General features: G+C 38.8%; 4 protein-coding genes across 7 annotated transcripts; all 4 read right to left on the bottom strand.

The window, feature by feature from the left end:
* Nucleotides 1–27,925: 27,925 nt before the first annotated feature.
* LOC307124803 (uncharacterized protein) lies at nt 27,926–37,449 on the bottom strand (the record flags this gene model as incomplete). The annotated part of the gene is made up of 6 exons (XM_079814251.1): nt 27,926–29,018; nt 29,934–31,894; nt 34,470–34,577; nt 34,756–34,822; nt 36,427–36,588; nt 37,004–37,449. 5 exons carry the CDS (start codon nt 37,447–37,449, stop codon nt 31,079–31,081), a joined length of 1,599 nt encoding a protein of 532 aa, XP_079670377.1. The 3' UTR covers nt 27,926–29,018; nt 29,934–31,078.
* Nucleotides 37,450–39,170: 1,721 nt separating this feature from the next.
* LOC307124802 (uncharacterized protein) lies at nt 39,171–44,232 on the bottom strand (the record flags this gene model as incomplete). The annotated part of the gene is made up of 4 exons (XM_079814250.1): nt 44,067–44,232; nt 43,408–43,636; nt 39,313–40,364; nt 39,171–39,214 (listed from the first exon to the last, which is right to left on the bottom strand). Exons 2-4 carry the CDS (start codon nt 43,527–43,529, stop codon nt 39,171–39,173), a joined length of 1,218 nt encoding a protein of 405 aa, XP_079670376.1. The 5' UTR covers nt 43,530–43,636; nt 44,067–44,232.
* Nucleotides 44,233–51,957: 7,725 nt separating this feature from the next.
* On the bottom strand, nt 51,958–59,801 carry cdca5 (cell division cycle associated 5). Its single transcript, XM_079814712.1, has 5 exons — nt 59,487–59,801; nt 59,251–59,330; nt 55,057–55,119; nt 54,461–54,967; nt 51,958–53,007 (listed from the first exon to the last, which is right to left on the bottom strand). Exons 1-5 carry the CDS (start codon nt 59,539–59,541, stop codon nt 52,927–52,929), a joined length of 786 nt encoding a protein of 261 aa, XP_079670838.1. The 5' UTR covers nt 59,542–59,801; the 3' UTR covers nt 51,958–52,926.
* Nucleotides 59,802–63,051: 3,250 nt separating this feature from the next.
* Nucleotides 63,052–138,473, bottom strand: clip1a (CAP-GLY domain containing linker protein 1a). Of its 4 annotated transcripts, XM_079813885.1 has the most exons (31): nt 138,322–138,454; nt 124,421–124,651; nt 121,018–121,514; nt 118,020–118,144; nt 117,718–117,934; nt 116,684–116,881; nt 112,288–112,391; nt 110,540–110,600; nt 99,115–99,219; nt 93,993–94,883; nt 92,123–92,218; nt 90,897–90,954; nt 90,719–90,802; nt 90,458–90,614; nt 85,872–86,037; nt 85,103–85,318; nt 84,372–84,512; nt 81,671–81,756; nt 81,400–81,520; nt 81,074–81,126; nt 77,399–77,516; nt 77,088–77,173; nt 75,997–76,117; nt 74,491–74,543; nt 74,248–74,365; nt 70,879–70,931; nt 70,613–70,730; nt 70,382–70,529; nt 68,951–69,003; nt 66,974–67,101; nt 63,052–64,187 (listed from the first exon to the last, which is right to left on the bottom strand). In XM_079813885.1, exons 2-31 carry the CDS (start codon nt 124,509–124,511, stop codon nt 63,962–63,964), a joined length of 4,689 nt encoding a protein of 1,562 aa, XP_079670011.1. In that variant the 5' UTR covers nt 124,512–124,651; nt 138,322–138,454; the 3' UTR covers nt 63,052–63,961. The 4 variants fall into 4 exon arrangements, with proteins under 4 accessions (XP_079670011.1, XP_079670013.1, XP_079670012.1 ...); XM_079813887.1 differs by lacking the exon at nt 99,115–99,219 and having other exon boundaries at nt 138,322–138,473; XM_079813886.1 differs by lacking the exon at nt 92,123–92,218.
* Between the last annotated feature and the right edge of the window lie 5,706 nt (nt 138,474–144,179).

The following is a 144,179-nucleotide window of genomic DNA, read 5'->3' as shown; positions in this document are numbered from 1 at the left end:
ACCTCAGTTTGGATATTACTTTTTCCTATCATGCGGATTTCCCTCCTATCCGTTGTCATCATTAATTTGGCCCTGTCTGGTCTTCGTGGTGAGCGGGTCCTTCAACATTTGGATTTCATCATGATAAGGTACTCTTTTTCTGAACTTCTCTCTTTGGAGCATCAATTACTTCCCGACATCTGTGTTCAAAACACTTTGCAATTGTGCCGGCTTCTACGACGGCCGAAATATTTACACAGAGGATCGCGGCGGAATGTTCATACTACTGGGACTGGCATTAAAGTTTTATGTTCTCGGTCTACTGCTTCAGAAACAAAAACCTGTTCTCTACAAGGTGTTTGCCATGCAAACTTGCGTTATCCTCAACAGACTCAACAGAAAATGCGACTCAAAACTGCTCGATTTGCACATCTAAATGTTTCTTCACTGAACAATAAGAGTGATGTACTCTACGATATCGATGCTCTGGATTTATTTTGTATCTGTGAGACATGGCACCAGTCAAATGACTTTATAAACTTAAATATGAGCGCTCCACCAGGATATACACACTGTATATTGAGAGGCCACGTCTAAGTGGTAAAGGTGGCGGTCTTGCTGTTATTTACAGAGCTGATATATCTATTACGGAAATCACCATTCCTTGTGTATCATCGTTTGAGTGCATGGCTTTTAAAATGAACGGTTCTTCCCCTGTTCTTATTGTACTCGTATATTGACCTCCAAAACCAAATCCTCTGTTTGTGATTGCATTCACAGAGCTACTCACATCTGTAAGAGTCGGTTTTGGTGCTAAGACAAAAGCTGAGATACATACCTCAGCAATTGAACAATAAAAGTCACTAATCTTGAGGAAAAGATCTCACAGAAACTGTGACAACACCCTGACAAACATTCCTCCCCCCTCCCCATTTTGCCCTCTCCTTGTCCTGGTTTCAAGTCACCAAATGCAGATATATCAGTGATGATGTTATTTGTAAATGTATTGTTTTATCCTTTTCATGTTTGATGTCTTTTTAAAGGTCTCAGTGCGAATGGTAAAATGGTCTCAGTTTCACTGCAGTCACTGGTAGTATTAGAAAGATTGGAAAACTAATGAGAATTCAGTTCTCCTTTGAGTAGTCTCTTCAAAGATATCTGATCCACTCCCCCAAAACCAGGTGGGGGTGTTGCAAATATTTACAGCCCTTTTGTTCTGGTTGGAGTATTTAAGGCTGGATGTCCTAACTCTCTGGGGGAATATTCTGCAATCAGACCCCCCGTGCAAACTGCATGTAGATGTGCCAGACATGATGACTCTTTTAAATTATTTTCATATTGCTTTGCAATTGTGTTTTATGTTTTTACGCTGATCAGTTGTGTACCATGGATTCTTGTTTACGATATTTACTTTTCCTGTCTGGCCAAAATAAATGTTAACCTTGATTTCTCTTGTATGGTTCTGAAATCATTATTCTAGTATGGATCGATGTAGAGTCCTTTATTACCGCAAAATCTAGGGTTATGATAGATCACACCGATGACGCCACGACTGAAGCATGGAGCGCAGCGTGCGCGATATTCCGATTTCTGACTATCGCTGGGTTAGCAAGTTGTAGTCCGTAGATATTACTAAAATTACACTTTTTGTTGAGTGAGCATGTGCAACCACTTAAAGGTAAAATATTCACCCTGCACCCTCTGACTAATCACAGAAGTAACCGTTTTGTGCCCGTGAGCGCGCGATATCCGGACGCGTCATGTCTCTGTGCGATTTAGGGTCTCTCGATGAACGAATATAAAAACTAGGAAGATATAAAGAAAATCAACGATCTAAATTAAATCGCAACTAATCATAAAATCAGCTGATAAACTCTAAATGTAGCACACTTTATGGAGTCACTTAGAATTGGAGTCAGATAAAATTATTAATGGAGTCAGATTTAAAATGAGATATCAATAAATTAAAAGAACTTCACCGAAAGGCTGAAAAGGCTTACACGCAGAATTCCTTTTGACCACGTCATTAGTTTTCGTTTTTTGGGCTAATGGATGGAGTTTTACAGTTGGTGACCCCGACGTGATCTCCCGGTGGCGGCGAGTGTCTTTTCAGCTAAATATTGGGATGCCACAAGCGAGAGGTTTGATCTTCTTCTCTTTCTTCAGCTGTTATGGTAAGTCCATTCTTATTTGCCTTTTATAAATGTTGGGAGTGTATAGTACTGAATACTGTATAAATCTGATGGGGCGTGAAAAGAAGACAACCATATTGCTTATCAGGGACATGAAAGCAACAGCGTAGAGTAGAAATGATATCCCTTGCTTTAAAATTCTCCTTGTTTGCACACGCAGCAAGAGAGGAAATTTTATTTCTGTACTCAAGAGAGCTCTGTAAATTAAAACCTTGAATTCTGAGGAAAATGTCCAGTTACATTTGTTAATTTGCTTTGCTGCAACAACGCGACAAAGAAAAAGAACAAATGGTCACGTTAACTTGTGAATGAAATCTTGTGAGTAGATGAGCTAAAATAACATTGAAGCGATCTCACTGGAATCCTTTGTGTGTAAAATGTGAAGGTGGACAAAACTGGTTCAGGTCTGATGTCACAATTATAAATGTCTTATAAAATATAGCGTTTTACTATGGTCTTACTTCAGACTTTGCAATCACTGCACTTTTGTGTGTTTATTAATGTCTCAGAAGAGACTGAGAAAATTAACAGACCAAAGATAATCTTTGGCTTTCTCCATCAGACCTGTGTTTGTCAAACCTTTCTTTTCATATGCAAATAGATTCCCCAAAGAATGCAATTGATAACTTCTCAGCCTAAAACAAGAAAATTGTGCCCAATTCTATATTGTGTAGTCACAAAAATCTTGGAATTGAGCAATTATTTGGTCTATGCTCTCAGTGTTTGCAGTGTATTGAGCGTTCACAGCAACTAAGTTTATAACTGGCTTCCAGTTTGGTCTTATTGCTGTGCACCCAATGATCAGGCCAGCACAGCAGCAGCTGCAGGACCAATCTAAAGATCAGTGAGATGATAACAGATTATTCTGGACAAATGACTCAGCAGAGATCCTCTTGAGACCAGCAAATAAAAGTATTATTTAATTCATACTATTTTAATATAATATGATTTATATTATGATTATAGTGTAAATTATATTATAAATGCCAGAAATGGTTTTAATCTCAGGATAATTCAGCATTATTTAGAAGAGGAAAGAAGGTTGGGAAAGTATGAGAAGGATTAGAATGTAGAAAGATGGGATGTGCAAGTAGGGAGGCAAGAGCATTATTAGTGTTGAAATGATGGGAAGGAGAATATAAATGGTTAAGGACAGAATTGTGAAGGAAGAAACTGAAGAGGAAAACCTAAAGAGAAAGAACTTCTGTACCTTCTATTTGTGCAATAATTTAAATGAGAAAAATTACAATGCCCAGTTAAATGAGTAACCTGATTGTTGTAACTTGAATAGGTTGAATTCAGGCAAGGCCTAATAATTTACATTTCATTGATCTGCAGCCCAATGAGAAAGGGGAGGTACAAGTTTTCCATTGCAAAGAAACTCGCAAGTGTTAGCAAATTCCTCTCTGGGTGCGTCAGATTACAGGGGACCTGATTGGGGAAGTCATTTTACTGGGAATGTGATGAAAGTTGTGTGTTATGTTAACTTGAGGCATTCACTCTACAGGGGTCACACATCACAGAGATCCAAAGGGTCAAGAGTTCAAATGACACCATAAACACCTGGTGACCTGATGCTCTAAACACAGATCTGGCTTGTATAAACAGCATCATTTAAAGAGATTGCCCCAGGGGACCTGGGTGTGATAAAATCACAATGCAGCAGATTGTGTAAACACAACTGCAACAGCAATTTAAGGTGCAACTGGTCTGACTGCATTTACACACAGTCAGATCTGACCATTATAAATCAGTTTATCTAACCTTTTTCTTTACAGAAACATGATCATGATTATGATACATGTATTTGTAAACTACAACAAATTTTCTCCTAATGGCATAAAACCGTAACAGGTTAAAGCCATCTACAACAATCTATCTGGCTAAGACCAGTAAAGAAAAAATAAGATAGCCTTATCTATCTTAATTAAATTTGTGTAAAGGTTCAAGATTAAACTGTATTTCGCTCTGTGCTTGTTTTCCTTTCAGGTGAATGGCTGCCACCCTTCAGATCCAGATTCCACTGGGTCTGAAGTCAGGACACACACACACAACTTAACATCTCGGAGATGGGTGTGAAGAGATTTCATGGAGCCATTCACACCTCACAGCACACATAGTTACATGGCTTCCCAGTATAAAAACTGGAATAAAATTATACAACACAGATTATGGTAGGATAGACACCACCCATCTCCTATACACATCCATACACAACACACATCCTTAATTCTATCACCGCACAACACATTTTTCCTGGCATAGATCATGGGACTATCCAGGCCAAAATCATACACATAATGCAAATTTATCATACACTATTAATCTTCATACATACAGGACAAAATGAATTATGTTTCATAATTCCCTTTTTATTTGGTTTGAACAATTTTTATTTTCATAATTACCTTTTATTTGGTTTGAATAATTTTACGGCTTACAGCCATGTCAACTTCCTGTATGTAAACACTGCAAGATGCATAAAACATGTGCATGGCTTTGTCACACATTAATTAATGGACAATTAATTGATCAGTAAACTGATGGACAAAAGGTTTAATATGTCCAGTCCTTGGCATTGTTGAAAACTGGAAGGGCCCCTAGTTTCCAACATATGACTAATGACAATAAAATATATCTAAAGACTTAGATCTGGGATGCAGGCATTTCCATAAATTAAGTAAACAATTCTCAGTCAGACCTGCATCATTGAGTGTGACTCCGCCTGTACATCAAATGCGCAGAAGATGAGTGCCAAAGTTTAACTAAAGATTTTAAATCTCTTTTTCTGTAAATCTCATTCTCTAAGTAATCTGATTGAAACATAAGAATTCAATAATGATTTGCATTCAAAACAACTGATACAAACAATTTTATAATGGCAATTATTCAATTGTGTATTTCCATGTTTAATTATGTGATATATTTTAATTATGCATACTGCTGGTAAACCTACTGTTCTATTGATGGTTTTGATACCCTTCCTTCAATTCATCCAGACCGTGTTTAAATTCCACTTCAATATCACTAATGGTATTGAAGAATCTGGCGGGCAAATGAGACTTGCTCACTAAATATATGACACTGAGAAATGAGACCGTTTTTACCACTCGCACTTCTGACAGGAGTTTATCATGTGTTGTTATTTTGATGTTCTTGTGATTATCCAGCAACTCTCTTTTTCCATCTCACAATAACCACAAAGTCATCGGTGTTCAATTATTGCATGGTTATTCAGAATTTGTTCAGGTGTCTAGCACATGATGGAGCATCATCAGTGAAATGATTCCTTCACCCATGGAGATCTGACCTGCCCGGCAAACCAAACCTTCTGCTTGAAGGTGACCGAGGATTTCTCTAAGGGTCAGCTATTGATAAGAATCCTGGGGAGGACACAGATGTTTCCTCAAAGTGTAAAGACACTTTCCACTGACACTTTCTGCTCATGCTTACTATCGCAACTGACTTGGGACAACAAGTCATTCTACAGACTGAAAACCCTCACAATCATCGGCAGGTGGAAACAAACCTGACCAACGGGATAACAGATATCCTGCCTAAGTGCTTCAGCATCCAATCAGCACAGTACGCCTACACCTAAAGGAACTGTGCCGCTGAGGTGTATTTCAGCATTGTTTTCATCTTCATGTTCAGCCTGTCTTAATGTTGTTATTTCAGGTGACTGCTTGAATCCGGCACCCATTGATTTGTGTTGTTAACTCCAGGATCAGCACTAAGAACACTTCCGAAATTACATCCAAAATATGGAAACAAGGAATGTCCAAGTATGTCCCCTTGGGAACTAATCTGAATTTGTCCCAATGGGCCAGGGGCCGTCTGTAAGAGTCGGTTTTGGTGCTAAGACAAAAGCTGAGATACATACCTCAGCAATTGAACAATAAAAGTCACTAATCTTGAGGAAAAGATCTCACAGAAACTGTGACAACACCCTGACAAACATTCCTCCCCCCTCCCCATTTTGCCCTCTCCTTGTCCTGGTTTCAAGTCACCAAATGCAGATATATCAGTGATGATGTTATTTGTAAATGTATTGTTTTATCCTTTTCATGTTTGATGTCTTTTTAAAGGTCTCAGTGCGAATGGTAAAATGGTCTCAGTTTCACTGCAGTCACTGGTAGTATTAGAAAGATTGGAAAACTAATGAGAATTCAGTTCTCCTTTGAGTAGTCTCTTCAAAGATATCTGATCCACTCCCCCAAAACCAGGTGGGGGTGTTGCAAATATTTACAGCCCTTTTGTTCTCGTTGGAGTATTTAAGGCTGGATGTCCTAACTCTCTGGGGGAATATTCTGCAATCAGACCCCCCGTGCAAACTGCATGTAGATGTGCCAGACATGATGACTCTTTTAAATTATTTTCATATTGCTTTGCAATTGTGTTTTATGTTTTTACGCTGATCAGTTGTGTACCATGGATTCTTGTTTACGATATTTACTTTTCCTGTCTGGCCAAAATAAATGTTAACCTTGATTTCTCTTGTATGGTTCTGAAATCATTATTCTAGTATGGATCGATGTAGAGTCCTTTATTACCGCAAAATCTAGGGTTATGATAGATCACACCGATGACGCCACGACTGAAGCATGGAGCGCAGCGTGCGCGATATTCCGATTTCTGACTATCGCTGGGTTAGCAAGTTGTAGTCCGTAGATATTACTAAAATTACACTTTTTGTTGAGTGAGCATGTGCAACCACTTAAAGGTAAAATATTCACCCTGCACCCTCTGACTAATCACAGAAGTAACCGTTTTGTGCCCGTGAGCGCGCGATATCCGGACGCGTCATGTCTCTGTGCGATTTAGGGTCTCTCGATGAACGAATATAAAAACTAGGAAGATATAAAGAAAATCAACGATCTAAATTAAATCACAACTAATCATAAAATCAGCTGATAAACTCTAAATGTAGCACACTTTATGGAGTCACTTAGAATTGGAGTCAGATAAAATTATTAATGGAGTCAGATTTAAAATGAGATATCAATAAATTAAAAGAACTTCACCGAAAGGCTGAAAAGGCTTACACGCAGAATTCCTTTTGACCACGTCATTAGTTTTCGTTTTTTGGGCTAATGGATGGAGTTTTACACATCTGTTAGCTCTGTTTGTCCAGCAATGATTGTGACTGGAGACATTAATATCCACGTGGATAACTCTAATAGCAATCTAACAGTTGATTTCATGGATGCATTAGACTGCTTTAACATGATTCAGCATGTGAAATTCCCCACTCATAATAAAGGTCACACACTTGATCTGGTGTGCTCTGTTGGGGTGGATATTGACAATCTAGATAGCAGTTACTTGTGTATTAGTGATCATAAGCTTCTCACTTTTAATTTAAATGTTCCATTTTTAAGATGTGCTCTAAGAAGGGTCATTAGTTTTCGAAATGTCAATAATGTTAATTTTGACAGTCTCTCTTGTCTGATCTCAGAGCACTCGACAGTTGAAACTGTCGATCAATATAATTCTATTTTGTCATCTGCTTTGGACGTGTTAGCCCCTAGGAAAGAACGTGTTGTTTCATTTATTAAATCATCTCCTTGGTATACTACTGAGCTCAGGGCTCTTAAAGTAAAAAATAGGCAGCTTGAACGCCAGTACAAGAAATCATGCTTGACTGTTCATAAACTCATGTATGATGAACATTTGAGTCAATATGCTGAAGCACTCAAAGCAGCAAGAACACAGTACTATTCGTCTATCATTAGAGATGATGCTACAAACCCCAACAAGATTTTTAAGACGATCAACAATATTCTTGCACCAGTTAAACCACTAATTGGTTTCTCTGTGCAGGAGTGTAACAAGTTTTTTTAATTTCTTTATAGAAAAAATTTATAACATCTATATGTCTATCAGTTCGGCCCCTGCTCTGCAATTCCTGAAATCTTTCCAATTATTTTTCATGAAACTGCATTTGCCACCTTTAACATAGTCACTATTGATTGTATTTTGAAACTAGTGATGGCAATACAACTTCATGTCCTCTCGACCCAATCCCAACATCTGTTCTTAAGGGCTGTCTCTCTTCAATTAGTCCCCTCATTCTGAACATTGTGAATACCTCCATTACTACTGGTATTGTTCCAAAAGCCTTTAAAGTTGCAGCTATTACACCAGTCCTTAAAAAGTCTGGATGTGATAAGTCTGACCTAGCAAATTACAGAACCATCTCAAACCTACCCTTTCTTGCTAAGGTTTTGGAACGTGTGGTTATGGCACAACTCCACTCACACTTGTCGTCCAACAAGCTTTTTGAACCTTTTCAGTCTGGGTTAAGAAAGGGACACAGTACAGAGAAAGCCCTGGTTTGAGTTATGAACGACCGGCTTGTCTCAACTGACTCTGGTGCCTCTACCATCTTGGTCTTATTAGATCTCACTTCAGCATTTGACACAGTGTGCCATTCTATCCTGCTAAATAGGCTGGAGAGATGGCTTGGTATCACTGGTACTCTGCTTTATTAGTTTAAATCTTACCTCACTGATCATTCTCAGTTTGTTGTCTTTGGAAACAACAGTTCTCAAATTGGACCGGTCTGGATGGTGTTCCTCAGGGATCTGTCTTGGGCCCCCTATTATTTAGCATTTATATGCTTCCTTTGGGGCAAATCATTAGGAAATATGGCTTGGGGTATCACCTTTATGCCGATGATACCCAAATTTACATCAGCTCTCCGATCCTACCATCACCTCTACAGTTCTCTCAGAGTGTGTGCTGGAAATAAAAACATGGATGCATCATAATTTTTTAAAACTGAATTGTTCTAAAACAGAGGTTCTACTTATTGGTACACCAGCGGCCAGGGGCGTAGCCGTCTTTTCATAAGTGAGGGGGACAGAAATGTCAGGTATAATACCTGTTTTTTTCTGACCTCTGTCTAATTGACAGATTTAATTGATCTATTGCTTTTAATTCAGTAAGATATCAAATACACTGCTGAACAATAACCACTAATATGTATAATATTTTCCCCTATATTTTATGCCAATTTCATGATTGGTTTATGCACTACAAACACTTGTGCATTAAAGGGTTAGTTCACCCAAAAATGAAAATTCTGTCATTAATTACTCACCCTCATGTCGTTCGACACCCGTAAGACCTCCGTTCATCTTCAGAACACAAATAAAGATATTTTTGTTGAAATCTGAGTAATTAATGACAGAATTTTCCTTTTTTTGGGTGAACTAACCCTTTAAGTACCCATGGATTTTATGCAATGTTAAAAAAAATATCACTGAACAAGGCAGTGTAGTTAAAAAATTACAATTGTTCAATGTTTTTGAAAGAAGACTTCTGCTCACCAAGGCTGCATTTATTTAATAAAAAAATTTGTAAAAAAATAATACAGTGAAATATTATGCCAATTTAAAGCAGCTGTTATCTATGTGAATATATAAAGAAATTAAGTAATTTATTCCTGTGATCAAAGCTGAATTTCCAGCATCATTACTCCAGTCTTCAATGTCACATGATCCTTCAGAAATCATTCTAATATGCTGATTTGCTGCTCAAGAAACATTTATGATTATTATCAATGATGAAAACAGTTGCTTACTTAATTCACTGCTGAAAACACTGCTGCTTATTTTTTGTGGAAACCATGATAGTATTCAAACTTTTGTGGTAAGATTAAAAAAGAGAGAAATTCATACTTTTATTAATTAAACATGCATTAAATTGATCACAAGTGATATTTATAATATAAATAAAGATTTATATTTAATAAGTGCTTTATTTAATACAAATAAATGCAGTTCATTTAACTTTCTATTCATCAAAGAATCCTGAAAAAGAAAATGCATCATGGTTTCCACAACATTTTTAAGCAGCACAACTGTTTTCATCATTGATAATAATCATAAATGTTTCTTGAGCAGCAAATCCTCATATTAGAATGATTTCTGAAGGATCATATGACACTGAAGACTGGTGTTATGATGCTGAAAATTCAGCTTTGATCACAGGAATAAATTACACGTTTACTAGCTCAGTTACATAGTAAACAGCTGTTTTATATAATAAATGCAGCCTTGGTGAGCAGAAGGTACTAAACATTAAAAAGGATGTCAGTTAGCACTGCATTTTTCATATACTTTATTGTCAATAAATACCTTGAGATGGCTTGAAAAACACACATGAACCATATAATGTCGAAATCATGTGTTTGTCGTCGCGTTTCATCAGTCATAATTCTCTTTATTTAGCTGCTGGTTCAGCGCTGTGAATGCCTTTGGAACGTGATTACTTCTACGAATCCGTTTTGGACTTTCTGTGAGAGGGCGCCCTCCGGCTTCGAGTATGAATTGGAGTGTTGCACGAGAGTGTTAGCACTCCATGGTGTTCAGAGCGCCTTGTTTTTGGATACGAATAAAATGACAGGTCATGTAGATTTATTCACATTGGCTTCTACGTAATCAAACTTGCCCGTGTAACAGACGTAGGCCAGTAAGAGCGGTACGACTAGACGGTGGTTCGAATCCACCACGGAGCGGGTCGACTTGGACCGGTGAGACTCGGTAAAGTGCGGGGGACGAATTTACGTTTTATTAAAGGTGCGGGGGACACGTCCCCCGCGTAATCTACGCCCATGCCAGCGGCTATTCATAAAGGTAGCAATTTTAACTTGATTGTAGATGATGGTGTCATATTTCCATCTGCTCAAGCTCGTAATCTTGGTGTGATTTTTGACACTCATCTGACGCTAGACTCACATCTTAAGAGTATCACAAAGTCTGCATTTTATCATCTTAGAAACATTGCAAGAATAAGGCCTTTCCTCACTCTGCCTGATGCTGAGAGACTTATTCATGCATTTGTAACTTCCAGGATGGACTATTGTAATGCACTGTTTGTTGGGTTACCTGCTAAATCAATCAAACGGCTACAGTATATCCAGAATTCAGCAGCACACGTTCTTACATACACTTCATCTCGTCAACACATCACAGGCGTGCTCTATAGTTTGCATTGGCTTCCTGTTCAGTCGCGTATTGTTTTTAAAACTCTCACGCTAACTTACAAAGCTATGCAAGGAATAGCCCCTTCTTATATCTGTGACTTAATCACCCTGTACACACCGTCCCGTTCCCTGTGGTCAGCTGATTCTCTTACTCTTCAGCAGCCTCCCTGTAGATTAAAATCTATGGGGGAGAGAGCCTTCTCTGTCGCTGCGCCCAGGTTATGGAACGCATTTCCTCTCACTGTTAGAGATGCTCCAACATTAGCCAGTTTCAAGCTGATAAAAACTCATCTTTTTTAAATTGCCTATATAGATTTTTATGAATAGTATTCAGTGTTGTACTGTAATGGTTTTTATAATTATTTTGTACTTTATTTCTTTAATTGTTATTGTTTGTAGCGCTTTGGGGATTAGAAAAGCGCATTATAAATAAAATGTATAATTATCTTGTTAGCTCTTGTTTTCTGTGTATTTAAGCCCTCCGTTTGAGTTAGTTCCCTGTCTGGTATTGTTTATGCATGTGTAGTTTTGACTATTTCTCCTACGTGTTCTCCATTTTCATTAAAACGACTTCTATGGCCAGATTTACTAAACAGGGCAAATTAGTGTGAGAGCGCAAAACCAAAAAAGCACAAATGGGAGTGGAAAGTTCTGGCTTGATCTACAGACAACGAGCAAATCAAAGAACAGACGCAGCCGGATCATTTCCGTAATGACCAACACATCTACCAAGCAGCGCAAATTAGCGGTTTCAGCACTACATGCTAGAATCATAAACTGCAAAACAAATATGGATGAAGTATCTGACATCACTCGTTGGTTTTTGGAAGAGCAGTTTTGAAGCCTAAAGTTGGCCATTGCCATCTCGGCACCACGCCCCACTCACAGATAACTGAAAACGGGCAGAGGTGGAGCTGGAGGTGCCTGGTTGCTGAAACCATGCCCACCTAGCTCAACCATAGCAACAAGGGACCTGTCACTCAAGTGGCTACGCCCTTAATTATGCAGACGCTCAATATCAATTAAAAATGTCATGAAGGGCAAAATTAGCTGTATAGACCAAAACCACTTTTTTTACCAGGCTGTAAAGTTGGGCATTTTAACATGGGGAGATACAGATTTGAGTTCCTTTTAGAGCCCGTCTCTAACAGCCAGTCGATGAACTGCAGTTTAAGTCACTTCTGTGTTGGCTTCAAGAGAGACTGCAGGAGGTTGCCACTTGGCTTGTGTAGCAATTATGGACGCAGACATATAGATGAGTTAATCTTCCAATGATTCGATCAAATTAACATCCTTTTCAACAAAGCACAATTCAGCTCCAGGAAATCGATCATCATCACGAGGGAGATGGGGGCTTGATTCTGCCCCTGAGCTACTAGTTCTGACTTCCTATGGACTCGCCACCAAACTCAGTTAAAGGAGGACAAAGGGCTCGTGGTTGTCACAAGACAAAGAAACAACCAGACCTCTGTCTTTGCAATGACCGGTAAATGAACTCCACGACACAGCTAAAACTCCAAGCAAGCTCACAGAAACTGTCACATATGGAGTACATCAAATCACGGATTATTGGACTTTTTCATTTCAAATAGCCTTCGACATAGCTTGTTAGTGTGTTTACAACTAATACACGTTAGTTAGACTATTAGGCATGTATATTACTCACAATTCATGCAATTATGAAACTATTGAATGAGTGGATGAAAAAGCATTGTGTTTGATACCGGTGTGTTCGTATGGGTATAATCCAACAGATGAGCTGAATGAAATCTTTATAGAATTGATCATGTCCTTATAGTAAGAAATTAGGTCTAAATTTACTCTCTGCTTAAGAGCAGGAAACTAAATTCTATAGATAACCCAATTTTGTGGGAGGGGTGGAGACACAGTCACCCCTGAAGCCTAATTGGCCAGAACCCATCCAGGGGATGGGCAAATGTTTGAGTTTAGTCTCAGAACACGAACGAAAAGTTCAGTTCTGTCTACAGTTCCCTACAGTTCTGTACAGTTCAGACCAGAAGCAGTGCAGAGTTCAGCTCAAGTTCGGTTCCAGTTCGGTTCGAGCTGGTTCGCGGCCTGTTCGCAGTTCAGAGATGATCTAAGTCCTAGCAGTTTGACCAGAGTGAGTTCTGAACGGAGCTCCCAGGAGACGGTCTGACTATCGTGACAGACCAACATCAGAGAAAATGGGTTAACAACGATTTCATTCAGGCCATCTGCTTTTCTCTCACTTTCCTTTCTTTTACTTAAAGTTTATTTTATTTCCGTTAAGTCTCGGGTTCTGTTAAGTTTCGCCGCAAAAGTCTCTCAACAACGAGTTTCTAACAGCGCGCTCCAACTTCAAACAACGCCCACAAGACTTTCATCCAGCCGCCAACACGCCACGTGGTTGGCTTCCCCAGACGTCGACCAGACCTTCAGCGAATCAAAGATCCGGGAAAATCCCTGTACAGCCAGAAAAAGGGAATCCCCCCTTGTCAGACGACACGCAAAACCCAAACGCAAGTAACGCCTTTTTGATTCCAAGCTGAACTGGTGCATTAGATCAAATGTAATAACCCTGCCTAAGAAACGATAGGAGGTTAAATTACTGATCAATGGTTTCTTCAGGTCATGTTTCATAAATGCATAGATTGCTTAGGATTTCATAATTTCTCTCTCTTAGAACTTCTTTCCTCACCTTCTTCCTTTCTGCAACGTGTGAATGTGCGAGTGTGTGTGTTTATGTTAGATATTAGTTTGATGTGTTAGATTAATCAATAAAGTTCCGTTTGTATTCAAAGATAACTGTTCTTGTGTTATGTGCTTATCAATTTAATGTCTTGAACTGCCGATCTAAGTTACCTGGCTGTTAAATAGTGTTTCACTATTGTTCGGATATTAATATCCACTGCAGAGTTGATATTTACGGCCCGTTCAAATGAACGCTAGAAGAATCATTTGCTCGGCTGTAAAATACTCTAAAAATTCCCTATGAATTCATTAAATTCATTCGAGCTAAATATACATGTTTCCCTTTTAACAGAGCCCCCTTTAAGTTCTTACATATCGGCGGACGAATAAGTTAAGGTGTAAACATTAATTATGAATTATTTATAATACATAGTGTACATTCGAGTCTTTCATTTTAATTCAGTTCCCCGTTGAGTTATTATTTTATCTGACTCATAGTCGCTACACTTGATTCCCCCAAGCACCAGAAAGGATGTAATGCTATTGAAACGCCCTTTGGTGTTGTACTAGGCATAGCCCTACAAATGACTTGAACAAAGTATCAGTCCACACACAGACCAGTAGTAAAAAGGCATTTTGTGGTGCAAATTAGAACAGTCAAATCATCCAAACTGGATAGACATGTTCAGTATTGTGCCAGTAAAGACCATACACAAAGCTATTAAGATCACTTTTATTAAATCACATGGCTCTTCAGTTATTTTTGGCCATGTTCCTTAACATTGATGGGGCCAACAGATGCCTTTTTCCATTGTAGATCTGAGGAACACAATTAGTGAGAACTAAAGCCATGCAAAAACAACAAGTTTTCAGAGTTAGTCCATACCCATAAGCAGCCGATCACTTCCACTTCTGATGCTACAAGTGGTGTCACAGCAGCCACACACCTGGTCAGAGTCATCTGCGGACACCCAACTGACAAGAAACACCCTCAGTTAAGATGACGACAACTAATTTACCTGTACACCCATCTAGCAGGCAACATACCCATTAGCAGAGAATGAACAAGCTTTTTGCTCAGAACCTGGGGCTGTTGCAGCCGCCTTCAAAGTGCATGTGATGTAGACCTGCAAGGAAAATTGTTTGTACACCATGGTAGCATATCATACAAAGAGTTGCACAACTAAAACATACACACCAGTCTACTGTCTGCTTGCTGGAACCTGAATGCCTCTAGTTGAAACCGTAGCTTATCACCTTGAGTCCGAGGCATAAAGTGAGATGTGGAGCCGGTGAGCTTGGCATCAACCAGGCACCTGTAAACAGGACCCAGTTAGAAAACTTACAACCCTTCTGGAAGCTGGTATACATGAGGTAGCACCTCTTACCCATTATTCTCAATAAAGGAGTATCTGGGGACAGAAGCGACATCAGGGACTGCAGTAGCCACGCAGCTGTCCACAAACACACGGACAGGAACATGGCTGTACAAACGCACTGATGCTTCAAGATTTATCACGTCACCCAGGAAGTACTGGTTAGAAGGTCGCTCAAATAGCCAGTCATCTGCAAAGAAAGAATCTTAGCACAGGTTCACAAGCATGTTCAAGTCAATTTGGGATACACCAACCAGTCATGAGCTTGAGGGAGAAGACAAAGGCTTCCTCTGCAACCTTAGTTGAGGCATATGGGATCCAAGTGGGCATTAAGGCATGGCTGCTCACATTATGTGTTCTGTAGGAGTTAAACAAACGGTCATCTCATGTCTATAAATTGCGGGATCAGATGATCCAATGAATCTCAAATAATTTAATCCTCACCTTGGATAATGACACTCGATACCAACCGCCGCACTACTGCTCCTGACAATAGGAACACTATATGAAACCGCTTGTGGGGTGTAGATAACGTTAAACGTATAGACAAGCTCATCCTCAGTCACCTAAAAAGAAAGTTAATAGTATACAATCATGGATATTTTTGAACGGTCCCTGTGAGTAACATCAAAACCCTACCATCGATGTGCTGCTACATCCATGCAGTTCAGACTCAAAGATGAGCACTTGAGCAGAAGGATCCTCTCCAGTTGCAGTGCAGCCTCCCAGTGTAAAAGCAGAGGACAACAGTGGGTTTCCAGTCCCAAAGAAGTCCTTCATCACTTCCACATGTACTGAATTCTCTCCACACTGAGCAGCGACACTGTTGGCAGGGATAGGATGCGGCAACTCAAAAGGAACGTCGGGTTGCTTTGGTTCCTCGGGTAGACTTGGAAAGCTCCACGTCAGTTTCGCCACTGGACCCTGCAACAGCTCTTTTGATTGAACACCCATAAGATCTTGAGAAGGCTTTCCAAAGTCAGTCTTGACTGGTGTCTGGACGGGAAACTGAGCAGGGAACGTTTGTGGTGCAAATACAGGTTTACTGGGAACCACAGACATCCTGGAATCAGCCTGTTGAGAAGCTTGCACTAATGCCCTAGGCCTAGACTCACTTGGACTGCGACTGTGTGCTGCTCTTGCTCTCCATTGTGCATCAGACAATCCAAGAGTAAGAATAAACACCAATCCAAATCCAACCTGCCAAAACCCCATTATTGCCAAGCTTGTTCAATGACACTTTAGGGTGCTACCCTGCACATTTATACAGATGTGAATCAGCATGGCTCCACCTTTCTCATGACACGCAACATTTTTCTCTGCACCTGCCAATTCACTCAATCAATATGTCACAGGTGAAAGTCATTGATTCTTTATTACTCGGGATAAAATGAAGTACCAAATAAGGGCGGGTTATATTGGCAGCTAAACCAAATTATTATTATTTCTTATTTTCATCAATTCTCCGAAACACAAACAACCAAGTCTTTGTGTGTCTTCCTTTTTTATTTATCCAGAAACATGGCCACAGACAGAATTGTACACTAGAGTATTCAAAATAATAAAGTTGAGTATGTTTATAGTCAGGTTTAGATTATAACAAATGTTCTTCCCTCACATCAACAGCAATCTTCGCAAGCCGGAACTGAAATGGAACAATTTAGTTCAGAACAAAATGAATGCAAGGTCATAACATTGATTTTAGTATAGATTCACCTACATGTTTTCTCCCTGTTATAACTGTTATGATTATGTTGATCAGAGTGTGGATTAATTGTAGACTTCATTCCTTCTTGAACCATACTATATGCTCGTCAGCGCCAAAAGACAATAATCTGAACAGTCTGCCAAACCAATTTAATAAAAAAAGAAAAAGATACGAACAAAAGACAAATGAACAAAACATTAGTCTCCTACACAGTTTACATTGTACATACAGTGCAGCATTTCCATGTCAGATTGCCAGTTCTGTATTGGCCGACGATGTTCACGTGAGCACTACGGCGCATGTGTGTGAAGCTGACGCAAGAGCTGGACAATAATGAGGCGGCGTTCTGACGAAGGACAGGGAGACGCTGCTCTGTATTTACAACATAAACTGTGTAGGAGACTGACACAGACGAGAAGAGATTGTTGAACAAAGTCGTTGTTTTTGAAATATTCTCATCGCTTCGTAACATTAAGGTTGAACCACTGTAGTCACATGGACTATTTTAACAATGTCTTTACTACCTTTCTGGGCCTTGAAAGTGGTCGTTGTGTTGCTGTCTATGTGGGGTCAGAGAGCTCATGGATTTCATCAAAAATATCTTAATTTGTGTTCAAAAGATGAATGAAAGTCTTATGATTTTGAAACGACACGAGGGTGAGTAATTAATGACAGAATGTTCATTCTTGGGTGAACTAGCACTTTAAAGTCTCTGTGAACCAGAAGTAGCAACTGATTTTTTTTCAGTGCTGGGACGTATTTCCAAGTGAAACAGAATATTGAATAGAGGACGGGGTTTTGCTTCAGTGCTCCTCCTCTCTATCTCTCGCTCATAGCAGACTGACGGTTGGACGGGAGTGGTTAATGATATTCAAACCCAAGCTGTCAAACTGACGTCATCAGAAAATGAACGCCATTCCAGACCAGAGGTCATTTTTCATAATTTGTTTAAACATTACAACAAAGAATTTGTATTAACTTGCACGGATTAATTGTTCACCCTAAGACCAGTAATGTGTGCGATTCTTCATTAGGGCGATGCACCACCAAACTGAAAATGGGCAGAGGCGGGATGTGATGGCAGACATTTAAAAAATGAAAATTTTTAGGCTGGTCTGTCTCAGCGGTCTAACAGCGCTCGTCAATGTCAAAATCATGGCCAATCAGATCAAAGAAGCCAGGCTTAATGTTCACTGAAGAAGAGTCTGTATTCCAACTCAACAGTTTTAGTTTTTACAGTGAAAGAGTGCTTGCATGCAAGATAGCTAATGATGCAGTGATGCAAACTATTCAACTTTTTACTGTAATTTCGCCATTTTGAATTGAAAATATGCAATCATTAGTGAAGTTCCTAAACATAATTTTGGGAGGAGCGAGCCCATCTAATCTTCCAATCAACAGCTAAGAGCCAGAGTATATAAGCAGCTGCTTACCGCTCCTCAGTCTCAGCTGTTCCAGCATCCCACCACCTCCCCAAACTCCACCTTTATCTTAGGTACCTTGCCCTATAATCATATCCTATATTTTGTTTATCATAGCTCGAGCTGAAGCTGCTTCATCGAGTCTCCATCAGTGGACAGCAAGCCAAATAAATCCAACCTCATATCTTAAGATTATATGGGCAAACAAACTTGTTAACTAAATATTTAAATTATGTCATTCATAACTGAATGTGACTAGACAAGAAACATTTTTTTTTGTTAATTTTTGACATATTAGACATACAAACAAGAGTTAATGCATGCATATTTTTAATTAATATTTAAATTTTTATGGATTACTTCACAACTACAGTATATGGGCTATAATTAGGTCAATATCTTCTTTTACCATTCTCAGTTATTCTTTATTCCATTAAATCCCATTTAATCATTTAATTCTTTAATTTCCTTAAATACAAATACCTAAAAAAAAAAAAACCTTTGGTTCAAGACATGGTTACAGCCTTGATATTAGCTAATGTTAATTTCAAAATGTAACTCATTAGTTAATTCACTGTGAACTTTATTACTTAACATTAACAAAGATATATATGCAGTATAATAAATGCAGTAAACATTGTTAGTCTATGTCAATTAATGCATTAGATAATGTGCACAAATGAGACTTTATTGTTAAGTGTTTCCATGATGTGTGTAAATGGATGTAAAATAACTGTTCTTGAACTTTTCTGAGATGTTACTGGCTTTTGGTTTAATTTCAGTTCTTTAATTATGATCTAATTCCAGCTTAATTCTTAGTTAGTTGATATGATATACTTTTGGGATTTTTAATTAGTTAATGTTTTGTGGTTTGACATGCTACACTCCATGTACTGTACATTTATTCGTATTTTAAAAAACATTGATATTAATTGGGTGACAACATGACATTTTTACTTTGAATAATGCATTTGTTTACACTTCAGGGCAAAATAACTTTATTTCCTAATAGTTATGGATGTATCCTTCACTGTATCTTTATTGCCATGTTTTTAGTTATAGGAATTCAGTTGCAATTGTATGTAAATTATTTAATAAAAATACATACAATGCACACTGAAATGAATATAAGAGGCTTCCAACATTAATATTTGTTCTACTTTCATTTATTTATGTCAGCATAGTTATAGACATTAATACAATCTTCAACAGCAAGGCAATATAGGATGATGCATTATACAGTTTACCGTTTCATTCCACTATTTCAACACAACATCTACTGCAACACAAGGAGTTGTTTAAAACAAACACAAACTTCTTATTCTTTAATGTTCTATTATATTGTCGTACACACGTTTAATTTTTCTAATGGAAAAAAATAAGGAATGAAAAATATTGCATGGAAAATGATTTTCCTATAACCTTTTGCTTTTAAAAAAAACTATGTGAAGTAGTCTTAAAGACACAACTTCCTTTACCTTAGTTTTTCGCTCATTATTCTCTCCTTCTTTAATCAATCAATGTTGTTTTACCCATTTATACTTCAAGTTGCTGCTATGGTTATCACACACAAATAAAGCTTTAGAAGTAAGAGTATTAGAAGAACTACAAATGCATAAGCATGTGCACTCAAACAAAACTTTAAAAATGCAAATAAATATAGAGTAAATATGAATAAATATCTACTGAGCAGGTTTTTACAGCTTAAATGATTTCAGCTTAAAGAATTTTGTCTTTATATACAAAACCCAAGAACTATTTGTCTGACTAGAATCAAGATAACAATGTGAGATCATCTTTGACGTTATTGAGTAACTCATAGTAATATTTTTTAGAGTGTGGGAGTGGAAAGTTCTGGCTTGATCTACTGACGACGAGCAAATTAAAGAACAGACGCAGCCGGATCATTTCCGTAATGACCAACACATCTACCAAGCAGCGCAAATTAGCGTCTGGTTTAAGATACAATAGAGTTTCAGCACTACATGCTTGAATCATAAACTGCAAAAAAAAAAAAAAAAAAGTGTCTGACATCACTCGTTGGTTTTTGGAAGAGCAGTTTTGAAGCCTAAAGTTGGCCATTGCCATCTTGGCACCGCGCCCAACTCATAGATAACTGAAAATGGGCAGAGGTGGGATGTGGGTGGAGCTGAGGTGCCTGGTTGCTGATACCATGCCCGCCAAGCTCAACCATAGCAACAAGGGACCTGTCACTCAAGTGGCTACGCCCTTATTTATGCAGAGGCTCAATATCAATTAAAAATGTCATGAAGGGCAAAATTAGCTGTATACACCAAAACCACTTTTTGTACCAGGCTGTAAAGTTGGGCATTTTAACATGGGGGAGATACAGATAAGAGTCCCTTTTAGAGCCCGTCAATGAATTGCAGTTTAAGTCACTTAAGTGTTGGCTTCAAGAGAGACTGCAGGAGGTTGCCACTTGGCTTGAATCCCCAAAAATATAAAAGCAAAAGTATCCACTAAGCACCAGAAAGGATATGCCATTGAAACGCCCTTTAGTGTTGTACTAGGCATAGCCCTACAAATGACTTGAACAAAGTATCAGTCCCCACACAGACCAGTAGTAAAAGAGCATTTTGTGGTGCAAATTAGAACACAAATCATGCAAACTGGATGTTCAGTATTGTGCCAGTAAAGACCATACACAAAGCTATTAAGATCACTTTTATTAAATCACATGGCCCTTCAGTTATTTTTGGCCATGTTCCTTAACATTGATGGGGCCAACAGATGCCTTTCCCCGTCGTAGATCTGAGGAACACACGATTAGTGAGAACTAAAGCCATGAAAAAACAACAAGTTTTCAGAGTTAGTCCATACCCATAAGCAGCCGATCACTTCCACTTCTGATGCTACAAGTGGTGTCACAGCAGCTACACACCTGGTCAGAGTCATCTGCGGACACCCAACTGACAAGAAACACCCTCAGTTAAGATGACAACAACTAATTTACCCGTACACCCATCTAGCAGGCAACATACCCATTAGCAGAGAATGAACAAGCTTTTTGCTCAGAACTTGGGGCTGCTGCAGCCGCCTTCAAAGTGCATGTGATGTAGACCTGCAAGGACAATTGTTTGTACACCATGGTAGCATATCATACAAAGAGTTGCACAACTAAAACATACACACCAGTCTACTGTCTGCTTGCTGGAACCTGAATGCCTCTAGTTGAAACCGCAGCTTATCACCTTGAGTCCGAGGCATAAAGTGAGATGTGGAGCCGGTGAGCTTGGCATCCACCAGGCACCTGTAAACAGGACACAGTTAGAAAACCTACAACCCTTCTGGAAGCTGGTATACATGAGGTAGCACCTCTTACCCATTATTCTCAATAAAGGAGTATCTGGGGACAGAAGCGACATCAGGGACTGCAGTAGCCACGCAGCTGTCCACAAACACACGGACGGGAACATGGCTGTACAAACGCACTGATGCTTCAAGATTTATCACGTCACCCAGGAAGTACTGGTTAGAAGGTCGCTCAAATAGCCAGTCATCTGCAAATAAAGAATCTTAGCACAGGTTCACAAGCATGTTCAAGTCAATTTGGGATACACCAACCAGTCATGAGCTTGAGGGAGAAGACAAAGGCTTCCTCTGCAACCTTAGTTGAGGCATATGGGATCCAAGTGGGCATTAAGGCAAGGCTGCTCACATTATGTGTTCTGTAGGAGTTAAACAAACGGTCATCTCATGTCTATAAATTGCGGGATCAGATGATCCAATGAATCTCAAATAATTTAATCCTCACCTTGGATAATGACACTCGATACCAACTGCCGCACTACTGCTCCTGACAATAGGAACACTATATGAAACCGCTTGTGGGGTGTAGATAACGTTGAACGTATAGACAAGCTCATCCTCAGTCACCTAAAAAGAAAGTTAATAGTATACAATCATGGATATTTTTGAACGGTCCCTGTGAGTAACATCAAAACCCTACCATCGATGTGCTGCTACATCCATGCAGTTCAGACTCAAAGATGAGCACTTGAGCAGAAGGATCCTCTCCAGTTGCAGTGCAGCCTCCCAGTGTAAAAGCAGAGGACAACAGTGGGTTTCCTGTCCCAAAGAAGTCCTTCATCACTTCCACATGTACTGAATTCTCTCCACACTGAGCAGCGACACTGTTGGCAGGGATAGGATGCGGCAACTCAAAAGGAACGTCGGGTTGATGTGGTTCCTCGGGTAGACTTGGAAAGCTCCACGTCAGTTTCACCACTGGACCCTGCAACAGCTCTTTTGATTGAACACCCATAAGATCTTGAGAAGGCTTTCCAAAGTCAGTCCTGACTGGTGTCTGGACGGGAAACTGAGCAGGGAACGTTTGTGGTGCAAATACAGGTTTACTGGGAACCACAGACATCCTGGAATCAGCCTGTTGAGAAGCTTGCACTAATGCCCTAGGCCTAGACTCACTTGGACTGCGACTGTGTGCTGCTCTTGCTCTCCATTGTGCATCAGACAATCCAAGAGTAAGAATAAACACCAATCCAAATCCAACCTGCCAAAACCCCATTATTGCCAAGCTTGTTCAATGACACTTTAGGGTGCTACCCTGCACATTTATACAGATGCAAATCAGCATGGCTCCACCTTTCTCATGACAAGCAACATTTTTCTCTGCACCTGCCAATTCACTCAATCAATATGTCACAGGTGAAAGTCATTGATTCTTTATTACTCGGGATAAAATTAAGTACCAAATAAGGGGGGGTTATATTGGCAGCTAAAACAAATTATTATTTCTTATTTTCATCAATTCTCCGAAACACAAACAACCAAGTCGTTGTGTGTCTTCCTTTTTTATTTATCCAGAAACACGATCCCCAGACAGAATTTTACACTAGAGTATCCAAAATAATAAAGTTGAGTATGTTTATAGTCAGGTTTAGATTGTAACAAACATTCTTCCCTCACATCAACAGACAATCTTCACAAGCCGGAACTGAAATGGAGCAATTTGGTTCAGAACAAAATGAATGCAAGGTCATAACATTGATTTTAGTATAGATTCACCTACATGTTTTCTCCCTGTTATAACTGTTATGATTATGTTGATCAGAGTGTGGATTAATAGTAGACTTCATTCCTTCTTGAACTACACTATATGCTGGTCAGCACCAAAAGACAATAATCTGAACAGTCTGCCAAACCAATTTAATAAAAAAATATTAACAGATACAAACAAAAGACAAATGAACAAAACATTAGTCTCCTACACAGTTTACATTGTACATACAGTGCAGCATTTCCATGTCAGATTGCCAGTTCTGTATTGGCCGACGATTTTCATGTGAGCACTACGGCGCATGTGTGTGAAGCTGATGCAAGAGCTGGACAATAATGAGGCGGCGTTCTGACGAAGGACAGGGAGACGCTGCTCTGTATTTACAACATAAACTGTGTAGGAGACTGACACAGACGAGAAGAGATTGTTGAACAAAGTCGTTGTTTTTGAAGTATTCTTGTCACTTAGTAACATTAAGGTTGAACCACTGTAGTCACATGGACTGTTTTAACAATGTCTTCACTACCTTTCTGGGCCTTGAAAGTTGTCGTTGTGTTGCTGTCTATGTGGGGTCAGAGAGCTCATGGATTTCATCAAAAATATGAATTAAGGGGGAACTTTTTTTACAATAAAAACATTTCAATCTACTCTCGGGATGGATGTATGCGTTTTGGCTCATCGATTTCATCAAAAATATCTTAATTTGTGTTCAAAAGATGAATGAAAGTCTTATGATTTTGGAACGACGCGAGGGTGAGTAATTAATGACAGAATGTTCATTCTTGGGTGAACTAACACTTTAAAGTCTCTGTGAACCAGAAATAGCAACTGATTTTTTTTCAGTGCTGTGACATATTTCCAAGTGAACCTTGCGTGATTCATTTAAATACTCTCCTCTCATAAATACTGCGTCTGAAAGGGAAACTCCTACAAATGCATTTACAATAAGGTCAGCCGCAAAAATAACTCCTTTTCAGCACTAATTTTTCATTGTGTGTCTTTAGTAAATCCTGACAGTAGTTTTTTAACGCCAAAAAAGGCGGTTGCACTTCCACAAGCTGTTAGTAAATCTGGACCCATAGCATGTTATTTAATATGGCAATGTTAATGTATTTGGTCTTGGCGGACTACATCTGCTATGCTGCTGCTAGATATACGTATATGCTAATAGATACACAGACATGCTGCTGTGAGCATGTATATATGCTGCTGCTACTGCTGCATGAGTAGCAGTAGTCAGTTTATTTATCCCCGTAGGGAAAGTACATTTGCAGCATACTCTCACAGACATTTAACATTCACAATTGGCATAAACTCCCGAGCGTTTGCATGGGCGTGCCAGATTCTCTGGGCGGAGGAAAGAGAGGAAACCGTTCCTGCTTGGACGTCAAACCAGGAGACTTCAGGATTGGCTCGTCTGGCCTGTCATTTTCTCAAAGGCAGAGAAAGACAGCCAGAACTCGGTTTTACACCGATCAACATTTCTATCCACTTGGGGACAATATTCAGGCTAGGGGAACTCATATTAATGTTGAAATACCTCATAAAATGAAAATTTCATGCCATGGGACCTTTAACATAATTCCCAACAGTTTATTTGTCATTGTAACTACTTTCTTTAGTAATTTCCTCTAAGCCATTTCTATTACACATAATAAATAGACATACATAAATCCCGTTGCAGATCTAGGCAGGTGGCGCTGGGGGAGGTGGAGGGTTTCAGAGGAAATCTGACAGCACACAATAAAGCAGACGCAATCTAATTGGTTGCAGGATCAGCAGAGGCCAATGAGCTTGTGCCATGTGGTAATGATGTGATTGCATGTAAAGGACCTAAAAGCCTGCACCCTCTAGAGTTTTATGGCTACACTAGATATATAGTTTACAAGTGGGGAAACACCCTGGACAGGGGGCCAGTCCATCTCAGGGCTCACATAGTAGACACTCACATTCACACCTACAGGCAGTTTTTGCCTCCCCAATTCACCCATCCTGCATGTCTTTGGTCTATAAGGGGAAACCAGAGGACACAGAGCAAAAACACGCTGCCATGGTGAGAACATGCAAACTGCCCGCTCAGCCTGTCCGGATGGTAAGAGGAACCAGTTGCAGGAATAACTGTTTATGAAAATGACAAGAACAAAATCAGGAACACAGAGAGGAAAAAGTGAGTCCACATCAGAAGGGGAAACCGGGATGATGCCAGCCAGGTACGAGGGAGTACTACGTCAGCTCAACAGGCGGCTTTGGAGAAAGCATTCTCAGAGCGAATGGCAGAGCAGATCCAAGCTGCAACACTGGAAAGTGGAGGTAAAAATGAGTACAATCCAAAGACAATGAGATAGGAGAGTTCACAGACGATCACCTGGTGACGTTACGTCACAATGGCACAGACAGAGAGAGAGAGACAGAGCGAGAGACAGACAGATCAAATACTAGTTTGGGAAAACAGGAAAAAATAAAGACATAACCAAAAATGCAGACAGTAGGCAGGAAACCAACATTAGACTAAGACTATAACTGTCGCAGGATCAAGGTCTCAGTAACCACAGACAGGAGCCAGGTAACTCAGCAGAGCAGTGATTCAATCTGGCACAGGACAGAAGATAAGAGGGGAATATAAAGGGTGACAAATGAACAAAAACAGGTGTGAGCCATAATGAGATAACAAGGTAACAAGAGGGGCGGAGTAACAATAGACAACAGAGCACATGGCATGGCAATCACCATGTGGTCCAGACAAACGAAGGACACAACACAAACAAGCCTAAAGCAGATCAGACCGGCACCCTGACACAGCCAGAACTCGAATGAACCCGGACCTTCTTACTGGGAGGTGACAGTGCTACCCACAGAGCCATGAATTAACTAAACGATACTTCTAGGGCTGTAACCACCTTAGTCATTGAGGGGGACGAGTCCTCCCCAATAATTGGAAATGGCCAAATTGCTAAACATTGGCCACTAAACATTTATTATTTGACAACTGTTTTACGATCGATGTTTAACAACCCACAGTAACATACAGTGATGCAAACTACTCAGCTTTTTACTGTCATTTCGCCATTTTGAATTGAAAGTATGCAATCATTAGTAAAGTTCCTAAATGTAATTTAGGGAGGAGCGAGCCCATCTAATCTTCCAATCAACAGCTCAGAGCCAGAGTAGGGGAGCGCGGGGCACAACCTAACACGGGGTTAGTTGTAATGCGCATGTTTTAACCCTTTCCACGCATGCCAGAATGACGAAACTTAGTGTATTTACTAGTTGCCATATCAGCATTATTTAGAGAAAAAATAGCGCCAAAATTAAAAAATCTCTGGAAGATATTACTGAACGTATTTAACCATAGCAAAAGTAAATTTCTTACTTAAGTTTAGTTTTCATCTCTGTTTTTTGTGTTTATTTAAAATATGATAAATCCGATATTATTTTAATCTTATATCTGTTATTTAACAGTTGAGATGGTTCTTTAATGCTGATCTAACAGCAGAAGACACAAGCCGCGGTTTAAATCCCAGTTGTGCAGGTGGGGTGCGTTCTAACACTGCGTTACAATGAGCCCCTATTAGAAATATGCCATTATATTCTATACTTTTATGAATTCTTTTGAGAAACCATGAGAAAAGTGTGAATAATGACTGAGAGTTAATGTTCAGAAATTATTCATTATTATTATGTTTTTAACTCTGCTGTATAGCTGTATTTAGCAATGTGTTTGGAGTCAAACTCCAAAATGCTTATATTTTGAATGATAAAAAAATGCCATTATTTTATTTTAAAAAGTTAATAGTTGTATTTTGTTGACAAAATATTTTAGTTTGTCTTGTATATTTTTTTGATTATATCAGAGAACATTTTAAGTTGTTATTTGGTCATGTTGCATTGTGCCCCACCACATGTTACAATGTACCCCACCTATGAGGCATGTTGTCACATTTCACTTCCATTCTTTCGGAGTAAATCAAGAAAAAAGTATACACTGTATTAATGAAACAAAACCACATAATTGTACTAGACATGTGTGCAATTAATGTGGGAAAAAATAAATACTCTGAACTAATGCATTAGATAATGTGCACAAATGAGACTTTATTGTTAAGTGTTTCCATGATGTGTGTAAATGGATGTAAAATAACTGTTCTAAAACTTTTCTGAGATGTTACTGGCTTTTGGTTTCATTTCAGTTCTTTAATTATGATCTAATTCCAGCTTAATTCTTAGTTAGTTGATATGATATACTTTTGGGACTTTTAATTAGTTAATGTTTTGTGGTTTGACATGCTACACTCCACGTACTGTACATTTATTCTTATTTTAAACAACATTGATATTAATTGGGTGACAACATGACATATTTTTACTTTGAATAACACTTCAGGGCAAAATAACTTTCTTTCCTAATAGTTATGGATGTATCCTTCACTGTATCTTTATTGCCATGTTTTTAGTTATAGGAATTCATTTGCAATTGTAAATTATTTAATCAAAATGCATACAATGCACACTGAAATGAATATAAGAGGCTTCCAACATTAATATTTGTTCTACTTTCATTTATTTATGTCAGCATAGTTATAGACTTTAATACAATCTTCAACAGCAAGGCAATATAGGATGATGCATTATACAGTTTACCGTTTCATTCCACTATTTCAACACAACATCTACTGCAACACAAGGAGTTGTTTAAAACAAACACAAACTTCTTATTATTTAATGTTCTATTATATTGTCGTACACACGTTTCATTTTTTTAATGGAAAAACATAAGGAGTGAAAAATATTGCATGGAAAATGATTTTCCTATAACCTTTTGCTTTTTAAAAAAACTATGTGAAGTAGTCTTAAAGACACAACTTCCTTTACCTTAGTTTTTCGCTCATTATTCTCTCCTTCTTTAATCAATCAATGTTGTTTTACCCATTTATACTTCAAGTTGCTGCTATGGTTATCACACACAAATAAAGCTTTAGAAGTAAGAGTATTAGAAGAACTACAAATGCATAAGCATGTGCACTCAAACAAAACTTTAAAAATGCAAATAAATATAGAGTAAATATGAATAAATATCTACTGAGCAGGTTTTTACAGCTTAAATGATTTCAGCTTAAAGAATTTTGTCTTTATATACAAAACCCGAGAACTATTTGTCTGACTAGAATCAAGAAAACAATGTGAGATCATCTTCCGGTTTCAAGATCTTTAGGGGATCAAGGGCTTTCTCCGGGCGAATACGTGAACAAGAAAATCAAGATGGAAAATCAGATCAATGCAGATCATGCAGTGGAGAAATATCTTTCACTGAGATCTAAAACTAAAAAAACAATGTGAAGGATGTTTTTGAAGGAGGTGACATTTACGTGCGCTCCCAAGAGCCTCTCTTCCGTTCATTACACAATAAAAGAATGCTTATATGTTCAGGATAATGATGAGAAAGACATTCTGTGCTGAAATGTCAATGTGTCATGCAAAGAAAAGGGATTAATTCAAACTATAGTCTCACATAGCCAGATCTCTAAAGTCTATAGTCTCAAATATACTTAATAATCATTTGAATGACCTTATCTATATGTGAAATGCAGAGCTGATGCAAACATGCCCATCGTTATGATCAGATGCTTTCTTAAAGGACAACTCTGGTGAAAAATGAACCTAGGGGTAATTAACACATGGTTACCGAGTAGATCGTTCTCTGGGATGCGTTTTCATGAAAATCGAATGTAAAGAGTTTTATATCTAAAAACAGATTAGCTTATAACGCGAGTATATGGGGCATAGAATAAGTCAAATTAAATCGCTAGTTAATACCACTAACAAGGCTCAAAATAGCCTCACGCTAACACGGTAAAATAATGAGGGTCCCCACATGCAAACCAGAGCATTGAGAACTGTGTAAGTGTACAAACAGTTTAATAAGAAGATACTTTATAAAGACAGAACATTACGCGTATACAGACAGGAGCCATCTTGGAAAACAGTCTCGACAAGTCGAGCCACGAAATCTGTGCTAAGCTGATGAACTGTGACTTGGAATCTCATATGGTCCGCTCTTTCCTGGAAGAAAGCACTGAACGCAACAGAGAAAATAAATAAATACAAATAATTTTTTTAAAAACTGAACGCAACAGAGACTAGTGCTTCCAAAGGATACACACTAAAGAGATGGCGGATTATTCAACCGTGGCTCGACTTGTCGAGACTGTTTTCCAAGATGGCTCCTGTCTGTATACGCGTAATGTACTGTCTTTATAAAGTATCTTCTTATTAAACTGTTTGTACACTTACAAAGTTCTCAATGCTTCGGTTTGCATGTAGGGACCCTCATTATGCTACCGTGTTAGTGTGAGGCTATTTTGAGCCTTGTTAGTGGTATTAACTAGCGATTTTAATTTTACTTATTCTATGCCCCATATACTCGCGTTATAAGCTAATCTGTTTTTAGGGATAAAACTCTTTACATTTTCATGAAAACGCATCCCAGAGAACGATCTACTCGGTAACCATGTGTTAATTACCCCTAGGTTCATTTTTCACCGGAGTTGTCCTTTAACTGCTGTTTTCTCACTGCTATCATTTGTGTTGCATGTTTATTTTAGTGATAAAATATGTCGACAAAGTCCCTAATGCCTTGTACGCATTTTACGATTTTGGGCTGTCCCAGACGAAAGATGACCAATCGTGTCGATTTCTGTGGTCGTGGCTCCTAAATGGTTGTCCTACGTCGTACAGTGAGAGAGTCTTGTCACGGTCTTGCGACCAAAGATAGCCTGCGATACTTTAGGAAATGGCGTATTGATCAATGCGACATGGCGCTAAAACCTAAACTATTTACCTCAAGCTCTATTTGCAAAATTGGCATGTCAAGTTGGCCTCTTTTCCCTAGCCGCCTAGCCTGGATGTCAGCCGAACTTAGCCCCGCCCACAACATTTGAGGTCAGGAAGTTCAGTTTGGACTTGATCCGTTGTGGAGCAACTATGCTCGAACCAGAGCTGTTTGGACCAATCAAATTGTCAGGGCGGGCTTTATACGATGATGGACAGATGATCAACAGTAACGTAATCATTCACGTCAATTCGTTTACTAAATGGAGAACTTGTTCGTATATGCATTCACCTTTACTATTTCCCTCAAAAATGATAATCGTGTTGGTAAGTACTCCGTGTATCCTTAAATTTTTTTACAACACCAGCCATGATCGTTTACAGTCATCTTCTTCTTCTACTTCTTTCAGCGTGCGTGCAGTTGAGTTCTGTTGACAACTATGCGTCGCTCTGATTGGTGGTAGGTCTATCCAATTGAGTGCAGAGGCATTTTCGCCCCATAATCACAGCCCAATGGAGCAGTATCAGACTCATATTCTGACTAGAATCTGAGTATGACGACTTCAGGCTACTAGCCGCGTCCACATTATCCTCTTTCGCTTCCTCCTCTTTTTTTCAGTGCACATAAAAACCACAATTGCCAAAGTGTGATTTATCTCGCACTATTTGTTTACTACTAGTGTTTCTTCTATACTAATTTGCGTCGTAGCCTACGATTCAATAGGTGTCATCATCGTACAGTCTACATGCATGACTTACCCAAGTTTATTAGATCCGTGTCGTACAGTGTGATCTTATAGGATTGCCAAAAATCGCATAAGTACTATAATAATAAATGCATAAAAATATTCACCATTCTAAAATGTCCCTTGAATCACAAGTGTGTACTCTCTCCATCATGAATAAAGTGGTTGAGCATTTTTTGAGCAGATTCCAGACCAACCATCCCATTTATATCTTCTCCAACACCATGGCTGTTCGCTTCTCTCCAATTACATTCAATCTCATCCTCGTACGACACTTGCCTGGTGCCGATTTGTGATTGGTGGAGGTCCATCATGGATTTATTGCTCCTCAGGTGGCCGTGATGTTCCTGCTGCTGCTCTTGCTGCTTCAGAAGCCCTATGGAGTGGATCTCTTCCAGACTAGCTGAGAGTACACGAATAGGAGAGCCCAGATTACGTACATCTGTGATGTGGTAGCCATCACAATCTGGACCATCAGGACTCTGCTTGAAGTGGGCCAGGCTGACATCCTCGATAGGGATGGGTAGGGTTTCGGGGTGAACAGTGAACTTGAGATGTGGTATCTGAAGGCCGTGAGGAGGATGATGATGACATTTGCTTTCCTCACCCCCAGATTCGCTCTCAGTATCCACAATTCCCTTTGAATAATGGTTCACCCCCTCCCAACAGCCTTGCCTCTGCTGCCATTGGTAATACGATGCGTTTTCATGATTTTCCTGTGAACCCGTCAGGACGCAGTTCTGTGCCTCCTCTCCCATTTCTGACCAATCAGATTCCTCCTCCTCTGGGAGTGTTCCCAGCGATTGGTCATCGGCATGCATTGAGACTTTTTCGTAACGGTCACTATCCATGAACTGAGCTGGAGGTGGTGCGACTGGAAGAGGAGTTATGGGATCGTCAGACTTCAAATGTTTCACCAGGGCATCCTGTAGCATTGATGTCACCTACAGTGTAATGAAAGGGTATAGGAACATCATTCAATTCAACTAATCATGAACTCATTCTGATTAAAGGTATATTTGGAATAAGCATGAACTAATTATTGTACATAAGAATGTATGTAATATAATGGTACACTCTAAATAAAAAAAGGTTCTATATGGCACCAAAAATGGTTCTTGGCTCGTAATGATAGGGGAAACTTTTTTAGTGCTATATAGCACCAATTTTGGTGCTTCAGTGGTTCTTCAGAGGTTCATCACTGGTTCTTTGACAAAGGTGCTATATAGCACCTCTGAAGAACCGCTGAAGAACCACTGAAGCACCAAAATTGGTGCTATATAGCACTAAAAAAGGTTCCCCTATGATTACGAGCCTTTTTTTTTTTTGAGTGTAGGGCTGGGAATCGATTTTAAAAATAATCAAGGCGTTGGGAATCGAGAATCGATTCCAAAGTTTGGAACTGATTCCATCAAAGGGAATCAACTGCTTTTTAAAAGCCCTTTTCAGTTCAAAAGAGCTAATCTTTCATTTACCTCTAACTAAGTGATGGGAGGTCTCATTCATTTCCGTGAATCAGTTAATTTCAATTAATCAGTTAAAAAAATAAGTGCAGTCGTTCTTTTACGTCGTCGCACATGTATTTCTAACATCTCGTTGACATGGTATGTCACACTGAAACGTTCAAAAATAAAGCCATATCTGGGAATCCATATTGCTGATTATTAACCTTCAATCACTTAAGTTAATGAGGTTCAATCAATGAGTTGATTGCATACAACTGACAAATATTGATAAGCCTATGTCTTGGACAAGTTTCCTACATTGAAGTTTTGCACCTAAAACATACAACACAGACATCAAACGCGTATTTGTTCTAGGTATCTACTATATAAAAAGGGTAAAACTGGCGGCAGTACTTTATTTTGATGGTCCCTTTTAAACATTCTGTTGAATGTGATTTTGTAACTACATGTCAACCAACTCTCATTAGAGTATTAGTAGACTGTCTGCTTAATATCTAATAACACTTTATTTTGATGCTCCACAACAGACATTCTACTGACTATTAGCAAAAGACTTTATATATAGGAAGACGGTCCTCTCCGATTACTTATGAATGGGGAAAGTGCAACACCCAACATGGCAAATAAGCCCCGCCTTCTAAATGAAAGAGCCAATCGTTGATTAGTAAAGTCATCGTGTCACTGCAGCTGCCGTTAAAAGCTCTGGTTGCTATCACAGTTGCCAAGTCTGCGTACATAACACGCGACTTTGGACTTCTTTTTTTTGGCAGGTCGCGTTAAAAAAATCATGTGTTGCGTGTTGCGTTTTTTGGGGTTTATTTTTTAAAATGTGGTTGCTTGTTAGGAAAATATAACAAGCAACTTCGTTTCTTTACATTTATGGCCACTGTTATGTCCAATACATTGACTGACACTGTCTTCTCACAGCTTATAGCCAGTAGTAAGTGCTGTAGTAATTTGTCCTCATATGTCCCACCGCCTTCTCCCCCTCAATGAAGAAAAATCGCAAATAGTATGTGACATTAGTAATTTTCATTGCTATTTAGGGCAGATAGTATGCACATTGAGATGCAGGGCTTGTCTTGTTCACGGTTTTGTAGTTTGTGTGTTCACTACTCACTGCTCCTAATATGTGTGCACTAACTCCGACTATGGGTTACCATAATTAGCCTTCACGTCACTTTTTCTCTTTTTCCATCTCCAAACCCCTTCTGTTCACAGCTGATCGGAGGATATTGCGTGCCCTTTATTGCATTTGATGATTTTTGTAAGATCACACCTGTTTTTGCTTTTCTAACTCCGAGAGGTTTCAGTTTAATATGTTGCAGGCTCATTTATTGATAAAAATAATTGATCGTAAATAATATTGATGATAATTGGGCTTGTTTTAGGCTTGTTTTTGAAGCTGTGGTTGCTTATTTGTCTCACAAGAGTTGGCAACACTGGTTGCTATAGAAACAGGCAGTGTTCTGAGATGCGCGTTTAGGATTGCGCATGCACATTAGCTTTGTCCAGGCTAAAAAAATAATTGTTTGTCATGATTCAAGCATTTAAAAACAAAATGTATGACACAGTTGTTATCAGATTTCATTGGTGATTTCAATCGTAAGCTTGGCGAACAGTTTTGGAGAATTTGATTCAAGACCAGATTCAAGGAGCTGCACTTGCAAGCCCGAGAGGCGTTTCAAAGATGGCCGCCGAGTGAAATGACTTGTCTTAAAGGGACTTTGTTATAAGTAACTTTGCAACTACATGTCAACTTATTCTAATCCTAACCCTACCAGTCTACTAATACTAATACTAATCTAATGAGAGTTAGTAGACATGAAAGAGGAATGTTACTTATAGTCAACAGAATGTGTTAAAGGGGCCTTCAAAATTCGATTCTAGACCCAGAAATGGGAATTGAAATATTTTTCCCAAAATTTTCGTAATCAATCAGCCCTATGTGACTCGAACATCTACATAAATAGGGATATGACATTGGTGTTGGACATGTAGCATGTAAATATAAAAACATTACATTATAAAAATAACAAAATCAAACTCTCACATTAATGGTCTCTAGACTTTGGATGGTCGTCTTTGCTGCAGACAATTGATCTGTGAGCACAGAGATTCGCTGGTTCAGTCGCTCACGCTCCCCATCCATATTCTGTGCCTAAATTAAAGCAACAAGACAGACAGATGTAACAATAAAGTCACTTTTTTTTCAAATTTGAAAGTATTTATGTAAATCTATGGTTTATTGATATTATGAGATTGGGAATCTATTAAAACCAATGTGCTTAATTCTTTAGGCAGAACTACTAAGATTGAAGAATTAAATTGGGCTTTACCACACAATGCAGTTTTTTCTCCAGAAGGTGGTTGGTTTGCTGTGTGCAAGAATAGTTGTCTTGAAGTCTGATGAAAGAGAAAGACATTTCCTTACCCTAATACACTTTTAAAGGATATACTTTAAAAGAACTGTCATGTAATGTTTTCGAACACTTAATTGCATGTTTAATTAAAATGATTTAGAGTTCAAATTTATGTTAAATGCAATTAGTTGGACCCAGTTCAGCGGGACTTAAGTACATCTTTATATGTAATTTCATAACTTCTATTGAAATATGGTTGAAGTGTACATTTATGGTAAACAAATTAATAATTTAATGTAATCTCTTGTAGAACTTTGTATGTAATGTATTTAAATATATTTGTAGTCACACAATTGAAATGCTGAAGTTGCAATTTAGTACATTGAAAATATGTCCTTTAAATGTAATCTCAAGTAACACACTACAATTTAAACTGTAATCAAGTACTTTACATGTGCTTTAGTCAACACATCAAAATAAGTGCACGTCTGTAAAGAATGACAAAAGATTATTAAAACATATTGATTTAAAATGTTGTTTAAAAGTGTACTTACAGCAAGTGTGTTAAAGAACATAGTCATGAAAGTTTACTCTTACGCCGCATTCACACGGGGCGTCGGCGTCAACGCTTCTCGTTTACTTTGAATGGGTGACGTCATGCGTTGCCGAACTGAATTGTGGGTTCCGTCGCGGCGCTTCACTCGCGTTGCAAGCGGCAAAAGTTGAAGATTTCTCAACTTTTCAAGCGCCAACGCAGGCGTCATCCAATCAGATCACCCTATGCAAATATCCTAGAGCAGACGCTAGCCAATCGCGTTCGTTTAAAACACCGGTGAATGAAGAGTGAATGAAGAGTAAAGAACGATCTAAAATGGAGGAAAAGCTAATAATTGCGGTGGATAATCACCCGGTCCTTTACTACCAATCATTATTTACATACCGGGACACAAACTGGAGAGACCAGGCCTGGAGGAGGTGGCAGAGACGGTTGGAGAATCTGGAATGTATCATGCTTGTATTCTGTCCGTGTACTCTGTTTATAATTGAATGACAGCAGCATATCATATCATGTGTGGTTCAAATAGAGCTATCCCCCAGCCAAATGAGGAATCAAATATTAAAGTGATCAGTTTTCATACACAAAATAGTCTCACAGACTAGCTGTCAAAAAAGGCGCTTTTTTTGTGTTGTGTTGTGGTCCAAGCGGCAAGTAATGTGATTAGCTGTTGTCACACTATGACGGTCGCGTCAGGCACCAAGCTTCAGCCACGCCCTCCATCAAGCGTTGACGCCGAAGCCCCGTGTGAATGCGGCGTTAAGTGTCCTTTTCATAAATGTTGTAAAAAAAAAAAAAAAAAGAAAACCTGCAGGGCTGTTTCTCTTGTTGGAGTCTTATAAATATTATACAACTATCAAAAGCTAAAACAAATATTTAGCTCAAATCACGCTAAAAACAGCATTTTTTGGACTCAACCATTTTATGTGCATGCATTACACAATAGAATAGAATAGAATAGAATAGAATAGAATAGAATAGAATAGAATAGAATAGAATAGAATAGAATAGAATAGAATAGAATAGAATAGAATAGAATAGAATAGAATAGAATAGAATATAGCACAGTAAAATTTAGACTTGAGTCTCACCTTGTGAACCTCTCCAATAAGCTGTTTAGCTCTATGCGAGTTCTTTGTAACTCAGATTCAAGGAGCTGGTGCCCAGTTTTAAACTCAGCTCCCATACATTCCATTCGAACAGTTGTCTGCAGCAAGCTGTGGTGCAGAACCTCATTCTGCTCCTGTAACATCCTGGATTGAAAAGACAGACAGACAGTCCATTAAGCACGCACGCCTCCATGAAAACAATCACAGACTGTAAGAGACACAGTGCTTCTGTGAGAGATGGCATGCCAAGAAGGGATCGTTTATATCTGAGTGTGTCTTAAAGCAAACTGTTTCACAACCATCCTGACAAAGTTGAAAATAAATTTCTAGACCCAAAGTTTAACAGGCCGCATGCTAAAAAAAAAAGAATGCAAAAGTAAACAATGGACTCACATTAATCTCTCCAACTCGGAGTCCTTTTCCTACGCACAGGTAAAAGCAGTTGCAAATGTGGAAAACCCAACCATAAATTATATAAAATGTGTATATTTTGACTCTACTTTAACACTAAAGAAAAAATACTCACTTTTAGGTATGAGGATGACTCTTGGTAGCTCACTGTGGATTGGTCATCCTGGACAGTGGAGCTAGCGGATGAATCTGACTTGTTAGAATGAGGAGAAGTGGACCGCTGGCCAACTGGAGAGTGCCGAAGATGGCTTGGGTGGTCATCATTGTGATGATCCTCTTTGAAGTGGGAATGAAAGTGGCTCGATTCAGAATGAAAGTGGTGATGTGCTGCATGGGAATGCTGAATTTGCGATTCTGGGTTGTCATGGTAATGATGGTGATCTTGGGAATGAGGATGGTGGGCTTCTGGTTGGGAATGATGATGAGATTCTGAATGCTCAAGATGTTGAGGATGGTTAGACTCAGGGTTGGAATGGTGATGGGAATAATGGTGGGATTCTTGAGATTTGTGGTGATGGTAATGATCAGATTCAGCAGGGGGTTTATCATGATTTCCCGAGTGGAAATGGTGTGGGTGAGATTCCGGAGGATCATGATCACTGTGGTGGTGGAATTCTAAATGGGAAAGGTGTCCTTTAGAATGGGATGCGCTGTGATCTTGGGATTCTGAATGTGCGTTAGGATGATTTTCATTATGATGGGCTGAATTAGAGTGAGCAGGTCCTTTTGGATAACTGTCAGATGAGTGATGGTGATGAGGACTATGGTGAGACTCAGAATGAGAAGAATGATAATGGTGTTCCGGAGTAGGGGAGGCATCATGGGAATGAGAGTGTTGGTGAGTTTCAGTGTGAGAATCGTCGTGGAAAGGATGGTGCTCCGGTTCTGAAACTGAAGTGTGATGGTGGTAATCAGGGTTGGATGAGTGGTTAGGATGGGAATGATGATGGTGAGATTTGGGATGAGCGGAATCATAGTCAGAATGATGTTGTTGCGATTTCACACCAGAGTGGTGGTGAGTTTCTGAGTCAGCAGAAGGATGAGGTGTACTACCATGCTCTCCGTGGTGGAGAGGAGGAGGTGAATAATAGTGGTGAGATTTTGAACGGGAATGTTGGTGGGAAGGTTCTGAAACTGAGGTGCCGTCACTTCCATGGTGGTGATGTGGTAGCGAAGGTGAATGTTGATGGTGGTTGTGTGATTCTTTGTGAGAGGGATTGTGGTGAGCTTCTGGATGGGAAAGATGATGGTGAGTTCCTGACTTAGAAGAGTGTGTTGGGCTGTGGTGAGCTCCATGATGGTAATGTGATGGAGAGGGTGAACGATGATGGGAATCTGAAGGAGGAGAGGGTGAATGATGATGAGAATCTGGAGGAGAGGGTGAATGATGATGGGAATCTGGAGGAGAGGGTGAATGATGATGGGAATCTGGAGGAGAGGGTGAATGATGATGAGAATCTGGGGGAGAGGGTGAATGATGATAGGAATCTGGAGAAGAATGGTGGTGTGGTGATGGGTTACAATGAGTTCCATGGTGGCGGTGAGATGGCGATGGTGAATGATGGTGATGAGATTCTGGATGGGAATGATGGTGATGAGATTCTTGGTGGGAATGATGGTGATGAGATTCTGGATGGGAATGATGGTGATGAGGTTCTGGATGGGAATGATGGTGATGAGATTCTGGGTGGGAATGGTGGTGATGAGGTTCTGGATGGGAATGATGGTGATGAGATTCTGGGTGTGAATGATGGTGATGAGGTTCTGGATGGGAATGATGGTGATGAGATTCTGGGTGGGAATGGTGGTGATGAGGTTCTGGATGGGAATGATGGTGATGAGATTCTGGGTGTGAATGATGGGGATGAGATTCTGGATGGGAATGATGGTGATGAGGTTCTGGATGGGAATGATGGTGATGAGGTTCTGGATGGGAATGATGGTGATGAGGTTCTGGATGGGAATGATGGGGACGGTTTTCAGATTCTGGAGAACAAGGACATGAAGGTGGGGTGTGATGAGGTTCTGGATGGGAATGATGGTGATGAGGTTCTGGATGGGAATGATGGTGATGAGGTTCTGGATGGGAATGATGGTGACGGTTTTCAGATTCTGGAGAACAAGGACATGAAGGTGGGGTATGATAATCTTCACTATGATGGTGGTGTGATGGAGACGATTTGTGGTGTGAATTCCGATGATTCGAGGAATTGAAATGTTGCTCTTTGGGGGCAATTTGGTGCTGCTTCGGACCTTTGTGGCCACGTTCAGTCCCAGATGAAAGACCTTTTGAGGAAGAGCTAGTATTGCTTGTATCACTTCTTGCACTGCCGCGACGATGCCTGGGAACAGCCTGATGCTGTTGTTGATTGATGAGGTCCCTTTCAGAATAAGGATGCTTGTTGGAGCGGGAGGTCTTGCTTGAAGGCGAGTGCCGTTTGGATTGGGAGTGCTTACTGGAGTGAGAATGTTTACTGGAGCGAGAGTGTTTGCTGACATGGGAGTGAGTAGTTGATGTTATGGAGCTGGCACTGCTTCCCGGCCGGCTTCTGGAAATTTTTGACTTCTTTTCTCTTTTATGCTCAGGCATTGGGGACAATGCCTTTGGGGATGTTAAAATCTGCCCAGGGCTCGAGGGCCTATGAACATCTGTTACCCCAAGGGATGTAAGTCTTGACGGGCTAAGCACCTGCCTTGTGATTTCATTCAAAAAGGCAGAAAACTTTACCTTCTCCTTCACAAAGTTCTTACGGGCCTCTTGTTTCCTTTTCTCCAGCTCTTTCTCATCCAAGTCTCCAGCACCAGCATGATCCGCTCGCCTGGACAAAACCTCCATAGATTTGGTCTTTCTTATGTTTGCAGCCGCTTTAGCATTATTCTGTTCTTGCCCCTTACTTCCCTTCTCATTCTGTTCTTGAGAATATGTTGCCTTCTTGGCAGTCCCTGCACTTTTTTCTTTGACTGTCAAGTTCTTTTCCATGCTTGTAGACTTCTTCTTTTGGCCATCAGCTTCCAATAAAGGCATCGTATCTACATCATCCTCATCATCCTCAAAGGCTCTCCGTCCTCTGCTGATGTCCATACATGATTGTGAGTGCTGTGGACGTTTAGTTTCTCGCTTGGAATCAGGAGCCAAAGGGGCATTTTCTAGACTGGCTTGAGATGACCAAGAAGAGCATGAACCAGAGGAAGAGGATGAAGAAAAGCTAGAATTGGACAAATTAGATTTGGAGGAAGAGGATGAAGAGGAATTGGAGGAGGAAGAGGAATCAGAAGAAGAGGAATCGGAACTGGATGAGCTTGATGAAGACTTTGACAGGGAACTAGAGGAAGAGCCAGAAGAGTTTGAAGAAGTCACTGAAGCTTTAGAGTGAGTTTTCTTTTTCGGTGTGTGATGTTTATCTTGACGTTGTGGATAATGATGATGATGATGATGATGGTTTTTAGCTTGGGAGTGATGATGGGTATAATGCTCGTGAATGTGATGAACGCTGCTGCCATCTGAGGCACTATAGATGAAAGTGAAGAAAAATAATTAGTGGTTCTTACTAAGGCAGGAATCACTTTTACTACTGCTTATTCAAAACCCATGACTTATTTATGTATAAACTCATCCCACATCATTTAAGCTTTAGACAGGAATGATGCCTAATAAATAACATAAAGACTTAAAGGTGGGTTATTTTGTCTTGGGCTAGTAAGCAACTGCTTAGCAATGCCCATCGACCAATCAGGAGACAGTACTAGCATTTTGGCCCTGTTTACACCTGGTATTAAGATGTGTTTTAGTCGATCAGATCACAAGTAGACGAGGGAGAGTTGTAATCCGTCTCTTTTTTCTCCAATTTTAACCACTTCTGTCCTGATTTTTTCTAGGGGAGGTTCTATGGATCGGTAAATTAATGTGTTTTTTTTTCATATCTTTCCATCTAATGGACAAAATAAGCGTTCGCAACTTATGAATGTGCCTTGAGACGATGGAAAAACATACAGAGAGCATCAGCTTTTGTTTCTGTTCTGACAGCCACAAGACCACGCTGAACAATGTGAGTGTGTGTTACAAATCAGGCATGGTGAGAGAACATTGTGCTTGGTACGATTTTCGTCTTCAAACCACACTTGGGTCTGTAGCCGACAAAGTTTCCGTTTACACGCAAATCCGATCGAATGCGTATACCGACTAACTCTGGAAGAGGTCCAAAGTGGACAAGCTCAAAACGTCTTAGGGCGTGTTCACACTTGTCATGTTTGGTTCAATTAAAACGAACCCTGGTGCGATTGCTTGGTTAGTGCGGTTCATTTGAACAAATGTGAACGCTGCCATACAAACCCTGGTGCGCACCAAACAAGCGGGCCGAGACCGCTAAAAAGATGGGTCTCGGTCCGCTTCCAAACAAACTCTGGTGCGGTTCAATTGATATATGAACGCAACACGGGCCAAAGACAGGACGTGCTGTCACAAGATGCGACGCTACAAGTCAGCTGATTTGACGACGCGGAAAGATCGGTGTATCCAAAGTGAGTAGAGGGCAAACGTGGAGCAACGAGGAGGTAAAGTGCCTCATCAACTGCCGTCTCTTTACAGCAGATCTTTGTTTCTGCACACAACGTAGGAAATCCTGGTGCTGTTTTGAATGTTTTGAACATTTTATGAGCTCTTCGTGAGTTCTCAGCTAGTAAAAATAAAACCATATGTACACGCATAAAATTATGGCGTTTAATCCAGCACACAACATTGTTTTGAATGTTCGGTAAACAAGCTCCGTCGCGAAATATACGTAATAAGCCGACCAATCAGGTTGTGACCGTGTCCCTACACTCAAAAAAAAAAAAGGTTCTATATGGCACCAAAAATGGTTCTTCGTCGTAATCATAGAGGAAAGATCGGTGTATCCAAAGTGAGTAGAGGGCAAACGTGGAGCAACGAGGAGGTAAAGTGCCTCATCAACTGCCGTCTCTTTACAGCAGATCTTTGTTTCTGCACACAACGTAGGAAATCCTGGTGCTGTTTTGAATGTTTTGAACATTTTATGAGCTCTTCGTGAGTTCTCAGCTAGTAAAAATAAAACCATATGTACACGCATAAAATTATGGCGTTTAATCCAGCACACAACATTGTTTTGAATGTTCGGTAAACAAGCTCCGTCGCGAAATATACGTAATAAGCCGACCAATCAGGTTGTGACCGTGTCCCTACACTCTACACCTGCACCATAGAGAGCCTGCTGACTGGCTGCATCACCACCTGGTACGGCAACAGTACCGCCCGCAGCCGCAAAGCCCTGCAAAGGGTAGTGCGCACGGCCAGCTGCATCATCGGAGGTGAGCTTCCCTCCCTCCAGGACATTTATGTCAGGCGGTGTGTGAAGAGAGCTCAGAGGATCATCAGAGACTCTAGCCACCCGAACCATGGGCTGCTCTCACTGATGCCATCAGGCAGACGGTACCGCAGCATCAGATCACGCACCAGCCGACTCCAGAACAGCTTCTTCCCACAAACAATCAGACTCCTTAACTCTTGACCCATCAGGATCATAACACACACTGGACAGAATATCACTCAGCACAACCCACTGTAGATAAACACACATTATATACACATTTATTTATCATACAGCATCTATTGCACTTTGGATTTCAATTTTTCAATCTGTGAATAATATTTTATACTGTACATTGTATATTATTATTACTATTATAGCGTAATGTATATTGTTTAGTGTATGTTTAGTGTATATTGTTTAAAGTATATGTATATTGTAAGTATGTGTATATTGTTTAAAGCTGTGAGAACTACACTCACATTGTGTAAATTATTTATTGTTTATTGTAGAGTTTACTGTGCTGTGAGTAATTGTGGGCGCATCAGTGTAATCTGATGCTGCTTAAATGTTGTACATGTCATGTCATGACTACCATGTTGCTCGGAACTGCACCTAAGAATTTCACCTACTGTTGCACTTGTGCATATGTAGAGTGACAAATAAAGTGATTTGATTTGATTTGATTTGATTTGATTTGAACCACTTTTGGTGCTATATAGCACCATATCTTAACATGTTCTGTATATGGTAGCGGTGCTAAATAGCACCTTAGTTAGCGGTGCTATATAGCACCTTAGTCAAAGAACCGGTGAAGAACCTCTGAAGAACCGCTGAAGAACCACTGAAGCACCAAAATTGGTGCTTTATAGCACTTAAAAAGGTTCCCCTATGATTACGAGCTAAGAACCATTTTTGGTGGCATTTTTTTTAGAGTGTATGCCTTTGGTTCGTTAACTTTAGTTTCGCTGTTAAAAATGCCAGTGTGAACGCTAAGCCGACCAGGACTATATGTTTTGTTTTTGTTTTTTGGTCCGGACCACATGAACCAAACTACAAGTGTGAACGCACCCTAGACCCCGTTTACACCTGTATTTAGCGTCGCCCACTTGTGATCTGATCTTAATACCAGGTTTTTGTATTGTATCTAATGTGTATTGTTTCAACCCCCATTATGCACATTTATATATTTTTTTTATATTTTGAAATTACATAAATACATATTTATCACCTTTTATCTTCATGTTCCTCTGGAAGGTGTGCACCATGATGGTGATGGTGACGATGAGATGAGTGCCGACGCTCATGGTGAGGATGCTGATGGTGTTGACTATGGTGATGTATCTGAGCCATTTATGTTCTTGCTTCTTCTCGGAAAGATAACAGAATTGAATAGAATAGTTCTTGAGTTGCAAAACTCAACAAAGCGTCCTCTGCCTCTCAGCGTAGTGGGAAGTTCTCTGGGAAGATATAATAGATATGTTAGAGGTATGATAGTGGTAGAGCAATTTCAAATGTTAGCATATATATTGTCAGTTACAAAAAAGACAAATGTTGTGCACTGACGTTTTAAGCATTGACATTTAGATAATCTAAACAAAAATATAAAATATACTTGATCTAAGACAAATAAACTTTTTTTATATAATTTTATATAAAATGTTATATATTTAAAAGTCAAATAAAACTACACACACACACACACACACATATACAGTATATATATATATATATATATATATATATATATATATATATATATATATATATATATATATATATAGAGAGAGAGAGAGAGAGAGAGAGAGAGAGAGAGAGAGAGAGAGAGAGAGAGAGAGAGAGAGAGAGAGAGAGTTTACTTTTTTTAAAACAATTTAGCTTATATCTTACCGTAAAATGGTTACAGAGAAAAGAAGCCAGACTTCCTCAAGAAATACTGCAATACTTAAATCCAAAGAAGAAAAAAATGAAATTATCTATTATAAGCCATACCAAACAAATGCTGCATGCTTGAAGGGTTTGAGAGAGATGATGAGTGCTCTGCTATGTTCACAACTTTTTTATCCATGTCCGTCCGGCCCCTTTATTTGACATGGGTGATTTTCCAGCAGCACATCAGCACAGTGTGAACAGCAGATGTCAATAATTCCTATCTCATTGTCTGAAGTGCCCGGAGCAAATTTGTGCAACAACAGCATCAACATCAATTTAAAAGCTAAAATAACTCTTGAAGGGGAGATTATTTTCCATTATAGGCACTAGTGGGTACTTTTTTAATTATTATTATCGGGCATCAGATTAAATAAGACACATGCATGATGTTAATCAATTTTATTTTTTAGGTCCTTATTTATAAATATATCATTTATAAATATGTTTTTAAAAAAAGAGGTCATCGTTTGATTTGACCTTGTATATGGTTGTTAGGTCATTTAAATAAAACTTTGATACATTAGTAATCTGACGTAGTACATGTTGCACTATGGTTCATGGTTTCCTTTGCTTCAGGCCTGGGCTTGTATCTGTCATCACTACTGATGCATATGTTAATGCAACAGAGCTAATGAATCATGCTGAGGATGGAATCATTGAGAATCAATTTAAATTTACAACATTAATCATAACCCACGTTCACAGACACATGTTTGCCCTCACCATCCATGCCAAGATAATTGAACAGTGTGAAACATCACATCCACATTCACTGATGACATAAATGTCAAAAACAACGATGAAGCTCAATATGGTTTTGAAAAACAGTTGAATATATAACTTCACAAGAGTTCAGTGTGTACAACACATACATCACAGATGGTACTGAGAATAGTTTCAACACTTTTTCATATAACTGACCGCCATTGTCATATAAACAAAAAAAATTGACCTTTAAAGTATATAGACTAGATGTTGCCCACATTAAAAAAACTGTGTAAATATCATCTGGACTTTAGGCCTGTTCACACCATGGACGATAACTATAAAGATAACGTTACAGATATAGTTCTAAAAAAATTATTCTCAATATTAAAGAATATCAGAGTCCAAACCACAGCTATAACGATAACGGCACAGAGAAACAATATCGTTGGAATCACTTGATGAACGATAAAAATTGACAGCCAATCAGAATCCATCCTGCTGTAGAGCACGAGCATTTAAAGAGACAGACAAGCACGCGATTAGAATAAACAGAACGATATCCGCTGGTGTGGACGCTAATATTACAGGGGTGCAGGAAGTGGGGGTGAATTGCAAATGCAATGCAATTTTTTGTTCATTTACATTTATTCATTTTTAGCATTTAGCAATTTATTTGGCCCATTCAAAAGTATTATTTATATGTCGAATTATGTTTTTAAAACATAGCCTACATGGGGTCATATTGCTTTGTGCGTAGAAAGAATGCATAGAGCGGTATTAGGCTATTTCCTCCAGAGTGAGAGCGCCTTTCTGAAGATTCCGTATCATTTCCCAGAATGCCCTTTGTGACATATGCTGGTTCGAATATAGCCTATCTGAAATAAATAGCTATAGGGCAGCCCCCAACTAAAGTTTTGAAAATTGAAAAGTTCACAATTTTCACAAATAAAGTTCACAAAAAATGAAAATTCTGTCATCATTTACTCACCACTCAAGTTGTTCCAAACCTGTATGAGTTTCTTTGTTCTGCTGAACACAAAAGAAGATATTTAGAAGAATGTTTGTAACCAAGCAGAGAGAGCAACCATTGACTACCATAGTAGGGAAAAAAATACTATGGTAGTCAATGGTTGCTCAATCTGCTTTGTTACAAACATTCATCTAAATATCTTCTTTTGTGTTCAGCAGAACAAAGAAACTCGTACAGGTTTGGAACAACTTGAGGGTGAGTAAATGATGACAGAATTTTCATTTTTGGGTGAACTATCCCTTTAATCTAATTCTTTTTGATTTCAGTTAATACAGGTGGAGCAGGGAAAGGTGGAGGGTTTCTAAAATCGCGCTGCAACTACAGCAAATGCTAACAAAGCATTTGAAGGTTGAGCATGACAGCTCATTGGCTACTGATAAAGCAGGAACCAATCAGATGTGCTCTAAAGAGAATGATGCGATTGCAAGCAGATTGAGTTAAAGGTGCAGTAAGCGATTTTTGAGAAACACTGTCGATATTTGAAATCCTTAAAACAAACACTCCCCTACCCAAAAGGATCACACCCCAATCCTGATAGCGCCCCCTCAAATGTACAAACACGCTATGCCGCACAGGCATACTGTTAAGTGTTGGATCGGTGAAATAAATCGGTTAAGAGCTTTCATTTGATATATGACTTGTCTATTTTTGGTGAGATTATGTGATATAAATATGAAATTTAATATTAGTCATATTATTTTCTCAAGGGGGGGGGGGTCATTGCGGGGGGGGGGGGGGGTCAAATTCAGACCTTATTATCTTTTTCTAACATAAAATTGTATTCTAAATAAATAAAATTGTAACATAAATGCAAAATTGATTGGGTTATAAAGAAAGCTGAGGTTCTAATCTTTCAAATAATACCATTTATAGTTTATATTTACGTCTAGTTTTGTGCTGTGCAACTTTTAGATTTTTTCAAATGATTATGATGATGCAATATTGCACCCACGGGTAGGTCGGTGAAAGGGTGCAGGGCTGAAGTGGGAATACAAAAATATGTACATGGGTTGTAGCTCGTGGCGAGAAATTGCTCAAAAAAATGTGTCAAACGCCTGTGTAAGTGTACGAGTCAAAAGAAGTATACTTTGCAAGGCTGTGCATTCAACAAACAAATTATACTTTTATTCAAAGGGGTCATAAATACAGGTCGCATATAAAACACTATATAAATAAAGATGAGTTGTCTTGACTTTTCAAAACAAAGCAAAAGTGGCTGTGATGACTTCTTTCCAGTCTTCGGTCTCTCATGTTCTTGCTCAGACGTGGACCGGCTTTGGTTCCTGTCATGTCTTTCCTGAGCAGTGGCTAAATGTAGATATGTTCATATCAGTCCTCTACCTTCCTTAAGTTGAATATTTCTACAGCCCATAATACCTGAAATGTGTATTTAGAGGACTACTGTGCAAATGCTTTGACCTGACTGGAACTGGATCAGAGCAGCTCTGGCACTTTCTAAAGTTTCATTATCCCTGCATCGTCGAAAAACTTTCTGAAAGTAATTTATGATTCAATTATTTGTTGCAAAACAATAGAGACCACGCTCTGCTGCGCATCGTCTAACAATGCCGTTTATTTTAAGACTGTATTCCTAAAATATAGTGCAACCTCTTTTTGCTTAAATGTGGCACGGACGGGTGTTTTAATGCAAATATACACTGTAAAAACTATTTTTCAAAAGTTGTAAATAAAACATTACTGCCACATTATACACTGATCAGGCATAACATTATGACCACCTTCCTAATATTGTGTTGGTCCCCCTTTTGCTGCCAAAACAGCCCTGACCTGTCGAGGCATGGACTCCACTAGACCCCTGAAGGTGGGCTGTGGTATCTGGCACCAAGATGTTAGCAGCAGATCCTTTAAGTCCTGTAAGTTGCAAGGTGGGGTCTCCATGGATCGGACTTGTTTGTTCAGCCCATCCCACAGATGCTCGATTGGATTGAGATCTGGGGAATTTGGAGGCCAAATCAACACCTCAAACTCCTTGTTGTGCTCCTCAAACAATTCCTGAACCATTTTTGCTTTGTGGCTGGGCGCATTATCTGCTGAAAGAGCCCACAGACACCAGGACCAGCGTTTCCATGAAAGGGTGTACATGGTCTGCAACAATGGACCCAAGGTTTCCCAGCAGAACATTGGCCAAAGCATCACTGCCTCCGCCGGCTTGCCTTCTTCCCATAGTGCACCTGGTGCCATGTGTTCCCCAGGTAAGTGACGCACACGCACCCGGCCATCCACGTGATGTAAAAGATGCTCACGTGCCCACTGTTGGTGCTTTTGGCGGTGGACAGGGTCAGCATGGGCACCCTGACTGGTCTGCATACATTACTGGAATACATTGTTACTTTTACTTTCATGTATTTCTTGCTGCATGTTTCTTTGTAATTATTTGTGAAATCTACTGGCTATTTCTGAGTGAAAATTGTTTCAATTCTAACTTTATTCATTGTTGTTGTAGATGAAAGACAATATTCAACTGTGAGGACTATATTCATAAGAGCCCAAAACACGTTTTTTGCTTCAATATAAGCCAGCATCATGAGGAAAATCCTATTGTAATGTGTGTGGGCAGCTTTCTAGTGCTTGCGTGTATGTGCGTTTCCTATTCTTTCATTCCATTTCGTGCGAGACAATCAATGTTCAATTGTGTAACACTGGTCAGACACCCAATCATAATCAATGTCAAACCGCAATGAGATTTAACCTTCAGAAAAAACAAATGTACACAGACCCAAACACAGCTGAGCCCTGGATGACAAGCCAGACAAGGCCGATCATTTCCTAACAACTTCCTCTCATTATATAATACCAGATTGCACATAAGGACAATGATTTCATTGTCTTCAGGAACTATTCACAGATCATTGATTATTGTTGCACAGGCAGATTGGATTCATCTGTCCCAACGCAATTCGCAATACATGTCAACTAACTCTCATTAGAATATTAGTAGACTGTCTGCTTAAAGGGATAGTTCACTCATAAATGGAAATTATCCCGTGATATGACATTCTTCTTTCAGATGAATACAATCAGAGTTATATTAAAAAATATCCTGGCTTTTCCAAGCTTTATAATGGCAGTGAATGGCTGTTTCTGTTTTGAAGTCCATAAAAGTGCATCTATCCATCATATAACTGCTCCACACGGCTCCGGTGGGTTAATAAAGGCCTTCTGAAGCAAGAAAAATATCCATATTCAAAACTTTACTAACTGTAATCTCTATCTTCTGCTAACTGTCGCATGCGCTTTCACAAGACAGGTGTTCCCGTGTATGACGTAGGACGCTCTGGCGAGAATATGCTAGTTCTCGTGAGAACCAAGTTTTGTTTTTGTTCTCTGCACTTCTGTGTTCGTCACTGGAAGTTACGCTACGCCTGCGTCCTACATCATATGCTGGAACGGCAGTCTCTTGTGAACGCGTGTACGACAGTTAGCGGAAGTTAAAGATTACAGTTTGTAAAGTTTTAAAAATGGATATTTTTCTTACACAAACGCATCGCTTCACTTCAGAAGGCCTTTATTAAAGTCCCAGTGAACCAGAAGTAGCAACTGAGTTTTCTTCAGTGCTGGGACGTATTTCCAAGTGAAACGGAATATTGAATAGAGGGCGGGGTTTTGCTTCGGCGCTCCTCCTCTCCATCTCTCGCTCATAGCAGACTAACGTTTGGACGGGGGTGGTTAAGGATATTCAAACCCAAGCCGTCAAACCATAGACTGTAAAAAAATATGGACGTAGTGTCCGTGACGTCACCCGTAGGATTCTGATGAGCCGTTCTGAAGCGCAAAGTATGGACGAGATGGCCGTTGCCATCTAGGCTAGGTCACTCCCGGATAACAGAAAATGGGCAAAAAGGCGGGACGTGGGCGGAGCTGAAGTGACGCGATGACTAACAGACAGCAGATAAATGGCTATCCACCTGTCACTCAGAGTGGCCACGCCCTTAATTATGCAGAACTTTAATGCTTTATATAATGTAAACGAATGAGTTACAAAAAAATTCACCTCCCTCACAGTCGTCATGAAGGGCAAAATTAGCCGTATAGACCAAAAGCACAATTTGTACCAGGCTGTAAACATGTTTTCTTCTGCTGTAAAGTTGGGCATTTTAACATGGGGCTCAATGAGATTCTGCTCCCTTCTGGAGCCTGTCCCTAGTGGCCCGTCGTCGATGTATTGCAGTTTAAGGCACTTCCGTATTGGCTTCAAGAGAAACTGCGGGAGGTTGCCCGTTGCGTCAAACTATCATCAGAAAGGGAACACCATTCCAGACCGGAAGTTACTGTTCAGATTTTGATTAAAGATTACCATGGCAAACAAATGTTTTCTGTGTATTAACTTGCACGGATTAATTGTTCACCCTAAGACCTGTAATGTGTGCTAACAAAGTAAATAAGATTTTGATTTCATGAGGACTGTAACCCCCCAGAGCTGTGAGGAGCACTGTTATGTAGTCTAGAAATCTAGACGCACCCTTGCAGCAGCAAATCTAATTTGCCGCGAGTGTAGTCTAGCAACTCTCGGTAGACCTGCGAGCTGGAAAAACCAAACTCTGGTCAGGCCAATCACATCGTGTATAGAGTCGGTGGGCGGGCTTAACATAATGACGGCAGAGTTGCGCCGGTTCTGCGTGCTACAGGTAAACAAAGCTGGCAAACAGCGGCCTTTCCAATCGGCTTTGGCTGCGACTCTGGAAGACTTGGAGTTAAGCTTTTCTTTGAGGAAAGATTAAAGAACGGCACTGAAGTCATTCTTAAGAAAAGAAGATGTGTTCGGAGTTTTGCCGACTGGATACGGTAAAAGTTTAATCTATCATCTAGCGTTAGCTCCGCTTCACCTTCTTCTTTGCTCTGGTTGGTTGTGGCGATCATGGCGCTATCCAATTTCGTGCAGAGGGAATTTGAAAGACAACTGTTTATTCCGCCCCTCGGATTGAGCCCTGTCAATGGTGAGTTTCCAGACCCAACATCTTGATGTGGGTCTGGCTTGTCAGGCTAACTTTTATGGGCTTCAAAACAGAAACAGCCATTATAAAGCTTTGAAGAGCCAGGAAATTTTTTAAAGGTCCCGTTTTTCCTGTTTTTTTTAAGCTTTGATTGTGTTTACAGTGTGCAATATAACATGTGTTCATGTTTCGCGTGTAAAAAACACAGTATTTTTCACACAATTTACTTATCTGTATACCGCTGTTTTCACTGTCCTAAAAACGCCTTGATGATTTCCTTTTTCTATGAAGTCCCTCCTTCAGAAATACGTATCGAGTTCTGATTGTGCCAGCGGTTCCCGTGTTGTGATTCGACAGCAGCTTAGCACACGTTACCCGGAAAGGTCACGCCTCTTACCATAACGAGGAGATGAACACGCTCAAACTACAGCCCCTGAAGGCCAAACAAAGGTGATTTGACTCCGGAATGAAAATAACATTGTCTGGACGACATGGCGACAAATGCAACCGAACGCAACACTTCCTCTTCTCCACGAGGGAGAGCAACAAGACCACGCCCCCTTTTTTGCGTATTCTTGTGGGCGGAGGTTAGTCAACAAACTGCTCTACTGACGTCATTAAAGCAGGATGTACAGGGATGTAGTCCAAACCGGCCGTTCGCTGTAGGCTTTGAAAGGGAACTTTTGTTAAATAAAATATCTCGCTTGGCATTGAACTTTGAGCTTTGTAATTTTACAGGTATTATATATACTCTAACAGCAACATTACACACTAACTAAAGTTTGAAAAATGGGATCCCGAAGAACAGGACCTTTAATATAACTCTGATTGTGTTCGTCCGAAAAAAAGAATGTCATATGCACCTAGGATGACTTCATGGGCTAATTTGTATTTTTGGGTGAACTGTCCCTTTAATGACTAACACTTTATTTTGATGCTCCACCAACAGACATTCTACTAAATAACTTTGCAAGTATGTCAACTTATTCTAACCATAACTGTCTACTAATACTCTAATGAGAGTTAGTTGACATGTAGTTGAAAAGTTACTTATAGTTAGTAGAATGTGTAAAGTGGACTAACTGTGCGATAGTCTCACAACTACTAAAGTCACAATTATTTCACTCTCATTACATAAAAGAGCAGACAACAAAAGATCATGTTAAATAAGACAATTTTTATTTAAAAAATATATGGATAGCTCAATCAGTATAACAGCTGATTTCAGCATGTCAACAGATCTCTCTTCACACAGGCTCCTCAACTGTGCTTTAGAGCCATTAGGGTCCATTAATGGTGGAATATTGATGGATGGATTGTGTTGACATGCTGATCAATGTACAGACCCTCTGATATACGGCAAAACAAATGCTCTGAAAACGTATATATGAACAGTAGATGAACATATGAAGGCATTGATGATCAAGTGCTCACTCTAGTGGTGAGGCACAGGAACAGAACACTCAGCATTCGGGTTTCCACTGGTATTAGGTTCCTGTAAATGTCTATGCATATCTAAAATATTCATAGCTCAACTATTCTATCATTTAAGTTTAATAAAGTTTCAAAGTAAATGAGGCTTTATGGAGTTTAGCCAGACATAATTTATGAATAATGTATGACAATGTCCCAGTGATCATTCCTTCTGCTGCCAGAGGATCAGAGGGAAAACTCTTTCTAAAAAGAAAGCACACTTTCGAATTTAACAAGCTCTTACTGCTCCAAAATACTATTTATTAAAACATTTGGCCACTACAGTTGTGTAGTCATGAATAATGCACATCTAAGAAACGAGACAAAAAAGAGCTATGGGCTTTAATTATTTTTATACAAACTGATCCATCTAATATTAGAAACATTGACATAAAGAAAGACCACCTTCAACGATGTGTTTTTTCAACAGTGAAATCTCAGAATGATGACGGTATCATTGTGAAATAATCAAATGATAGAAGAACAACAAAACTACATTTGTTTGATCTCTTAAAACACGCTTTAGATCAATCAAGATTTTGCAAGCTGGAAGAGACAGAGGGCAGTAAGCATAATGAAAAATAATTAACCTATGAGTTGTTAAGTATGACGTGTCCTGAAAATGTCCTGAGCGTGTGAGGCTCTTTTTGGAATTTCATTCAACAAACAGATCAAAACTTTCAGCTTCCTCAAACTCTGCATTCATCTTTGCGGCAAGAACATCCAACTCTGACGTCTGAAAGAGCGGGAAGAAAATTAAAACAGATCAAAGGTAATAAACAAGAAGTGTTTAATAAGGGAAAAGTCATTTATGAAATTCCAATTGGTGAAACAGAAATTAAATGAGACGTGTTATATCTTATGGAAGCTTGTTTCCACCGTGGAATAAAAATATATTTTTATCTCACAATTGTGAGTTCATATTTCATAATTCTGACTTTTTGTCTCAGAATTGTGACTACATCTTGCAATTTTGACTTTGTCTTTATATCCCGCGCAATCCTGACTTCATATCCCGTGCAATTCTAACTTCACATCCCACGGAATCCAAACTTCATATCCCACACAATCCTATCTTCACATCCCGCGCAATCCTGACTTCATATCCCGCGCGCAATCCTGACGTCACATCCCGTGCAATTCTAACTTCACATCCAATGGAATCCTGACTTCATATTCCGCGCAATCCTGACTTCATATCCCACTCAATCCTGACTTCATATCCCGTGCGCAATCCTGACTTCATATCCCACTCAATCCTGACTCCCACGCGCAATCCTGACTTCATATCCCGCGCGCAATCCTGACTTCATATCCCACTCAATCCTGACTTCATATCCCGTGCGCAATCCTGACTTCATATCCCACTCAATCCTGACTCCCACGCGCAATCCTGACTTCATATCCCGCGCGCAATCCTGACTTCATATCCCGCGCGCAATCCTGACTTCATATCCCACTCAATCTTGACTTCATATCCCGCGCGCAATCCTGACTTCATATCCCACTCAATCCTGACTTCATATCCCGCGCGCAATCCTGACTTCATATCCCACTCAATCCTGACTTCATATCCCGCGCGCAATCCTGACTTCATATCCCGTGCGCAATCCTGACTTCATATCCCACTCAATCCTGACTTCACATCCCGCGCGCAATCCTGACTTCATATCCCGCGCGCAATCCTGACGTCACATCCCATGCAATTCTAACTTCACATCCAATGGAATCCTGGCTTCATATTCCACGCATTCCTGACTTCATATCCCGCGCGCAATCCTGACTTCATATCCCGCGCGCAATCCTGACTTCATATCCCGCGCGCAATCCTGACTTCATATCCCGCGCGCAATCCTGACTTCATATCCCACTCAATCCTGACTTCATATCCCACTCAATCCTGACTTCATATCCCACTCAATCCTGACTTCATATCCCACTCAATCCTGACTTCATATCCCGCGCAATTCCGAGTTTATATCTTGCAATTCTCAGTTTTAAAAGAATATAATGTCACAACAACCTAGGGTTGCAAAAGGGCTGAACATTTTCAGTAAATTTCCGAAAATTTTCGGAAAATTCTGAAGTTTCTGTAAACTTTGCAACCCTACAACCTTCTTTATATTTTTATACCGTGATAGAAATTTGCTTCCATAATATCGCCATGTCCTTCCCCGACTCACTCTCACCTTTATCTGTTGTACGCGCTTCCTCCTGGTCGTCTTCTTCCCCAGACAAACACCAGGGATGTTTGGATCAACTTCTGGAGGGTTGGACGCACTGTCATCAGCAGCAGAGATGTTGAAAGAACCCAAAGAGAAGGACGCAGAGCCCAGAGGAGCTATTCTAGATCTCTCAGTTTTACGCATCACCTCTGGTGTCTGCAGCCTATCAAAACCAAACAGGGTCTCTCGGTTGTTGGGAGAAGAGGAAGGTGCGGGCAGGGATTTGGGCCTTTCAAAGGACTTGTCCCCCACACTCAGGCGACTGTAGGAGCGCCGCACTTTTTGGGACCAAACGGGGTCCTGCTCTGATTCTTTGGGCTGAGAAGGTGGAGATGAAGGAGGCAGGATGGGCGAGAGGACAGTGGTCTTGGGCACGGTTGCTACAGCTGGGGATGATGTCAAGACTTTGGACAGCTTTGTTGGCACTTCAGATGAATGTTCCACATTCTCCTTGTTACTCTCAGACAGGGCCTTGAAGAACATTTCCAGATGATAACATTATATATTGGTGGTACAGTCCAAAACAATCATAAGCATGAAATTGGGTTTGTCAGAATTACCTGAGTTTTCCTGGGTGCGATCTTCCTAACAGTGATTGACCGCTTCACAGCCACAGGTGGAGCCTTAAAAGTGAAAGACATCTATTATAAAGAGCTGAACCACCAAGTTTACTGTTGCATAATTCAGTAACACTTTATAATAAGTACACAGTGATAAAGTACTTATAAATTAAACTCTTCATTTATAATTGTCATCTCTACGTTATTAATTCTTTAATAGGCTATGTAGAAATAATTCTTCATTCATTAATTGGGTAACACTTTAGAATAATGGTCATTAGTTAACATTAGTTAACTACATCAGTTAACATGAACTAATAATGAACTGCACTTATAAAGCGTTTATTAATCATTGTTAACGTTAATTTCAACATTTACTATTGCATTATTAAAATCTCGTTAACATTAGTTAATGCACTGTGAACTAACATGAACAAACCATGAACAGCTGGATTTATATTAACTAACGTTAACAAAGATGAACTAATACAGTAACAAATGTACTGCTCATGGTTAGTTCATGTTAGTTAATACATTAACTAATGTTAACTAATGACCATTATTCTAAAGTGTTACCAACTGTCCCTTAAATGTAAGTTGTCTAAGTAGATAAAGCTTGTAAACAAACTTTGATGTTGGCTTGAGAGCCTAGAGTTTAAAATAGTTTATAGGTGGACGGATGGATGGATAGATAAATAACTAGAGTTCGATTTATCTTTTCTATCCTACTCCTAAACTTATGTATTTTTGAATATGTGTTTTACATATTTTAATATGTTCTACCACACATTTACTTACATTTAAACAAATACTGATGTAGTGACAGCATCTAAAACGTCAATTATTTAGGTAAGAACTTTACAGACGTACAAAATGTTTATGAATCTTTATTTAAAGATGCACGATAGAGACAGAGCGCATTTAGGCCACGCCCACACCGGGGGGAAAACAATCCAACGCTCTCCATTGACTTTGCATTGTGTGAGGCTGCCTCCTTGTCATTTTGGACTTATAAAAAAAACGGAACAATGTCTAAAAGCAGATATGTGACAAAGTGTACAGCAAACAAGCTAAAAAACACAGAAATACGTTTTTATAAGCTTTCGACCCAAAAAAACGAGTGTTTAAGGAGACAAAAGTGGTTACAGGCAATGAGACATGAAGCATCAGCAGGAAGAATGGGTCAATTTGGGGATCCTGACACTCAGTATGCCTCAGTATACAATAAACATTTTGTCACAGTTAAGTCAAATATCCAAATGTCAGTTTTATATATTATATTTCCTGTCGCTGATTACGTTTCCCTCCAGTGTGTGTAGTTCTCAGTGTAAAATGTCGCACTCTGCCTCGATTGCCTATATCCACTTTTGTGTCCTTAAACGCTCGTTTTTTTGGGTCAACAGCTTATAAAAACTTCTGGGTTTTTTAGCTTGTTTGCTGTACACACTGTCACATATCAGCTCTTATACATTGTTCTGCTTTTTTGTTATAAGTTAAGTCAGAAATGACAAGGATGCCGCTTCACGCAATACAAAGTCAATGGAGACAGTTTGATTGCAACTCGAGCAAACTTGTTTTTCTCTCCAAATATCGTGTTAAATAAATGGCATTTTTTTAATGTAGTGAACAGTTACGCTAACAATCAGATGACTGGATGCATGCAAGTTGTATGCAATCTCGCTAATAAACAATAATTATGTGTCATCATAAAAACTTAATTACAATGCCTATTAATCTGTCGGGTTACAGATAGCAGTCAATAAGGCAATAGCAACATTAGTGAATTGTCAGAGACGCAACAACTTTGAGGAGTGTCCTGAGCTTCAGACACAGACGACACACCCACTGGACAAACACAGCAAAAGAAGAATAAAATATGAAAATACAGGCAGAGGACAATGTCTCTGTACACACAATCACCATCTAGTAGATCATGAGGAATGATTGAGAGACATTATTTTTGTATTGAGTCTTTTACTTAATTATTTTGGGAAAATCCAGCATAGTGCACCTTTAATCTATGAAAATGATGATTGAATTGGTGATAAATGACGTCATGTTTTCACTCACATTTAACACAGTTGACTCATGACATTTCTGTTCTGTGTGACTTCTGGTGAGAGCTTTGGTTTAGAGACAGGAGAGGAATTCGTGGCTAAGAAATAGCCATATAATGGTATATTGTCATTAAAATTACCGTCAATGTACATTTTATGCTTGTTTTTTATATTTGTAAAAATATGTTTAGTTATATGGTTATGGCGTATTAAGGCGTTTAAATGATCTATAAAATGGTATAAACATTTAACCATTTATTTACTATACATTTAATACAACTATATTTGTGTTACGGTATAAAAAATATATATATATATTTAATAATGTAATATTAAATGCTGTCAATATGTAATAATGTCAACATTTTACATGCTGATGGTATGTCGATATAGCACATTTCAGCATCTATCCAAACATACAAAAATGGATGTTGCATAATATCTATGCATAAACAATGAGACCAGTCTGATTTTGAAAGAGCAGTAAAAGAGTTAGTGGTGTAATGATTCATAAAAGGATTAAAAAGTTATAATTTATAGTAATAATTAATAGTAAAGACATTAAAAGAAATGTTTATGTATAAAGTCAATTGTTACACATTTATCCTTAATGAACTATAAACTAATAGTTAGTGAATGTAATAGTTGTTTATAAATTAAGTTATTTATAAATGCTTGGTTACTGTATACTTATAAAATGTTACATGATTGTTTAGATATGAGAAAAAAACACAAATTTGCTTGAAAACAGCAATCTTTGAACTTAATCAGATGAACACTAGAAATGTAACATTTCTTTTGATCAAAATTATGACACCACACACACACTCTCTCCTCACAGCATAACTCAATTTTACTGTATTATTTCATCCATTTGATGTATTAAGATAACTCGTATGATATATTTTAGCAAATCATGTCTATATATTCTGTCTCACAGCCATATCAAAATAAAGACAAAATCAAGTTGTTCCAAACCTGTATGAATTTCTTTCTTCTGCTGGCGACAAAAGAAGATATTTTGAAGAATATCGGTAACCAAACAGTTGATGGGCTCCATTGACTTTCATAGTATTTTTTTCATACTATACATAATTCAAAGGGTCCATCAACTGCTGGGTTACCCTTCAAAATATCTTCTTTTGTGTCCAGCAGAAGAAATTAATACAGGTTTGGAACAACTTGAGGGTGAGTAGATGAGACAGAATTTTCATTTTTGGGGGAACTATTGGTTTAATCATGACATTTCTGTTCTGTGTAACTTCTGGTTAGAAGTAGGGCTGCACAATATATCGAAATATCGCAAATGAACACATCGAAATGGCACGCAATATCTGAATGATTTTAATAGGCAACAGTGTGAAAAGTGTATGTTTTAGGTCAACGCATATAGCAGAGAATAGACAGGACACACAACTGTTACTTATGTGACTTGCTTGACATTAAAAAGAGTGGTAAATGGTATCATTCTCGTTTTTTTTTTAAATATATATTTTGAATAGATTTTACACACTTAAAGCAATATCGTATCGCATATCAAATATTGTATTATTTAACAAGGTATTGCATTTTTCTTCAATATCGCACAGCCCTAAGTAGAAGCTAATATGAAATATGTCAAATATTTATATTTGACACAATTACACGTTTTCAGTCATATGTGTGACCGTGGAGCACAAAACCAGTCATAAGTCCCACGGGTATATTTGTGTTGCAATACCCAACTATAGATTGTACTGGTCAAAATTAAAAAAATATATTTTATGCCAAAAATCATTAGGATATTAATTGAAGATCATGTTCCATAAAGATATTTTGTAAATTTACTACCATAAATATGTCACAATTGTATTATTAATAGTAATATGCTTTGCTAAGGACTTCATTTGGACACCTTTAAAGGCGATTTTCTCAATATTTAGATTGTTTTGAACCCTCAGATTCCAGATTTTTAAAACAGTGGCATTTCGGCCAAATATTGTCCTATCACAACAAACCATACATCAATCGAATTCTTATTTATTCAGCTTTCATAATGATGTATAAATCTCATTTTCATAAAAATATCCCTTATAACTGGTTTTGTGGTCCAGGGTCACATATAGACGTTGTCTTGGTACTTTTATAGTGAACTCACCACAACTTTAGAGGCCAGATTTTCATCATTTGCAGACAACCTGCTGGACCTCCTTCGTACTGGACTCTTTCCATTTGACTCTGAGTACAAACAACAATATTTGAGTTTTACAAAGACACAACTAACACAAAGTACATCATTTTAGTATCGTCAAGCCCTTCGGTAGCATAATAGACAATAGCAAGCCTGTTAAAGACCAAATATCACGTTCTCACACAGTAAAAGTTAACACTCACTTCTGATTTGATCGCTGCTTTTCCTCGACGTTGATCGCGTAGTTGTGTTGCTCATCTTGCTAAACAATCCAGATCCAGACAGCAGTTAAGCTAACGTTAGCTAACACTATGAACACACGAGACGCTTACAATGCGACAATCACAACAACAGCAATGTAGCATTTATACTAACAGAGCAGTACCTTAGCGTTACTTACACTACTCAATATCGGACTATGTTATGTAGGATAATAACAAACGAGTAATAAAAAAAACTCCGTATTATTGGATGTAAACGAATCCGGTCTTTCAAATTCGCCCGCCTTCCATGTAGTAGGAGGACATGGCGGATGCAAGGGTTGGGGCTAAAACAACGACTTCCGGTGGGTTTAACCGTGTCTTCCTCTGGGGGGCGTTTGGCACCGCATTCAAATAGCAGGATGTTTGACTAAAAAGTATATTTTACATGTAATGAAGTGTTAGTTCCTAGCATAGTAATATCGCCGCTGCAAAATGATTAAATTAAACACGCCGGACAGGCATTGAGAAAAGTAACAGGCAGAACGTGAACTCTATTGAAATAGATCAGGGGTTTCCAGTCCTCCAGAGGTTCTAAGGGGTCCCCAGAAGATTTCAGAGAATAAAAAGACACAGCAAAAATGGTCTACTGTCTACTGAACATTCAAACTGTTTCATTTCTAAACGTTTCTCTCCTTTATTGCAGTATACACAAACTTTCCAGATTTGTATACGTTTACTTTGCTTTGGGGCCTATCTTTAATGAGCTTTTCTCACTATAGTCCCCTTTAACTTGCTCACTGGGGCTGTAAGGCAGTATATGCAGTAAGTATTCTGCTTACATACATTTATTGTGAAAGTTGCTTATACAAATAATTTTTAATCGAAAATGTTCTTCAGATTTATACATCCAACATTAAGTAGCCTATAGTTAATTTAAGTTTGGAAGCAATATGTTGTATTAATAATGTCACATTTACTATTTATCTAATCGTTTACATGTTTTTTCCATACATAAAAATATATAGGCCTAGATGGATTTTAGGAAGGGGGTCCCTCATATAAGATTCATCATATTTGGGGGTCCTTGGCATCAAAACCCCCTGAAATAGAGCACAGAGAACTATAGTAGATGCACTGTTTTCCTTTGAAATGAACATTTATTTATTGGTTATGTTCCTTTGCTATGTTTCCATACATCTAATTCTGAAGAGAAATAGGTGGTAGTCAGGCATCCATATACAAAACAAAGCGACATCTGGTTGTGAGGTGTAGTTAGGACAGGTTAAAGTCACCATGAAATCAAAATGGACAATTCTTGTTTTTTATTTTATGTTTATGAAATATTTAATTGTATAAAATGTATTTTAAGGTGTCTTTGTTACACTGTAATTATACATTTAAAAGCACAATATGTAAGATTTATGGATTAAAATATCCAAAAACCACTAGAACAGTGTTCTATATTTTGTTGACTTGTGTACTTACATTATCCAAAATGTTTCCAAGAATGTTTAAATACAGAGAAATAAGCAATTTTGGTAACACTTTAGAATAATGGTCATTAGTTAACATTAGTTACCTACATTAGTTAACATTAACTAAACGCCACTTATAAAGCGTTTATTAATCCTTGTTAATGTTAATTTCAACATTTACTAATGCATTATTAAAATCTTGTTAACATTAGTTAATGCACTGTGAACTAACATGAACAAACCATGAACAGCTGGATTTATATTAACTAACGTTAAAAAAGATGAACAAATACAGTAACAAATGTATTGCTCATGGTTAGTTCATGTTAGTTAATACATTAACTAATGTTAACTAATGACCATTATTCTAAAGTGTTACCGCAATTTTAACCAGGATCCCAATATGTCGGTGACATCAACGTAATGTCGAATGTGACCGACTTAAAGGGAATATAGAATATATCATTGCTATATAGCTCAACACAGTTAGTCTTATTGTTTACATCTTTGTTTTACCATGCCTAATATTGATCTAGCTACTACAGTGTGCAAGTGTCTCATAGTAGCCGCCGAACAAACGCACAGAGTAGCATTATAACTTTCAACACTCTCAAATGTATCTAATATGATAAAACAGAGCTGCGTTACCCCACACATGCTCATCCGCGGCGTAATAAAAGCTCAGCGGAATCAAGGCGTCATCAAGCTACGCCTTTGTTTTGAATAAGTGACCTCTAGTGGCAAAAAAATTACATATTGTGGCTTTAAATTAAGTACTGTGTAATATTAAGTACATAACTACATACTTACTATAGGATTAGGTTTAGTTGCTTGTAATTGTGCAAAAATAATAGTTATTACTATAGTAACTACATGTAACAATGACACTGTAAAATAAAGTTATACCGAATATTATTGCAGTATTTTTTATAAACTCTCCATAGCATACTCATTTTTTTTTAATTACAATTTTTGGTTTATAATTTATTTTTAATCAAAATAATTCTCATCCTATTCTCAAACAATTATCTTGAGTGAGAGCGGGGCAATCCGACATCACAGCAGTAGCAAATGTCAACAATCCAATAAATTCCCAATGGACAAAATCATGTCCCATCCTACATTTTTTTACGTCACAGGAAGAAAATACTATCACAACTTCTGTTTCATGCAGAAATTCTGTTTCTTCCCTATTATTAAGGCCAATTCATATCACACACACAAACGCCAACTAACACGTTTGTTGGGTTTTGTCAGATCAGTTAACCTGTCGGCGTTGGTCAGGGTTTGTTTACACCGGACTGAACATGTTCAATCAGCATTTGTTGGTGTCTGTTGGGGCAGTGTGAACAAACATGAGTTATTTGTCATAAAATTCTAAATTCAGCAGCCAACTTGTTCATTAGTGTTTGTTTTTCATTTTTCTGTGTGAATTGACACGACTTGATTTTGTCTTTTGAGAATTAGTAGTCTTTTTGTCCAACAGTAAGATTGCTTTGACTATTCTTCTCAGAATTGCATGGTTGAAACTTGCAATTTTCATTTATAAAATCAGAATTGTGTGAAATAAAGTTGCAATTGCGAGTTAAAGTCAAATTCTGCCATTCTGAATTGGACTTGATAGAGATATAAACTGGGATATAAAGTCAGAATTGTGAGGAAAAAACGGTCATAATTGAGATAAAAAGTCGCAATCATCTTCTTCTATCCTTTTTCTTTTTATTCCATGGCAGAAACAAGAATTCCATAGTCAATGACTGATCCGTGAATTTAAAAAAAAAAAATTATTAGTCAAATTGAATTATTTTGAACTAATTTGAACCTAAAAACACAATGTAATACATTGATCTTGTGATTTTTAATTCTGTGCCAACTTAAAAAAACATAACAGTGACTTTAATTTCAACGATATTGCTACAGTAAATTAAATTCAGTATAATGCAATTTAAAAAGTTTTGTGGTTTAGTGTCGATCAAGGGGTACTTGATCTATACCGTGTGGCTAGTTAGTTAGGTACATAAGAGGGAAAGAAATGCTTGGGAAATACATTAGTTCATTCTTATGATTGACAACATCAGACAATTCTATTTGAAAACATTATTTATTTTGACTTACTGCTTTGTTTATCAGGCAGTTTGATTTTGAAAAACAATGTCTGGCTCGGAGAAGAGCCAAATAGCCCTACATTTTCTACAGACAGTTCAGGTTCTTCAGGGCCATACACACATTTTTTCGAGCAGCACATTAGAATTAACATATAACACAACATAGATTTTTTTTGCACTTAAAAGATATTTTATGAAGTTTCTTTCCATAAGATATGCCCCATTTGACCTTTATACAAATAAATGTCTCGCAAACAACCTGGAAAACTGACTTTACTGAAAACAATCCCCCTTTCATACATTCCAGATCTCCACAACTTGTAATAAAGTAATAAATACAGTAAGATGATGGTTACTTGTTTTTTTCCCCCCTAATTCTTTTTGGGCAAGCATTTTCCTAACAGTCATCCTGAAAGATAAGTGATTGAACCATTCATATTTACTCCTTTTTTGTAGAGAAATAATGTCATTTTCACAATCCTAGAATAACTTAATTACTCCTCTTACAGTATCCAAACTCTGTGACGTGTGAAAGGCTGTCGAGACGTTGAGAAGTCAAGCCTCCCTTCCTTCCACTAGAGGTCAGCACTGAAGTTCAAAGACCTTTAAAGAGAGAACCTCAATTCCACGTTTCCTGGTTAACCATATAAAGAACGAGCATTCACTACAAGGTACTTTTTTCCTCCGAACAGGGATTCAGTGCAATAAAGGCAGGTAAAATTGCCACTGAGTAAACCATTGATGCTTGCTTTAAAGTGACTGAAAGGCTTAGGCTTATATGGTGGTAAACACACAAGTGAAAAACCACACAAACTCACAATAGTCTTTTGTGCACTGCTTGATTCAAGGCATAGTATTGCAAGTATAAATGCTGCGGGATCATGATAGCAAAACTCTAGAAAGTTTGATCGTCATTGCAGGACTCTGTCCAGTGGCCGAAGACCTCACAGATGTCACAGTAAGGTCGTTCATCGCTGGGACTGCCGTGGTAGGTGGTGTGCGGCGGGGAATCCAGCATCTGGTCCTGGGTGGGACAGTCTTCGGTGTCATGTAGGTCGAAGCAGTCGCATATGTCACAGAACAGACGTGGAGGGGGTTTCTTTTTATTTGCTTCAGCAAGACTAGGTAGAAAAGACAAGGCTCTTAGACACTGTGTAACAAACTTATATATTAACACCTTTTTTACACACTTGTGTAAACCAACATTTTATTTGCATATCAACATGATAAAATGACGCATGAACAAGGTGGAACATGGGTAACCCAAGCTGATTCAAATATATGAGAAATAACACCTTGAAATGTGCCCCAAACAGGAAAATGAACCCTTTGGGGTATATGCATAAATGTGGCATCTTTTTAAAGGGATAGTTCACGTAAAAATAAAAATTCTGACATTAAAGGATTAGTTCACTTTTAGATAAACTTTTGCTGATAATTTACTCAACCCCATGTCATCCAAGATGTCCATGTCTTTCTTTCTGCAGTCGAAAAGAAATTACGTTTTTTGATGAAAACTTTCCAGGATTTTTCTCCATATAATGGACTTCAATGGGCTCCAAACGGTTCAAGGTCCAAATGACAGTTTCAGAGCAGCTTCAAAGGGCTTTAAATTATACCAGACGATGAATAAGGGTCTTATCTAGCGAAACGATCAGTTTCTGCGAGAAACCGAGCAGTATTTATGTTATTATTTTACCTCTGATCAGACGAACGTGATCATCTCTGAGCTCCGCCATAACTTCCGCTAAGTGAGGTCAAATACGAGCCTGGTCATAGATATATCGATCGTAGATGCCTCATTCTATTGATCCGTGCAGGCGCTATTGAGGCATCTACGTATACATCTATGACCAGGCTCGTATTTGACCTCACTTAGCGGAAGTTATGGCAGAGCTCAGAGATGATCACGTTCGTCTGATAAGAGGTAAAATAATAGCATAAATACTGCTCGGTTTCTCGCAGAAACGGATCGTTTCGCTAGATAAGACCCTTATTCATCGTCTGGTATCGCTTAAAGCCCTTTGAAGCTGTACCGAAAGTGTCATTTGGACCTTGAACCGTTTGGAGCCCATTGAAGTCCATTATATGGAGAAAAATCCTGGAATGTTTTCATCAAAAAACTTAATTTCTTTTCGCCATGGACATGGACATCTTGGATGACATGGGGGTGAGTAAATTATCAGCAAAAGTTTATTTAAAAGTGAACTAATCCTTTAATTCCTCACCCTCATGTCGTTCCAAACCCATAAGACCTTTGTTCATCTTCAGAACACAAATTAAGATATTTTTGATGAAATCTGAGAGCTCTCTTACCCCTCCATAGACAGCTATTTAATTAGCACTTTCAAGGTCCAGAAAGGTAGTAAAAACTTTGTTAAAATAGTCCATGTGACTCCAGTGGTTCAACCTTAATTTTATAAAGCGACAAGAATACTTTTTCGCCAAAAACAAACAAAAATAAAGACTTTTTCAAATGGTTAATGGACTGCATTTATATAGCGCTTTCAACAGACCCATGGCCACCAAAGCGCTTTACAGATTGACACAGACGGCGGAGTCAGCCATGCAAGGCGCCATCCAGCTCGTCGGGAGCAGCTGGGGTTAGGTGTATTGGTCATGGACACCTCGACACTTGGTCAGGTGGAACCGGGGATAGAACCACAACCTTCCAGTTAGTAGACAACCTACACGAACCACTGAGCCACTGCAGCCCAACAATTTCTTCACGTCTGTGTCAGTCTCCTACGCTGTTGACGTAGTAAATACAGTGCAGCGCTTTCGAGTTACAAATGCCGGCTTACCATTGGCCGATGCTGTTCACGCGAGTACCACAACGCATGTACCATCAGACTGACGGCAGAAGCTCTGGACTCTACCGCAGCTTTCATTGGCCAAGAACCGCCCAAGAGGACCGACATGAAACGCAACCAATCACAGTTTGTTTTGTTCCTCGTCATGTTTAAGGGCATGAAAATCGATGTCCCTGCAGACCGGCGCGCATCTATAAATGATTCATTCAAGAACGTTGTTCAACACAACGGCATTCTTCTTCCATGAGGGGGTTTGTCGTCAGGGCATTTGTTTCCAGGCAGACCATTAAAGAACGCAACACACACATGCCTCGCGGACCTCCTACAGAATTCAACCAATCAGATGACGACTTCGAAACTCCTGAAGTGTTTCCAGATAAGTGTGTGATATGCATCAGACGTTCAGCCAACGGTCTGTGGGTGGTTAGTTTTTGCGCACAAAAAGTATTCTCAACGCTTCATTACATTAAGGTTGAACCAGTGGAGTCGCATGGACTATTTTAACGATGTGTTTACTATCTTTCTGGACCTTGAAAGTGGTAATTAAATTGCTGTCTATAGAGGGGTCAGAGAGCTCTCCGATTTCAGAATGCGAGCATCGCTATGATTGTCATTCTCCTTCCGATGTTCTATAAAGTCTAAAGTCTCGTTTTGATTTAGCATGTTTTAATTTGTTCTCCTGACACAAATTACAATATTACTGTTGCTGGAGCATCTATTTTGTAAAATAGACACAGTAGAACCCATAGAACTTCCAAATTATGTATAATTTGTTATCATTCTTAGACAGTAGACAGTATGGTAAATGTATACCATGGTAAACAAAGTGACGTCAAGCCCAAGGTCAGGTCAGTGCGCATCAAGAGGTAACACACAAAGTAACACTCTTTAAATTTAGGAATACACCTCTATAAATGTATATACACACAATGACCTTTTTGTTTGAAGAGCTACAAAATCTGTAACCAAAATCTGTCATCTAATATAAAACCAAGTAATTAAGTTAAGTTAACTGAAACGTTTACGTTTGAAGATTAAATGAATATATATGTTGTGGAATTGCATGCTGGGATTTAAATAAATATAAAAAGCACCTGTTATGAGTGTCCATTTCAGTTGCTCCGTTTCCATTGAGCGCCGCTTCGGCCATTTTCTCTAGTTTAGATTTTAGGTCTTCGTTCTTCCGCTGCAGATCCACAATAACCGTGTTCAGGAATTGAACCTTCGCCAAAGAAATCAGCAAAATCAATTAACATGATTCAATAAACCCAGAGAAGTTGCTCTGAGATTATATTATGGCATCTATTCTGATGGCATTGTCGATATGTAATAAAAACAAAATTAGATGTTTATTTTGTAGGTTTTTTATACACAAAAATGTAAGACATCTGTAAATGACTAGAAATATAAATCTTTTTTTTACTTTTATAGAAAAGCATGGAAAAATTCAACATCAGCCAGTTAAATACTTTTGAGAGGAAACGGTTTGTAGTAGTTTGCAATGGACAACAAAAGTAATATGATTTGTGAGAATAATCTAACAAAAATATCCAATATTTGTAATGAGAAGAACAATTTACAGGGTTCCTACACATTTTCCATGGCAAAATTCGATACTTTTCCAGACTCAAATTTCCAAACCTCGACCATATTTGGTTCATACAGAATTATACTTGGTATATAGTACAATCGTTTTTCTCAGTGTGATAGTGCTTACATTATGAGAAGAAACCTAAAACGCTTTATAACCTGCATATATTCACCTCTGACACATCAGTCTGATACTGTAACACCGTGTCCTAACTACACGCAACGCGATACGAATCCAGCAACAAGCAACTTCTCTGTCCACACCAGACAAGACGCGACGACGAGATGCGACAAATCAATCAAAAACCACAGCCAATCAGAACAGCGTGTGGGCGGGCTCTCGCGGCAAGTGTATGACACCAGAGATTAATCTTGACGGCAAGGAAATGGATAAGTGCATAATCAAATGCACAAATATTACACCACTTAAATACATGCCGAGTTACTAAAACAATCTTTGTCATAGAATACACTTGTTTGTTCACAGTTTTAATGTTCTTGTTTCCATTTGTTTAATTTCAAGATCTGAGGTGAATTATCCATTGTTGCTTTTAGTACGACTACATTACAAAGCTGGGAGCACTAAATTATATTCAAAGTCACATTACACGCTTTTATCATTAAATAAAGCACATAAACATGACCTGAGATTATCATTGCCATGTTCTGTGTTATTCCAGTCGCAGAAATAGAAACCGTTTCTAAAAGGGATTCGTTGCATGTCGCTGTCGCGGCTGGTTAGGACAAAAACTCTACTTAACATGGAAAAGATACCTTTTATCGCGTGTCGTTAGGTGTAATCATGATTTGATGTTGCACGATCACCAAACAGCAAAGTATAGTCTGAATAAAAATAATCGACTGCTCCTTTATCTGTTGATGGTTTCAGTAAACATTAGTTTATTAAGTTCAAACGAGACTAAACTAGTTTTGCGTAGTGAAAATATAAATTGTCGTGTTCGACAATCATGAAACTTTTGCCATGAAATCACTCTGCTTGAATGATCAATTGATTTTTTTAGATATACTTTATTTTATGCTTGAATGATCAATTGATTTTTTTAGATATACTTTATTTTATATTTCAGAAAATGTAATAGGGGGAAAAGTCTGGAAACACAATTATTTTATTTAAATTTTTCCATCGTTTATTCAGACCTGGAAATGACTTAAATCAAATTCCATGCTTTTCCAAACGGCATAGGGACCCTGAATTTAATTGTTCAACTTTTAATTCAGAATGAATCATTTATATGAATAAATTTACACATAGTTAATACAAAAAGTGTGTGAAATGCCTACAAACTTAATTACGAATTTTTAGGAACAACAGAACAAATTTAAAAACACTGTAATTATTTGTCTAAGCAATGCTCTTGTAGGTCAGTGTCCAAAAGAGCAGTATGTCAATATCATTATGCCTTTCATGACTAGAGAAAACAAAAATGCAATGTGAGGGGAAAAAGGCCCACTCTGCATACCTGATGCTCAGCATTCTCCCTTGCCTCCCTCAGTGTTTTTGAGGCAGAATCATCTGGTTGGGATGTAAAAAACACACATGCACACACATGTTGACTAAACAAAATTGATAGTCTTACTGAATTCCTCTATGCAATTCAATTGCATTTTACATTTAAAGCGTGATATTTGTTTTTAGACTGATTTAATAGAAACATGCTGGTTCAAACTAGCAATAAATCATGTAGGGCTGGGCCGATAAACAATATCATATCGAATCGCGATACATTTTTTGTCGTTAACGATGATAAGCTCTGGACACCTAATCACACAGCAGAATTAAACGCGACAGCAGCCAGTCAGAGTGCAGCTTTTAACTTGCACATATTAAGTACACGCTCTACTGGCATAGAAAACACGACACGAGAAGGGGAAATGAGTGAAAGCGGCGACGAACATTAAATCAAAAGTGAAACTAGACGACGAATTTGTTGATAAAAGGTAGCACGATTTGTTACTCATTTTAACCGCGCCACACAGACGGCTCGGGTCAAAGTCCAAACGGCAGCGCAGCGCGAGCTAACAACAGCAGATCCTTTTACTCTGATCGGTCACGCAAACACTAAACGCCGCTGTGAGATCCGGTGAGAAGCGCGTTCGCATTCAGCGAAAAACACAAATGTCTCTGTGATTTAAACTATTTTAAAGCCAGACAAAACAGTGCTGACAAACAAGAGAAACACTGTGCTCAATGATACAGTCCGAAGGCTTTTCGATCTTATCCATAATTTACCATGGATTTACTGTTTTGACACTAACTGCACCATGGTACTCTGGCAGAAATGTGTGATATTCATATATATAATTCTATTATATTATTAATGTAGACTTGACATGTATTAAAGGAGTAATGGATTATTACAGTCTTTTTATTTAGCTATAGAATTTGTGCATTTATAGGCTACTAAATGTTTTTAGGCTACTGTTTTTCACACAAATACCAGAAACCATATAGCCTAGATACATTTTACCATGGCAGTGAAGAGCTATATGCATGTTTTTAACTGTGGTTATCATGATCTAAATCTATGATACTATGGAAGACCAATGGTTCATTTTAATACATTTTACCATATAAAAATGATGTTGTTACAATTTTTACAGATGTCCGTGTTTTTGTTGATGAACATAAATGTACATCTAACTCCTAACTACTACTGTCAACTCAAGGTCAAATGTGCATTTCTAAGACAAAACATGTAATATTATTAATACTACAGCTGAAGATATATACCAAAATCAGGCGACATAAACCTGTTTCATGACTAGAAACAAGGAAATAAATATTTTACATTTCTCGTGATAATTATCGATATCGACTGATATGAAAAGACTTTATCGAGATCATTTTTTGGCCATATCGCCCAGCCCTAAAATCATGTGTCGAGTGGTACCTGAGGCGTCATCTGCCTTGCTGGTGATCAGAACGTCAGCTGGACTCCTCTCCAGAGCCTTCAGTCGCTCCTGCAGCTGAGTATTCTCACTCTTGTGCGATTTCAGATTGGACTGCAACGTCTGTGTTGTGTCACGCAAACCTGCTATCTGCATGCAAGAACCCCACACACACACAAACCTGAGCAAAATTTAAATGTGCACATACACACTCTAATCCAAAAGGATGTTACCTCATTTCTCAGAGTGTTTAATTCTTTGTCCTTTTCTGAGATCAAGGCACTCTGTGTTTGGAGAGATTGCTGAAGAGCTTCTTTCTCCTTTTCTGTCTCTTTTGATAAAGTGCTTTCCCTGTGCAGAAGACAGATTACATGATGTGTGCATTCTGCATCCATTAATACGGCAATATAGGGTCAGAATGTCTAGATTAAAACAACGACGCAAGGACTTCTAAATATAGTACAGTCAAGATTGCTGTACATTTCCTGGAGGTGCTTACCTCATTTTTATCTTCTTCAATTGACTGTTGAGGCCGTCACACTCCTTTTTGAACTGCATGAAGAGTGAACAGAATAATATTTATGCAAAATAAAAAGGCAAAATCCGTATTATTTTCAGCTTTTAAAAACATATTATAAAATCTGGTGCACTTTTAATTTTTTTCTTCCCATGTACCACCCACTCAGACATTTTATGTGCAATTTAAGGGTGGCTTTATCTGAAAATTAATACAATACACTGGCATGGAAATGACACTGACTGAACAGAAAAATTCTGAGAACAGAATATCTGTCCAAAAGCTTAATAATAGCTTAATCTCATGGAACAGAGCAAATGAGATGTTTTAACCCTCCTGTTAGCCTCAAATCTGGTAACATTTTTTACCCAGAGGGGTCAATTTGACCCCAGCAATTTAAACCTCCAGAATATGATTTTTTTTGTCTCAGGTCATTTATGGCTGACAGCATATTTGGTGGGCCCTGAAACCATTTTGATGACATAAGCAGCACTATGTCTATTGTCTACCCTGTCGTTCAAGAGGAGAGCGGGACCACAATAACGTGAACTACTAGTGGTTCTCGCAATACTACAGGTAGGGTTAGGTTAGAGCCCTAAAACACAGGGAAGTTGTTTGAATATTATATTGAATATGTAAAATTATAGCATGTTATAGTGACCTCAATAAAACAAACAAAACAAATGTGTGTACAATTTTGATATTTCTTATGTTTTAACTAAAAGAGCCTGGGGTCAAATTGACCCCAAAGAACACCGGTGCTACAAAATGTGTACAGGACATTGGACAAATATCACGTTAATTTTATGTTAACAGAGTTGTCCCCATAAAATTAGGACAAGTCATTCAATCTGAAGCAAAAAAAAAATTATGTCAATCGTATATTTACAGACTATAGATATTGAATGGGGTCACATTGACCCTAAAGAAAATAGGAGGATTAAGCAAGATTAACATCATATTTAAGCAAAATTATAGTTTGCCAAATCCTGTGCAGTACCATTAAAGCCTCAGTTGAAATCATGAAAAAGTAATAAAAAGCTTGATTTCAGATTTCTCTTTTCTACAGAACTGTAGCTGTCTACAAGTTTCAAGTTAAAACTTGCTCAAATATTTGATTATTGTACCATTGAACTTAGTTAAAATGTAACTACCTACAAACAAAATATTTAAGGAAGCCTACAATAATACAATTATTATTATAAATATTATATATTTAAATATAGCCACAAGCAGCAATTATCTAGCCTGGTCCAACCAGACTCTCGTAGATTTCATTTGTACAGAGAGCCACTCTCCATTGACAAGCGTGTACTTGAAGGCGGGAACTCTGTTGAAGTTTAAAACTATTGGACCTGCCCAGAGCCACTCTGGATCTGCCATAACCAATCGCTAACGTTTGGTCGTGATCGTCTAGCGCACAACATCAACATCATTGTTCTCAGCCACTCCCTCTGTTCACTGATTGGACCGGTTAAAATGTGGCCGGTCAGAGAATATACCGCAGTCCCAGACGACGTAATGAAGGAAAATGAAAATTGAGTGGAATTGCGTAGGAGGGCAGAGCCAGGCTAGCAATTATCGGGGTCCAAGAACTAAAGGCTCATGTGAACAAATAGATGATACTGGTGATTTCCATGTGTCTTTCCAGATATTATGTGCTTTATTGCAAAGTCAACTGATCCTGAGGGTTAGGATTTGATAAAACAGCTTACAAAAATACAGTTCAAAAAGGAAATCATGAAATATTCAGCCATTCAAAATGATGGTAAAAATTAGACCTACCAGGATTTATTATCCTACAACATTAGTATTACAGCCCTCATCTGTCATTCACATTGAGATAAATTGCTGATCATGCAGAATTTGCCGTTAGCCTCCCCCGAACATCAGAAATTTGTGATATTTGGCATGTTTCCTCAGACTGTCCTGTTGGACATGTGTACCAAATTTTGTGAAGTTTGGACATTCCATTCCCAAAATATATTTTACTGTTACTGTTTACTGTTAAAGATTGCATTCGGTACACACGTGCACCGAACCGAAAGCCCTGTACCGAAAAAGTTCGGTACGAATACGTGTACCGTTACACCCCTAATAAACACTCTAAAGTGTTGCAAAGATATAGAAGAAATGTCCTTTAAGGTGCGCTCTTTGTCAAATTCATTCACATTATTTGAGAATGGTTTGACTAATCAATTTTAATTCAACTGTTTGTCGGCATGCTCTTAAGATAATTGATGAAATATTGTATTTATCCTATAGAAATCAATTGGAGAAGTAGTTTGAATACAATAAAAGCCAGCTCTGTTTTGAAGGCCTCATGGCCTACATGACTGTGAGAGAAGTCACATGGGAAAGAATGGGATTTTAGCTTAAGTTGCTTGCGGTTGGCATCTGCACTGATATGAAGTTGCTCTTTGGGTTCACATGGCCTTCAACATGTTCTCTTGAAAAAATAATGAGGCGAAAACACTGAATTATCACTTTGGGGAACTAGTCATGTTTTTGACTAGTTGGCAGTCGGATACCCATTACAAAGAGAACAAGCTGGCCAATGAAAGAAGAAAATGTGGCAAAAGTGTTGGGGAGATCAAATGAGAACACTGGTAAAACTGTATAAAAGTGTGAGTTGCGAGTGAGACGGTCAGATGTCCTGCAGGCATCTCGGCTTTGTTGCTTTGTCCAATAAAGTCTTGTTTTGACTTCTGGAACTCTGAATCTTGAGCATTACATTTCCACTATTGAGAAGACTTTTCTCCACACCATAATCTGCTTTGATTTTTGTGAAAAGCGGAGGAACGGTTTAGGAGGAGTTTGAAAAAGTAGGTTTTTCTGAAAATCAGAAGGTGGATATGAATATACTGGCATTTGGTGGTGCTAGAGGTTTTGAGTTAGAGAATCCAAATTTGCTGTGGTTAATGTTCAGACTGTCCTCTATCTGTGTGCCAAATTTCACAACTTTCATGCAAGCGGTTATAAGGGTTGCTATAGACTTGTTGTGGCAATTGTGGGAGGAGGAGGAAACTAACAATAACAAGCCTTTGGTGCTTGGCTGCTAATTAATAATAATTAATCTGAGCAAAAACAATAGGGTTTGATGGTTCACACTCAGACCCCAAATAAGAAACTCCTACAGATATATATAATAGGGTTCCAGCATTTTGTTCTTGGACCTCTAATAATTTCTGCCCATTACATTAAAACCAGCTTTTGATGGCATAAAGCCACCAAATTAATGTAATTTGGATGTTAAAATATGTTCTCAAACTGGGAAAACCACTGTGTAATGTGTGACAATACTATTTGAATATCATTAAAAAATATATATTATATAAACATCCATAATACCTCATTTCTCAGAGAGTCTAATTCTTTGTCCTTTTCTGAGATCAAGGCACTCTGTGTTTGGAGAGATTGCTGAAGAGCTGCTTTCTCCTTTTCTGATTCACTTGTTAAAGTGCTTTCCCTGTTCAGAAGACAGATTTCATGATGTGTGCATTATGCATTCATTTCACATGTATAGATGAATCAATGAAACAAAGTCCCTCTAAACATGACACCATTACAAACAAGTTATCGGTTTTTCCTTACCTCATTTTCATCTCCTTCAACTGATCATTGAGGTTGTCACACTCCTTTTTGAGCTGCATTAAGAGTGAATAACATTTAGGGCTTTCAGCTCTCAAATTAGCACATTAATCATCACAACATAGTATTAAAATGATTTAAGGCATAATAAGACTATATTGCCAAACGTTTTGGGACGCCTGCCTTTACATGCACATGAACTGTAATGACATCCCATTCGTAATCCATAGGGTTTAATATGGAGTTGGCCCACCCTTTACAGCTAGAACAGCTTCAACTCTTCTGGGAAGGCTTTCCACAAGGTTTAGGAGTGTGTTTATGGGAATTTTTGACCATTCTTCTAGAAGCGCATTTGTGAGGTCAGACACTGATGTTGGACGAGAAGGCCTGGCTCTCAGTCTCCGCTCTAATCCATCCCAAAGGTGTTCTATCGGGTTGAGGTCAGGAGTCTGTGCAGGCCAGTAAAGTTCCTCCACACCAAACTCGCTCATCCATGTCTTTATGGACCGACGCTTTGTGCGCTGGTGCGCAGTCATGCTGGAACAGGAAAGGGCCATCCCCAAACTGTTCCCACAAAGTTGGGAGCATGAAATTGTCCAAAATGTCTTGGTATGCTGAAGCATTAAGAGTTCCTTTCACTGGAACTAAGGGACAAAGCCCAACCCCTGAAAAACAACCCCCACACCATAATCCCCCCTCCACCAAACTTTACACTTGGAACAATGCAGTAAGGCAAGTAATGTTCTCCTGGCAACTGCTAAAGCCAGACTTTTCCATCGGATTGCCAGACAGAGAGGCGTGATTCGTCACTCCAGAGAGTGCTTTACAACACTGCATCTGATGCTTTGCATTGCACTTGGTGATGTAAAGCTTGGATGAGCTGCTCGGCCATGAAAACCCATTCCATGAAGCTCTCGACACACTGTTCTTAAGATAATCTGAAGGCCATACAAAGTTTGGAGGTCTGTATCTATTGGCTCTGCAGAAAGTTGGTGACTTCTGTGCACTGTGCGCCTCAGCATGTGCTGACCCCACTCTGTGATTTTTCGTGGCCTACCACTTTGTGGTTGAGTTGCTGTTGTTCCCAATTGCTTCCATTGTTTTATAATACCACTAACAGTTGACCGTGGAATATTTAGTAGTGAGGACATTTCACGAATGGACTTATTGCACAGGTGGCAACCTATCACGGTACCACGCTTGAGTTCACTGAGCTCCTGAGAGCGACCCATTCTTTCACAAATGTTTGTAGAAGCGTCTGCTTGCCTAGGTGTTTGATTATACACCTGTGACCATGGAAGTGATTGCAATTCAATGATTTGGAGGGGTGTCCCAAAACTTTTGGCAATATAGTGTATGTACATTAAACAATGCACAACATCAACAATTAAACTCTACCAAAAATTAATTCAGCTCAATTATCTGGACACTGAATACTTCTGTTAGACAAAACTTCAGATGCAAACGAAATAAACTGATTAAATTACACACATTATACGGTTAACATACATTGAGTAGAATGTCACTGTCTTTGTGGCTGCTGGCAAGTTCCATGGTAAGCTTTTCCTTCTCATTTTTTAGAGCATCCACTGCCTGGGTTTTTTCAGCAGCTGCTTGTTTTAACTCCTCGCTGAAACACAACCAGCATTTATTTCACCACACACAGAGACACATGAAACAGTGTGAAGGATTCTTACACCACTTGTTCTAAAGGCAACTATAAACAAAAGCGGTTTTCAACGATTCTCTAACCTTTACTAGAAAGTTGCAGTACACACGTAAATGGGTTAACTGTATGGTCTGACACTGCTCAGTACCTTATGATTGTGCCATCTATTAATTAGGCTATATATGCAAACAAGAATACAACAATACTACAGGTATGGCGACGTCAATTTAGTCGACGATGTGGGTTTTCACACTGGCCATTATTATAAAGGGTTATGGCGAGAAAAATACAAAAAAGTAAATAAATAAATTATGTAGACACTTTAGTTTAGGGTCCAATTTTATTATTTACGAATTGCTTATTAGCATGCATATTACTAGGATATTGGCTGTTTATTAATACTTATGATGCACATATTAATGCCTTATCCTGCATAATCATATTCTACATCCCTTAATCCTATTCAATACCTAAACTTAACAACTACCGTACTAACTATTAATAAGTAGTTATTAGGAATTTGAGGCAAAAGTCGTAGTTAATAGTGAGAATTGGACAGTAATCTAAAGTGTGACCCAAATTATATATAAAAAACAAATAAAAGCTAAATTTATTAAACGTTTTTAAAGTTTATCTTTAAAAGGTAAAAAAAATAAAAACAAAACTGGTCTCACTTAAAAGTATTTTCATAAGAACCAACCGAAAAGTAAAAATTCCAAGAGTTCAAACCATCACAGCCAAAAAATATGCTTCAGAGATATTGGACTCTGGCCTTAAAGGGAATAAAGAAAGATCTTCACCCGTTAACAAAAACTTGGGTTAGTCTACTCTAGAGGGATAAATATCTAAAATATCTAAAATAGACTAAAATTTCACAATTCTACAAACAAAACAAAGAATTGCAGTGTGGGAAAATGGTTAAGACACTCACATCTCTTTACTGAGGCCGCTGATCCTCTCGCTGTTAGAACCCAGATTTTCTTGATGCTCCGAGTTCTGCTTTGTTAGAGTATCCAGCTACAAAAAGTACAACAAAAAAACATTTAGAAATACTTTGGCCATCGTCTGATCATCTATAAATACACACAACATATAACAAGGACAACCTAAAGCAGGAACTAATCAATTATGAACAATTCTGCACTCATATGAGAGATTTACATTCTGCAATCTCATCTGTGGCATGCAGTCAGATACCAGAGAAATAATATGTCTATTTGTTTTAGTCACTGAAGAGGTTACCTCATTTCTCAGAGAGTTTAATTCTTTGTCTTTTTCTGAGATCAAGGCACTCTGTGTTTGGAGAGATTGCTGAACCGCTGCTTTCTCCTTTTCAGATTCACTTCTTAAAGTGCTTTCCCTGTGCAGAAGACAGATTATATAAAGTGTGCATTCTGCATTCAATAAAAATAAACATATTTAACATTCACGGAAACCTTTCCATTGCACAAAAAGTTCTTTATAGTGGAAAAAGGTTATTTCGATTATTACATTTGTTCTTCACAAATTTTGGAACTTTTTGAAACCTTTATTTTTAAGAGTGTATGGACAACTTTTATGATGCTTGATAGAGTCTGAGAGTTCCTGTTTACTGTATTATTTCATTGTATGGAAAAGAGCAGCTTGTCTGCTAAACATCCCATTCTGTATTGTACACAAAAGCAACAAAATAAAAACACACACGTTTGGCACGAGGGTAGGTAGATGACAATCCCCTTATAGCATTTGAGGGTGTAGGGAAGAGACTGACTAGGATTAAAAAACATTGTCATGTCTATAAAGTGCTATAATAATATATAGTGCCTTTAGTTTAAAGTATATATATATATATATATGTGTGTGTGTGTGTGTGTGTGTGTGTGTGTGTGTGTGTATGAATGAATGAATGAACATATATATATATATATATATACCAAAATAATGTTTATTAGTGCTGTCGAATAATTAATTGCGATTAATCGCATCGAAAGCTGAGCTTGTGTTTACATAATGTGTACAGTGTATAATTATAATATAAATACACACACACACATTCATGTATATATATCGTTTTTTTTAGTTTACTCGCCAGACTGATATACTATTTTATTTATTAGTTTGTTTGTTTGTTTATTTTTTTCAGAGCTGAATATGGATATATATGATTCTACCGAATCAAGCATTATATTATGATATTAGGTTAATCAAGCATTATTTAATGAAAGAACTTCAGTAATTAGAACTAAAACTCGGTAACCATGTATGACTGCATATTTGTCATTTTAACTAAACTTAGGACTGGTAGTGCTTAAGATATTGTTGGTCATTCAGTGTCTCAGTAAAAAAATTATAATAGTAATAGATCATAATTATTAATAAGACAATAATACTACTACTAATTCTACTATTAATAACAATACAACAACACATCACTAAAGAGCTGCTGGTTTCATGAATATTAATCAGGTTGTCAGCGTTCACTCAAACTGATTTGCTGAAATCAAAACAGGGATGGTAATAGATGAGCGCCAGCCAATGAGATTGCCGTTTGTGCATTAGTCCCGCCCACTACCGGAGAAACCGCTTTTGCTTGTTCTTAAAAGCTAAATAATTCCAAATGAACTCCGTTATTTTGACAGGAAAATACAAAAAAGAATATGGTTTAAATGTAGCGCATCGATTCTGCATGGTATTTAAGACTCTCTCTTTGCGTGTGTGAGAAACACAGCGCTCTTAGCAAAACGGCGGCGGGTTGTGCGCCTTCACACTAGAGTTTACGGTACGTCAGATACAGGTACGCTGCGCATCAGACAGATCGCTTGACGGAGAGCGAAACCCTGTTTCTCTGAGTGTTCAGCGAATGAAAATATATCTATGCTAAACTTATTCTTTGCCTCTCACACACACACACACACACACACACACACACACACACACACTGGTGAGTAAAATCGAAGCATTAATTAGCCAATGGCTAATTGCATAAGCGAGTGATTTACTAGCATTGTAGAGGGTTTTAGGGTCTTAATTGGCTGCTTGCAAACAACGTCTAATCTGACCCTCAAACAATGTAGTTGTAGCTTAGTTCACCCAAAAATGAAAATTCTGTCATTAATTACTCACCCTCATGTCGTTCGACACCCGTAAGACCTCCGTTCATCTTCGGAACACAAATGAAGATATTTTAGTTGAAAGCTGATGGCTGAGAAAGGCTTCAGATAGGCCTCCATTGGCATTCAGTACATTGACACTTCCAAGATCCATGAAAGGCACTTAAAACGTCGTTACAAAGTCCATCTCACCACAGTGACTCTACAATAATTTTACGATGCGACAACAATAGTTTTTGTGCGCAAAAAAAAAAAAAAAAAACACCTTTATCCAACTATTGTCTTCCGTGTGCGCCTCCACGACGCATGCGCGAGAATATGACGTAGATCCGGCGTTCGGGAATCCATGAAATGCACACTTAAGCCCCATTTTGAGCACTACGCCGAGACCTAAAGCACGATCAATGTAGAATCCAACAGCTTAGACACGCGCGTCTTCCTCTGCTTGTAAGCAAATCGTTTCTGGGTCATGTGTCCGAACGCCGGATCTGCGTCATATTCTCGTGCATGCGTCGTGGAGGCGCACACGGAAGACAAGAACAAGTTGGATAAAGGTGTTATTTTTTTTTTTTTTTCGCACAAAAACTATTGTCGTCGCATCGTAAAATTATTGTAGAGCCACTGTGGTGAGATGGACTTTGTAACGACGTTTTAAGTGCCTTTCATGGATCTTGGAAGTGTAAATGTACTGAATGCCAATGGAGGCCTATCTGAAGCCTTTCTCAGCCATCAGCTTTCAACAGAAATATCTTCATTTGTGTTCCGAATATGAACGGAGGTCTGACGGGTATCCAACGACATGAGGGAGAGTAATTAATGACAGAATTTTCATTTTTGGGTGAACTAACCCTTTAAGAAGTTAAAACTGGAAGAGTTTTAGTAATCGACATGTTGAAAAGATGCTGTTTTCTGCGATGAGTAACAAATCCACTTTTTTGGAAGCATGCACTTCCAAAAGACGAGGACTCGCACTGGAATTGATACAGTAAAACAAACAGCATTTGTTACTGTTCGCATCACTGTGCGTACAATTTCTGAGGAAGATACAGAGCTGAAATTCAGACTGAATCCGAAATCGCCCCCCTAACCATCAAATAGGGCATTATTTGAAGGGACAGCCATTTTGTGGATAGTGGATATTGAGTGCACTCATTCAATCCCACATTGCACCGCAATAACGAGTGCACAGGCTGTCCGACTTCACGCACTCGTTTACATTCACTCCTTCAAGTGAACTATATTAGTGAACTAACATAGGGAATAGTTTATGAGGGTTTAGGGGGTGATTTCGGATTCAGCCTCAGATATGGTAATGGTCATTGGGTTTCCTGTAAGCTGTAAGTGCTAGACCAATCATAACAGACTGGGCCATCCGACCAACCAGAACAAAGGAAGCTTTCAGAAAAGGCGGGGTGTTAAGAGAGACCGAATCCTTGAACAAACCATTTCAGATACTGAGAAAAGAGCTAATGCTGCAGTGGATATTATGAGAAAAATAAAGTGTTTTTAACCTTGAATGCATGTAAGCCTATTGTATGAGACTTCCAGATGAAAACTAGGAACCTTTAAAATAGCATAACAGGGGCACTTTAACATAATACAGAAATGAAACAATTTTTTAACTTTTATTTCCTCTCTTAACGCTAAAGAATAAATAGGAAGCGGATCTCTCGCATGGACGGCTCTCTTGCACAGTTCAAAGCTAACAACGCTGGTGAATCGGTACGAGAGATCAGTTCATCTACCCTCAGTGTCACGCAAATGGGCCAACAAACTTCTTCTCGCTTATACATAAACTTGGTTTTGACAACTAGGAAAAGTTCCTTACCTCGTTTTCATCTCCTTCAACTTATCGTTGAGACTGTCACACTCCTTTTTGAGCTGCATTAAGTTGAAAGCAAAGATAATTAATTTACTTCTCACAAAATAGCCCAATAATAATAGTACATGAGCACAACGTGATGTTCAAATTATTGTTAGGTTAGGCATATAAATATTCAGCCAACAAACTGCAAAGTTTTCAATAAAATGTACATAAACCGCTGGTCATTTAATTCGATTGAAATTGTTTTAATCATTTGACTGACAAGAACGAAACATTTTATATGATGCATATAAAAGAGTACAATAATACATGTAATTTGGTTAACATACGTTTAGTAGAATGTCACTGTCTTTGTGGCTGCTGGCAAGTTCCATGGTTAACTTATCCTTCTCGTTCTTCAGAGCATCCACTGCCTGGGTTTTTTCAGTGACTTCTTGTTTTAACTCCTCACTGAAACACAACCAGCATTTGTTTACGCAACAGAGACACACACACTTATTAGGGCCTTTTGCTAGAATGAATATAACACAGAAATCACTCAAGTTACACAATTTCAGCTGATAAAGAATTGCGGTGTGGGTAAATGGTTAAGACACTCACATCTCTTTACTGAGGCCGCTGATCTTCTGACTCTCAGAACTCAGATTCTCTTGATACTCCGACTTCTGCTTTGTTAGAGCATCCAGCTACAAAAAGTACAGAGAACACATTGAGCAACTTAAAGCAAGCACTAGCAAATAGTAAACAATTCTGCAGACATCTGAGGATAAATGTATTCATTATATTAAGTCGTTTTATCTGTGGCAAGATGTTGATTAATGCAAAAAATAATAATGACTCGTATAAAAAGTTTCGGTTTCAGTTATCACTCTTAGTGCCCCTATTATGCTATTTTAAAGGTTCCTCGTTTAGTTTTGGAGGTCTCCTACAAGAGGTTTACATACATCCGAGACATTAACTCCATTTATTTGCACTTTAATCTTTGAAAATTTGCAGACTTTCACATTCACAAACCGCTATATTACACACATGAAATGTAATATAAAAAACAAAAACAAATATGCAGCTCATACTGGCGTTTACATGAATTTTTCATGTTATTTGAACTGCACAGTTGTATAAATTATTTTTTTACACTTTTTTTCAGCGGGCCAACTTTTCCAGGTGGATGGTTAAGTTTTACTTATATAATTCCTGTAAATTTTCTCAGAGTTTTCTCTTCAAAAACAGCACTTTAAGGATAGTAACAGCACATTCCTTTATTAGTAGTGCTACAACACAAAAAATGATAGTCTAGTCTGGGTTAGGGCTGGGCGGTATATCGAGTTTGTACAATATATTTATATTAGGGCTGGGCAAATTAACGCGTTAACACGGGCGATGAATTTTTTCAGCTTAACGCATTAAAAATATTTAACGCAAATAACGCAGCATCCGTTTTTATATCCATTTTTGCCTAGCGTTACATGATCACGCTCCTAATCATGGAAATGCTTTCAAGCGCGACAAGACACAAGAGAACGCGCTGTATGTCAATGTCCTGTGTGTGTGTGTGTGTGTGTCCTGTCTGTGTGGCTGCGTCTCATGTCAGCTAATTGAGGGACACTCTGACACACACACTCGACGCACAGACAGACTCACGTCAGTCTCCTGCTCACATAGAGTTCTCTTTTGCTCTTGAACAAACAATAACAACAACACAGAGAATTTTGGTTATTCTCATATTAGGAGTCTTAAATTAGTTAAATAACGACTTAAATGAACTTAAAGAGTTGTGAGGAAATGAGATGCGCGGGACAGCGCGTCAGATCCGCGTCATGTTCGTCAGCGGCCGTTCTTAAAGTGACAGGAGCACTGATGATGCCTGTCATTAATGATCATCACAGAACAACGGGAACAGAGAAAATTGTAGCTTTAATGATGATTAATCTAGATTTCATTTATTATTTATGCAGTTAAGAAAGGTGTTTGATAACTTTTACATTTCTGTATATGTCTAACAGGGAAGGCCACTGGTAAAAAATAACTTATCATAATGGGTTTATGTAAAGATTGTTCTAAGTTCAATTAAATTAAAAGTTGTTTTTTTAAAGCCAAATAAATGTTGAAATTGGGAGCTTTCAGTTATACTGTAATGTAACGTCATTAATGTTTCATAGAGACATTAGTATCAGTGATACTGGCCTTCATTCATAAAAACATGCCATTACAACACATATTTAAAATATACTGTCTTTAAATTGTTTCTACATTAATTTGGAGAGTAACTGAAATTATTACAATATAAAATTTTAAAAACTTTTAATTAGGGTTTTTTTTTTTTCAATTCCCAGCAATAATTTATATATTTTTTAGAAACGATATGGAATGAGGCAATACCGTTTATATCGATATACAGTAGATTGATACGAACGCATCTGAAAAATAGCAGAATGAGCTGATGCAGTGAAAGTGCATGATACAACTTGTCCTAAACGCGACACATGCTTTATATTAAGGGTGAGAAATAGTTAACACGTAGTTTAAAGCAGCTTGCCCTGCCAGATGCTCTGAGGCTACTTGTGCTGACAGACTGATAAATCCTCGCAGTTTTTAATGGGTTTGAAATGCGGTGCTTTCCTCAGTGCATAACTTACATTTCACAGGTATATTCTCCATCTGTAAATGTTAGAAAGTCAAGAAAATATATTCATTTTGTTGTCAGGAGAGGACGGGCCTTCTGCAAGTAAATCTCAGCTAAAATTCAGGCTTCCGTGAACGAGCGCCGCTGCCTACATGCGCGCCAAACAGACGGAGCGCAATAATTCTGACTAAAGTATACATATTTCTGAAATATTTGTTGTTGAACAATAAAAGTCAGTCTATTTTTATGAAAGTGACCATTATAATAGGTTAATCATATATAGGCTAATATGCTTTTGTTTTTGTTTCATTTAGTGAATTTAAAAAATAAAATTATTAATTTAGTTTTTAGATTGTAAACCCCCTTTTTGCACATAATATATTGCATAGCCTACATTACATTCACTGTATTTGTTTATAGCCTTCAATATCAACATCGTTTTTAGGACATCATTTGGCAGGATGTGAAATAAAATTATTAGAATAAATACAGATTTTTTTTTTAATCCAAATCGAAAAACGGGATATATACTGTGTATCGCCATTCAACCAAAAAATACAGAGATATGATTTTTTGGCCATATCGTCCAGCCCTAGTCTGGGTTTGGTGTAATGTCGGAACTGCAAAACACGACCGGAGTGTTTGAAATAATTCTTCCTGTCCTCAGCGTGCACTCACCTTGCCCTGCATTTCCTGCTTTAAGTTCTTGAGCTGTGTCACCAGAGCATCAGTCTCAGACTTGTCTTTCTGAAGTTGCTGGTTCTCCTGGGTCAACTTCTCCAACGAGGCCTGTGCAGTCTGTTCTGCTTTCTCTGAGGTCTAAGTGAAAATTAGCAGTAGGGTCAGAGTTACAGTAACAGCTTTATTTCAATTAACAAGACCATTTTTTGTGTAGTTTTGAACCCAGGATGCACAATTTTCAGGATGCACGGGACTTTCAGGGACCATGTGCAATGTTTTAGTCTGTTTATATTAATTTGAGTTAATTATTTATTCTTAGGACAAGGTGTATTTAAACATGTATGCTACTATGCTCTTTATTGTGCAGCTTTTAAATAGGTTGTTGTGGCGGTGTCATCTATTTATTAAATTTTGGGTGTTTGTGCGATAGTCAATAGTCTGTAACTGGTATTGTGTGAACTACTGGATGTTTGAATCTCCCTTAGTAAAGGGATTAAAAAAGTATTCATCATCATCATCTATAATGATATAGAAAAGTTTTTGAAAGCAGTGAGAGTGAAATGACTGCTACATAAGACTACAATATGTTTAAGTGTCAAAGCATCATGAGACCGAGCTTATGGGAAGAGAAAATTCAATACACTTCTTTTTTTAATGGAAAAACAAGTAATACATGTAGAAGTACAAAATAGCCCATGCTCTCTCACAAATGAAGAGTTGTGTCTTACCGCAGCCTTTTCTTTGAAAGCCATCAACTCTTCATTCTGTTTCCTCAGCTCCAGGCTCTCATCCTGAGACACATGGAGCTCCTTTTGTACTTTTTCAAACTTGCTGTGTAATTCTTGCATTTCTTTTGAATGGTGTTCCACAGCATCTGCAAGCGCTTTCTCTCCCGATGCATGCATGTCTTTGGTTTTAGCCTGATTGTCTTCAGCGCTCTTCTCCTGAGGAGTCACAAAGAAAAGTCAGTTTTCAAGTCATATTAGAGACTCAGGGTCCAAGTACAGGGGAAAGGGGGAGTTGTTAGAAAACCAATGATTTTTATAACGTTGAAAGTGTTAAATCAGTACACTAAGGCACGTTTACTAAAATGTTTGTTTTTCAACGTTTTTCCTTCACATTTTTCCACATACAGACAACACCACTGTCAAAACGATCCCCGTTCACAAGGATCCGCGACGATGATAAAAAACGCTGTATTATTCATGCCAGGCCAGTAGTTGGCAATGTCACTTTTTAAAGAAACACTACACGCCTATAGACTGTCTCTGTATAGTTTTCAAAAACGTGCACTCTGAAACCCGTTTTCAAAAGTTTGCTTTTTCAGGCCCCCAAAACGCTGTTGTTGTCTAAATGAACGGCCAAAACGCACAAAATGTTTTATGTTTTTAGTTGAAAACGGTGTCGTGTAAATGGCCCCTTAAACACCAGAAGATGATGCCTTTATTTCAATTGGTAACAATACAAGTGAGATTGGAGAAGTTCAAAGGTTCTCACCAATAGCTTGATCTTCTCCTGTAGGTTGGATAGCTCTGCTTGGTGTTTCTGCGTGAGAGTTTTGGTTTCCTTCTCAGCCTGGACTTGTGCTTGAGAACGACTCTCCTCAGCCTGAGCAGCCTTCTCCCTCTCCTCGGCAAGCTGGTTCTGAAGCTCCTCTAGTGCCCTGAAATTAAATATGCTTTGTGAATTAGGTACGATTTCCTCAAATAAGGTTTGATTTGTTATTATGCAATTTAAGGCTGATTTATACTTCTGCGTTGAACCTAGCTATGTCGTAGGCTGCGTGTAGCACACGTAGCCTGACGTGCACCTCTCCAAAAATGTAACAACGCGTTAATTCTGCACGGACCACAAGCGCTGTGATTGGTCTGCTAGAACCCCACCTCTTCCCTCTGCATGTGTAATTGCACGTCGACATGGACAACGGAAAACCAACTGGTAGACTACGGCACAGGTCCGATGCAGAAGTATAAATCAGTATTTAGTCCTCCAAAATATGATCACATGTGGTGTAAATCAAGCGAATAATGTAAACTGAGGTTAAAGTGCCCCTAGTATGCAAAACATTTTGTTTTGGAGGTCTCCTAAAATAGGTTTTCATGCATCCAAGGTCAAAAAACACTTCTCATAATATACATTGCATCATAACCTCATTTCTCAAAGAGTCGGAGTTTGTTCAAAGATTCAGTCTCTCTGCTCTGATTGGTCAGATGGCCCAGTCTGTTATGATTGGTCTACTGCTTACAGCGCAAGTTGGAAATGAAACACCCCTTACCATATCTGAATATTAGCTTCGTATTTTCCGCAGCACTTGTACAAACATAGATACAAACAGTGACGAGTGTGTTGGTTTTTCCTCATACACTGTAAAAAAAATATTGACGTAGTGTCCATGACGTCACCCATAGGATTCTGAAGGGCAGTTTTGAAGCGTAAAGTCGGCCGTTGCAATCTTGGCAGTGTCACCGCGCGTCACTCCCGGATAACAGAAAATGGGCAAAGAGGCGAGATGTGGCTGGAGCTGAGGTGACGTGATGACTAACAGACAGCAGACAAACGGCTATTCACCTGTCACTCAAAGTGGCCACGCCCTTAATAATGCAGAACTTTAAGGCTTTATATAATGTAAACGAATGGGTTATCAAAAAATTCACCCCCCTCACAGTTGTCATGAAGGGCAAAATTAGCCGTATAGACCAAACCCACAATTTGTACCAGGCTGTAAACATGTTTTTTTCTGCTGTAAAGTTGGGCATTTTAACATGGGGCTCAATGAGATTCTGCATCCCTTCTGGAGCCTGTCTCTAGTGGTCAGTCGATGAATTGCAGTTTAAGTCACTTCCGTATTGGCTTCAAGAGAAACTGGGGGAGGTTGCTGCTTGGTTTTACCGTATCAATTCAACCCAAGTCCGATAATAAAACATTAGAAGTAGCTGATCGGGTTGAACCACCATCGCGAGCACAACTTGAGCAGGACATTTCTAAGGCTGCGTTTACACTGGCACACAGATTGGAATTTGCTGCACACACATCCGATCTGAGCCACTTCTAAATGTGGTTTTAAATCAGATCCTATAGACAATCAACCTACGTCGCAACAGTATATCCGATTCCCCTTTGAATTCCAAAGCAACATAAGTCGAGGGTGACATGTTTGCCCATAAAGAAGTTTTTTTTATGTTGTATTATGAAGCAGATGTGCCTGTATGCTCTCACTCACAGCTTTTTTTATTGCGGTGGGAACTTTATAAAGGAAAGAAATTGTGCGCACAGAAACATTCAGGAACTGGTTTTCAATCTCAGCCCCGTGAGTTTTTTAAATAAAACGGCTTCACTACTGAAAGCTGCATTAGTGTCTCTCTCTCTAAAAAGTAATCTTACAGTGCTACTTTATTTCACGTCAGAATTCTAGATCCAACAATCTGTAGATAAAATAACAAACGAAAATCACTGCGTTACTTTCTATATCCATTCGGTCAGATCCATGATGACAACTGTTATCTTGTCCATGCTGGCAAATATTAATGGCCATATTTATTAAATAAATGTAAATCATTTTAATAGCACGGCCATTCAAAACTAGAGGGTCTACCATGTGCATAATAAAGTGTTCAACGACAATCATTTTGGGTGGAAATTAATGTAAAGAAATATATTGGATACCAGTCGTGTCTAAAGTGAATGTAAACAGGCGGGCCAAAAAAAACTGGGATATGATCAAAAGATTGGATCGGTGCATTAAGACTTGCAGTGTAAACGCAGCCTAAGTGGTACGTTTTTATTTAGTTTGACATACATTTGTAATGAGATGTTGGTTGGCGTTAAACTGCTGTGGTATCAGTGTAAAACTCTTCGCATCCTCGTCCTTTCGAAGTGCATACAAAATGGATTTGCTTTTGTAGAAAACAGCATCTTCTCGACAGGCTGACAACGTGAACCAAACAGTTTGAGGGTCAAAGCAGACGTTCACAGGCAGCCAATGAAGACCATAAGCTGGCATTATGCAAATATAGTAGGGCTGAAACGATTTGACCAAAAATAAAAAACCTTGATTAATTAAACATTTTACCTCGATTACGATTAATGAACGATTTGGCTCTTTTTTCTTTCTTTTTTTTGCTTTCCATTTTTTGCCCTCATAAGGTTGAGTAAGTTCCTGATAAGGTTTTTACTGTAGATATGTTCTACTATTAAAGGTGGAATATTTTTTTCTAATGAAAGTGCATTTCTTTGTGATTTTAAAATACTTTCAGCAGTTATTGTCTATGGGGAAGATTTCTGCTTGTTGTACATCAGATACAGATAAATTAGCACATAGGCCTACATTACATTTATTTGAATGCATTAATGAGAGAGTGATGGTGTTTGTGAATTACTCATACCGTCTCTATTCATTATGAAGCTGTGGTTTGTACTTACTTCAAAGGTATTAAAATATATGCTATAACGGTTGAGTTTCTAAGCTACTTTAGTGACTTTACTTTAGTCACAGGACAGCGTTGACACAGCGTTTCTGCGCTGCTCTCTGCGAGCGATCTTCCGGTGATGTGCTTCTGTCTGAGTGTTCGTGTGTCACAATATATCATGCATTAGTTCAACATAATACACATCTGATGGTCTAAAATCGCTCCAATGTTCAAACTGGCAGGCCTTAAAACACATATGACAAAGCTTTGTGAGGACGCAGGTGAAAGAGGTCTGATTTCAGGGCACGCGCACGATGTCAGAGACGCGACACGGCTCAGCTCTCTGTGTCACAGAAAAAAAGCTGAGCACTGAACGGAGAAGTTTTCTGTATTGTTGTTTTTGAATAGGGCCCAATCGCTTTAAATGTTCAAACCTTTAAACGCATTTACTTGACAAACTTTATGAGGACGAAAGTGAAAGCGATCTGGCTTCAGGGCTTGCGCGCGCCGTCTGTGTGTGTGTGTGTGTGTGTGTGTGTGTGTGTGTGTGTGTGTGTGTGTGTGTGTGTGTGTGTGTGTGTGTGTGTGTGTGTGTGTGTGTGTGTGTGTGTGTGTGTGTGTGTGTGTGTGTGTGTGTGTGTGTGTCGCAGCACGTAGGCTATAAGAAGAACGACAATCAACTGACCTGTATAAACTGTGTAAAACATGCAGTTACTATAGTGATTCTGGGCATCTATAAACACAGATAACTGTTCCTGCATCTCTCTGTGTGCCTGCAAACTGCACTTGATGTGACTGACGGGGCGGAGTCACGTAATTAAAACTTAACTCTAACTCTAAATTTCGGTTTTGATTATTTTTCGATTAATCGTATAGCCCTAAAATATAGCCCCGTTTCCACCGAAATTACCCGGAACAATTTGTCCCAGGAATATTTTTCCCAGGAACTCTTTTTTCCCCCAGACTTGCTGCTGTCTGCATTTCCAATGCGGTCTAAAGTACCGTGAAGATTAGTCCGGTGACGTAGGACTGCGCAAGACTTTACAGTTCCCACTGGATTTCGTCCTCCGCAAATAAACTTAATAAAGCCTAAACCTTGTCGTATTTTTTAAACTCCATTGCTGATTTGAATAGCTAACGACTCTTACTGCACGCACCACAACTTTTAGGTTGAAACGAAATGCTGCGTGAACTCAACCAATCAGCATGCTCAGCGCCCAAGTCCCACCTCCGCAAGTTCCTGAACTTTGAAAAAGTACTACCTCGCAAACAGGGCCATTTTGAGGGGGAAATTTTTACCCAGAACTTTTTTTTAGACCCCGGTTCCTGCGGTCGAAACACACCGAGTACCACCCCAAAGTCCCTAGTTCCTGGGGAAAGTTCCCACGGTGGAAACACGGCTTTTGTTATAAACCTACGTCGATTTGTGCATGCAGTGAGACTGGAATTACTGACGACTCGTTTCAGGCAGTTCGGAATCTATTGGGAGACAATAACTACATTTATCCTGCATTTTGATCTTTGAAATTTTGAAGACATTTCACATTCACAAACTGCTATATTACACACTACATGAAAGGCAATATCCGAAAATGCATAATAGGGGCACCTTTAACCATTTACTTTATATAGGTTTTTGTTTTCTAAGCAGTTTCATCAAACATATTAAAAGCACACCTCTCTTTCCGGTTGATTTCCTCATTCAGCTTTGTTATTAGAGCAGAACTGTCTCCCGATGACTTTGACACGTCCATAATGTCATTTTCAAGCTTTGACTTGTCTTTGGTCAGTTGCAGACACTTTTCTTCGCTTGCTTTCAAATTTCTCTGTAAACCTTAAGATGAAACAAGATGACAATCATACATAAATACATTCCGTAAATAACAAAAATTAGTTCCTTCTTTGATTCATATATTGATTGATGAACTTGGTACTGACCAGCAAATTGACTCTTAATATCCTGTAATTCAGCAGAAAGAGATGTGCATTGTTCGTCTTTATTCCTGAGCTCCTCGCGTAACTCTGAGATAGACAGCAATCATCACAGTAAATGTAAAGTTCATTGAGCTTACACATGTTAAATTTGAACAGCAGAGTAATCTGTGCATAGACATACCTTGATTAGTCTGAGAAGATTTGGCTTGGTCATTAGATGATTTTTCAAGATTCTGTGTCTAGAAAATTAAGAATGTGAATTGATTTGAGGACTATGGCTGAAGCAATAATTATTTTTATTCACTCTATTATTTTGTTGTGTGGTGCATCAGAGGGCCACCATAGTTGGGACATCCATTCACAGTCAAGGTGGTCCGAAATCGAATATTTCACTACTAAATAGCATACGAAAACCGTACATCGACAGAGTAGCGTCCAAATATATCGTTTAAAAAAAAAAAGTAGTCAAAAAGTACCCGGATGACCATTCACATGCACCTGTGATACTCCAAGTAGTTCACTCAAATGTAAAGGGTTAGTTCACCCAAAAATGAAAATTAGACCATAAATTGTTCTTTCAGATGGAGTTGTATTAAAAATGTCCTGGCTCTTCCAATTTATAATGGCAGTGAACCATATAACTGCTCCACACGGCTCTGGGGGGTTAATAAAGGCCTTCTGAAGCGAAGTGGCGCGTTTGTGCAAGAAAAATATCCATATTTAAAACTTTATAGACTATAATAACTAGCTTCCGGCGGTCAGCGGTACTGACATGATATACAGGAGCATCGCAAGGGCTGGACAACAAACTCAAGCCCCTCTTCTCTTGTATCAAAATCCTCCACCAATTCCCTTTAAAAATTCTCGTTTTAGACTCCAATTCATGACCAGTGTTTGTTTTGCTATATCCTCTGCGCTTCTGCGTTCGTCAATACGCATGCGTCAAGGGTTCAATGGTCAAGGGTTACTCTTTCACTTGCGTACCGCTGACCGCCGAAAGATAGTTATTTTAGTCTATAAAGTTTTAAATATGGATATTTTTCTTGCAGAAACACGCCACTTCGCTTCAGAAGGCCTTTATTAATGGAGCAGTTATATGATGGATAGATGCACTTTTATGGACTTCAAAAATGACCCAACAGTCACTGCCATTATAATGCTTGGATTAGCCCAAATCTGTATGACTTACTTTCTTCTGAAGATCAAAATATGATATTCTGTCCAATGTTATTTGGACCCCACTGACTTTCATTGTAAATGAAGAAAGAATATTTATTTTTGGCTGAACTATTTTTACTTTTAAGTATTTTTATTTTCAGTTACTTTAATGCTTTTGCTGAAGTATTTTTCTCATGGGATACTTTTAACTTTATATTTTCACTTTTCAATTCACATAGAGTTACTTACCAGCACACTAACTTCTTGCTCCAAAGTGCTCTTTTCCTGCAACAGGCCATTCAACTCTTGCTGTTTTACCTCTAGTACTGAGTTCAACCCAATGACCTAGAGTAAGGTGTACCACCATAATGAAGGGAAATGACAGGGGACAAAACATGAGTAATGTCACACACAAAAACTCACAAAGACCAGTGCCAGTCACACAAAGCGGAACTTAAAAGTGAAGGATTTATATATTATGGAGAAAAAAAAACTCTGAACACTGGTAATGTTAACATGTATGTATTATGCACTAGGGCTGCACGGTTTTGTGCATTTTTTTTTGATAAAAATTGTGATTGCAATTTTAAATAAATTCCAGGCTTGTTTGTAGTACTGCACAAATGTGGGCAAAATTTTATATATATATATATATATTATATTTTTATGCTATTGTAATATTTCACTGTAAAATAAAAATACAAATCATTTAAGAAAAATAATAATATAATAATAAAATAAAAAGGTTTGGGAAGATGGTTGGCACATTCACATTCCCAAATGCAGGTTATAGCGACCCAAACATGCAAAGATGGAGTTTCTTGTGGAGCAACTTCTACTGCGAACCGAGCCACAGGGAGACGCTGCAAACCCTGGTGGATAATGAGCTGCTCATTTGTAAATGAACAGTGCCGCACTTCATTCTGAAACACGCAGCACATACATTAATTTCATTAAATTGCAGCCTTTGCGATTTCATCGCACTAAAATATATCCTGATTTCAAGCATATTTTGTTTAATCATGCAGCCCTATTATGCACAATGCACAAATTAAATGATCAAACAATAAAAATGAATAAATACTGCAGGACTACCGCAAAACCTGGCGTATTGCTAACCATGAATTAGATTTAAGAACTATGGCGGATGGAAATATATAGCTATTGTATGGCTTCAAAATACAGCATACGTTTTCAACTTTGTTTTTCAGACCTAGTTTCTATGCGAAGATATCATGTGTCAAACGATAGATAACTTGCTGTATTTATTTGTTGTTACCCTACATCGCAAAGTTGTTCTCACATTAGCGCAATAAAGAGATGATGAATGAAAAATGAACGAATGAGAAAATGGAGTGCAGGATGTGCTTGATAGTAGCTAGCTAATCAGAATAATGTGCAGAAAACTAGCAGACCGGTTGGTTGTAAATTCCACCTCGCACCCCGACGCCAAATGGAAGGTGAGAAGTAAAAGACTTATTAAACGTGTGCAAAAACTGGCCCCCAGATATTACACAAGGTTAACAGAGGCTGATGGATTGGTGGGCATGTTTGACTCACAGCCCCAAAGATCTGAGAAATTTGAAAGAAAACGGCCATCAGGTTCGCAATCACGATTAACGGGTGTAAATTATTGTACATTATGTGATGTTTTACTAAAACACACAACATGTATATTATATCTCCTCATTTTGAACAACTTTGCCTCAAGAACCACCTGCCAATCAAATTGTTTGTTAAATATTTGAGATTACTTTAAAAAAAAAAACTTTTACAAACCAGTACTAGGTATTTCGATCAGTGTCAACAAAACCAGTGTAGTACAAATCACAACAAAAGACTCCCTGGACCAATAATTACAAAAAATGGTTGAACTTTAGTATTTGAATGGCTATAACAGGGTCATTTGAATTGTGGGGTGAACGATTTTACCAAAAAAAAACTGTAATGTCTAAACAAAATCCCAAACTAAAAAGAAATTTTTTAAAGAATTTTCACGACCACTGAAAGGTTCATGGATCCGCCGGCCATGACTAGATTCCTTGTTATATAGGTTATACATGCCTATAGTGTATAGTATGGTCCAGTAGTTATGGGATAAATGGACATGAAAGCCTACCTTTTCTTCCTGAGATCTGGCTTTACTTTTTGCCTCCTCTATTTGGGTCAATAAGCTTTGCATCTCTTGGTTTCCTTGACTGTTCTGTGACTGCAGAGTCTGAAGGGCTGTATTCTGCTCCAAAGTTTCTTGCTCCTTTTCATGCAACTGCTGACCTAACTTAACCCCTGTGTCCTCTAGCTCTTTTACTCTGAGCTCAGCATTGTGAAGTTTTCCCAAGACCTCCTCCATTTCCACCAGGTGCTGCTCCTCCACCTTCTCCAGATTGGTGCGTAGCGTTTCTATCTGTCGCTCGTTCTCTTCATTGGCTCTCGTGAGTTGTGCCTCGTGCTCTTTGGCTTCACTCGTCCTCCCCATGGCTTCAGAAGAATGCTTGTTAGCGAGCTCCTCAAACTCCAGTTTGTGTGTCAATTTCAACTGTTCCAGAGCATTACGGAGCTCGCTTTCGCCTGCCTCATGGGAGGCTTTGAGCTCCTCCAAGACTTGCTGGTGTGAGGCCTCGACTGATACTAGTTTATCACGCAACTCCTCAATGATTTTGGAGTTCTTTTCCTCCGATTTTGCCAGCTGACCTAAAAGCTGCTCATTATCCTTTGACAAGTGACCTGAGGCTGACTGGAGCTGTGACAAGGACTCGCTGTGTGCTTTTTCTCGAGACTCAAGCATCTCACGCAACAACAACAGCTCTGCTTGGTGACTGTCGCTTTGAGCAGCCAGCTGTGTACGGAGGGAACAGAGCTCCTCCTGGAGTGATGCCACGACAGAGTCAGGATACCCATCCTGACCTGGTACAGCATCCAATGGCTTACGAAGAGCAGCTACCTCCTTAAGCCTCAACGCAAGATCCCGCTCCAACTCCAAGATACGAGACTTCTCAGAGACTGTGGCCACCTAAAACAAAAAATTGTCTTTTATTAAACTATATGTGCTGTATGGATAATTGAGAACTTACTTGATGGTATAAATATGATCATCTTTTCAGGTTTTAAAGACGTGGATAATTAAAGAGGTTTACATAGAAATTAAGTTATTTTCAATTAGCCACCTAAAGGCCATGACACACCAAACCGACATTAAAGAACTAGTGGCAACAAAAGCAAACTGTGTTGAAGCCTTCCATCACCATTGTCTGGGCCGCAAAGACATTATTAATACTAGGGCTGTCACAATATCTGATTTGTTATCTTGGCCAAAAGAATTCACAGTATCGATATATCACGATATCTATAGAAACCTTGGGGAAAAACAATGCTATCAGTCAAATCTTTACTTTGTTTATTATGCGTTTTGCTTTCTTTTTTAGCCGATGAATCACATTGCATACAACAACCGAGACTCTGACTTTCTCTGGCTTCTTTGACTGCCTAAGAAATAACCATGAGAGGAAAAATACAGTCAAGTTCAACAGTATTATAAATAAACTTTAACAACACTAATACCTTAACCCAGGGGTCTCCACACTCGGTCCTGGAGGGCCGCTGTCCTGCAGAGTTTAGCTCCAACCCCAATTAAACACACCTGAACCAGCTAATCAATGTCTAACTAGGGCCTTGTAAGACACTGATTAGCAGGTTCAGGTTTGTTTATTTGAGGTTGGAGCTAAACTCTGCAGGACAGCGGCCCTCCAGGACCGAGTGTGGAGACCCCTGCCTTAACCTGTTAACTTGCCTCCCCATTTGGGACCCAAATCTAAGAAATGGCATACCCTAATTAAAATATAAATAAAATCAGTCAAAACGTCTCTATCAGCGTTTTATTCTGCTGCAGCTGTCCATATTAGGGATTTTGAATACTTGTATGGGTCTCACTTGTGGACTTTCTGCGCGAGGAAGCCCTCCGATGTCGAGAATGAATGAAACATATTCCGTGTGAGAGTTTAGCACACCATAATGCTCACGTCGCCCTATTTTGGATAAAAATACAACAAAAATATTCCTCTCTAAAATATATTTGAAGTAAACATGCATAAGTTTTTATCCAACTGAGCACACTTTTGACTAAAAGCCTTAAGGGATGTAAAAATTACAAAACAGAAATGTGTCAGCAGTTGACAGGTTAATGTAATTAATGTAATGTAATTTCCCGTTTCAGGACTAAACGATTAGCAAAATAATTGCAACTTGCTCTCTGTATAGTGGCGAAATCCACAGGATGATGGATGTGGAGGTCATTTTCAATAAAACCAAAAAAGCAGCTGCACGCGCTGCGTCTTCTACTTTATGGCAGCGTTAAGGTGAAATACCACCACCTATTGTACTTTGTGACGTCAACCAGGTGCTGCCACTGGGTTATTTACGGGGTCATGTTATCATATGTGTACTATTCATTTAAAACATTACGGTTATCATGATATAGTCACACCCTAATATCGATATTTTGTGCTTTCAATATCACAGTTATTGTCAATACCGTTATATCGCGACACCCCTATTTAACACACGGCAAAGATTACCGACAACAGCCAACTAGTATGTGCATTCTGCGCCTGCATGAGAGGAAAACAATGATTTATACTATACAGTAGTCAACATGCATCATTCAAAAAAGGAAACCGAAACTAGGACTGCGGATATACAAACGGCCCTTTGTTACCATTTTGAACATGAATCGTGTTGATCAATTTCTTCCCTACAAACGGCAATGTGGTTATGAAAATATTCCTGTATTAGAGTGCTCAGATAAGATGAATTTGTCAAATCAAAAGAGCCTTCTGTGTGTGCCCTCTTAACTTTATGGTTTGCTTGAATCACTTTTTTGTTTTCCTTTTCGTGCACTGGTTCGATAACTGGAGCAAATCAGAGTGATATCTTTCACCGACTGCCAGACGCTGATTCAACATGTTCAATTGGCCAAAAAACTTCCAATGCGGTCTGATTAGTGCCGACGGTGCAAAACACACCACAAAAACAGAGTTGACAGACACTCAATGACGGCCCAACTTTGGTCTATCATCAGGCTTGGTGTGTCACGGCCTTAAGCTGTAGTACTAAGTACAAATCATTGAAACAAGAAATCTGGGATTGAATGGGGTGGGATAAAGACTTTACAAGAATGGGAACAACCACCAACCCCAAAATTGATCATCTAACAGGGTTCCCACACTTGAAGAGATACTGTCAGTTGACACTTGATGGTTGCAGGGTCAAGGTTTGTTGGGGAGATTTCCATTTGTATGCCAGTTTTTATTTTTTAATTTAATCAAATTCAGTAAGACCTTCAACCCTAGGGCTCTACACAACCACTCCCTAATAGCAATATGAAACATGTTAGAGCAGAGAAAAAATACAACTATGCATCTTCCCTATCAAACTTTCTAAGGTTGTACTCATTTCCATGGGACTATTTTAAAATCCTCTGATTTTAAAGTTTCCTATACTGTGGGAACCCTGATATAAAACAAATTTGTGTTCTCCTATACCTGCATGTATATTAAGATAGCACAATGATATTAAAGCAATGAGATATTTAGTGTGTGTTAGTAATCATTCATCAAATTAGTTATTAATTGGAATAATTGAACACCATGCAGTGAAGATCCCTGCAACACCCTGACAAGAAAAGAAAAAAAAATCAAACTTCTTAGCTGGAGCACTCAAAAAATATTTAGGCTAAATTTAAGATTTATTTATTTAAATTTCATATAAAAAAATCCATCCAATGTATTACAGTTAACAGTTTATTAAACGAATAAACTTGTGATGAATATCTGTCATACATAATCAAGAAAGAAACGGGTAAGATTTCTGCACTCAAAATCTATATAGTGTGCTATAGTTTGTAACTTTGCATTGATTTAATTTTATGTAAATCAACATTATAAAATGTATTTATTTAAATTGATTAAAAGCAGCATAAATGTTAATTGTGAAATAATGAACAAGCAATTTAAAATGTATGTGATTGAAATAAATCGGATTTATTGATGATAGATATATAAATCCGGTTATCGTGTATTTAAAACGCATTCTGTTTAATAGTACCATTACATGTTTCTAACAGGGTTTGTTTATGTATGACTGACAAATATGCATCACATTAAAAGATTAGTTCACTTCACACTGAAAATTTCCTGATGTTTTACTCACCCCCATCGCATCCAAGATGTTCATGTCTTTGTTTCTTCAGTCGAAAAGAAATACGTTTTTTGAGGAAAACATCCCAGGATTTTTCTCCACATAATGGACTTCAATGGCATTCAATGGGTTGAAGGTCCAAATCAATGCAGTTTCAAAGGGCTTTAGAGGCTCTGCATGATTCTAGCTGAGGAATAGGGTCTTGTCTAGAGAAACCATCAGTCATTTAAAAAAAAAAAATAAACAAGTATATACTTTTTAACCTCAAGTACTCGACTTCAGTGTTGTGCTTCTTCAAGACGTAAGATGTCATCACATCACGAAAAGTCCCGGCTGTGACGTAGGTGGAAGTACCGACCTAGTGCCGAAAAACTCCATCTCATGTTCTCCTCCAACTTTAAAATTGTCCGACATCGTTGTTTATCCTTTATTTTTATAAAGGGTGTTTGATTTGGTCTTTGCACGTTCGTTTTAACACTGGGTCAGTGCTTCCACGTACGTCACGGGCGTGACCTTTTCGACGTCATAGGCATTGAAGAAGTACAACACCGAAGTCGAGGTATTGAGGTTAAAAAGTATATTATGTATTATTTTTTTTTTTCTTCAAATGGCCGATGGTTTCACTAGATAAGACCCTATTCCTCAGCTGGGATCGTGCAGAGCCTCCGAAGCCCTTCGAAGCCCTTTGAAACTGCATTGATTTTGACCTTCAACCCGTTGGTTGTCATTGAAGCCCATTATGTGGAGAAAAATCCTCAAATGTTTTCCTCAAAAAAACGGACTTCTTTTCGATTGAAGACGACATGAACATCTTGGATGAGATGGGGGTGAGTAAATTATAAGGAGATTTTCATTTTGAAGTGAACTAATCCTTTAATTGTATTAGTTTATGTTAAAACCGTGTGATCCAAATAGATGGAAATTTTATATGCCATTCAAAACCATAGATCTTAAATTTAGGCCTAAATATGTTTTTGAGTGAGCACTGTAGCTCCTTGTGACATATCTTCAGTGATCCTTGACCCGTAGCCCAGGTGAAGCTCCATTACCCTAGAGTCTTCTAACTCCCTCTGAAGTTTGTCAGCTTTGGTCTTTTCAAAGAGAAGACTCTGCTCAAGCTCCTTAAGCAGGGCATGCTCCAGCTGCGTCTGCGTCTGTTAGTACAGAAAGGGGAGAGGAAGAAACACAACCAGTGCCACCATCACATGCCAGCCTGATGCAGAAAGACGAGGGGTGAGGAGGAAAGTTGTGGAAACGTAACGCAGAAAAAGAGAAGGACGATGTTGTGATATAAGTCAGATCAATGCCACAGCTGAGGAAAGTGTGAGGAAACTTTGTAGCAGAGCATTGGTCAATGCTTATGGACATGCTGATGATGGCCAAATTAATAAAGACACCAGACACTGAACACCATGCTGTATTTTAGTGACTGAGGGTTAGAAAAAGTAGCAAAAAATGGTCCTTTGACCACAACAAAAAGCAGAGGAACGATGGGGGGAAACATCTGATAACTTAGTTATTCCAGTTATATAACTAAGCGCTAAATCAAATGTAAACATTATTATACTGATCTCAAAAGAAAAGAAAAAAACTCACAATGATATCTTCACGTAGTTTAGTGACTTGCTAGGGCATATTACAGACCAATTCATTTCTTTCCCAACAAAATTAAAAACACTTCAAAAGACTAATAAATAAAAAAAAATGTAACGCATGCATACAGTGCAAGAGCTTGATGATGGACTTCAGAAAATTTGGTCGTTTTCTACTTCATTTTTAATGGGCATTCACATCTATAACAACTGACCTTTATCATTTTAGAACAGTGAAACAATTTTATTTGACATATTGTAAGTATTGCTACAAAGGTTTATATACACACAATACATTCAGAAAGTATTCAAACCCCTTCATTTTTTAACATTGCAGAATCATGCTAAAATGCAAAGCCTGGTTTCCTCCAGACATGTTTAGATCAAAGAATCTTAGATTATTTTTTTTTTTTTGCACTTTATTTTACAGTACGTACGAGTACTTACAGTATACTTACCTGGGTAATAAGTAAGTACTGGGTAATATAAGGTAACTACCTACCTGGGTTAAGGTTAGGTTTAATGCGCAGGTTCAGGGGTTAGTACCTAGTTATTACCCAGTTATTGCAATTACTATAATAAGTACATAGTATTTACACAGGGAACAGGACTGTAAAATAAAGCAGATCAGTGAAGTGTTGCAACTTAAGTTTCACTTAACTTAAATGTCCATGCATGATAACTGAAGCATAACAAGAGTGACCATCAGGATATTTTAATTAGCCTTCTTGAGATATGTGCCACAACACAAGCCAGGGTGTAGCAAATTAGCTCAAAATTACATAAATATAATAATTAATTATAACTAGTTATAATTAATTATAAATATTTAGATCAGCTTCAGGAATTTACTTAATGTAACAGAATTAATACCAGAAAGAAACTTGAAAACTAAAAGGCAACCAAATCAGCATGTAGCCAAAATCTGCATGATTAGGGACTCCAGTATATGAGCATGAACCACAAACAACTTTGTGTGTGACAAGAAGACTTTATTAAATAGACTAAACACTTAGACTAGTTTAACACTCATGCATACAGTTTAGCAATGGAAAAGGAGCTGAAGCAGAATACAGGAAAGCAGGAAGTTATCACAAATTCAGCAGATCATCAGTTTCTTAGTTCTAACACACCCTTCTTTCAAAGGGGTAGGGGATACCTAATGTATCAAATAATGAGACAAGTTTGATACTTGCATGTCTGAATAAAAATGGATGCAATTTGTTGAGGCTCCAGCTGATCTTTGCTGAAGTTGTCTTGATGAGAGAGAACCAATGAGGATCTTTGATGAAGAGAAAGACAAGGCCGCAGCCTGGCACAAACTTGGGGGTCCTTAAAAGACTTCTAGCTCCGCATCATCTTCACATCAGAATCCCCCTTGTGATCGGTGATCACATGTGAGGCTGTCACACCCTCAAGAGGTCAGTGAGCCATTAAGGAGTCGTATTTTCGAAGGGGAACTTTACGATCCTTTGTCTTCTAGTAGGGTGTTTTGCATATGAAATTGGATTGGGTGTTAAGAAAAGAAACTTTTCAGATTTTTATAATACTAATATGTAACAGAGTTAGCTAAATTTAATGTAAATTAACAAAGAAAATTAAAATTGCAGTTCATAGCATATGAAAATGCTATACATGTACTTAATATTAACAAGTGTGCAATTCTGAATATTTCCTTCAAATTAGTTTGAATTGATACATACGCAGAACAATGTAAAAGGAAAATCATGAGATAGGAAAACTGGATACATGTTTATACATCAAGTAATTGTATATATAGAATATATATATATTTTAGAAAGGGTTTACTTGTCTTTCAAAGTGAAGTGAGTGAAACCACCTTATCTTCATGATTTGTCTGTTTCCATGGTAGGCAGAGGCCTGGTTCTCCATTTGCAGTTTTGGGAGTAGTTTACAGAAACTCTACACATAGTTAACTAATTGGGTGAGGGGTATTGTGGATTATTTGTTAAATATAACAAATAAATTGCATGTTTGATTGCCTCAGTCACTACATTTCCCCCCTTTCACACGTTGTTGTCTGACTTGTAGACAACAGCGAGTGATGGCAAAGGTGCAGGAACATTGGACATGCATCTGGTGGGCTTTCTGGTAGTTCGTGCCTTCCACAGTCGTGGTTGTAAAGTGGAGCATGCTGTTCTCAGGTTATGGTGAAGGCTGACGCAAGGTTCAGGTGTCCTGGCTGTGCAGCAGGTGTCAAGACAGTGTCACCTGTCGTCCTACCAAGATTCAGAAATTCTTTCCTCCCAGTAGTCCTCAGGTGAATTCTGTTCAAGGAGTTCTCTTGCTACTATCAGCAGCTCCTGTAACTTGGGTGGAGGCGGGTCTGGCTGTTTTCATGCAGCCTACGATTTCTACCTTTTTGAAGAGTGTTGAGGTGGATGTTGCTGTCAACTGCTGCTGGATATCCAGGTTTATATAAGGTTTCAGGGTGTTTTCCCACTCCTTCTCCCAGCAGTCGATCTGTACCATGGTGACGGTTCCATCCTCTGCTGACTGGAAGCTCTTGTAGCTTTTTATTGAAGGCCTTTGCGCTGTAGCAACGCTTTGTGCCTTCTGGTGTCAGCTGCGAATTTTAGATGCTCAGCACCTCTGACATCTTGGGATACCTTTTTGAGGAGCCATTGTGTTTGTTAAAGGCCATCTGCATCAGGTCACACAGTTGTTGGATAGGCATTGTGTGGTGGGCAGGCTGGGATTCCTAAATGGTGACTCACAATGGGATGTAGATTTCAGAGGAAAAGACTCTTGAAGCTTGTGTCCTCCTCCATCTCAGGTTTATTGCGAGCTCAGAAGTAGGTCGGTTATAGCAAGCCTTAGGAGTTTCATGCTGACCCTGTTTGGTGTCCAGAGCAATGATCAATCCAAATTAAAACTCTGGGTCAGAGAATTATTTTATGAGAGGTTGTTACAGCTTCTGGTAGTTTGATTTGAGAGTGTCTCACTGTCTGTCCAGAAAAAAAACCCACACCTCATAGCTGGAGGTTATTCAAAGCAGATGGAATATGTCTTGGATGGTCACATCATTTGCAGGTGGAAGTCAATGGTGTGTTCGTGTACATTATGAGAGCAGAGTTGAAATTTCTTGCCAATCTGTTTAGGTCTTTAAGGGACACTCCATGTAATGTTTCAGGGTTCCTCTGAATTAATCCTTTTTCTCTGGTGGTTGCAGAGGCTTTCAGGAAACTGGCTGCTGAGGTGTTAAGCAGAGGGTTTTGGCTCTTGGTTGTGGGAGGTTGCTCTGCTGATCGCATGCGGGGGAGTGAGATGTCTCTCCTGTTGTGGTTCCTTTTGAGTGTCTCAGTTCTCTTTGAACCATGTCAAGTTAGTCTCCACTGTTGTCCAGCTGTGCGTCAGATCTTCAATTCTAGCTCTGGATGTTTTCAGGTGCCTTTCACAGGCCCTGATTCTGGCATCCTTGTCCAAGAGTTCAGAATTTGTCATCTTTAACAGTGACTCTTTGTGAAAAAGTGCTTTTCCCAGCTGCTCTCGTTGTTCAGCAGCTGTCAGAGTCTTTTGAAGTATTTTGATTTCCTCCCGAGACTCCTTTCTGCCAGGGTCCTTGTGTCTGGCCTGAGCCTCGATCTCTAGCTGGTCGGTGTGGCTTTGAGCACATGTCATCTCCTTGCGGGACTCTGTGATCTGTTGCATGAGATTGTTTACCCCTTGTTTCAAATCCATGAGGTTGTGGGCTAAGGAGATGATAACCTTGGTCAGCTCTATGTGGTCGTAACCCTCGCTTGGGTCGTGTGTCATTAGTCTTCTTCCCTCGTTTTCCAGTTGATTTTGGCTGTGGTGCTTTAGGTCGTCAGCAGCCCTGGGTAGAAGAGTGTTCCTCACAATGCCTTGCCAGGCCTCCAAATCTCCCATCTGGACAGTTAGGTTAAGCACCTGTGACATTCTGGCACACTTGTGGTGAGAGTAATTGGCAAGAGACTAATGCAAGACCAAACAGACTTTGGAACTAAAGGTGTTTTGTGGCAGTTAGGTGTATAATGCACAGCTGGGTTTTATCAGGTGTGGTTAACAAGTAAAGTGTGTACTCGATTATTTATCTTAGCTGTGGATAGCAGGATGCTAATATTTGTGTGGATCTAAGTAGATTTTCTGAAAGGGGCATGAGCAGAGGTTTAATTATTGACTTAAGACTGTTCTTATTGTCAAATGAAAACTCAGAACTTACTGATGGTTCAACACAGGCTTGGTTTCTGAAGAAATTAAGAAGAGAAAGCAAGAGGAACTGGAGAGCTTTCCTATTCAGATTGTGTTCATTAGGTGGTGCTCAAAATTAAACTTATGCCTCAGCAATCATCTAGATTACTTGTGTAGCACAGTCATAAAATTGGAGCAACTTCTGAAAACAAACAAAATCAGGAAGGAAAGTCTAATTCCTTTTGAGGTTCAATGAGACAATAAAACCATACTAGAACAAGAGGTGTAAAAATAAAGCAAATTAAAAAATGAAAAATAGCTGACTGGCATTAATAAAACAGGGGAATAAACAGAAATTGGGCATAATCAATAGTACTGGTTCTCAACTGTTAAGGCATGGATGGTCAAGGCTGTGTGTTCAGCTCCTATGCCTAGATCACCACACGTGTGTTCCCATCCTTAGTGGACCAGGGTGCTAATAAAAATCCTCAATAACTATGAAAATTATTCTTTCATTATACAGTTCAATTTAATGAAATGTATAATTAACCTTTTTAGGTGCATTCCTTTCGGAATGCTAGTTACTCAAAGTGAAAATTAGTTGAGAAGAATTAAATATGAGGAAAGAGAAAATCAGAAACCAGGGAGTAGGTTGAGTGGAGATGGCTAATCACTTCACACTGCATACACACAAGCAGTTTTTAAAGTTTCAAGCATACAATGCTAATTGATAATGCTAAAAGATTGGCTTATGCCTTAGGACTACTAAGTAGCTTAGCTTAAGCGAAGGGTTAGGTCGTGTTAGCCTAGCCAGCTAAGGCAGTTTGTTTACAATATATGTGACGTATGCACTAACTGTGCCAATTCAAACAGTTTGTAAAGAATGTCTGCATGTTTCAAATAAGCCACACACAGTCCGTTAACATGTGCCGCTTGCACTTTCAGAAATGTAAGACTACATTTGTAAACTCTTTTGGTTTTCTGGTAATCATTTAAGGTTGTGTTTAAGGTACTTGTTCAATGTTTTCTGTACTTGTTTAAGGAGCAGTTACAAGGCTTTACTGTTATTTAACACTTGCTTAAGCATACAGTTACGTACCCTTACACACAAATAATGAAGCACAGCTTTACAAATTTATCCGTTTGACAAGTAAAACAATCGTTATCACTGGGTAGATATGCAATCAAAATTTAGATGAATGGCATCAATCTAACTATAATTTACAAGGTCTTTACGAAGTAGAAAAAGCAACATTGCTCAAAACTACCTTCTATATTACACTGAAAATTCTGCAATTGGGATTTCATCAACCAAAGCAGAATCATTCATTCTGGTACCGTTTATACATGCCTCTGAGCGGAGATTCCTTTGTCAGAACACTTATGCTTTAATACTGACATTAGGGTTTCTTTGCTAAAATCAGATTAACCATACGCTGACATCACTGAACATATGCTGAAATGCATTAAGACTTGATTCAATTCAAGCGATCACTTTATCTGCATTTAAACAAGCCAGCAACTAGAGACATAAATGTGTATTGCATGTCGCGTCCTATGAACGGAATCATCAAATGCACACTTTTAGGTTGACCGTGGTTTAAGCTCATAACCTTTGTTTAATCATGCTTGCATTCTCCACCATTAACATGTAACAAAATAGCATATTATTAAATATGAATAATTAATTATAAATATTTAGATCAGCTGTAAGAATGAACTTGATGTAGAGAATTAATACCACAATCAACTAGCCTGTTTGTCCAGCGATACTAAGAAACAATCATTTCCAGGATATGCAAAATAACTTTAGTATAAATAGCATACTAATATGTAGTAATATAGTAATACTACATATTTCAGCTGTAGGAATTGACTTAATGTAACAGAATTAATACCACAAAGAAACTTGAAAACTAAAAAAGGCAATTTAGTCAAAACGATTAAATAAAAAATTGTCTGTCAAAATGAACACTGCTATTCAGAGCATGTAGCCAAAATCTGCCTGATTAGGGACTCCAGAGTATATGAGCATGAACCTAGTGCTGGGCGGTATGACCGAAAATGTATATCACGGTATTTTTCTAAATTATATCGGTTTCACGGTATATGACGGTATTTTTTTCCCCTATGCATGACCGGGTGTTAACCACATTTTCTACTGATTGAGAGAGTAAATACTGCAGTAGATTGACTGGAATGCCCTATTTTACTGTCATGACGGGTGAATATTGTAGAAAAACTCCACACTAGAGTTAATACAGGTTTGCAAAGCCCCACAAAATTATGCTATGGAGAGACAATAAAACATAGACCTACAACACACTCATTACAGGCACATGAATATTAAAATATGACCACGGATAGAAAAAAAAACAGAGTTGAGGGCACCTTAAGCATTTTAAAAATCTAACCCTATATAACAACAAACTGACAAAACGAGGGAGAAACGCGGATATTTGCAATACATTTAAGAGCACTCTCTGAACAAATGACACACATCAGTTTAACAGAAAGAATAAAGCAGTTACTTTTTTGCCCATTCTTCTTTGAATTGTCAGTTTATTTATTAACTTGCATCATTCATTGTCTTTTGTATAGCAGAATAATCGATCGTGTCATAGTGGTCGTGATCATATGGTTCAGTGTAGCCAAATCAGTGCACATTTAATTTGAAGAAGATGTGATGAAATATGTGCGCATACACGCTTCTTGTACTTGTTCAGAGCACTAGAGTATATGAAATATGTCCATTAAAAACTTAAACGCGCTCGCACCGGTCTATATATGTGCAATATGATCCATGAGGAGAGCGCTGTTAATCTCATCACGGCGCTCCGCGCAGAAACTGCTCTCTCGCGCGCGCCGCGTGTAGTTTCTCCGCTATAATCAAGGGCTGAATCAGAAATAGCCCCCTATAACTTCAAATAGGGCATTATTTGGAGGGGACAGCGCTTTGTAGAGGTGTCCGAAACCATTGGACGTTATTGAGTGCACTCAGTCTATCCCACATCACACCGCAATAACGAGTGTACAGCCGATGTACACACAACGGTTGTCCGACTTCACGCACTCATTTTCATTCACTCCTTCAAATAATGTGATAACGTAGGGAATTAGTGAACGAGGGTATAGGGGTTTCAGATTCGGATTTCATAGGCTTTAGATGCGATCTCAGCTGTGTTCTGACTGCTCTCACCAGTACAGTGCAACAGTGAAATCGGTCCCCTCTCAAACAATGACGCGCTGCGCCGCGTTCCGAACGTTGTTTAGCGACATATACCGGTATTGCGGTATCATCAAAATTCATATCATAACAAAAATAAATACCGGTATTCGGTATGAACCGGTATACCGCCCAGCACTACATGAACCACAAACAACTTTACTGTATGTGTGACAAGACAACGACTTTACTAAACACTTAGACTAAACTAATCTAAGTGGTTCCTCATACATACACATTCATGCATACAGTTTAGCAATGGAAAGAGAGCTGAAGCAGAATACAGGAAAGCAAGAAGTTATCACAAATTCAGCAGATCAACAGCCTTGAGCAAACCATCAGTTTTTTAGTTCTTTCAAAGGGGTAGGATATACCTAATGTATCAAATAATGAGACTAAGTTTGATACTTGCATGTCTCACTCATTTGAATCTGATGCAATTTGTTGAGGCTCCAGCTGATCTTTGCTGAAGTTGTCTTGATGAGAGAGAACCAATGAGGATCTTTGATGAAGAGAAAGACAAGGTCGCAACCTGGCACAAACTTGGGGGTCCTTAAAAGACTTCTAGCTCCGCATCATCTTCACATCAGAATCCCCCTTGTGATCGGTGATCACATGTGAGGCTGTCACACCCTCAAGAGGTCAGTGAGCCATTAAGGAGTCGTATTTTCGGAGGGGAACTTTACGATCCTTTGTCTTCTAGTTGGGTGTTTTGCATATGAAATTGGATTGGGTGTTAAGAAAAGAAAATTTTAAGATTCTTATAATACTAATATATAACAGTTAGCTAAATGTAATGTAAATGAACAAAGGAAATTAAAATTGCAGTTCATAGATACCCAACATGCTATACATGTGATCTTGTTTAACTACAGTGTCCAATTCTGAATAATTCCTTCAAATGAGTTTGAATTTATACAAACAATGTAAAAGAAAAATTATGAGACCAGAAAACAGGACACATGTTAAGGGTTTACTTGTCTTTCGAAGTGAAGTGAGTGAAACTCTCTCTAAATTCCTTTAGGTTGTTAGAAACCATCTTATCTTGATGATTTCTCGTTGTTGCAATGGTTAACAAAGGCCTGGTTCTCCATTTGCAATTTTGGGGGTAGTTTACGGAAACTCTACACATAGCTTGCTTCTTGGGTGAGGGTTATTGTGGATTATTTGTTAAATATAACAAATAATTGTGTGTCTGATCTGTCTCAGGCACTACAAGGGTGCGTCTCAATCAGCTCCCTTGTTCAGTAGTCAGGGCACTGATCAGGGAGTCGGCCATTTTAGGGACCGTCTCAATTGCAAAATCCTAGTGCACTGAAACATTCGCTCCCTAAAAAGTCCCACAATGCACTATGAAAACCAGGGAGCATCGATGCCCACTATGTTCCCTTAACAGAATTTTTGAAGCGCGAAATAAATCATGCGAGACACCTCAATACACATCATGATGCGATGTTTTGAAAAGCAACCCTAGATGCACACACTCTGAGCTCTCCATGCAGTTCCTCTGACCTCATGGCTTTGGACCTTAAAGTATAGACAGTTTGTTTCCAAATCATGGCCAATCAATTGAAATTTGCCACAGGTGGACACCAATCAAAGTATATAAACATCTGGCTTCCCTGTAGCTCAAATAGTAGAGCATGACACTAGCAATGCCAAGGTCATGGGTTCGATTTCCAGAACAAGAACTGATAAAATGTAAAAAAGCAGTAATGTAAATCTCAAAGATGATATAGAGAAATAGGATATACCTGAGCTGAGTAAGTAAAATGAAGGGGCATGAATACTTTTTGAATGCAAAGACAATATTTAAATTTGGATGACCAGAGGCCAGAAACCAGTGGGTTCGATGTTTAAAAAAAAAAAAATCTTGCCTCCTACAAATTCTACAGATTGTCTTCAGTCACAGATTCAGGGTAAATAAATTGTTTAAGTTTGTAAAGCATCTGCACTAAAAGTCATTGTCTAGGTTGCTGATTTGCATGTTTCATAATTTAAAATCATTAGTCAAAGGTTTATTAAATTTGAATGGATGAAAAAAGACCAGAAGCTATTTTTGAATAAGTAGGTCAGGACATCAAAAACAACTCAAATGAATGATAATGAAGGCTGGAAACACCTATCAAAAGTACCATATTCTCAAACAGGACAAGAGAAAACAAGACCAGACTTCAACTAAAAATACATTTTCTTTTCGCCATATTGATAACACATTAGCTATTCACTTCATTTAGTATGTTGGGTATCATCCGCATAACATTTGTTATAAATAAACCACACATGACAAAACTGCAGATAAGGTGAGTGCTTGGTTATATTTTAGAGGTAAATCAGAACAATTTAAGAAGCATCAATTTAGCAAACCATTAGTAAGAATATGACCTATAGTTTTAGGATATTTTAAGAATATGACCTACAGGTAAAGTTGGTATGACTAAAACCAACAAATTGTAGAATTTATAATAGTTTTTGAATCAGCAATGTGGTGTTTAAATGTATGTACAAGTTAATTTGGGACAAAGCACTTCATCATCACAACCTCTTTCATTATGGTAAAACCGGACTCATCTATATGTAAAAATCCAAATCAGGGAATAGTTCATCAATCAAAACTAAGCTATTGTGTACAGTGTAGTGGGCTGTGCACATTCTCACATGACACATACACTAGTACTACTATATTTTGTAATGTTTTTTTGGGGGAAAAAACCCCACTAAAACGAGTAACAGTGTGAAATGCTTGAATTTTCAGCATCATTACTCCAGTCTTCAGTGTCACATGATCCTTCATAAATCATTCTAATATGCAGATTTGGTGCTCAGTTTTCAACTATTATTATTGTTGCTCAAGTATTAATAATGGTTCTTAATATTATCAATGTTAAAAACTGACGCTTAATATTTTTTGTGGAAACTGATCAATTTTTTCAGGATTCTTTTATGAATAACAGCATTGACTTGAAATAGAAATCTTTAGTAACATTATAAATGTCTTTACTGTCACTTTTGATCAATTCAAAAGCACCTTTGCTGAATATAAGTTTTTATTTTCCCCTCTTAAATCTTACCCTGAACTTTTGAAAGGTATTGTTTGACGGTCGGTTTCCACAAAAATATTAAGCAGCACAAATGTTTTCAGCATTGACAATAATAAGAAATATTCTTGAGCACCAAATAAGCGTATTAGAATTATTTCTGAAGGATTATGTGACAAGGATCGGTGTCTGACTTACAGTAAGCTGCTTTCATATTAGACTTTGAACATGCAAAATTGCTGTGATAAGATATGTCACACTCTAGGGCTTCTGTTTTCAAAAGAATAATATATAAATAACAGACATGAATACATCTCAAAATGTGAAAAATATACCATCTGCTTTCCCACAACACTCGAACCTGCAGCTTTGAAGTTTGTGTTCTCTGAATTCAGCCAAGAATCATCTGAGATATTTAGTGCAAAAATCAAAAATCTTAAAATACCTCCAAATCTCCTTTGGTAATGCATGCTTCCTCCACCCGAAATTGCAGGTCCTCCACCTTCCTGTTTGGGACAATAATTGTTTATAATTTTCAGCTTGTATTTCTATTTTACGTTCTTACTCTTAAGCAAACAAATATGAGGGACAATTATACAGACTGCATATACAAACTATAACTGAAGTAAAAGGGACCACATGTGAGTAATAACCTCAAAATCACCAGAGATAGTGAATTTATGACCTTCTGTGGAGAACAATTAACAAAAAGAAAACAAATAAATTCAAGGGATAGTTCAAACATTAATATACACTAACAGTCAAAAGTTTGAAAATTATACTAGTACTATTTTTTGTTTTTTAAAGAAGTCTCTTCTGCTCACCAAGGCTGCATTTATTTGATTCAAAATACAGCAAAAACAGTATTATTGTGAAATATTTTTACAATTTAAAAATAACTTTTTTCTATTTAAATATATTTTATAATAGAATTTATTCCTGTGATCAAAGCTGAATTTTGAGCATCATTACTCCAGTGTCACATGATCCTTCAGAAATATTCTAATATGATGATTTGCGGCTCAAGAAACATGTATTATCATTAATGTTGAAAACAGTTGTATACATTTTTTTCCAGGATTATTTAATGAATAGAACGTTCAAAAGAACAGCATTTATCTGAAATATAAAGCTTTTGCAACATTATAAATGTCTATACTGTCACTTGATCAATTTTAATGCATCCATGCTGAATAAATGTATTAATTTAAGTTCTTTCCCAAAGAAAAATATTAATAAATTCTTACCGACCCAAAACTTTTGAACGGTAGTACAATGTTACAAAAGCTTTCTATTTCAGATAAATGCTATTCTTTTGAACTTTCTATTAACCAAAGAATCCTAAAGAAAATGATTTACACAACAGCTTTCAACATTGATAATAATCATCAATGTTTCTTGAGCAGCAAATCATCATATTAGAATGATTTCTGAAGAATCATGTGACACTGAAGACAGGAGTAGTGATGCTCAAAATTCAGGTTTGATCACAGGAATAAATAACATGTTAAAATATATTCAAATAAAAAACAGTTATTTTACATTTTAATAATATTTCACAATATTACAGCCTTTTTTATATTTTTAATAACATAAATGCAGCCTTGGTGAGCAGAAGAGACTTCTTTAAAAACCATCAAAAATTTTACAGTTTCCAAACTTTTGACTAGTAGTGTACATCCATTTACTCATTTACTAAACCACTTCATTTACTCACCCTCATGTCTTTCCCAATCTGTATGACTTAAAAGAAAATATTTTTAAAAATGCTTTTTGTTCATACAATGGAAGACAAAGGTCACCAAAACAGTTTGGTTGCAAACATTCTTCAAAATATCTTCTTTTGCCTTCCACAGAAGACAGACAGACAGACAGACACAGATTTGGAACGACATGAGGTAAACGTAAATGATGACCATTTTTATTTTGGGGTGAACTATCCCTTTAAAGACCACTTGAAACTGCTAATATTAGGAGGATTGAGATTCTCATTCTATGCATTTTATTGGACAAAAATATGTTTCCCTGTGGCATCAAAAGCAATGTTCCTTATCAATGAATAGTGTGTCCATTAGTTAAGAAAATCGATATGCAAACATTTATAAAAGTCATGACAAACCACAAGATTTTAATCAATATCATGGCGTCTTTAACATGATTAGATGTTCATAAGTGCATTCAATAATACTAGACCTCTTCTCCTCCTCCAGCTGGTTGAGCAGCTCCACTTTCTCTCGGTCTGCAGCCTCCACAAGCGCTCGCAGCTGGTCCATTTTGGCATCAACCTCCAACACATACTACAGGAGCAATTCAAAACAACTACATTAATCTCAATTCATAACTGGAATCAATATAAGCTGTAAGAAAAACTAACTAAATTAATTGACTAAATAAATGGAACTTTATTGTGCAACTAAAATAAATGTATTAAAGACTTTTTTACTCCATGAAACGGTTTGCATTATTTAATCAGTGTTAGATAGTAAAAATTAATGTGGCTTTTAGGTCAATTTAAAGACATGTAGTATCGTCATAGACTTGTATATGATCTGACGATAAATAACTAAAAAAAGAAAGTGTCAAGTGGAAGTAACAAAGGGAAGTGAGACTTTTATTAGAACCCCAGCGCCTGAGCGCAGATGCACAGAAGTGGCCATTCTTCCCTTTTCATTAGTTTATTACAGTTTTGTCTAATAATAACAAAGCCAAAGGCTATAATACTTTTTTCCATATACCATCGCCATTCAGCAAATACACATTTATATATATCAAATCAGTACTTGAATATCTAATAACTGCAAATCTGCTAATTCCAGTTGGATCTTCTGAATTGTGCATTAAAGCCAGCATAAAAACATGTACTCAATGCATGATGGTCCGTCTGTGTGAAAGATCCAAGTCGTGTGAATTATATGCAGTCACTGGACATCCACAATCGATTCTAGGTTTCTAGGTTGATTTCCAAGTATGCTGGACTACATTCATGTCATATTTCATGTCACATTACATGGTCTTTTGATTCCCAGTGTGCACAGATTTACCAGAGTGCACTGTTGGACACAGTTACATAAACGCATCCACAGCATTGAGACGGTGCCTTTGACTAACAAGCAGTTAACCAAGGGGTAATCAGTCTTACGTTTCAGATTTAAATTAGACAAATCTGAATTAAAGGTGTGACCAGTCTTAAAAAAAAAATTTTTTTTATTTGATGACTAACTTGTAAGACCAGTCTAAGCGGTTTATGTAATCAGCCATTGGTTACATTGTTTACTTCCTTTTTAATGAATGTTTTAACAATTTCTTTATTTGTGAAAAATACTATAATAGGATTGATTATAACCAAGAAGTTGCTATTTTAGGTATAAATCTATTTTGAGCGATTTATCAAACTTATAATTTAATTTTTTTACATTATTTTCTGTAATCATTTTAGTAAATATGACGTTAAATAAATGTACATTTAATTGCTGAAATTGTTACACATGCTCTCTAAGATATCAAATCGGCATTAGCCATAAAAAAAAACCTATATTGGTTGGGCACTATTCATGAATAAGTCTCATGTCTCAACAAATCCATACGCAATTGTTTAATTACATCTTGGTTATGACTAGCTTAGAAATCTAGATGCACCCTAGCGGCCGCAACTCTCCGTTGGCTTGAGAGCTGGAAAAACCAAACTCTGGTCAGGCCAATCACAGTGTATATAGCAGGGGTCTCCAACCCTGGTCCTGGAGAGCTACCACCCTGCAGATTTTAGCTCCAACCTGAATCAAACACACCTGAACCAGCTAATCATGGTGTTCAGGGCTGCTTGATAATTACAGACAGGTGTGTTAGAGCAGGGTTGGAACTGAAATCTGCAGAACGGTAGCTCTCCAGGAGCAGGGTTGGTGGGCGGGCTTAACATAATGACGGCAGAGTTGCGGAGGTTCTGTTTGCTACTAGGGGTGGCACGGTACATGGAAAAAAACCGAACCGTTCGGTTCGCTTGTGTCGGTTCGGTGTGTGTGTGTCGCACGGTTCGCGCCTGCGCAATGTATCCTCGTGCCCGCATGTTACCTCAGACAGCTGGTGTCCTTTTCGCGCGAAATAAGAGGTTTGTGTGGACATACAGTAAAGTAAAAGTGGAGTGCTGCAGGTCACGTCACATGTAGAAATGAAAGTGGGAGAGATAAGGAAGGCTGCCGGAGTTGGAGGATGCGCTAGCATCGTATAGCAGGGAAGATGCAGAGTGAGAGCGGGTGCTGCGCGACTCGCGAGACAAACACTGCCAGTGTGTGTATGCGCAGCGGGCACGCGCGGCGCGGCACCCGCTCTCGCACTGAACCGCGGCTGGTGTGAGAGAGAGTGTGTCTGGTGTGTCTGGTGTGTGTGTGTGTGTGTGTGTGTGTGTGAGTCTGTGGGAGATTGAGTGTGTGTGTGAGTCTGTGGGAGATTGTGTGTGTGTGTGTGTGTGTGTGTGTGTGTGTGTGTGTGTGTGTGTGTGTGTGTGTGTGTGTGTGTGTGTGTGTGTGTGTGTGTGTGTGTGTGTGTGTGTGTGTGTGTGTGTGTGTGTGTGTGTGTGTGTGTGTGTGTGTGTGTGTGTGTGTGTGTGTGTGTGTGTGTGTGTGTGTGTGTGTGTGTGTGTGTGTCTGTCTGTGAGAGTGTGAATCTGTGGGACAGGCAAATATAGTCTGTCACATTTTCCGGTGTTCTCCTCCGACCCCTGTCTGTCTCGTGCTTTGATTTATGAAGGGCAACATATCTGCTGCAAATGCGACGTGTTCCCCTCTGTCTCATACACACATTCATATAACATGCTGTGTATAAGTAGTTCACATGATAAATGTAACATTTAAAAGTTAAGATATGCTTCTAGTTCTAATAATTTAAACATGCCTTTGAAGTTTGGGCAAAAACTTCTGGCAGTGTTGTGTTTTCGTGTATTTTATGTTATTTTTTCCCAGCGCTGGATGTCATATGGTGATTGTGAAACACACGGGACACTTGGTGAAATGTGTTAATCAGGTCAGCTGAATTAAAGCCACAGTGCATTGTTCTGATCAAAATTGATATGATTAACATGAAAAATGTACGGCAATGTGTCGGACTCGGTTGACAGCCAGTTAGGAAACAACTTGATATAACAATTTTTAATACTGTATCCTAATTGTGGATGATTAAGCCATATATATCATATGCTGAAGTAAATTTCTGGAGTGTTAACGATAAAAAACAACAACAAAAAGAACCGTACAGAACCGAAAACCGTGACCCTAAAACCGTGATACGAACCGAACCGTGGGTTTTGTGAACCGTGCCACCTAGGGATGTGACGGTGAGGAAATTTTCCCACCGGTTAATTGATGTGTGACAACACCGGTAATACCGGTATCACCGGCGGAGGCTTTTAAATCACTAATTCTATCTAACCGAAAGTAACATGCACACGACCGCTCTGAACTGAAAACCCGCCAGTGCGCACACACCGTGAATGACAGCTCGTCTGTAAATGCGCGCTCTGTGAGGCCATAGGTGCGTCTCAATCAGTTCCCTAGTTCAGTAGTCAGGGCACTGATCAAGCATTGATCAGTCTATGATTGAGATGCACGCCATGAATGAATAACAGTTCGTCCGTAAAGCCTTTATAGCCTACTCGACGCGCCCGCACGAGCGCGAGGGTGCGCGCGGCAAAAATAAATGCGCGCTGTCAGCGTAGCGGAGGCTCGCACTGCGGAGCCAGGCGAAAGTAAACAATGCGCGCTCTGTGCGGCCGTACACATTTTACTTTCGGTTTTGAGTTAGCGGCAATTCGGCTGCGGGTTGCTTGAATTGTGGGTTCATTAGCCTATTATTTTTAATGAAAAACACAACAAAACAACTGACAAACTCCCTTAAATAGGCGCTTTTACGTTTCGCTCTGAAACCAAATCTTCCGCGATCATCTCAGTCAGCTCCTCACTCTTAAATCTGATGAATGACTCCAGCCGCTGCCGAGACTCACGGTCGGATCCTGCTTTATTAAGCAGATACGTTCAGTTTTTATTTGTATTGTCTGTTCTCTAACTGAACTAAATTATTTTATTACTATAAAAAAATCAAAAAGACGGTGGGCGGTGCCACGGTGGGCAAGTGATGTAACCGGTGTTGAGTCTGGACACCGGTAACACCGGCAACACCGACTATCGTAGCAAGCCTAGTGCCACCCCTATTTGCTACTTGTAAACAAAGAAGCTGGCGAACAGCGGTCTTTCGAATCGGCTTTGGCCGCGACTCTGGAAGACTTGGAGTTAAGCTTTTCCTTGAGGAATGAACAAAGAACGGCACTGAAGTCATCTTCCTTTGAATTCAGAGTTTTGCCGACTGGATACGGCGAAGGTTTAAACTATCAACTAGCTCCGCTTCACCTTCTTCATTGATCTGGTTGGTTGTATATTATAAATAAAATAAAATAAAAATAGCTCTAATAGTTATTTTAAATAAAAGCTAAGACCTGATCAGCATTGTGTCTGCTTTACCACCTCAGGTGTGCATTATTTTTTCATAATTCAACGGCCCGTCATTCCTTACTTCATAATAAAAAGAAGAAATCGCTGGATCTAACCTGCTCCTGGCCTTCTCTTAGTAACGTAAGCTCCTGCTCCACTTCGCCCACATGGCTGGTTGCCTTGGCAACCTCAGCTCTCTCCAGGTCACGCTCAGCCAGGAGTTGCTCAATGTGTTGCTGTTTCTCCTTCAGGGCCTCCTGAAGTGCCGTGGTGCCAGAGATCTTCCTCGCGTACCTCGTGGACGTCTCGGTCAACTTGAAAGAGAAAGCCATTCAAGATCTTAAACTACATCAGATACTGTACTGCAGGGGTGGCGAACCCCGGTCCTGGAGAGCCTCAGTCCTGCAAAGTTCAGCTCCAACCATGATAAAACTCACCTGCCTGTAGCTTCCGAGTAACCCTTCAGACGTTGATTAGCTTGCTCAGGTGTGTTTGATTAGGGTTGAAGCAAAACTCTGCAGGACTATGGCTCTCCAGGACCGGAGTTCGCCACCCCTGCTGTATTGCCTACATTTACTTATATAATATTCTCTCAGTAATGCAGTAACATCATGTCCATTGTAGTGTGATCGGCCGATATATCAGGCCGATATTTGCGTTTTTTACGTGTATCGGCCAATACAAGGCTGCGTTCGCCGATAGTTTTTTCCCGGCATTATTTATAGACAGGCGTCCACAGGCAGCTCTGTGTTGCTGGAAACGCTGCAGTTCATGTGCAGACCATGCACTGTCCCTCTCCCACTAGCAGAGCTGGAATCTGCTCTTCAATACAATGGCAAGTTTTAAACTTTCAAAGCATCTTTTAAGTGTTTGACTTAGCTGAAATATTGCCATACACTGCCATAGAAACTAGAGTTGATATTTCGATATGTATCGATACTGAAATATTTGAAACGATTCCAATACTCCTTTCTGCAGTATCGATACACCCATACCAGCTGTGCGTTCTTGCTCTCCTGTCCGACAGCGACACACACCGCCTCCTCTCATTCACACCGGTTAGATAGTGCTTGTGTGACCGGGTCTGAATTTATAAATATGTGACCAAAAGTAGGTATGGTATGCATGTGAGGTGGAATTTGTAACTCACCAATCCTGTACGGCTTGGCTTGCAACTAGCAGAAGAGGCCACAGAGCTCATGGAGCTGATGGAGGAGGCACTAGGGCTGCGTTTCAGTCCTCCTGGTGTGGTCGCCGTCTTCCTCACAGTGGTCTTTGCCTTCGCTGGGGTAGTGGAGGGAAAGCCTATACGGGTCACCTTGTGCACTGGTGCAAAGAGGCCATACTTGGGCTGACACTGGAAATACCTGACACACAAATCCATCCGTGTAAAACTCATAACATCCTTTCGAGACAATCTACCGTTACTAATGTAAGAACAGGACACAGTACCTGGTTCCAGCCACAGCACCATCGTTCTTTCCCAAGGGCTCATCCAGCTCAACTCCACACCACTCACCCTTGGCAAAATCAGTTTCGCCTAAGAAACGCACTACACCAGCTTTCGAGCCAGCAACCTAACATATGTGAAGGAAAAAAGAACTTAACATGCATTCCGATACACAGGATTCCTAAAAACAGTGCTTAGGGGATATTTATAACAGCAGCTTCACTTTATTTCATATGCGGTATTACATCAGCAAACAAAGATTTAATCTAGGCTTTTATTCACATATAAACGTTCATCAACTCTTCATTAATTCTTTTTATGTTCACTGATCAATGATTATATGTGAATAAAAGCCTAAATTTAATCTGTTCGTCATATAAAGCGATCGAGTTTCTTCAGAAAATTTGGACTAAACCACTCAATTCATATGGATTCAATGTCTTCGTATTTTTTAAAGCATCAATGTAGTTGCGTAGCTATCAATGGAGGGACAGAAAGCTCTCAGATTTCATCAAATATATCTTAATTTGTGTTCCGAAGATGAACGAAAGTCTTATGGGTTTGAAACGGCATGAAGTAATAAATAAATAAGGCACTGAGCATGCATTATAATTTCTTAAGAATTCCCTTATAATGCATTACAAATGTTATTCACACTTTTGTCACTTTTTTTTTTTACTAGTTCTTTACTAGAATGGTCATGCGGTGTGACAAATAAGTAAACATAGTCTTCCAAATTAAATTTAAAAGGTGCATGTATAAAGTACAAAATAACTTAAAATGCTGTTTAAAATGGTTTTAAAAGTAGAATAGTGCACTGCAGGACATGACAAGCTCTGAAAACAACCCTTTGTTAAATGTAAACTAGCTCAAACATGCTGCGTAACATGAGAATGAACATCATTGGTTCTTGAGGAAGCTCAAACGTGCTGCATAACACGAGAATGAACGTCATTGGTTCTTACAGAAGCTCAAATATGATGCGTAACACGAGAATTAACCTCATTGGTTCTTGAGGAAGCTCAAACGTGCTGCGTAACACAAGAATTAACCTCATTGGTTCTTGCTAAAGCTCAAACGTTCTGCGTAACACTAGAATGAACCTCATTGGTTCTTGCTGAAGCTCAAACGTTCTGCGTAACACTACAGGGAATTATTAGGCACGTTGATTTTCTGATCATATTTTTTTTCCAGGCACATTTGACCAATTCCACACCACAGTAATCCTAATAACTACTATTGATTTAGTATTTAATAATGTATAAGTTATATATAATTGTTCATGAAGGATGGAAATGAAAATCACCTTATATTCAGGTGTGCAGAATTATTAGGCATGTTTTCTTTTACAGATAAATTGAGCCAAAAAAGAGATTTAACTCAGACTGAAAAGTCAGAAATTATGAAATGCCCATGAGAAGGATGCAATACAAATGCAATACTAGACATTGCAGTTAAGGCATGACCATTGGACAGTGAAATGCTCGTTGGGTCAGCAGGATCTGACAAAAACAGGTGGTGAAGAAAAGACACCTGTTAACTGCAAAAGAATTAAGAATTAAAGTGAAGAATTAAGTGTGAAACCATCAGGAACCCTTTAGTCTCCAGCGCCACCATTTTCCAGAGCTGCAACCTACCTGGAGTCTCCAGAAGTGCAAGGTGTCAGGATCTCAGAGACTTCAGTTAGGCAAAGAATCCTAAAAAATGACCCCCACTAGATAAGAATCACAAGCTGAAGTGTTGTAAAATACATGAAGAATGTTTTTTTATTGGCTTTATGGACAGATAGGTTGAGAGTGACTCTTGAAGGACCAGCACCACATCCTCTAGTACCACTGTTTGAAGAATTCATCTTCCAGAATCTGGCAGTACGTTTTGGGAGTTCATTTTAGTCCATCCTGAAGTCCGTTTTGCAGAGATGGACTAAAAATGAAAAACTAGAGGATGTGGTGCTGGTCCTTCAAGAGTCACTCTCAACCTATCTGTCCATAAAGCCAATAAAAAAACCTTCTTCATGTATTTTACAACACTTCAGCTTGTGATTCTTATCTAGTGGGGGTAATTTTTTAGGATTCTTTGCCTAACTGAAGTCTCTGAGATCCTGACACCTTGCACTTCTGGAGACTCCAGGTAGGTTGCAGCTTTGGAAAATGGTGGCGCTGGAGACTAAAGGGTTCCTGATGGTTTCACCCTTAATTCTTCACCTTAATTCTTAATTCTTTTGCAGTTAACAGGTGTCTTTTCTTCACCACCTGTTTTTGTCAGATCCTGCTGACCCAACGAGCATTTCACTGTCCAATGGTCATGCCTTAACTGCAATGTCTAGTATTGCATTAGTATTGCATCCTTCTCATGGGCATTTAATACTTTTTGACTTTTCAGTCTGAGTTAAATCTCTTTTTTGGCTCAATTTATCTGTAAAAGAAAACATGCCTAATAATTCTGCACACCTGAATATAAGGTGATTTTCATTTCCAGCCTTCATGAACAATTATACATCACTTATAAATTATTAAATACTAAATCAATAGTAGTTATTAGGATTACTGTGGTTTGGAATTGGTCAAATGTGCCTGGAAAAAAAATATGATCAGAAAATCAACGTGCCTAATAATTTTGCACTCCCTGTAGAATGAACGTCATTGGTTCTTGCTGAAGCTCAAACGTTCTGCGTAACACGAGAATGAACCTCATTGGTTCTTACAGAAGCTCAAATATGATGCGTAACACTAGAATGATCCTCATTGGTTCTTGCTGAAGCTTATTGGTTCTCGCATGTCAAGCGAACATGCTTGAGCTTTGGTTTACATGAACTAAAGGTAGTTTTCAGAACATGTCCTTTTACATTCCTCATTCCAAATACATGCACACAAAAAAGTGTAATACACAACAATTTACAGTGACTATTATGGAGAAGCCAATAATGTTTTGACTGACCATGTTGAGAACCTTGAATTATCCTAACTTGACACACAATAACGCTCATCACAACACACTCACCAGCACTCGATCATTGATCTTCAGCTCCCGATCAGCTTTCTTCACTGAACCGGACTCTGACAGATTGGACACAGATTCACTTTTCGACCGCACCAGATCTGAGGCAGGTGCAGTTGTTGTAGTGGGCGTGGCTGGTTTCTTGGTGGACGCCGATACTGATGCATTAGAGGGGGTTGGTGACGAAGCACGAGACGGAGGGGCCGTTGTTGTGTCATCCGCCTCACCTTCAGTGCTTGAAAGCTTGGAGGGACGTGTGAAAATACCCTTTAATGCGTCACACTGAAAATAGCGCACACCAGACACCGAACCATCATTTTTCCCAATTGCCTCATCAAGCACAATGCCAGCCCATTGGCCCGGAGCAAACTGGGTCTCTCCTAAAAACTGAACGACGCCCGGCTTGTTGCCATTCACCCAGACACGATCCCCGATCTTGAACTCGCAAGCATCTTGGGCTTCGGTTGAGGATTTGTCACTTTGAGTTGGTTTAGTAGCAACTGTTCCAAAAGAAAAAAAAATACATAGGCTTTGTTTAGAAATCCAAACTTACTACTTCTACAGCATGCAGTATGTACACTGTGCATGGTATACAGAGTGATTTTTATCAAATTGGTATTCATTAGATAAATAACATTGAATCGTTGCATTATAGACACACAGACTGCATCTGAAATCGCATGGTTCCCTACTCTATAGTAGGCGAAAAGCCGTTTGTGACAAGAGCAGTATGTCCAAATTCACTCCAAACTACTACTTCCAGAGAGATTCTGAAGTGTGCATATGACGGACACTTTACAATCCGATGAAGCCACGGGAGAATTTGTGAATGACAGTGAAGCGACGCAACTGACGCTGGTAGTTCACCGATAATAACAGCATGGCGAATGGAGTACATCTGGATTACATTCAAACCACACACATTCATACTATATAGACCATACTTTTTTTGTGATCGCAAAGTAATTAATCATTCAAAATAAACACCTACTCGGGAATATGAGATTTCGGATGCAGCCACAAGAAGTCAAAAGGTCTTCACGGCAACCGGTAAAAATAAAAGTTTAACTTGAAGAAATTGGGACAGAAATATATTACTATAGTAGAGAAGCTATTATTTCCCAAAATGATAAAAATTTTATTTAAAAGGAACACGCCGACTTTGGGACTTTAGCTTATTCACCGTATCCCCCCAGAGTTAGATAAGTCCATACATACCATTCTCATCTCGTCTGACGCACCCACCGCTAGCCTAGCTTAGCACAAAGACTGGAGGTTAATGGCTCCAGCTAGCCTACTGCTTAATAAGTGACAAAACGTCAACATTTTCCTATTTACATGTTGTGATATGTATAGTTACATCGTGTACTAAGACTGACCATGGGTGCAGCGGCGCAATGATATTACGCAGCATGAAAATAGTCCCCAGCACGCTCTCTGTGCAAGCAGGTTGTCACGTTGGTTATGTTGATGGAAGTTAACCTATGTATTTTCAGGCACTGTGTAATATCATTGCGCCGCTGCACTCATGGTACGGCAGCAAAGTTCCTTGATTACTACGCAGGAATGAGAGTATAGTTCCTAGCGTTATTTAGTCACTTATTGAGCAGTAGGCTAGCTGGAGCCGTTTACCTCCAGTCTTTGTGCTAAGCTAGGCTAGCGGTGGGTGCGTCAGACAGAGTTATGGCACGCACGGAGATGAGAATGGTATGTATGGATTTATCTAACTCTGGGGGATATGGGGAATAAGTTAAAGTCCCAAAAAGTCGGCGTGTTCCTTTATGTTCTAATTTTAACATAAACCTTCGTTGTGCAGTACTTTGTTTGCCCCAAAAAAATTCAAATAAAACAAAATAAATTGTTACATTTTCATTTAATTACATTTTAAAAGATTCATTAAATTGTAAACATTTTTTTCCACTTCATTTGATTACCATATTTTTTTAATAATAAATATGTATTAAAATTATAAATCCAGGAGAAAAAATGTCTGAAAAAATTAAACATTTCATAGGGACCTATTATTGTAAAAATAAAAAATTATAATCTATTCAATTGTTAAAGGTTCACGAATTCAATTTATTAAGACAGAGGGAAAAACTAAATTCAATTTAGGAAAAAAATTTAACAGATTTAACAGGGCCCTAGGTTTACTCAAAGACTTTATTAATTTAATATGCCTTAATTGTATTTGACTGAAAGACTTATATTAAACAAAATTGTGTAATTTGTTACATAAAATTCTCAATTTACAATACAACATGACACTTATGGTTTCACTTTCTTTTTCCAACTGTAAGTACAAAAGTAGGGCTGAGACAATAAATCGATGCATCGCGAATTGAGAAATGATTTTGGATTGATTCTGAGATTTTCCAAATGCATCGCGATTAGGGCTGATATTATAGGCGATAATAATCGATAATGAAAATCATCGATAACGATTAGTCGGGTCTGCTCTCTGTAGGCAAAGCTTCCACCAGGTGGCGCCAAATTACAGCTCTGAATAACGCATTTCTATGGACAAAATGGGCATCTAGAAATAGTGGAGTGGAAAGAGAGTGAGCTTATGCAGGAAAGGTACAAGTGCCCAACACATGAGAATTGTTTATTTTAAGCTTCAAGCGAATTCATTAGCATTTAACATACCCTGTCATGCGCTTTGACAGATATGTGTGTGTGTGTGTGTGTGTGTGTGTGTGTGTGTGTGTGTGTGTGTGTGTGTGTGTGTGTGTGTGTGTGTGTGTGTGTGTGTGTGTGTGTGTCTGCAGTGAAAAAAGTTCATTTTACAGGTTATATCCACTGATCTATATAGAGAACAGTAGTTATATCCGCATCTCTAAATGCTACTTATTCACGTGAGTATTTCCATTTTGCATGAAAGCGCATCCTGACAGTCTGTGTTAAACTTCACTGAACGAGCGCCGGTGGGCGAGCGCATGCCCATCAAACACACAGGACGCAGTCGAGAGGGAGATATTAATATTCAGAGCAAAAACATAAAATATAAAAGAAATGACAGTAACAGGTACTGTGTCCATAGCGAATGTGTGTGTGTGTGTGTGTGTGTGTGTGTGTGTGTGTGTGTGTGTGTGTGTGTGTGTGTGTGTGTGTGTGTGTGTGTGTGTGTTCCTGCAGAACATTCCTCTTATCTGCTAACACGGAGTTTGTTTTTTTGTTTATGTTTTTATTCAATATCATTTTAATGTAGGGATTTAAACTCCTTTTGATTTCTCAGAAAATCTCGTAATCGATGCATCGCGATTCGTGTATCGATTTATTGTCCCAGCCGTATTACACGGTATGCAGAATATTCCATTCCTAACCTAGTCACTCACTACTAGACTACATTAGAAAGTTGACGATAATATTATTACATTGTTATATATGATAAAATAGCCCTTACCAGCAGGAGTTGTCGTCTTTGTGACCCCAGCATTGCCTGGTCTACCAATTTTGCTGGGCGCTTTGAGTCCACTGGGTTTTGATGTGCTCATTGTTGCTCTGAAATTGCTGTCTGTCTATACTTGCACTTTTCCTCTCCAACAAACATTGACTGTTGAGGTTGGAGCACCAGTGTAGGAAAAAAAAAATTAAATAAAAAATAAGTGAGGGAGAAAGGGGTACAGCGATGCCTCTGGAAAGAAAGGAGAAACATGTCAGCCTGTTTAAACATGTCTTGCTTTTTTCAATTTCAGTAGCTGTGTTCATGCAACACATATGGTTTCACTGGTATGTTGGTAAAGCCTATTTCACACTGCACACATAAGCAAAATGTAACAGCAGGCTTCCGTTTTTGAGCTAAAGCGAGTAATGGAAGGTTCTTTGCTAGGGATGCACCGAATGCTGGGCAACCGAAATTATTCGGCCGAAAATAGCAAAAATTGCACTTTCGGCCGAATAAGTGAAAAGACTGAATAAATTTAACCGAACAATGACGTTTTTGATGACGAGATCAAATATAGCAACCAGCACGTATGAGAGAGAGGCGCGCACACTTCTAAATGCAGCAAACATGTCAGAAGTGTGGAAGCATTAAAGTGACCGAGAAAGATGCAAAAATGTCAGTTTGCAGACACTGTCTAAGCACCCTCAAATGCAAGCAAGAGCACCCTCAGTTGACACTGTAATAATATAAATGGCAAATGCTCCAGTGTAGGGCTGAACGATACATCAAATTTTCATCGTCATCGCGATATGAACTCGCGCGATGAACAGTTGACATGATGAATAAGGGAATACAGTTCATTACATGCGCCAATCTGAGTAACGTACCCTGAATACTTGGATTACATCCACATTGAATTGCATTTTGTAAGTGTAGGAATGCGGCCATAAAATCCTGCTTACTAAACATATATTATAAAATATTTAGCTAACGTCAAACGGGACCATCGGCTCTTGGGCTGGTAAATCAGCACATAGGAGAATGTAAAGTTGCACGTCAACTAAGCAGGAGCACCGGCGGTGGTCGGCCAAAACACTTTTTTTTTGTATGTGAAGCTGTTTTACGTGAATATTATGACACGAGTGAAGCACAAAGCTTTATTTACAAAATAAATAATAGGTTCGCAGTTAAATGTTACATCACAGCCATGGAAACATAAGGATTCATGCTGAGCGAGAGAGGAAGGCTTTGTGTGGTGAGCTAAATTTAAGTTTGCTTGCGTTCTGCTATCTGGTCACACGATTTTCCACGAATTTAACAATAGGCTTACTCCATTTTATTCTACTGGACATGGAATCTCTTATTTTCCCAAATCCTCATTTACGTCTCTCACAGAGGATTAAACGTTTCTTCCTTGTTTGATTTATTTAGGAGTAGGCTATTCGCATCATTTACTATGGTAAAGTAGAAAACGGAGTAGGACAGATACATTTTACTTTACTTTATTTAACACAGTTTGTGCTTGCTATTAGACTTGGTCAAGTTTATGTGTGTGTATATATATATATATATATATATATACACACAGTGAGTAAAATAAGTATTTGAACACCCTGCTATTTTGCAAGTTCTCCCACTTAGAAATCATGGAGGGGTCTGAAATTGTCATCGTAAGTGCTTGTCCACTGTGAGAGACATAATCTAAAAAAGAAAATCTAGAAATCACAATGTATGATTTTTTAACTATTTATTTATATGATACAGCTGCAAATAAGTATTTGAACACCAGTCTATCAGCTAGAATTCTGACCCTCAAAGACCTGTTAGTCTGCCTTTAAAATGTCCACCTCCACTCCATTTATTATCCTAAATTAGATGCACCTGTTTGAGGTCGTTAGCTGCATAAAGACACCTGTCCACCCCATACAATCAGTAAGAAAACAACTACTAACATGGCCAAGACCAAAGAGCTGTCCAAAGACACTAGAGACAAAATTGTACACCTCCACAAGGCTGGAAAGGGCTACGGGGAAATTGCCAAGCAGCTTGGTGAAAAAAGGTCCACTGTTGGAGCAATCATTAGAAAATGGAAGAAGCTAAACATGACTGTCAATCTCCCTCGGACTGGGGCTCCATGCAAGATCTCACCTCGTGGGGTCTCAATGATCCTAAGAAAGGTGAGAAATCAGCCCAGAACAACACGGAGGAGCTGGTCAATGACCTGAAAAGAGCTGGGACCACCGTCTCCAAGGTTACTGTTGGTAATACACTAAGACGTCATGGTTTGAAATCATGCATGGCACGGAAGATTCCCCTGCTTAAACCAGCACATGTCCAGGCCCGTCTTAAGTTTGTCAATGACCATTTGGATGATCCAGAGGAGTCATGGGAGAAAGTCATGTGGTCAGATGAGACCAAAATAGAACTTTTAATTCCACTAAACGTGTTTGGAGAAAGAAGAATGATGAGTACCATCCCAAGAACACCATCCCTACTGTGAAGCATGGGGGTGGTAGCATCATGCTTTGGGGGTGTGTTTCTGCACATGGGACAGGGCGACTGCACTGTATTAAGGAGAGGATGACCGGGGCCATGTATTGCAAGATTTTGGGGAACAACCTCCTTCCCTCAGTTAGAGCATTGAAGATGGGTTGAGAGGCTGGGTCTTCCAACATGACAATGACCCGAAGCACACAGCCAGGATAACCAAGGAGTGGCTCTGTAAGAAGCACATCAAGGTTCTGGCGTGGCCTAGCCAGTCTCCAGACCTAAACCCAATAGAGAATCTTTGGAGGGAGCTCAAACTCCGTGTTTCTCAGCGACAGGCCAGAAACCTGACTGATCTAGAGAAGATCTGTGTGGAGGAGTGGGCCAAAATCCCTCCTGCAGTGTGTGCAAACCTGGTGAAAAAACTACAGGAAACGTTTGACCTCTGTAATTGCAAACAAAGGCTACTGTACAAAATATTAACATTGATTTTCTCAGGTGTTCAAATACTTATTTGCAACTGTATCATACAAATAAATAGTAAAAAAATCATACATTATGATTTCTGGATTTAATTTTTTAGATTATGTCTCTCACAGTGGACATGCACCTACGATAGTGCTGGGCGATATATAGGCATGTGCCGGTATCAAATTTTCATGTTGCGATTAATTGCTGAAGCTTTTATCACGGTGTACGGTATTATCACGATATTGAAATAAGTTGCAAAAAAAGTGTTGTCATACTACAACAGGTTAAATCACTTTCTTATAACAAAAGAACCAAACATTTAAATACAATAAAGCAATACACAAAAATGTATAAAGTAAACAAATATTTAAAACAGATTAAAGTGCAAAAGAATTATAAAGAACAATAGGTATGCTGAAATGTACATTTAACTAAGATTAATACATGCTTTAGAAGTATTTTTCATTGTCAGTTTGTTAATGAAGGAACTAATGTTAAATACTGGAGCCTTGTAAAGTGTGTGATTGAACAACAGTCAGAACATATTCAAACAATATCTAGGGCATGTAATTTAGTCCAGATTAAAATATAAAATGCAAGTTTGAAAATTAATAGCCTTAAGTCTTTAAAGGGTAACTAAACCCCTGCTCAGAGCTTAACTCCACCCACTGGCAATTTTCAAAAAATGCTGGAAAAGTGGGCAGAGCCCGGCGGACACAGAGGGGACGAACCGAGGGCGGGGCTGAGCGGAGGGCGTGCACCTGAGACCCGCAGTGACGGATTGTTTGACAGCTGTCAGACTCGCGAGTTGCAAAGATGGAGAATGACTGAAGTGACGCCAGCTTTGCAACAGAGCGGTCATTTCTCCTACCTTCACCTGAAGTGGAGGAGGGTGGATTGTCTGTAACAGACACAAACCCGGAGCCTTATCAATGCGAGCCGCTGCTCAAACTGCGTTAACTCCCGATGCCGACGATGCTAGTGAAGCAGCCGCGCAAGAGAACTGACCTAATCTATCTGCGTCCGCGGCAACCACTTGCGTGTCAGGGTTTGAAAGCGCGTCTCATGTATGAAAATTATCTGTACACATGACGGGCGGCAATAATATCGCAAGAAAAGCCTGACGTGTACTGACAACTGCATTATTTAACCGTATTTTCTTCAATACAATGTTAAAGCAAGTGTCAAGTGAGTTTCATTCATAATGTTTACTTCATGTAATATGACAGTTCATACTGGAGTGAAGCCGTTCTCATCATGTGATTGGGGGAAACATTTCTGAGGGCGTGGTGAGCTCGTGCTAGGGGCGCGGATAGAGAGCCGTTGGAGGTACCATCCTACGTCACGATGTACCACAACGTCCAATAGGAAAATTCAACTGCAGTAGCCACCGTTCAACCTTAAGAGGGCAGCACTTTGGCGGTTTTACACCATATTTTATAGAATTAAAACACTTTATACTCAAATGTCAAAACATTTACTCGAATCAATGAACAGCATTAATAAAGCCCCATTATTACAGATCATTAACTAAAAAAAGTTGGTTTAGGGTTTAGTTACCCTTTAAGTATTATGTATTAGGTTATGTGATTACTGGGGAAACGGCTGCATTTCTGCTGTTCCGTCAGCGCCCTCTGCTGTCGAAGAATGAATGTGCACTTCAGCGCGTCTCCTCATTCCGCCATGTGCTCGGCTCATGCACGGTCTATTTACATCAGTGCACGTTCCTCTTTGACTTGTTTTTCATTTTAAACGGTTGATGGGTAAAGTATTCTTAAAATTCATTCTAAAAATCTGAATAATTCGTAATAAATAATTATTCACGGTATTTTGAAGTGCCCACGATAACAATATTGTGCATGTTCATTATTGCGGTATATCGTATTACCGTTTACAGGCACATGTCTAGCGATATATCGCATGACATTGTTAGGCGCATCTCGTCAGTAAAGCCGGTTCCTTGATTAGTAGTAAATCGCCATCACCTGCTTTCAGATAGAGCGGCATTTACTACACAGAGCCGTAGTTCACTGACAAGCTGAGCCATATCGCATATATTAACACGGACGTATCGCCTGCGATAATTAATGCGATATGGCTCAGCTTGTCAGTGAACTACGGCTCTGTGTAGTAAATGCCGCTCTATCTGAAAGCAGGTGATGGCGATTTACTACTAATCAAGGAACCGGCTTTACTGACGAGATGCGCCTAACAATGTCATGCGATATATCGCCCAGCCCTAACCTACGATGACAATTTCAGACCCCTCCATGATTTCTAAGTGGGAGAACTTGCAAAATAGCAGGGTGTTCAAATACTTATTTTCCTCACTGTATATGTATATATTATATATCTCAATCTCAATTAAATAGCCTACATTTTGAAAATAAAAATGTAAACAAATAATATATTTAACGAATATATAACGAATTTATATATATAATATAGGCTATATAAAAAATATAGGCGTGCATGCGTGTGTAGCCGCCACCCCCAACCACCGCGCCACTGCACAGTTGCACTGCCGTGTTATATTTCGTTCTCCCTTCTCTTTCTTTAATATGAAATGCTTTTTGAATTTCCAAGATAGAAACGCATTCTTGCCCTGGCTCTGTTGTTCTGGCTCCATCTCTACCTCTAGCTCCCGCTGCTCCTCTTCCGACTCCATTGTGACTGATCACGCAAACCGTGCATTTTTTTGTTTTCATATTGGGGCATTCTGAGAAATGCATTGAGTTGCCTTAATTTATTTAGAGAGTAAATAAACTCATGAAACAGAGAAGTATCGTTAATGTTATCCGTTGATTTCAACAATGTAACTATATTCTAATTATCAACTATTTAAATTGTAACTGTAACAGAATACAGTTACTCATAATATGTAGGCCTACTATTCTGAATATGTAATGCCGGTACATGTATTCCGTTACTGCCCAACACTGAACACGACCTATTAAAGCACTAAGACATGGGAACAGTATAGCTAACATTCACATTTGAATATTTACCACAAGTAAATAGTAAACATGGTAAACATCAAGAGTGCAAAAGAGACAAAAAAAACTCACACACACACACTTATACACACAAAAACACACGCACACACAAGTGGACGCGTGTCATTCCAAAAGCTAATTGTGTTTTTGTGTGTGTGTGTGTGTGTGTGTGTGTGTGTGTGTGTGTGAGAGTTTTTTTGTCTGTTTTGCACTCTTGATGTTTTAGAGATTCACCCCTTCACTGTTGAGAGTGATTTTTTTCTGCTTCCTGGCTGATTTGTAGATTGTATGCACAACAAAAAAAGTCTGTTATTTCATATTTTTGCCAAAAAAATTGGGGTGTTCATATACCAAGTACCAATAAAGTCACCAAGTTTCAGACCATTCCGATGAAGGTATGATTTTTTTTAAAAATTAATAAAAAAATTCATAAAACGCTTCGGGTCATTTTTGACCCGAAGTACCCCAGAGGGTTAAAACGCCGTCTTAAAAACGCGGCGCTCATGTGTGAGATGCTACAAAAAAACGCGAGATGCGACCGTAGCGGTCATACACATCCGCCTAGCGCGTTTACATAGAAAAACAATGGAAACGTTGTGCAGTGGAATGGAAAAAAGTTATTTTCAGCCCTAATTACAACTTACATCTGCACAAAAGGATGCGAATGCACACATGAACTTGACCTTTGTAGTCCGAATGTATAACTGTTGAGAGAAAAGGATAGCTGCAGGACTAATGGGCATGTCGAAAGGTAGGGGTGTGCCGAAATGTGAAATGCTACAACAGAAACTAACCCTACCCCACACCATAACAGGCGCTGCACATCTTGCACTTAAATATATTTTCATTATCAAAGTGATTCCAGGCATCACTGCCAGCTTTCAAAGCCAAAGTGAAACTTTAGTTCTTGTTTTAGTCGCATGACTTTCCGCTCATCCGCCACATTTATAACCATCAGAAGGGCAAAGAATGGATTAGAGTAATTGGAATGTGTAAAGTAATTGGATTTGATCCATAACAGGGACCAGAATTGGGGTTTTTTCTTCCACGTCTCAGCAAATGTAACATTCACGGACATGCATACATTTAATCCTAATCCATCTAACCCATTTACTGGCTAAAGTCCACTTGTATGATTATTAGACTCTCACTGGTATAAGATGGATTGTGGATCTGTAAAAATATTTTCTGGGACTTAGTGTGGATCAAATCCAATGAGCGCTGTTTGTGTTTTTGTATTCACCACCATTTTGTTTTTTGCTCCACTGTTGGTCATAAACAAGGCGGATGAGTGCAAGAAAAACAGCACAAATGAAACCCAAAAAAGGTTTACATTCAAACCAATACAAAGGTTATATCCCTTTATTTAACTAGCCTACTTCAAACTGTCAATGTCAATGGAAAAAAATAACAATTTACAGATTTATCAAAGGCTGTGGACAATCAGTAAAGAGGTACAAGTCCAAACCACTGTACATTTCAGCAAAACAAGTAGGCAAGTTCAGAAAAATATCCTCAATTCAGGACTCAGTGACCATATCAGTATCTGGCACGAAATATAGGCTCATATTTTGGTGAGCAGATAACATTGAGTATTTTATTTACCCCAACTCAGAAACTTTAACACTGGAATTGAAGTAATAGTCACTAATGTTATACATTAAACTGCACTGAGACTATTGGATGAGAACATAAATTGAACTAAATGGAGATAATAAATGACACCAACTTTGCAACATCAACACGGTTACGAACTGAATTGATTCAACATTGAATCGAGCTGAACAATGACACTATATCCTTCTGTAGAGCTGCTTATGGCTGAATTCAACCCGTTTCATAATTGATGAACTTTGCAACAATGACACTGTAATTGAGCTATATTTAAACAACATTGAGCTGAATAATAACACAATCTTCAGTAGAGCTAGCCTGGCTTCGCCTTCCTACATACTTCCGTTCAATTTTCATTTTCCTTCAGTACTCCGTCTGGGTTTGCGGTATATTCTCTGGTTTTCTCCCGTCAAATTTTAACCGGTCCAATCAGCGAACAGAGGGAGTGGCTGAGAACGATGGCGTTGATGTTGTGCGCTAGTTTGAGATGAAATACGTCACGACCAAACGTTAGCGATCCAGAGTGGCTCCAGGCAGATTCAATAGTTTTAAACTTCAGAGTATCCGCCTTCAAGGAAGTTAACGCTTGCCAATGGAAAGTGGCCAGACTCTCTGTGCAAATTAAATGTACGAGAGTCTGGTAGGACCAGGCTACAGTAGAGCTGCTTTACAGCTAAAATGGGTTGTTGGGTGTTAATTGCTAATTGTGGTGAACACCAACGTTACTGAAATTACTTTTTCCCCCTCGTAGATAATGAAGCTTTACGCAAATTGCCCACGCTAGTAGCTGTCCTAATATGACTGCTGCTAATGCTATTGCTAAACCGGTGGAGACTCGGTGTGAAACTCCATTCACCTTTGCAGCAAAGCAGGGGAAAATGCCAGCGGAGAAAGTCCCAAAACTAAAACTCATTATTGAATCAAAATAAAATGTTCCTCTGTGAAATGAGCCTGTGACATGTTTTGACTCCACCCCTCAAAGAATCGGAATCGAAAAGAACCGAAATCGAAAGTAAGAATTTGAATCAGAATCGTTCAAATCAAAACGATGCTCAACCCTAGATATTTTTCCCATTTAAAACTTGCCTCTTCTGTAGTTACATTGTGTACTAAGACTGACGGAAAATGAAAAGTAGTGATTTTCTAGGCCGATATGGCTAGGGACTATACTCTCATTCCTGCGTAATAATCAAGGAACTTTGCTGTCGTACCATGAGTGCAGCGGCACAATATTACGCAGCGCCTGAAAATAGTCCTAGCTAGCCTGACAAGCCAGACTCACATCAAGATGTTGGGTCTGGGAACACACCATTGACAGGGCTCAATCCGAGGGGCGGAATAAAAGGTTGTCTTTTAAATTCCCTCTGCACGCAATAGGATAGCGGCATGAGCGCTACAACCAACCAGAGCAACAAAGAATGTGAAGCGAAGCTAGATGATAGATTAAACTTTCACCATATCCAGTCGGCAAAACTCCCAACACATCTTCTTTTCTTAAGAATGACTTCAGTGCTCTTCTTTGTTCTTTTCTCAAAGAAACGCTTAACTCCAAGTCTTCCAGAGTCGCAGCCAAAGCCGATTGGAAAGACCGCTGTTTGCCAGCTTCTTTGTTTACCTGTAGCAAGCGGAACCGCAGCAACTCTGCCGTCATTATGTTAAGCCCGCCCACCGACTCTATACACGATGTGATTGGCCTGAACAGAGTTTGGTTTTTCCAGCTCGCAAGCCAACGGAGAGAAATTATATTTGCTGCCACTAGGGTGCATCTAGATTTCTAGGCTAGTTCCAAGCAATATCGGCCTAGAAAATCACAACTTTCATTTTCCGTCGGGCTTAGTACACGATGTAACTACAGAAGAGACAAGTTTTAAATAAGAAAAATATCTAAACTCTTTGGTAATTTGAGCGAGATGCTAACGGTCTAATCAGATTCAATGATCTATGCTAAGCTATGCTAAAAGTTCTACCGCCAGATCCGGAGATCAGCTGAATGGATTCGAAAACGGTAAAACTCAACTGTTTAACTCTAGGAGAGTTGGAAAATGAGCCTATTTTCAAAAAAAGCCTAGTGTTCCTTTAATGCAACATTGTTCACAAGCTGTTTCAATGAAGTCTTACAGCTCTCCAGACTGCCATCACTTCCCGTGAGTGAGGTCAAAATTCTGGCCGGGTCATAGATATGTATACATAGATTCCTCATTTGAGCGATCCACGCCATGATCCACGCAGGCACTAATGAGGAATCTATGTATATATATCTATGACCCGGCCGGAATTTTGACCTCACCTACGGGAAGTGATGGCAGTCTGGAGAGCTGAAGCGTTCGTCTGATATGAGGTGATATATTTGCATAAATACCGTTCGGTGTCTCTCAGAAACCAATCGTTTCGTGTCTTAAGACATCAATGTGCCGTCACGAGCCGCGGGGTTTAATTCGAAGTTGTCTGTCCATGTTTTTTTTACTCTAATAGAATTAGACTCCATTGACAAGCATTATATGAGTGACACACAGCAACGGTTGGAGTTAAAAATCTTCATTTGTGTTCTACTGAAGAAACGAAGACACCTACATCTTGGATGCCTTAGGGGTAAGCAGAAAAACATCACATTTTCGTTTTTGGGTGAACAATCCCTTTAAGAGCATCAATATGGTATTGTTTGAATTGGGAAAAAAGTAATATCACAAATCTGACAGTTTCAAACTTATGATCAACTTTTCACATTAAGTGTTTGTAACTACAATGTACCAAGCTATACATTAATTTGTAAGTGTACTATACATGTTTTACGTGTACATTTAAAACAATACCTGCACGCAATTACATCTATAATTATAATTACACTTACGATTACCTCTTAACCCACCCTTATGCTGCGTTCACACCAAACGCGAAGAGAGTGTCAAAATCGCGTCTACCGCGTCTAGTTTCACGCGCGAACATTTTGAATTGGACGCGCGTAGAAATCGAGCGCTGGAAGCGAAATTGACGCGCGTTCAAGGCACTCCAGGAGAAATATGTCATAAAACACCACTCTGCCTCTTTTCATTTTCATTAAAAATATATATTAAAGGTGAACTATGTAGGATTTTTGCAGTAAAACATCCAGAAACCACTAGGCCAGTGTTATATATTTTGTTCAGTTGAGTACTTAGAATATCCCAAATGTTTTCAACTATTTGTAAATCGTGAGAAAATTGCTATTTTAACCAAGGAGCCGGGACGTGTGAGCTATGCGTGTGAGGGAGTCGCCTGTCGATTGCGTCATATCTGCGTCACCCTCGGTCTCCGGTTTTATTCAGTGAAACACTTTACTCTCACTGCATTGTGAACAAGTGTCATAGCAGCCGCCGAGCGAACGTCATAACTTCCTTTTCAACACACTCAGATATATCTAATACGATAAACAGAGCTGCGTTACCTCACACTCAGCACTGGAGAAGAGGAAGTGCCGCCGGCAAACGTGTCATAATAAAAGTCCCGCTAGCGACTATGCCATAATAACAGTCCCGCTCTTCAATCGCTCCTGCTGCCTTGCTCAGCTCCACAACACTCGGTCCTGCTCTGCTTCATACTACAGTAATGTTAATAATCGCATCCATGAACATGATTTCTGCCCGAGTCCTATCCTGACTGTTTCCCACCGGCTGTGAGGTGAAGACCACATGTCCCGAGATTCTGCGCTCAAACGTGCCGTCATCAAACTACGCCTTTGTTTTGAACAGGCGACCTCTAGTGGACGGAAAAGTTACATAGTGTAGCTTTAAGCATTATAAAGTTATGAAACTTCTCTTTGCCCTCAGTCAAAACGATTTGGCAGACAACAAATTATAGATTCATGAGAGCAAAGATCGCCGTTAGATCTACACAAGACGAACCACTACAGAGACATCAGAGCCAGCGGCAGACGTCAGAAGGACTGGCCGAGGAAAGGCTGCTCTCGCTGGGGTTATGAGCAGTGAGTGCCCGGTGATCGCCTGGATCTCACAACTCCAAAAACACAAGAATATTTTTCTTAAATAGGCTCTCTCTTAATAAATAAACCACAGATTTGAGCTTTAAACAACCACATTCTCACCTGAAAAAGTCTTAAAACTACATTTTGTGACACAATACAGTATTTTTAAATTATGCAGGGTTTCTCATCACGTCACTTTACCACGTGACAGCAGCAAGCAGGCTCCTGATTGGTTATTGCGGCGCGAATTGACGCCAAAGTTCAAATTTTTGAACTCAGGCGTCAGACGCGAATTCGCTTCAAACGCGTGAATGCACAAAAGCACCATCCGCGTGTAACGCGTGTATCGTGCAAGGCGCTCAATTCGCGTCATTCGCGCGAACTGGACGTGCGAATGAGGCGGATTCGTGTCCTTCGTGCCGCGTGAAATGCGCCTTCCGCGCCGCGGGACCTCCAGACGCGCGTCAACGCGCCTTTCCATTGACTTAACATTGAAATTACTCGCGCCAGATGCTCTTTTCGCGTTTGGTGTGAACGCAGCATCAAAGGCTCACTGAAGTGCCTTGAAACACGCAGCATTATTCAATGTGTTGATGTAATTTCCACTGAAACAGGAAGACAGGGCGGTACATATCAAGCAGCTCCTCCCCTTTTTTAAAAAGCCAATAGCATTTAGTTTACATCACAGCTTGGAGCCGTTGAGCTCCTCAAAATCCGCATTTGACAGCCCCAGTCTAACAGATTCCCCTTTAGATTTAATATGAAACGGTTACTAAAGCACAACAGTGATCATAATCACGCTGAGGATGTGTAGTTTGAACATGTGTAATTTATATTGGTGCATGCAAGGCACAGATGGCATCTCTCTCACTTGTCAGTGCTGTTTATAATGCAGAGTCTGTCAACCTTTCCTCCTCCTAATCTCCTCCATATCGCTTTCAAATACAGCATTCTGTGCAGAATTCAGATGGGTCCAATCTGTTTTGTGGTCTGTGCTGACTCGATCATATGATCCGCTCTGTGCTATCGTGTCTCTGGACTGGCGCAGACTCTGTGTGTGTGTGTCACAAACCCAAAACCAGACATCAATGGAAAGCATATTTACATTTTCTGAATTGTTCCCCATCCCCGATATAGTGCACTGTGCCACAGTCCCAGCTTTAGCTTGTTTATTATGTAGGGGGCGGGGCTTCAGATTCTAGAGAGCATTTGATTGGACAGAAAATCTGATGAGAAGCTGAATGCTTCTTAAATGCTTATATCTTTTAATTACGAATTGTGTCATTGTTTTGGAGCACACTAGCTTATAGATAACAGTAAGGCTAACATATTCATACTAAAAGCTAAAAAACATCAATTTTGGTTTCATGGGGACTTTAAACCTAACCATACTACCAAACCCCTATCCCACCTCAACAGCAGCACAAGTGTTTTCCACAACTGTATTTTTTTCCAAAGCCAAATAGTTAAAGAAACCCAAACTTCAATAAACCCTAATTGACAAGACAACTCAGATTTCAAATGAGCTTGACTCTCCATGACACTTTATCAAAACAAGCTCCCTGGTAAACAATGAAAAACAAGACAAGCAGTTCCACAACTTGAAAAGCCATTAACAAAATTTAATATTGTACATGTTGACATACTGCAGTGCACGGTTTACACAAATTCCATCAAAAACAATATTATTTCATTGGCATAAAATCTAGTGCAGCATGTAAACATCCAAGCGCCACATCTGGGGCTTCAAAATCTGAGCCGATTTACGCTAGAGTTTGACAAGTTACCAAATCTGGTTTAGGATTTCAACCAAAACAACGATGAAGAACAGGATATCATTTACAAAACATGTAAATAAACTATATTGGGTTGATGACGAATACTTAAAAGATTCACAACGCCCAAAGGAGTAGCTTTAATGAGCAAGATCATTAAAAAAAACAAGTTTAAAGCAACCCTCAGAAAACAACACGATGTAACACAGATTATAATGATATTTTTGGGCGTCATATGACTTTCCCCTTCAAGTAACTTACACGCAAGTTCCAGTACGCAATAGACATGGAGAAAGTTCACTAGTCCTTATGACGACTTTCCGCAATGTCACATCTTGACTAAGCGAACCGAAATAGAGAACCGCGTTCAATGACACCGCGGAGGAGCTATTCAGAGCACATCTACAAACAAACGCGTTTTAACCGCAGGTTCCGTTTACCGAGAACAGCTGATGACAAACACGGTTAAGGTTAGCGAGCGGTGCGCGAGGGCCGAGTAACGTTAGGAGCAACCTGTATTAGATGAGAAATTCTGACTTAGCAACTTCCGATAGAAAAAACGCGATCTCCTCGAGATCCGCGACACCGGAGCTCTTAACCTGGCGATCGCGTGCTCACCTGCTGTGTTTCCTGGCCGTGAAGCGCTATCAAAGATGAATTCTCTTCAATCTACTTAGCTTGGCGCCTGCGTTGGTTAAGGATTTAACCTGCTGCGTTCAAGCACCCACTTCAGGAGTGACACGAGTGGCGTAATGACGCAATGACGCCCCGCCCGTTCATAGCCAACGGGAGGCGGGAAGATGAAAAAGCAAACGCGGTCAGTCGGCTAGACACGTTGAGATGTAGTGTAGTATAGCCTCCTGGGACCCAGAAAAAAAAAAGTTTTTTGAATTTAGTATTTTCTCATGTCATTACATTGTTTAGAGCATAAGAAACAAATGAAAAAAAAAAACATTTTTGAAAAATGATATTTTATTCATGTTATGATATGTACTCTGTAGTTGACAGCAGGACTCAGTTGTTAAAAAAATTAAATGACATGAAATTGCATGTGTAGGCAAAAACAATGGGATTTATTTTTAATTCACCAATCAATTTTTAGTTTTCAGGAGTTTTTTTAAACAAACTTTATTTAAAGATGATTCTGAACCATAAAAGATATAATGAAATGCATTCATATACCATTTTACTTTATGAAATATGTGGGTAAAATGACAATACTTGGATTTTTCCCATTCAATACAATGTATCTATTCACTGCATCTAATTTGCATGTTAATGTGTTCTTGGTGCAACATGTAATGAGAAAAAAAGTGTAATAATGGGAGGAAAAATTGCAACATTTTCATAATAATATCTAATATTTCATAGGAATATTGATATGTAATTTCTTTCCCTGTTCACTTATGTCTCCAAAATGCCTGATAATGATTTAAATCCTGGTGTCCACTACAGTGGTCATTTATGAAATCAATGCCCTGTTTTGTAACAGAAAGTCATATTTTGTTTAGAAACCCCATAACATTTTCCTGAGATGTTGATTTATAACAAACAATTTGAAAATTAATCCGATTTAAATTATAATTAAAAAATATTATCATATTTCCATAAGAGTGCTAAACATTAATGTCAACCGTTTTTAAAGACCAAGAAGAAGTTTGTTGTCCTGGTGAAACCTTCAAACATTTGGTATCCCTGCAAAGCCCGAATGTGCTCTTTACAGGACATCCAGACTGTGACATGTGATGTGACATGTATGATGTCAGAGAATTTCACTAAAATATAATGTCCACTACAGTGGACAAAAGTCTATTCTTGGGTCCCAGGAGGATATAGATCAAACAAATAATTATGCAATTCAAAACGACACATAATGTGAATCAATGTGCAATCCAAGACTAAAACCAGTTAAAGTATTAGAAGAGATGTAGCCTATCCATTCAAAACAATATGAGACATATATGATGACTTTTGAGAATATGTCAGCAATAACTTAAAGGGATAGTTCACCCAAAAAGGAAAATTCTGTCATAATTTACTGACCCTCAAGTTGTTTCAAACCTGTATGAGTTTCTTTGTTCTGCTGAACACAAAATAAGATATTTTGAAGAATGTTTGTAACCAAGCAACCATTGACTATAGTGGGGGGGGGGGGGGTACTATGGTAGTCAATGGTTGCTATGCTTTTGAACACTTTGAAAATGGGCAAGCGTAAGGATTTGAGTGAGTTTGACAAGGGCTAAATTGTGAAGGCTAGACGACTGGGTCAGAGCATCTCCAAAACTGCAGCTCTTGTGGGGTGTTCCTGGTCTGCAGTGGTCAAAGTGCTCCAAGGAAGGAACAGTGGTGAACCGGCGACAGGGTCATGGGCGGCCAAGGCTCATTGATGCACATGGGGAGCCTAGGCTGGACCGTGTGGTCCGAAAAAATCAGCACCCGCGAGGACCGGATGGGCCACCCCATCCTCCAGAACTCTCTGTCACCACACACCAATACACAACCCGCATCAAGACAGTCACAACCTACAGATAGCTTGTCACATGTAAGATCGTCATGTCCACAAAGATTACTTGTAATTATGTACAGTATACAAAACAGAACAAAGTAACAAAAGACAGTCATGTGGATAGTAATTTTGAAGTTTAAGGTAATCATCAGACGTCTTTTCCATCTTTTTCCACAGAATCCTGCCATTTCATTGGCTTCTGTCCCCACACACCCATGTGCACCCTGCACTGATGTACGGGTATACTATCCAGGCAGACACAAGGTGATATTTCTATGCAGCAATCAGGCCTCATTGAAATTGTCAATCATTCAGAATAAAACAATTTAAAAAAGCAAACATTTTTACAATTGAGCCAAGTGGTTGGATAAACATGCTATAATTTGACTCTCCATCAAAGAGAGCAGGCGTAAAGTTCATAATCAGCCATCTGCCTTGTCTTCCTGCACAGAATGCTGAAATGTATTTTTCTTTCGCCAGCAAGGTGACGCAAAGCAGTGGCTTCAGCTGGACAAGACCATTCCCTATAACTGGTTTAAGGTACACTGTAAAAAATGATTGTGATTTTAACGGTATTTTACTGTAAAAATGCTACGGTGAAAAACAGTTAATTGGTTAACAGAAAGTTTCCGTACTATATACGGTGAATAACTGTAATAGATCTAACCTTACATTTCATTTAATTTTACAGTAAAATACCGTTAGATTTACAGTTTTTGAACGTGAAAAAGAACAAGTCATTGTGTAATTTACAGTGAAAACCCGTAAATTGACATTCCCAGAATTCCCTGCGTGACACTTCGCCTTTGATGTATTTTCATTGCAATAACTATGTTTCTTCTCAGTTTTTTCTAATCACTTATGTACATTCGGGTTTTATGTTACATCTGATGTTGTTAAATGAATGTTTATTGCATTTTTTTATGCAAAGTTTTGTGTTTTACCATGATGGTGTTTAGTGTTTGTGTGAATGACACTGAGCACCTTCTATATATTAGTATTGTCCTCTTAAAAGCTGCTTGTGATGAGCTTTGATTGGTGGTTGTCCGTATATTAAAGGTACATAACAGATATTAGTATTTCAATAGGTTGGTAATTTAACATTATTTCAGTTAATGAAATATTTTTTACAGTAAATTGTTTACAGTGTAAACATAATCATTACAATATAAACCTTTCAATTATATGGTTTTGAACTGTAAAATAAAACCTTTTTTAACCGTAATTATTACATTATAAACCTTTAAATTTTACGGATTTGAACTTTAAAATAAAATAAAAAATTAACCGTAATTTTTACATTATAAACCTTTAAATTATTTGGTGCTGTCCCTAGAAACCTAAAACGTTACTGCCGTATTTTTTACGGTGAAGTTCTGGCAACCACAGCTGCTGTTTTTTTACCGTAAATTTTACGGGGATTTTTTTTTACAGTGTACTACATTTTGAAGATTTTGATTCAGATTGAAGATTTTGATTAAGCTGTCTAGTCGAATCTGTAGTACTGTAAGTGTATTGTAATTAGACAGTATGAGTTACCCCGCTCTGATCCCCGAACCCCTATTCTACCACCATTTAAGTACAAAGTGATATTAAGTAACTACATGTACTTACTATAGGGTTAGGATCAGGAATATGGGGTTGGTTTATGGTTATTTGCATGTAATTATGCATAATCAGTGTTGGGGGTACATTACAAGTAACTTGAGTTACGTAACCAGATTACTTTTTCAAAATTAAAGTTTACAACAAAATATCTGAGTTACTTTTTCACATTTATTTGACTGACAGCTCTCCTGTCACCATGTTGAGAAAAATTGTGAGTAAGTGCAGAGGTGTTGTGTGTAAACATGTTATTGTAAATGGAGATGGTGGTTTAGTAGCAGGTTACTGAACTGATACGCAGAAGGTTGCTGGTTTGATCCCAACAGCCAGTGTGTCCTTGAGCAAGGCACTTTACTCCACATTGCTCCAGGGGGATTGTCCCTGTAATAAGTACGCTGTTTGTCGGTCTGCCAAATGCATACATGTAAAATGTTCTAGACTAAATGCATTTATTCATCTCACTTGCACAATAAAGATTCAATTCGAAAAATGAATAAAATCAGTCAAATGCAAAATCAGTAAGGTAATTAAGTAACTCAATTAGTTACTTTTTAAGGGAGTAACACAATATTGTAATGCATTACTTTTTCAAAGTAACTGTCCCCGACACTGTGCATAATTTATAGTTATTACTACAGTAACTAATTGTAACACATGTAACAAGGACACTGTAAAATAAAGTGTTACCAAAAAATTGTTTGGCCCTTTAAGGCCCAAACACACTCACAGCAAAGTTGACCCAAGAAAAATGACAGTGGTGTGAAAACAGCAGTTAAGAAGGCATCTGATCACGGCAACAAAGATACACTATATTGCCAAAAGTTTTAGAACGTCTGCCTTTACATGCACATTAGTATGGAGTTGGCCCAGCCTTTACAGCTAGAACAGCTTCAACTCTTCTGGGAAGGCTTTCCACAAGGTTTAGGAGTGTGTTTATGGGAATTTTTAGACCATTCTTCTAGAAGCGCATTTGTGAGGTCAGGCACTGATGCTGGACGAGAAGGCCTGGCTCGCAGTCTCCGCTCTAATCCATCCCAAAGGTGTTCTATCGGGTTGAGGTCAGGACTCTGTGCAGGCCAGTCAAGTTCCTTCACACCAAACTCGCTCATCCATGTCTTTATGGACCTGCTTTGTGCACTGGTGTGCAGTCATGCTGGAACAGGAAGGGGCCGTCCCCAAACTGTTCCCACAAAGTTGGGAGCATGAAATTGTCCAAAATGTCTTAGTATGCTGAAGCATTAAGAGTTCCTTTCACTGGAACTAAGGGGCTGACCCCACACCATAATCCCCCCTCCACCAAACTTTACACTTGGCACAATGCAGTCAGACAAGTACCGTTCTCCTGGCAACCACCAAACCCAGACTCGTCCATCAGATAGAGAAACGGTAAGTTTGCCCTGTCATATAAAGGACAAATTATCTGATATTTTAAAAGACTACGTATTGACCTTGACAAACAGGGATGAGGATTATAAAGGCTGCACTCTAAAAAAAAAAAATTCTATATGGCACCAAAAATGGTTCTTGGCTCGTAATCATAGGGGAACCTTTTTAAGTGCTATATTGCACCAATTTTGGTGCTTCAGTGGTTGTCCAGGCGGTTCTTCAGAAGTGCTATATAGCACCTTAGTCAAAGAACCGATGAAGTACATCTAAAGAACCGCTGAAGAACCTCTGAAGCACCAAAATTGCTGCTATATAGCACTAAAAAAGGTTCCCCTATGATTACGAGCCAAGAACCATTTTTGGTGCCATATAGAACCTTTTTTTTTTAGAGTGTGGGATATAATATAATTTCCTTCCTTCCCCTTCAGCCGTAACTTATTCACGATACAGCACTAGCCTCGAGTACCTTATTCCTTTTATAAAACGGTTACCACACAATACAAATATTAAAGCCAAAAAATATGTATCAATGCAACTTTCATTAAGTAAAATCACTAATAGCCTTACTTCCGCTAGTTTTGCATACATTGTTCATAAAGAAACTGAAGAATTAAGAGAACGTTTTAAAAAGCAAAGAATATAAATAAAAAACAAAACCCTCCAGATGCCTTTATACCCCCAGACTTTTCCAATGTAAATGTATTATTACAAAATTCAACCATGTTAAGTAGGTGCCTTTCACAATTTGAATGCACTTATTTCGCGTAGAGTAGTTATTTGCCTCCACATCATGCATTCAAATAATGTAATGCACACCTAGCCATGGATTATCCCGCTTCCCATGGTCACCTGCCAATACTGACAAGTTAAAGCGGGTATTGATGTTAGGGTCGCATGGTGTAGCGGTACTATAGTATCGCGATATTAAAGCTTCAAAATACTGCAGATGCTACTGTTTGTTTCTAGACTATAACACTCA

This window comes from Gobio gobio, assembly GCF_949357685.1.
Source record: "Gobio gobio genome assembly, chromosome: 4".
Taxonomy (NCBI): domain Eukaryota; kingdom Metazoa; phylum Chordata; class Actinopteri; order Cypriniformes; family Gobionidae; genus Gobio; species Gobio gobio.
This window is presented reverse-complemented; position numbering and strand designations above follow the sequence as displayed.

Excerpts from the sequence above, each read along its gene's own strand:
- cdca5 (XM_079814712.1), bottom strand. The coding sequence starts at position 59,541 with ATGAGCAACACAACTACGCGATCAACGTCGAGGAAAAGCAGCGATCAA. Across the intron at positions 54,968-55,056 it reads TCGCACCCAGGAAAACTCAG|GCCCTGTCTGAGAGTAACAA; the intron begins GTAATTCTGACA and ends ATGTTCTTCAAG. Across the intron at positions 53,008-54,460 it reads AGCGCGTACAACAGATAAAG|ACGTCAGAGTTGGATGTTCT; the intron begins GTGAGAGTGAGT and ends CCGCTCTTTCAG.
- clip1a (XM_079813885.1), bottom strand. The coding sequence starts at position 124,511 with ATGAGCACATCAAAACCCAGTGGACTCAAAGCGCCCAGCAAAATTGGT. Across the intron at positions 81,757-84,371 it reads AGCAGGAAATGCAGGGCAAG|CTGGATGCTCTAACAAAGCA; the intron begins GTGAGTGCACGC and ends TACTTTTTGTAG. Across the intron at positions 70,530-70,612 it reads TAAACACTCTGAGAAATGAG|ATAGCAGGTTTGCGTGACAC; the intron begins GTAACATCCTTT and ends TCTTGCATGCAG.